Below are 127726 nucleotides of genomic sequence, written 5' to 3'. Positions count from 1 at the left end.
TTGCCATCACTAGTTCTATGTTATTGGGAATTAGTAGCTATTTTTAGAAGCAAATCCAAGGGACCTGGAGTCAGGAAACTGCTTGTTAGTAATTATGGGGATTGGAGCTTTTCGCTGAGAAATATACGTACAAATATTCCAAGTGAATGTTTCTTTAGTTTATGGACTGATAAAAGTACCGTGGAAAATTGTGCACTAGTGATATACATTTAGCTGCTACGTGTGATAATGCCGATTGCCTGATTATGGTGATTGTCTTCTTTTCCCCTTCTTCAAAACCTCGAGCCGTGCGTGTGGAACAAGGTGTGCAAATGTCCTTCCCATGGACTGATCTGGAGGAACAGGATTCTTCTTCACCTGTCGACAACGTCGGAAGTGTGGTGCTTCCGGAAACAGGTAGGCAAGCATATACCAACACAAAGCACATGCTCTGTGTCAGATGGGAATGTAATATACGGTAGTCAATGGAATTTGGGTCAGGACTGCGAAAATGTGATGTAGCAGCCAGGAAAACACAACAGCGAGGAATATATTGTCACGTGGTAGTAACTGTGAAGAAAGCAGCCAAACTGAGAAAGACGAAACTAGCGTTTTATTGGGCGAACCTGTGCCCACAAAGACAGGCTACACTTAAAGCACAATGATAGCAGTGAACACAATTGGCGATCGGTGAAAATCTGATCAGTGGGTCAAGCGCTTCGGCTTTTATACAGCAGTCGTCGAATGTTCCAGACTAATCGCTGGGACCCACATGTCTTCCACAAAGTTCTACACCATTCGCGTCACGTGATGAAATCGGATACCACAAGGTTCGGCGACAACAGACAGCGGATAGAAGCATCGATAAGATTCCAGAAACTTCCTATACATGCAGGCGCGCCTTGCGCTGTGCGATAACATTTGTTAGGTGGTGAGAAGTGGTCGCCTGATAAAGGTAAAGAAGTACACGTGTCATTACCCCCCTCTCAAAAGCATTGTCCCAATGCTACAAATATAAGAGAGCGAAACACAAAAGGACACTTATTAAACGAAAGTGACAAAACAACAAAAAGAAACAAAGTCCAAAGGTCAGTTACGCGAAGTCCCAAAGTTCATTAACGCTAGTAGTACGGTTTGAGTCGCACAACGTGGACTATTTCAGGTTGTGAGCGGCGCCGTTGTGATAGCGAAATGCCGTCTGGCACGACCTCATAGTCCAGTGCGCCAATACGTCGGAGGATTTGTATGGTCCGAAATAGCGACGCAAAAGCTTCTCGCTCAGTCCTCATTGGCGTATAGGGGTCCAAACCCAAACACGGTCACCTGGCTGGTACTCGACGAAGCGTCGTTGAAGGTTGTAGTGTCGGCTGTCGGTACACTGCTGGTGCTTGATCCGTAGGCGGGCGAGCTGTCGGGCTTCTTCAGCACGCTGGAGATGGGTCGCGACGTCAAGATTCTCTTTGTCGGTGACGTGCGGCAGCACGGCGTCGAGCGTCGTTGTCGGGTTCTTGCTGTAAACCAGCTTAAACGGCGTGATCTGTGTTGTTTCTTGCACCGCCGTTTTGTAAGCAAAGGTTACGTATGGCTGGACCGCGTCCCACGTTTTGTGCTCGACGTCAACGTACATTGCTAGCATGTCGGCGAGGGTCCTATTCAGGTGCTCCGTGAGACCATTCGTCTGCGGGTGGTAGGCAGTTGTCCTCCTGTGGCCTGTATGGCTGTATTGCTGCATGGCTTGGGTGAGCTCTGCTGTAAAAGCCGTTCCTCTGTTGGTGATGAGGACTTCTGGGGCACCATGTCGCAGCAGAATGTTCCCGACGAAAAATTTCGCCACTTCGGCTGCACTGCCTTTCGGTAGAGCTTTAGTTTCAGCGAAGCCGGTGACATAGTCCGTCGCCACGACGATCCACTTATTTCCGGATGTTGATGTCGGAAACGGTCCCAGCAAGTCCATCTCGATCTGCTGAAAAGGTCGCTAAGGAGGCTTAATATTGATCGGCTGTAGTAATCCCGCTGGCCTCGTCGGTGGTGTCGTGCGTTGCTGACAGTCTCGGCATGTCTTGACGTAACGGGCGACGTCGGCGGTCAGACGCAGCCAGTAATACCTTTCCTGTATCCTCGACAGCGTTCGGGAGAATCCGAGGTGCCCAGCGGTTGGATCGTCATGTAGGGCAAACAGTACTTCTGGACGCAGCGCTGACAGAACAAGAAGGTAGCTGGCGTGGACTGGTGAGAAGTTCTTTATGAGCAGGTTGTTTTGTAATGTGAACGAAGACAATCTGCGCTTAAATGCCGTAGGTACTACGTCGGTGTTCCCTTCCAAATACTCGACAAGGCCTTTTAGCTCCAGGTCTGCTCGTTGCTGTTTAGTGAAGTCTTCTGCGCTTATTATTCCGAGGAACGCGTCGTCATCCTTGTCGTCTTCCGGCGGGGGATCAATGGGGGCGCGTGATAGGCAGTCGGCGTCTGAGTGTTTTCGTCCGGGCTTGTAGATTACCGTGACGTCGTATTCTTGCAGTCTGAGGCTCCACCTCACCAACCGTCCTGAAGGGTCCTTTAAGTTAGCTAGCGAACACAACGCCTGATGGTCGCTGACGACTTTGAATGGCCTGCCATATAGGTAAGGGCGGAATTTTGCTGTAGCCCAAATGATGGCGAGGCATTCCTTTTCAGTCGTAGAATAATTGCCTTCCGCTTTTGACAGCGACCGGCTAGCATAAGATATCACCCGTTCATGTCCGTCTTTCTTCTGGACTAGGACAGCAGCGAGGCCTAGGCTACTGGCGTCAGTGTGGATTTCAGCATCGGCGTCTTCATCAAAGTGTGCAAGTACCGGCGGTGACTGCATGCATCATTTTAGTTCTTGAAATACGTTGACCTGCGGCGTTTGCCACTTGAACTCGACATCAGATTTGGTTAGATGCGTTAGTGGCTCAGCGATGCGTGAAAAGTCCTTGACAAAGCGCCTGTAGTAGGCACACATGCCAAGGAATCTACGCACTGCCTTCTTGTCGATGGGCCGCGGGAACTTTGCGATGGCAGCTGTTTTCTGCAGATCCGGGCGTAATTCGGATTCGCTGATGACGTGGACTAGGAACAGAAGCTAATCGTAAGCGAAGTGGCACTTTTCTGGCTTCAGAGTGAGCCCTGATGATTTGATGGCCTCTAGTACTGTCGCAAGCCGCCTAAGGTGATCATCGAAATTTCCGGTGAAGACGACGATGTCGTCCAAGTAAACAAGGCAGGTCTGCCATTTAAATCCTGCTAACACCGTGTCCATGACGCGCTGGAGTGTTGCAGGCACCGAGCACAGTCCGAATGGCATGACCTTGACACGGCCGCTCGATGCAAAGCAAGGTGCGGCCAGCTACGTCGCACCGCGGACAATAGGCGGGCGCGTCTCGGCCGAGTTTACAGTTGCGACCGCTTTTCTTGGTGAGGGTGCCATCGGTCGGGGATGCTTTCGCGACTTCGCGCCGGGGCAAGCGGGCATTGGTTCTCGCGTCAGAACGTGTTTGCCTCGTGCTATATGTACTAATCTCGTGCTTTTTCGTGTGCATGTGTGTGAGCAAGTTGGTTCGCGTCAGAACGTGTTTGCTTCGTGCGATATGCATTAATCTCGTGCTTTTTTGCGTGCGTGTGTGTGAGCAACTCGGTTCGCATCGGAACGTGTTTGCCTCGTGCGGTATGCATTAATCTCGTGCTTTTTCGCAGGCGTGTGTATGAGCAAGTTTGCCTGTGCTTGCTGTGCTTTGTTGAGGCTCTTCGGTGTGCGTGTGAGCCGTAGCCAGCCTCGTTGATGTGGCGCGATGCCGTGCAACTGTTGTGTGCCACTCCAGACACAAATGCCAAAAAGGACCCGACTGTGAAACGTCACGAGTTCCCATGCGACTTGGAGCATCGAGAAGCGTGGCTAAAAAATATGTCTCGCCAAGTAGTGTCGGGAAAAGGAAGCAAGCGGGAACTGAGCGATTGATTTCTGGTATGTTCCCTGCACTTTACAGAAAGTGACTATAAAACGAACACGGAACTTTGGCTCCTGCTTCCGAATGCGGTACCAACCGTGTTTTGCAAATATTCACAGTACCTGCAAGAAGAGAATGTGCAGCCCAAAAAACGCCATCGAGGAAACTTTACTGATCACACAGTAGTTGAGGCAAGCGATAATTGCGGCAGCTCAGGAGAAAGCCCCAACATCGAAAGTGCCTTGCAGTTTCTCAGCGATGAGGTGGAAGCTCTAGTTCCAGAGACTGCCTTAGAATCATGCTCTGAACGTAGTTTTTCTGTTGACGAGGCTTGCCAAACTACATTAGATATAGTGGACGTCCTAGAACAGTCAAAGCAAGCAGTCAAGAGATTGAAAAAAAAGTTGCCCGTCAAGGAGAAGAGTTGAAAAAATTGCAGTCCGAACGGGACGAAATGAAAAACCGCCTCTTAGTTTATGAAAACAACAAAATTCAGTTCTTAGTTCAGGTATTACTAAGAGCAGAAAAAGAAGACAAAGCTGCTGTTTTTATCAGCAACCAAGTGGCCACTTCAGGGGGAAAAAAGCCTGCCTACAATCAAAGAATACTGCAGGAATGTGTTTTATGAAAAGCGTGCTCAAATAAAGGGTATGAGCATGTTCAAAGCAGAGGCCTTTTGAAGCTTCGTTAAAAGGGACGCACTCCTTAGATAGCCTCTAGCATCACTCAATATGCTTCGTTTTCATGAGAAACAATCTACTGATGATTATTTGCAATGATAAGCGTTTTTATTTCATCTAAGTTAGTTTGAATTACTTGGCAAACTCGTACAATTTCTCCCGATGTAAAGTTTTTTCTTTGCGTACGTGTTCACGAGAAGTGAATAAAAGTACTGAGAGGTTGCTTCAAGCAGAACCTCTCGATGGAAGTGCACCAACCGGTCGTGCATCATACGGGCAACCGTCACGGATAGCGTTCAAGCGTATTCTAGAACAGATTTCCACCCCTGTGACAATCTGTTGGCGTTTGTGGCGTAATCAGCACTTCCAATGACGACTTAAAAGGTTTTGTCTGCAATTTCCAAATATAAAACGCATTATTTACGCCATGACTAGAGGGGAGATCGCGCGTGCCGACGCAGCTGTGAAGGCGCTCTCTATCAGCAGCCATCCCCGAGCGGTGGCGCCGCAGCGGGCGCACGGAGAACTAGGCCCGAGACGCCGTTCAGGCGCGACGCAGCGGGCCGCACCTTGTGCTTTTGGATCGAGTGGCCGTGACCTTGAACTCGTAGAGGCCGTCTGGCATGATGAAGGCAGTCTTTTCGCGATCTCTCTCATCAACTTGTATTTGCCAGTAGCCAGACTTGAGGTCCATCGACGAGAAGTATTTAGCATTGCAGAGCCGATCCAATGCGTCGTCTATCCGTGGAAGGGGGTATACGTCTTTCTTCGTGATCTTGTTCAGTCGACGATAATCGACGCAGAAACGTAGGGTTCCGTCCTTTTTCTTCACCAGGACAACAGGAGATGCCCACGGGCTTTTCGAGATGTCGTTGTGGAGCATTTCATCGACTTGTTGCCTAATAGCTTCACGTTCTCACATCGAAACTCGGTAAGGGCTCTGGCGGAGTGGTTGAGCGCACTTTTTGGTTATTATGCGATGCTTTGCAACTGGTGTTTGTCGAATCCTCGATGACATTGAAAAGCAGTCCTTGGATCGTCGGAGAAAACTTCTGAGCTGTTGCTGCTTGCTCATGGGGAGACTTGGATTTACGTCGGTCTGGTTTGGGAACTATGGTCGTCGGGTTATATGCGGCAGAACTGGAGCGGACAAATGCATTACTGCTTTCTAGAATTTCCTCGATGTATGTGATCGTAGTGCGCTTGTTGATGTGTTTGATCTCCTGGCTGAAATTTATCAGCAACACTTTAGTTTTTCCTTCGTGCAGTTGGCCGATCCCTCTTGCGACGCAAATTTCATGGTCAAGCAGTAGATGTTGCTCACCCTCGATGACACCTTCTACGTTTGGCAGGTGTTTTGGTGCCGACGGAAATGACAGTGCTGGAGCGAGGCGGGATGCTGACTTGACTTTCGAGCACTCCTAAGGCATGGTGACTACGAGAGCTCTCCGACAGTATCACTTGATCTTCTGACAGCGTTATTGACTTCAACTTCAGGTCGATGATTGCGCCGTGTTGGTTCAGGAAGTCCATGCCGAGAATGACGTCTCGTGAACGCTGTTGGAGGATTACGAAGGTGGCAGGGTAAGTCCGGTCATGAATGGTAATTCTTGCCGTGCCGATTCCAGTCGGCGTGATGAGGTGCCCTCCAGCGGTCCGAATTTGAGGGCCTTCCCATGCAGTTTTAACTTTCTTCAACTGGGCGGTGATGTGTCCACTCATTACGGAGTAATCGGCCCCTGTGTCCACTAAGGCAGTATGCGTGGCCGTCGAGAAGCACGTCGAGGTCGGTGGTTCTTTGTCTTGCGTTACAGTTAGGTCTTGGCATCGGATCACGGCTGCACCAGGGACCTGGTGCAGGACCTGGTGCACCAGGTCGCGTTGACCTGTGGCTGGTATGGGGCATCGTCAGGTCGTCTTTCGTCGTCGTATTCTTTGCTTCCACACTTCATCGGGACGGCAGCGGGTCGTTATGTCGTCGAGGTAGTTTCTTCGGCATCTTCGTCGGTGGCGGAAGATCTTCGTCAGTTCGACGAACAGCAACCGCACCTCCATCGGTTGCTGCATTTAGTTTTCCGGAAATGGGCTCACAGAGCAGCCCCGCGCTGGGCCGGTGTATGGTCGGTGCTCCGGCGACAGGTAGCGGCCTGGTGACGGCGAACGGGATGGTCGTCGAAGGCTCCACTGAGTGGCAGTGAGGTAGTCGGCGATATCGCGAGGTCGTTCGCCAATCTGTGGTCGTGGTAGTTAACGGCGAACCCTCGCAGTCCCATTTCCCGGTATGGGCATCGGCGGTAGACGTGACCCGCTTCTCCGCAGTGGTAGCAGTGTGGGCGGTGGTCAGGAGCGCGCCAGATGTCCGTCTTCCTCGCGTAGTGGCGCTGGGCGACGGGCAGGCGTGCTGGCGGCGGCGGTGGACGATGGAATTGTGGCGTTAAAGGTCCCTGGTGCAGTTGTGCAGGGGGACCTTGGTGGTGGGCGACGGCGGCATAGCTCATCGCTTCCGGCTGGGGCTGCGGTGATTCTGGTTGCACCTCAGGAACTCCGAGGGATCGCTCAAGCTCATCTTTGACGATTTCGGTGATTGAGGCTACTTGAGGCTGCGACCTAGGGTACAACTTCTGCAGCTCTTGTCATACGACCGCTCTGATAGTCTTGCGCAGTTCGTCTGTGGCCAGCGATCGAATTCTTGTGTAGTTGGTAGAGTTTGTGCGGCGGTTGAATTGCCGGTTCCGCATTTCGAGTGTGTTCTCGATGCTGGTGGCCTCGCGAAGAAACTCTTCTGCGGTCTTCGGTGGGCTTCGTATCATTGCGCCGAAAAGTTCTTCCTTCACATCACGCATGAGAAGGCGGACTTTCTTCTCCTCGGGCATATCCGGGTTGGCGTGGCGGAACAGACGGTTCATTTCTTCCATGAATATGGCAATGTTCTTGTTAGGTAGTTGCACTCGGGCGTCCAGCATGGCTTCGGCCCTTTCCTTGCGCACGATGCTCGTAAAGGTGCGTAGAAAGCCGCTACGGAACAGCTCCCATGTTGTCATGGTCGACTCTCGGTTCTCAAACCACGTTCTGGCAGAGTCTTCTAAGGCGAAGTATACATGCCGCACGTTGTCATCGGAGTCCCAGTTGAAAGTCGCGATTCGTTTGTAGGTCTCCAGCCAGCATTCCGGGTCTTCAGTAGCTGCTCTGTGGAAGGTCGGTGGGACCCGAGGTTGTTGCAGGATAACGAGGGACGCTGGGGCAGCCGTTGGGGTTGTCTTGGCCACGATCTTCTTTGTCGTCTCAGGTAGAAGTCCATGCTCTGGGGGCAGTCCTTGCAGTCAGCGGCTAGCACGCCGGGTGATGTCGGTTTTGCCCTCGGGCTTCGGTCTTGGATCGCGGCTTTGCGGGGGCGTTCGGTACATGAACGCACAAGCACCTCCACCAGATGTCACGTGGTAGTGACTGTGAAGAAAGCAGCCCAACTGAGAAAGACGAAATTAGCATTTTATTGGACGAACCTGTGCCCACAAAGACAGGCTACTCTTAAAGCACAACGATAGCGGCGAACACAGTCGGCGATCGTCGAAAATCTGATCAGCGGGTCAAGCGCATCGGCTTTTATACAGCAGTCGTCGAATGTTCCAGACTAATCGCTGGGACCCACGTGTCTTCCACAAATTTCTACACCATTCGCGTCACACGATGAAATCAGATACCACAAGGTTCGGCGACAACAGACAGCGGATAGAAGCATCGATAACATTCCAGAATCTTCCTATACATGTAGGCGCGTCCTGCGCTGTGCGATATCATTTGTTAGGTGGTGAGAAGTGGTCGCCCGATAAAAGTAAAGAAGCACATGTGTCAATATCAATGGGGTTGCACTGTGTATGCGTGTGTGTGTGTATATATATATATATATATATATATATATATATATATATATATATATTCATACAGTGCGTCAAAGGTAGTGGAGCAGCAGCAGCTGCAGCAACAATAACATTATTTAGAGGGCTGCGAGAAGAAGAACGACAATGTGCAGTACAAGTACCTGCTTGCCCTACGGCTCCCTGAAATAAACACCTTCTACACACCCCATAACAGAGTGGTGGAGGTGCTGGGTATCTAAGCATGCAAGGACACAATCGCTACCACCTGAACCTCATCGCATTTGTCGACTGGCGGGACTTCCACGATCCTCAACAGCAGACATGTGCCGAGAAACTGAAGCTCTGAGGCCGACCCGCCCTTCGCAACTGTACAAGGAGCCACCAAGTTTTGCCGGGACTGGCAGTGATGACGTGGACAAGTGGTTGAAGCAGTACCGACAGGTGAGCAAACGTAATGGCATGGACTCCGCCGCTCAGCTGTCAAATGTTGTGTTTTGGCTCACAAATACTGCTCTCATGTGGTACGACAACCACTAGAACACGCTTACGACCTGGGATATGTTTGCCAAGAACTGAAAAAGCGCTTTGGGGTCTCCGCAACAAGCAAGAAGTGAGCTGAACAGACCCTGTCCAAAAGGGCCCAACTCTCTCGCGAGACTTTTACTAGGTACATAGAAGAGGTCCTCAAGCTATGTAGACTCGTGGATTCAAGTATGTCCGATGAAGATAAGGTGGGTCATCTTCTTAAGGGCGTAGCTGAATATGTATACCAGTTCTCGATAGCCAAAGAAAACCTGACATCTGTGACCGACGTAATCCAACATTGCTGTGCGTTTGAAGCACTGAAGATGCATCGCGTGGCGCCGAAATTTGGCCGTTTGGCTAATGTGCCAACGTTGGCCTGCGTTGACGCGAGCACACCATCCGATCTGTCGTCAGCGATATGACAAATAGTCCGGGAAGAGCTCCGCGGGTGCCACGAAATCAGCCTTTGTGGTAGCTGTGACTCTCGAGGCAACTAGCCTGGACTACCACCTGCGTTGTGGCAACCCTCTATTAATGCAGTGAACGTGGACGATTTAGAGCTGGGCTTCCATCTGAACCCACGAACCGGCCTCGCTTCAACAACGAGCAGCAGCGCTGCACTTCTTATCCAGCACAGTGGTACCATACCACTTATTCAGGGCACAGCGAATATGACGATCATGACAGATACCCCATGCTCGCTGGCGGAAATGAAGGCTTTAATCAGCACCGTGAATTTGGCCTCGTGAGTGCTATAGTTGCGGTGTCCCTGGACACATCACCAGGTTTTGCGACTACCACTGCCCTTTCCGAGAAGAACCTCCATGAGCGACGTACCAGTCAAATTACCGACCCTATTCCACATCATGGCTTCCGCACCCGCCAACCAATCGTGGACTTCATCAAGGTAGCTTCTGGAACCCATCACCAGCCTTCGATCGCAACTGAAGGCCAACGCCTGCACCACGTGCTCCGTGGTCTCCATTGCCGCGGCGTCGCCTGCTATCCCCAACACCGGAAAACTAGGTAGCGAGGCCGATGGGGATGAGGTCGCTGGATACCGTTTGCTGCAAACCGACATTCCTCCGGCAGTTTTTATGCTGAAAAACAAAGTTCACGTGCTTGTTGACCATATACCTACAATGGCTCTTGTGGACACTGGGGCAACAATTTCCATGATGAGTCTAAATAGTAAAGCCCTATTGGGACAAAAAATGATGTTTTCTTGGAACAATATTTCTACGTGTTGTAGTGTTAGTGGTGAGACGTTGTGCCAGGTCGGTGTTTGTAATGTGGATGTGTGTTTGTGTGGCAAAGTATTTACCTCTGAATTCGCCGTTATTCCTCGATCCATGCACAATGTTATTTTAGGCATCGATTTTTTGCAGGAGTGTGGTGCAACCCTTGACTGTTGAAGTGGAGAGCTATCGGTACAACACGAGGTTAGGATAGGACTCATGGAGACGTTGGCACTTCAAGACAATACCTTTTGTGTTTCTGAGGACATTGTCATTCCCCCACTATGCACGGTATGCGTTCCGGTCATTTGCTTTGGTACCAACCCCGCCATGTTCGATGCTGCAACGTAGCCTCTTCATTTGGCCTGTGTAAAGAATGTTTTGGTTTCACATTGTTTACTGTCGGTTGTTGAAGGACACTCTGGATTATGGGCAATGAGCTACGTGGCCCAGCCCATACTTCTCCCTTCTGGCATGAAGCTCGCTCTCTTCAAAGAAGAGACACCGGTGTTACTGGCTGCACTTGAAGTTGCAGACGAGTCCCTCCATCTCTGCCCATCAGACTCTAAACTACTTCAGATGGTGATCAAGTTGCTCAGCACAAGTGAGCGCTACACATTACTGGACGTTCCATCCAAGCACTCGCAAGTGTTTAACTTTTCACAGCCTGACAAGACATCCCAAATTCCGATGTCTCGAATATGCCATCATATAAATACCGGATCAGTGAACCCCATACGACAGAAGCCATACAGAGTATCCGTGACTGAGCACAAGATAATTGCCGAGCAAGTTCAGGAAATGCTGCACAAGGGAATAATTCAGGAGTCCGCGAGACCCTAGGCAGCACTGTCATTCTCATGGAAATTAAAGAAGGCAGTTCGCGATTCTGTGTTGATTATCGGCGGCTAAACAACGTTACCAAGAAAGATGTCTACCCACTTTTGCATAGAGATGATGCTTTAGACTGCCTTCGTTCGGCTTCTTACTTCTCTTCTGCAGACTTGAGATCCGGCTACTGGCAAACTCCGATGCATGCCGAGGACAAGGAAAAAACAGCGTTCGTAACACCTTATCGACTTTTTTAAATTCGATGTCATACCATTCGGCTTGTGCAACGCACCCGCCACCTTCGAACGATGAATGGATGCTATTCTGTGAGGTTTAAAGTAGGAGATATGCATGTGCTACCTCGATGATGTTATTATGTTCGGGTGCACATTTCACGAGCACAACACCCATCTCGGCATCGTCCTCAGCTGTTTACAGAAGGCTTGTCTTGTGCTCAAATCTAAAATGTGCCATTTTGGTGAGCACCAAGCTTTGGTGTTGGGACGTATTGTGGACAAAGACGGCAGACAAAGACGGAAGCTGGTGAAACATTTGAACCACCTCAGTCTGTAAAACAACTTCGCAGATTTCTAGAGCTCTGCTCCTATTTTAGGCAGTTCATTCCTCGATTTGCTGACGTCGCTTATCCCTTGACAAGCCTCCTGCACAAAAACGCCACTTTTGAGTGGACGCCTAATTGTTCTGCTTCCTTTCAACAGCTGAAGTTTCTGCTGATGTCGTGACCGATCCTCTGACACTTCAATCCTTCCACGCCAACAGAAGTCCAGACGGATGCGAGTGGTGTAGGTCTTGGTGCTCTTCTGGTTCAACGCTTGGATGACAAAGAACACGTCATCACCTACGCAATCCTGTCATTAAGTAAACCCTAGCGTAACTACATGGTGACTGAGCAGAAATGTCTTGTGTTATTTTTGCAGTGCAGCGATTTCGGTCAAACCTGTATGGGCATCACTTTACAATCGTCATTGATTATCATTCTTTGTGCTGGCTCGTGAATCTTCACGATCAATCTGGATGCCTTGTACGATGAGCCCTGCATCTGCAAGAGTACACCTTCACTGTATCCTACAAGAGCGGCCGATGACACGCTGATGCCGATTGCCTTTCCCGGATGCCTCTTAGTACAACAGAATGTGACACCGACAGTTTTTACCACTTCAAGGCATCCGTACACCGTGATTTCCTAGATGCCACAACCTTTGCAAGAGAGCAACGTGATGATACGAGTTGGAGCCGCTTTTCTATGCCGTGAAAGAGTCAACATGATGTAGTTTTCGTGTTCGGTATGGACTGCTGTATAAGAATCATTTCTCTGCGACAAGTGTACGGTTTCCTCTGGTGGTGCCAGAAGCCCTCCACTTTTCTGCTTTGCGCGTCGTGCACGATGATTCAACTTCAGGTCATTTAGGGTTCACGCAGACTCTCTATTCTGCCAAAGAAAGATTTTACTGGCCTCAAATGCGCAAGACGATGGAGACATACATAGCCACTTGCACCGAGTGTCAAAGTCACAAGATACCTACTGCAGCTCCAGCCGGATTCTTGCAGCCTGTGGTGTCACCCAGTTCCCCCTTTGAGCAAGTAGGCGTCAAATTCATAGGACCATTCTCACGTTTTTCCAAAGGCAACCATTGGATCATAATATGGGCCGACTACCTGAGTTGGTTCTGTGAGACGGCAGCACTACCCTCTGCAACTGCAGGCAAGGTTTCAGTTTATGCTTCATTGCATTATACTTTGTCATGGTCCCCCTCAAGCGATCATTAGCGACCGTGGCCCTCAGTTCACGGCTGATGTTAAAAAACTTTTATGTTTGTGCACCTCCAGCCTGCGACACTCAACGCCTTATCACCCGCAGACCAATGGTCTGACAGAATGCACGAACAGAACATTTGCGAACATGATTTCCATGTACGTAAACTCGGTCCACAAGAACTGGGATGAAGTATTGTTATTCGTCACTTACGCATACAACACCGCGCAACATGAGACCACTGGATACAGTTCGTTTTTTCTTCTTTACGCTCATCCGCCGAGGTACACATTGGACACTATCTTTCCTTTTGGTAATCACAAGGACGCTTGTATCGCGGAAACCTTCTGCCGAGCGGAGGAGGCTCAACGCCTCGCTCAATTACGTACTCTAGCTTCACAAAAGCAGTACAAGTCCTGATACGATAGTTGACACCGGCAAGTCACCTACGATCCGGGTGACCTAGTGTGGCTATGGACTCCAGTGCATAAGCGCAATATGTTGGGATGTTGCATAATGCATATGTCTGTTGGGACCAGAGGATGAGTCCAAATTATCTGATTTTCTGAATTGACAAGGGTCAGAGGAACAAGGTTTTACTTATGTCAAAATTAAATCAATGGATAATGTATTATTGGTGTAAACTGATTCAGTGTGTTGCTTTAGTGCCCCTGTAAAAGGGAAACCGTTGTACTGACATACGAGTTTGTACTGATCGCCTTAGGCGCAGGTGGCTAAGGCTGGTAATGTAGACAGGCGTGTCAAGGACTGCCCTGGTGGTAGAGCTGGAACATCATTCTGGTAGCTAGCTGACGGCTTCTCAGCCACAGACTCTTCCTAGTCTTCATGGTTGTGCGTGTACAAGGCAGTGATGGTACAGCATTGGTCATATTGCCACATTGGCTGTCCAACTGCTCGCATGCAGTGACTTCCAGAGAGGTAATAGTTCCTGGTGATGATGGTGGACTTGTTCATGACAGTGGTGGACTTGTTCGACGCGGTGCTGCAATGCCTTGGCTGGCATTTCCACTGCTACCATTCTGGCTCCCGAAGTAGACTGTGCATGCCCCAATGTCCATTTGGGACCAGCTTTGTAATTCCACATGTATATGCTACTGGTTGGCAAGGAGTCCCATTCGCTAGGTTTTGTCATATAATCTGCACTACTGGGGGCAAGGGTGTGTTTAAGTGGGAACATAGCTGGTAGCCGAGGAGCATCTCAGAAGGAGGCTTGCCTTCCCTTCACCTCTAATTAAACAACATGCAATCGCATTAAGTTATATCCCAGCTGCTCTTCTGTCATCTTGCACAACTCGTCTTTCACAGTTCGAACCACTCTTTCTGCTGCTCCGTACACTTGGTAGTGGAAGGGTGTGGTGTACGCAGGTGCACAATATTGCTCCTAGCCGCGAACGTGGAAAACTCCTGGCTTGTGAGTTGTGTGCCATTATTGGACACGATTGTGCAATGCACATCAGAATGGCAGAGCGTGTCTTGTAAACAGCAAATAGTACAAGCTGCACTCGCGTGCTTCACAGAAACCACTTTAATCCACTTCATGTGCACGTCTACCACCACCAGTGTCTCTGGCCTTCAAGGGGCCCTGGAAAATCTCTGCGCATGCGAGAGCACATGTCACTTGTGTGAAGCCTGCTTACTGGTGTAGCTGCTGCAGGCATGGGCAGGTTCTGCACGCAGCTTCTGCACTGTGCTGACAGTTCATCTCCCTCACTGTCCAGACCCGGCCACGAGAACGATTGTGGCTGTGATGACCCTAATATGGGGACAAAGGTTCGTGTACTCAAATGATTTAACGGTTCTCTTAGGCGGAGCCTCCGAGAACCCAATTGAGGACAAAGCCGTTGGTTTGAACACACACACAAAGACTTTTAATCAAACTAAAAAGAGGCATAAAGTAAATAGAAGGAAATAGAAAGCATGCCTAAAATAAACACTCAAGCAGACATTGCGGCAAGGAACACACATAGGGCTTGCATGAGGTTAACGAGTGCGCGAGTCCGGGCTTGCCACGAGGGCGGGGGCGCGTCACAGTCTCGACGCGGCGACGCGGCGACAAGCTGGCGAAAGGAGTGGCGTCGGTCTCACCATAGGTCGCGGTGTAAGCTGACCGACCGGGCGACCGGAGTGCGCCAGCTCTGGCTAGGCGAGGTAAAGCAGGCGGCTTGGTGGCGCGAGTAGACGGCGTCGGCGTTCTGGCCGGGCAGCTGGGTGTAGAGCTCGGGCCCGTAGCCCGACTGCTCTTGTCCTGCCCACGGGCGCAGAAGCTCGAACGCCAGCCTCGGGCAGCAGGCGGCACGGCAGACAGGGGTGGCGTTCTGGCCGGGCAGCTGGCGTAGAACTCGGGCCTGAAGCCCGACTGTGCTAGTCTCGCCCAGGGGCGCAGAAGCTCACCGGCCTTGAGGAGCTGGCGGCCCGCTCACGTAGACGGGCGACGCACAGGAACAGGTTGGCAGGAGGCCCCGGTCAGGTGAAGTCCTGGTGGCTCGGGTCCGGAACCCGACGGCCCGTCTTGAACGCCCGCTCCGGTGGTTGACCTCCTCCTGCCGTCGCTTCCCGGGACTCTCCTGGTGTCTCCTCTGCGTCTCCTTGCGTGTCCTCTCTTCTGCCAGCGCACCACGCTTTTTCTTCTGATCTGGCTGATTTGGCATTCTCGGATTGGCTGCCTGACGCCCCGTGGTCTTTTCTAATTGGTTGCTTTTCTTCTTTTTGTTGTTTTTCATGCGCCGCGCGTTCTCGTGCCGGACGCTCTTTGGCGTCGTTGTTTTCCTTTTTCCAGCATGGAATCCGCCTCGGCGCGCGCGTGCACTCAGTGTCTGCTCCTGACTGTCCCGATCGCTGCACCATGTCGCGCACCACACATCACACAAGCCCCTTTTTTAACAAGTTTTTCTGAGGAAAAACTGCCGCTCAGTGCGCGACACAGTTCACAACACTACAGTGGCACAGATTTCACTGACAAAGAGTGCAGGTGTGTTTCATGTAGCAGCTGCAATATTCTTGTGACTTGGACAGTATCACAACTTGGCTTGCCCAGTGGACTATCCGGTGGGCCCACGATAGCTCTAGCTTTCAGAAGAAAAATGGTGTCAATGCTCACTGCATTTCTTTAGTTGTTCTACAAGTCTTCCCGCTTAATTGAATCCAAGCGCCAGTCAATTTATTCCAAGTGCCAGTAATTTTAACCCGAGTGCCGCTCAATTTAATCCACGGACCACTCAATTTAATCCAAACGCCAGTGAATTTAATCCAGGCACAACGGAATTCAAGAATCTTTGAATTTCAAGACTTCTGAAAATTTGCGAAAATATTAGGAGTTAATACCTTGAAAATGGAAGAGTGAGGTGAGAGACCAGTAGCTATCCTGCCACGTGACTAACGACAACTTTTGGAAGCTTTTATTTTCCACTTTGTTATGAGAGCAACACAGCAGATGACAATTCTCGAAATAGATCGAGAGGAAACGTCAGTATGAGTATGTTGAGTTAATGATACACATGCGATTTGGTAATGGCTATCAAACGAAACAATAACGAGCGATTCGATGATAATCACTAGGCCCTCGCCGGGAGACTTTTGTTGCTAGCGAATACGATTCGCTATTCTACTGCGATATCCGCAGCCTCCAATCAAACACCTTGTCATCAACACAACTAAAACACTCATGAATAAAATTTATTTGCATAATACACCTAACTGATATGGTCGACTCACTAGTGAGCAGATGTGAAATATAATGCGCAGTTCAGGGTTCTCTGTGATTTGCACAAAACTTCATATATATCCAATGAAATGCGATGAAACGAGTGACTCACTATGCCTACTATAAACTCGTATGCTTAAGTCACTGGTGAATATTATTCATGCATTTTACTATCACTGAGGCAGCTTTCACTCGTGAGTGCCCTCAGTAGTATCAATCAAGCGGTAGCAAGATGAGCACTTTTGTGTTACCAACTGTTATCTGATACCGCCGAGTTTTTAGTGATCACTAGTGATGCGCTTACTGCAATGTTCTCCAATTTTCATTCAGAATAGCCTCATAGATATAAAATAAAATCTCATTCAGATGGCAATTGCATAACTTTGTGTAATGTAATAGTCACAGCAATGATTCATGCACGGCGTCAATGGTATAAATGAAAGTGTCAATAAATGAGCCTTCTAATCAGTCAACATTGCTAATTAATATCACAAAGCCGTTAATGATCATTAATGATTAAGGATAGCGATAAGCTGTGTTCAGTGCTCTTGTACTTTTATGTAGCATAGCGCAATGTATGTCAAATGAACTCTTTTGAACAACGATCCAGTTATGATCATAAGCATTTGTTTTGCTACCATTTCTACCTGATAGTGAAGAGTGATTAGTGATCACTAGTGAAAAGCTCAGTTCTTTGTTTTCATACTTCTTCCAGCATAAAGTCATGGGTATCAAATTAAAGTTGAGTGAAATGGCAATTCAAGTTTAATAACTAGGAGGTGCTAAGCATTTGCCACTACTGATCACTAGTCACTTTGGTATGGCAGCGGCAGCCATCAATCGTGCATGTAGTCACTTGCTGACGTTCTTTATATCCTCCAAATTATTGCTGGTTTATGGAAACTTTACTGAATTGCAGCACGTACAAGTAAATGCTATAATGGTAAAAAAATTACTGATGTATTTACTACTGGCTCAAGCTTCTCAGTTCACAATTGTCATAACTTAATCACCTTTTGAGCAACCTTTCATTTTATGTCCATGAAGCTGTGATTTGTGAGTCACCACTCACCACCAGTAATTGTCAGTGACTCACCACCAGTAATTCGATCACAACAACAATCTCAGAAGAAAATAATTAAGGAAACGCATTTATACCTGTGGCAAAATGAACGAATGGTGGCTACCGCTCTCCTACCAAACAAAGTGATTTGTGATTACTAGTGACTAGTTCCTAGCATCTCCAGGTTATTAATCTTGAATCTTCGTTCGAATTACTTATAATTTGACATGCATTCTGCTATGCTACATAAAAGTAGAAGAACACCGAACACAGCTTATCGCTAGTGATGATTAATGGCTCTGTGATGTCAGTTAGCAATGTTGACTGATTAGAACTCATTTATTGACACTTTCATTTATACCATTGACGCCGTGCATAAATGATCGCTGTGACCATCACATTACACAAAGTTATTCTTCATCACTAGTGAATCACTCTTAGTATGTCCTATAGTTAATAAATAATAGTTATTGAATCGCTGTCTGAATGACATTTCATTTTATATCTATGACGCTATTCTGCATGAAAATTGGATAACGTCCTAATGAGCGCATCACTAGTGATCACTAAAAACTCGGCAGTATCAGTTAACAGTGGTAACACAAAAGTGCTCATCTTGCTACAGCTTGATTGATAATACTGACGGCACTCAGCAGTGAAAGCTGCCTCACTGTAAAATAGATGAATAATATTCACCAGTGACTTGAAGGGACACTAAAACGAAACAATAAATCAGTTGACTAATGAAGGATTGTTTGAGAACCCTGCAGGCAGTAATTTCAAAAACAGTTTGATTATTAGATGAGAAAATGAAGGTCCAAGTATCAATATTTGAATTTTGCACCGAAACACCAGAGCTGGTACGTCAGCGTGACGTCAGGGATTCCAAAGTATGTTTGCGCATTTGGGCCGCATTGGCTGAGTAAAGGTTCCCGAAACTTGTCATGTTTAATATTTGGTTTCTTTAGAACTCAATGTAGTCAATCTGTACCGCTATATATAATTAGTAGGCCCCAGAAGATGCCATCAAAATCCAAGGCGTCACAGCCACCAGGTGCGGGAACTTAAGTAGGGGTCGGCACCCGTATTTCGTTCTTGCGCTTTTTCTGGCTTACCAAATGTCTTATCGTTGTAAGAGTGGTGTTCTTGGTGTTTTAGAACGGTTATTCACTGAGGTAGAAGAAATCATTTTTCACTTTAGTGTCCCTTTAAGCATACGAGTTTATAGAAGGCATAGTGAGTCACTCGTTTCATCGCATTTCATTGGATATATATGAAGTTATATTGTGCAAAACACTGAGAACCCTGAACAGTGCATTATGTTTCACTTGTGCTCACTAGTGACTCGACCATATCAGTTAGGTGTATTGTGCAAATAAATCTTATTCCTGAGTGTTTTAGTTATATTGATGAAAAGGTGTTCTATTGGAGGCTGCGGATATCGCAGTAGAATAGTGAATCTTATCCACTAGTGACAGAAGCCTCCCGGCGGGGGCCTAGTGATTATTATCGAATCACTCGTTATTGTTTCGTTTGATAGCCATGACCAAATTGCATGTGTATCATTAACTCAACGTACTCATACTGACATTTCCTCTCAATCTATTTCGAGAATTGTCATCTGCAGTGTCACTCTCGTAACGAAGTAGAAAATAAAAACTTCCAAAAGTTGTCATTAGTCACGTGGCAGGATAGCTACTGGTCTACTTTTGCAAATTTTCACAAATCTCGAAATTCAAAGGTTCTTGAATTCCGTTATGCCTGGATTAAATTCACTGGCGTTTGGATTATTTCGGCTGGTGTTAGGATTAAATTGAGTGGCACTTGGATTAAATTGAGTGGCGCTGGGATTAAAATCACTGGCACTTGGATTAAGTTGACTAGCGCTTGGATTAAATTGACTGGCGCTCGGATTAAATTGACTGGCGCTTGGATTAAATTGAGCGGAAAAACCTGTAGTTCACCCATGCAAAATGTAGCGTGTGATGCAGGCTGACATTGGGTCCCTGGCACTAAGCTCCTGTAATTTGTCTGTATTTTCTTCCAGGCCTTCCAATGAAAACATGTATTTAGTGGTTTGCCTTCCTTCGCCTGTATAAGAAGCCTGCTGAGGCCATTTGCTGCCAGTAGTTGTTTTTGTGGCGCATACTGTAGATTATACTGATAGCCACCAAAGAAGAGCGACGGCCATTAAATGCTAGCAGCTGCCATTGGAGGTGTCTGCTGGTCGGGCCTCAGCAGTTCCAGCAGAGGTTTATATTAAGTGACCAGAGTAAATTGCCGACCTAGAAAATAGTAAGGAAAAGAAGAGATGCTAAAAATGGGTGCTAATGCCGCTCTCTCCAGCTGTAAGTCACTTAATTCTGTTTCAGTTAGCATTCAGGAGTGGAATTTAATTGATCTATGCTCATTTCCCTCTGGGTCAAATAGAACTGAGCCTACGCTGTATGTAGATAAGTCACATTCTAGCTTCAGTTCTAACAGTTCCAACAGGGCACTAAATAGGAAAAAAATAGCATTTAGGAAAGCGGTTCAATCAAAGGAAGCTACAGACTGGGAAAACTACAAAAGTATTTCCAAAATAGCTGAAAAACATATTTCTGAAGCCAAAAGCAAATATTTTAATTTTACACTTCCTAGTTTGATAAAAACCAACCCCAAGAAATTCTGGAACACTTAATCCTAAAAGCGCTAGTGCGATTCCTGTTCTTTGGATGCACACAGGAGCACCCTACCTATTGAACAGTGTGCAGAACAATTCAATAGCCACTTCTCAGAAGTTTTTAAGGACGAATTGCCCATTTACAATCCACTGCTGCTTCCCGAGGCCGATATCCAGATTCCCTTTTCACCCATTCTCATATCTGCACTTGGCGTGGCTCGTGCAATCCAATGCCTACCTCACCACACTTGCTCAGGACCCGATGGTATCAACGTGAAACTGTTAAAAATTACCTGCCAACACACAGCTTTCCTGCTCTCTCTTTTTCCAACAGTCACTCGATGCGACATGTGTGCCAGAAAATAGGAGGTCCGCTTATATAATCCCGGTATTTAAATCTCGTGACAGATCCGTTCCTAATAATTACAGGCCAATTTCTCTAACATCGATATGTTGCAAGGTACTCGAACACATATACACTAACATTAAGACTCATCTTAACCAGAACAAATTGCTTCATAACAACCAACATGGCTTCCGCAAACATTTGTCGTGTCAGACTCAGTTATTTGAGTTAATAACGGACCTTCATCAAGCAATCGACTCTTCCTTCTACATCGACTCCATCTTTATTGATTCCTCTAAAGCCTTTGATCGCGTTCCTCATAACTGCCTGATGATAAAGATACGCAACCTGCAGCTGGATCAACGTACTACTCAGTGGATCAACGCATTTCTAACAAACCGCTTTCAGTCAGTTAAGTTAGGGAGCTTCTTATCAAGATGCACAGGTGTTGCTTCAGGAGTACCTCAGGGTTCGGTGCTGGGTCCACTGCTTTTCCTAATGTATATTAATGACATCACGTCGAACATAACATCAGCAATACGCCTATTTGCAGACGACTGTGTAATTTACCGAGTAATATCGAGCCCTTGTGACATCATTGCTCTCAAGACTGATCTTGATGAGCTAACTGATTGGTGCGGCAGGTGGAAAATGGTAATTAATGCAGATAAAACTAAGCATCTCAAGTTTACTTCCGCTGCTAACACGAGTCCTAATGCCTACACAGTTAATAATACTATCATTGAAACTGCAGCATTGGTAAAATACCTCGATGTAAATTTTAGCTCTAATTTATCCTGGAGCACTCATATTGAACTGATTACTACCAAAGACTGAAAAAGCTTGGTCTTCTTAAACGCCGACTACACCAAGCCAACCAGGATACAAAACTTCACGCATTCAACATGCTAATCAGGCCTGTGATAGAAGACGCGTCAGTGATCTGGAACCCTCATTATACCTATGTTATTAACATGTTGGAATCTATACAAAACAAGGCTGCTCGATTTATCCTTTCCCATTACTCTTGGTATCAAAGTGTAACAGCACTGAACATATTGCTCCATTTCCCGCCTCTGGTCATCCGCAGAAAATTAAGCCGTTAATCCTTTTTCCACACTCTCTACCACAATAACACAACATTTGCAAGTTCAGATCTTCTCCCGGCGCCGCACACATCGGCTTGTGTAGATCATATGAAGGAGACTAAACCCATTTTCACTCTGACAGAACGATACAAATACTCACCTTTGGTCCTGGCTATCGAAGAGGGGAATTCGCTTCCTTCTAGCATTGCGGCTATCGCTGGAACATCATTTCGAACAGCTCTTTGGTCATATTTAGAAAATTCCAATGTAAAATAATGTGCATCATTCTTTTTTTAGTGTGTGCGTGTCGGCCATAACGTTGCGTGAAATGTTAAATGCCATGTTTTGTAACTTCTGAAGGTGTGATTATTGTTTTGTTTTGTGGGATTTGCTACATGTGCAATTTTCCAGTTCCTGTTCCTAGCCATTTGTTTTCCTTATTAACTTGTACCTGGCTTCTTAACTTGTTTATTTCTGTCTTCAGCCATTTATAATCTGTTGTATATTTATAAGTTTTCTTTGATGAATCCCCCCCTATGTAAATCCCGCATTGGGCCTTTAGGGTATTGAAATAAATTTTAAAAAATATATGTCATTTTATGCAGGCATTTTGGTCATTAGCATGACGCTTGCATAACATTTACTCTACTATATGTGCAAACATCACCGGAAGCTTCACTTAACACTGATAGCCACCTATGCATAGGATCCAACAATCTTTTATCTTCGGTGCCCCCTTTGATTATTGACTAGACATTTGCATTCCTGCTCGTAGCCGGCCTCTCGCTGCTTCCAGAGGAGAGGCCTCGGCCGGCGCCAGCAGGGATCACTGTTCAGCACCAGTGTCACTTCTGCCCGTATGCGACGTGGCAGAAGTTCCGTCTGGCAGTGCACGAGCGAGTACACACGGGCGAGCGATCCCATCGGTGCCACGTCTGCAACTGTGCATTCGCGCAGAGTGCGCATTTGGTGGGCCACATGCGGTCGCACACGGGCGAGCGCCCCTTTTGATGCCACGTGTGCAACCGTGGGTTCGCGCTCAGCTCGGACGTGGTGCGTCACATGCGGTCACACACTGGCGAGTGGCCCTACTCGTGCCCGCACTGCCCAGCCGTCTTTGCTCAGCACAGCAGCGCCAAGGTGCACATGCGCTGGTACCATGACCCACACAGTGGTGGACACAGGCACAGAGCCCCCTGGACAACAGCGCCAGTAGGATGCCATAGACGTGTTGTTGATGGCAGAATACTGCATGTGTTAAGGGGGAGAGGGCCTCTCCACAACTTTTTCCTTCACGATTGCTGCAAATACAGTCCACTAAATCTCCTACTAACTTTACTAAAGTGAAATCAGGCACTCCAATCCTTCAGCTACATTGGGAATGATAGGCAGTATAGTGAAGCCTTGGTTAACGAGCATAAATATATAACGGATTGTTGGATATAACTATCGAAATCCAAAATGTTTCCATGGAGCAAGAAAAAAAATTTGGAGGATGCTTGAGGTTCTCCTTCAAGAGTGGAACATAATAGCATTCGAAGATCCCTGACGGCTTCTCATGCTTTCCGGCAACATGAGCGTATGTAACTGTAATGTTTGCCACGAAGCGCTGGCTGCAAACGCTATGTACAAAAGCAGGCTTTGTGGTAGAAACGTGGCCTCTTAATATTGCTAGAGGTATTGTAAGGAACCAGGCGCACCACTCCATGGCCCCCAAGACAGCCACGCCCAGGTGTGCGCAAATGGCAGACGCCACGGCTGGTCTATGAATTGTAAAAACGCTGGAAAAGGGCTGGCTGAGGAGTCAATCGAGTGGCATGCCGCGATCAGTAGCGATGTACATTTTAGAAACTATAATAAACTACTGGCTTTATGTGAAGCACTTAGATGCTTCAGTTAATGATCTGAAGGACCTACCTTAACGACTCGTACGTTTGTACAATATCGTCATGTTTCAGGGCCCAATGCACTAGGCATGTAAAAAATCAATTTACTTCAAAGAACTTCCGTTAATTCGCTCCTGATGGGACCGACGAAGTGGGCCAAATTATCCGGCAACTCGACTTAAACAAGATTTTGAAAGTATGGTAGAACACACCACTGATTCATTTGCCAGTATACGCCCGATTCTAACACGCCCCCGATTCAAATGATTGCATATTTTCTATGTGTGCAAAGTAGCAAACTAGAAATGACATTATTGCTCCTAAACAAAGCAGAAATGTAATGCGCCCGATTTTCTTGCAAAAAACGTTTGACAATGGCAACCGGTTTCCTAAACTCAGCTTCCCTGCATGGTTTTTCAAAATCGGATATGCCGCAATACATTTCTGTTGTGCGGCAAAGCATACCAACTCCGCGAAGGCGGTTTTCGTAGCGTGTCCGGTTGCACCGTTCAGGCAATTTTCGGTCCGATTTTCTCGAAAATAAAAATTGCGTGCGTTTTAATGATGTAAATATCATCATCAGACATTGTGAGCTATGGTTATTGATTGAAAATATTCCTAGGGTAGGCCTAAAATAGGTGTTTTCGACGTAAGATGATGTCTATTCAACACATTTACTGTCCCCTAAGCTGGGTCGAGACAGACGCTGCCACTAAAGGGGTCGCTATCAATGTTACCGTAGGGGCCAGGCACATGCGTGCTAACTGGTCAAGGCGAAGGCTAGCTTTTGCATTTAAGTAACGAAATTTTGGGCCCATAGAAATGCACGGGCACTGGCCGGGACCTTCAGTTGCGGTCAGCAATACTGGAGTCAAGTTAACGGAAGTCTACTGTACTAGTGTGCACTCATTGCTTAAATTATGTAATGTTTGGTGAGGTCAGGGGTTGCTGTTCCTGAGCCCACATCAGCGACGCCATTTGCTGCATGCCGTTAAAGGACCGCACAGGAAAAGCTCACTTCTATATTGGCCTCAGTATCTCCTAGATTGTCTTAATTTTAGGCTACTGTTGGCATGTTGCTCAAGAAATTTATGTTGCTTGCTACGTGCCCCATCATGATGTACATTTGCAGATTGGACTTGCTTGCTGTTGAGTATGCATTAGTTGTTCAGCAACTACAGATGTGCTTCATCAACATTGACACAATCCACAAAAACTTATGCTGGGCCTTAGCTATCGCAAAACTATCAACAAACTAAAGCTACCACCAACTACGCTCTTGAAAATCAAATTCCTTTGTAAATGAAGGCACTGAAGGCGAACTCGTGCACTCATAGTCGTCACTAGGCATTGCTGTTACCTCAACAATCTTCTGTATGCGATCTCGGCCATGGAACACGACCACTTTATGCTGTTCTTTTGCTGTTCGAGAAAAAAAGTAAAGAAAAAGAAGCTGGTTAGAGTTTTAGTTGTTGTACTGGTACTCTTAGATTCTTAAATCTGTATTTTTGACTCTTGCGATAAAACGGTTTTTTACGATATGTGTTAATGCTACTCATAGTTCGATATATCTAGAGTAAAAACTTGAATCTTATTTTCCTTTCAGTAAAAGAGTAATGCATCTTTATGTCCTGTGCAGCGTTTCTTTGTGTTGGTTGTGACATTAGCTGCATTAATGGATATGTCAAACCTACTTCAATTCTCAATCTTATTTGTGCCACCCATCGTAGCTGTTTCTGCAACAGGTGCTGCTTTTGTTTGCTTTGTTGCAATGTTTGTAACCTGCATCATCGCAAGTGCATTTTCACTTTTTCACAATTATGTACATTGACTTTTGCATGTTTTCTTGTCTTTGACATTGTTTTGCCTGTAAAATTTTCTCCTGTACCACAAGGCAGTTTTGCATATCAGTCATCATAGGAATGTTTATTTATTGAGCACTATAAAGAAGTTTCGGATCAGTTCACTATGCTATTACTCGTCTGGAAGCATTGTAGCACTTCATTTATACTAAATACTTTGTTTACAGGATAATTTTTGCTGAATGACGTTGCATAATCGTTATGCTTTAAATCATGCTCATTGAATACTGGATGTCATCCACACTGCACTCTCCAATGGCAGCTTGCTCAGCGCATTGTAAACGAATCTCGTAGGCCATGCTTCTGCAGACTGCAGTCACTAGAAGAGATTTGAGACACTCGAAATTACTTCATGGCTGCCATATTTTGAACATCTGATGTAGCTGTGCCAGCAGCCTTGGAGGCCATTCTCTGTTGTGCACTATTGCAAAGTTTAAGTGAAGAGATTCATTGAGAGAGGGTGGCATAATCGATGAATTCTTCTTTGGGGGTAGTAAACAATGGCCAAGCTGTAACCTATCAGGTATTCAATGCTATTATCTAATTACAAACTGTACACATAAGGTTGTGTTTAGTTCAATATTTTCAGTGGTGCCACCAATCCTTTCCTAGGTTTATGCCATTTTTCTGATGAAAGTTCAGTTCTCTGTAAACATGGCACTTTAGGCAGAGCAAATCTCTATCTTGTTTGTTCTTAGTCTTTATCTTTAGTGCCTTTGTTACTGCGATAGTGCTTTAGAAAATCATATTTTTTTCCGAGTTCTGAAATCAGATTTCTCTTTTTCCATGGTTGCAGGTGTAACTTCCAGGCAAGAGGAAGATTGTGGTCATTATTATGTGGGGTTTCACAGCTTTCGAGTGCTCACAAATTTTTATTTTTTGGTGGATGATCTGTTGTTTTGTTCCTTTGGTGTGTTGTAAACAAGCTTGCCACTTAGAGTATGGTGTGTAGTGTGCGACTCCGACTTGGGCTAATCGGAACCGGAGGAGGAAAACCTGAAGAGTGAGCGAAGCAATGCTTTACAATGTAACTTGTGTCACTGTGTATCATGTACTTTCTATTAACGTATTCCTTCCTTTCTCAGTTTTTTTATGTTTTCTCTATGTCTATTATATTGTAACATTCTTCTCTTCTATATTTTCTCTTCATGGGTGCATCTTTCTCGCAGCTGCGGTAAATTTCCGATCTCCACTGAGGTGCGAGAGAGTTAGGATGCTTGTAGTCCGTAATTTCCTACATCCTGTTTCTCTTTTATTACAACAAAACTGCTCTTACTACTAATGTGACCGGTCTGGTGACAGGCCTGTCTGGTTACCTCCGGACAGGTCTTCGTTTCGGTGATAGCTGCCTGTTCGAACCTCACACCGGCACGTCATTTGCCGTTGCTCGGCTTCTGCTTAAATCGGCACATTGCAAGTTGCATCACCAAAGTACTGCTGGGCATTCAGTCATGTAGTAGGCTACTCTATTTTCCCAAGTGAATTTATTTCTAATTTCTCAAACATGTCGCCATCGTGTTATACAAAGAAGCAAGACAAAAACCATCCATCCTTTAGTTTCTTTTTTTTTTAAATATCTGTACCTTCATATCTGACAGCTAGGATACGTGCACTAAGTGTTTATGTGCATATTGGTGAGAGTGTGGCATCATGCGTTATGTCATCGAGATTTGTATGTTTTGCTGCATTGTTTGTAGACTATTGACATGCTTTACAGAGAAATTATTTCCAACAGCATGGAAATTTTAAAAGCTTACCACATTTTATACGAAACCTTTCCAAAAATTTCGATCATGCAAAGTTTGTATGCGGTGTGTTGCATGTTTGTTTTGCGTTCATTTTGTTTGTATTTTTGCATACCATACTTTTAACAAAAAACGTGCAGCCCCCCTCGACATATTTGTTTTTCTTTGTAAATGTGCCAACCCTACAACCGATAAGAGTACATGGCTGCAGAATGAAATGAGCTATTTTGGTTGAGTATCCTCCACAAAACATTGCCACTAGCTGGTACAGTTAAAACTTGATGTAGCGAAGTAGGTAAAATCGTCAATTTGCTTCATTATATCGAAATTTTGTTCTATTTAAGTTCTACCTTTTATGCAAGTCAGTACAGTAGCAGATACATTTTCTTGCATGGAAAGGCACTGCAGAATTTTTCGAATTATTTGGCAATCGAAAAAAAGCAAATTTGAATGAGAAAACAGTTTTGATGAATGTGGGAGTCGACGACAAGTGATACTGCTTCATTCCACATTGACGATATGTTCACATAGGTGGTACGAATTAAGCGAAGCCAGCGACGCTTTCGCGTGCACACCGCCCCCGCGAACTGATAGCGTCGCCCGCACTGGGACGACGCTATCTTGAAAAGTGTCCGCAGCGGGGAGCGAATGCTTCGTTTGCCTCTCACTCAAACGGGTTACCGAAACTTGAGATTACGTAACCTTCAATACTAAACAAGCGGGAAGTCAGTTTACATGATGGCACGCAGTCTCCGCTCAACCACTCTTTGCACACGCGCTAGATTACCTATAAAAAGCAGGTTGTGCGGCTGCGTATGCGCTCAGCCGCACTAACAGCCGTATGCAGCCACGGCTGAGACGTGCGCCAGAAATCATCCGTGCTAACTTAGCCCCCCCCCCCTATCTGCCCCTGCCCCTTACACGTGTTTGATCGAGTTACCGTGAAATCGCTCACCTGCCCCTCTTTCCCTTTGCTAGCGCGGGAAGGCAGCACTCGTGCGGGAAGCCACCATCTTTCTTTCTCACCTTCCCACACTTTCACTTCCACGTAAAGCGCGTGGGGTGTGATAGGATGTTATCGCACTTGGACTTTCTCCGGGACATGATGCAGCTTTACTTGGTGGTCGCGCTTGTCGTGCTGCGCGCGATTTGAGATGTGCGTTTGCAAGCAGCTGCTTGTAATTCATTTGACCATCTGTGTCCTCGGAAGTTTCTATTTATTGTCTTGGCATTCCTTTCCTGTGGAAGCGAAATTTCGTTATATTGAAATACATACAAACACACTTCTTTACATTGAGGTTCTAATTACATGGTGTTCTATGGACAAGAGGTTACGAAAAGGTAAATACGTCGTGATATTAGGAATTTCGTTATACTTAAGTTCGTTATATCGACATTTAACTGTATTTCATTATAATGGTGGCAGTAAAATGTGTGTGGATTATAGAAGTTTAGCACACATTCTACTGCTACTTATGTTATTAGAAGCAACCCTTAAGCACAACTGTGTAAAAGACAGGAGACCGCTAGAGGACTGGAGAGGAATATTTTATTGCTCTTTTTTGAAAATATGTTGTCAGACCAATGAGCCCAACCGAACGGTTGAAGTTTGTGAAGTGTTTGTGAAGTGTTTGTGAAGTGTTTGCTGAAGTGTTTGTGAAGGATGTAGTGGATTCACCAGTTCTGCCTGTGCTACTTTGATTGACAAACTTATTTTCCAGCCATGTGAGCTTTTAGGGTTATGTAGCCCATAGAAACTTTGACAGAGGACGAAGTGTTATTGCTGTTCTGGAAGTTCTTGTGTGTGTTTGTTTGTGATCACTAAACATATCTTTGTAATTTTGCTTTAATCTGTACTATTTGTATTGGTTTCCTTCTTTTTTGTTTATTGTTTTCTAATTTTGTGATTTTGCAAACCTATAAAAAATTGATAGGTTGTGCCAACTTCGAAGACGCTCTATATGATTGGATTCGGCAGACTAGGGAGGAGCGTACCATCACAGTTGTTTATGAATAGCGCTCTTATGATGAAGAACAGCGTGAGAAACAGGATAAAAGAGGACAGGACCATGTGGTCACCACCAACAAGTGTGTTTATTTTGTAACCGCAGTGTGTGTGTGTGTGTGTGTGTGTGTGTGTGTGTACGTGCATGTGTGCGTATATATATGTATATATGCTGCATAAACAAGTGAGCGCACTAAAGAACCAACCCGAAACCGCGTGTGTGTTCTTGGAGGAAAAAGGAATCGGGAGTGTCCAATTGCTCAGTCGTGGACATTGCCCATCCCTTTGTCACTTGAGGTAACTGAGAGCATGCTGACAAAGGAGGGCCCCTTGCAATGCACAGTGAATGTCTCAAAGATCTCACGAGCGCACACGTAATGATACTTGCGCACAATACGCATCTGGTAGAACATAGGTTTGCACTCATATTTTGTGCAACGAGTGGCCAATTTAGTGTGCATGTTTTCGGGGGCGTGTGAATATTGGAAACTTTAAAATAGCATTGAATCTTAGTGTCCTATGCGATTTGGTGTTCAAATTGATTAGTCACTATCTTTAGGTACATGTGAAAGTTTTTTCGAATAGTTTCTAAATATTGCAATGTGTCAACCGTGTGAAAGGAAGTATAAAATTGGGGCACAAGTTCGATAATTTTTCTTTCTACGGGCATAATGTAGTCATACAGCATGAGAACTCTTGTATTGGAGCAGGCTACATTGTTCAGGAAACCACAAACTTTACCGGCATTACTCTGGGAATTGGCACTGTCTGAGGAGACTGTGTACATGGACAAACTGCTTATTTATGCCCAATGCTTTATTTGTGCTTCTAATGAACAATTCGACATGCATTGTGACGATGAAAACTTCCTGGCATTATGAATACCAGGATGCGAATGTCGTTTTGTATTAATCGATTTCATTATTCAAGAACTATTCAAGGTATTCAATATTCGATTTGCTTCAGGCACTATTCAATTCACATTCGATTTGGTCTCAAGAACACACCCCTATATGTTTTAAATACAAATTTTTAGCATTCTCTCTCGTGCTTTACTCGCATTCTCATTTTCCCATCGTGAAGCGATAGCAACAAGCTCAAGTTCAGACCATTTTGCGATACACTAGTCTGTTCTCTTTTCTTTTTCAAAAATTTTAAGGATTGGGCCTGGAACGAGGGCAAGCATGCTCACCATTTGCTGATCGGGAAGAAGAAGGTTTGTCTGTGGCTGTCAACATTGCCGGAGCTGCAAGGCCCTCGGAAACAGGTAGGCAAGCTTATCAACATGATGTATTTCACAACTTGTCAAACCTAAAAGGAAATTGTAAAATGTTGGGAAAAGAATGCTGTCATGGGAAGCACACAAATAGGCATTTTCAAACTAATTAGATTGGTTTGATTTTCTTCATGAGAATACAGCACAGCAAATAATAGGCTAATAGAATAATAAATTGGTTGGAAAATGTAGGCATTTTAGGTGCAAGTTGGATTTGATGATAGTTGGGATCTAACGGAATCATATCTTCTTAGAGAAGATCATGGTATTTAATAGACGCAGTGCCAGCCAAAGTAAAATTTGTTAAAGGAGTACCGACACAATATTTTTCACAATTTATTTTCTTGCATTAAAGGTCCTAGACCTCTTAACTCCTTGAAAAAATACTGGCAGACCTCATGCTCAGAGCACCCTAGATCAATATTGTTACGGATGAGATGGGTATATTTACAAGATGGATGAGGGATCATAGAGACAGGATTATGGGTAGTCGGGCATTCTCTATTCCACACGCAGTTCTTCAATCTGCTCTTCTTCGGGTCTGCTGTGCAATGTAACTTCTTCCTCCAGTGCAGACGAAGCTTGTTGAGCACGTTGGGGAACCACATGATTGGTAGTGCTTGAATCGGGAGCTCTATGATGACAGTGCTTCAATATAATATCTTTTCTACAGCCAGTTTCAATTGAGTTTCTAGGAAGTTACTGTGTCCTGACGTCATGACACAGGATGTAGTCAAGTGGGAGCAGGACCTTGCAATGTATTGGCACTCGCTCCTGTGCTGCTACTTGTTGTGAGGGCCGGTGTAGCAGCATAGGAGATGACTGAGCGAGCTAGAGCGATCGTCAAAAATCTCTCAATCTCTTACATGACCAACCTTCTGCACTATGATGTCACGACACCGTAGAAATTTAATTATTTAGCGTGCTCTCAGGTAGGCCAGTATTTTCTTTGGGGTTTAGAGGTCCTATACCTTCATTTAACCAAAAAAAAAGCATAAAGTCGCAAATATCACGTCAGCACTCCAGAGGTTTTGGCCTCACTGTTGTTTTTTTGGTCTTGTTATTGATTGTAAACGTGGTTCTCATGGGGAGCTGAGCCGCATTTTAATTTTTTGATGCTGCATCTTTTAATGTTGCTTTTAGTATAACCCCGCAGAGTAAGAACACCATTTAACACACAACAGTGAAATTGTATTTCATGTAAAAATTAATTACTACAGTATGTCTTACTCAAATAATTTGTAACCTTTTATTAATGTATTCGTTACTATAGTAATTAACTAGTAATATGTTTATTAGGTTATCTACAGTGAGCTTTGCTTGAGTGTGTCACAAATGCTGCTATGGAATTAGCATCGAATTTCCCTTGCTTAAATTGGCGTTTTGAGGTATCAAACTCCGACTATCAAAAGTTACTATGTGTTGAGCAATGTGTGTAAGCAATGACACAGGGTGCGCAATGGTCCTTGAAACTCTTGAAAAATCCTTCAAATTGAAAATATGTTTTCCGGGACCTTTGAAAGTACTGGAATTCTTTATTTCCCTTGAAAACCCTTGAATTTCACGAGTAATGCGGTCTAAGATCAATTTTGTGACCTGCTTTCTATGGCAGATCAGCATGGACTCTTCGAACTTCCATTTTTAAACACAATGGCACAGTAAAATAAAAAGAAAATATATCAGCACTCACACCTGCCTGTGGGCCGCACGCCTTTGCCACACACCTTTGATCTGCATGCCCTGCAAGGCACGCTTTCGTCGCAGTCACACCCTCTTGCACCTCTCTCCTTTCTCCCTTCCACCCCTTCTTTGTCGGCACTGTGAAACTCTTGTTTCGGTGGAGTGGAAGGGAGACGGGAGAAAGGCCTACGAGGCCAGCGATGGGGCTCAATTTTGCCTCGTCGGATCCGTGCTACAGAGGCGGGGGAGGGGGCTTGCTTATTTAATTGTTCACAATGCCCTTGCACTTTATCTTGGAGGTGATTTGCGGTGGGAGGAAAGCCTTTGTGAGCTAAGATGGCTGATCAGTCCACTGCAGGCGACGCCATTAGTTGTGACGGTGGAACGGGTGCGAAATCTTCACAGGCTTCGTTTCGTACAGTCGATGTCATCGACCCAGTATGAAACTATCTTTCGTCATTGACTCTCAAGTTCAACAAAATTATATTTTTAGTCATTCAAATTTTTTTTTCGATTGTGCGATAATGTATGAAAGGTCGAATATAAAAATAAATTTCGATGTACGCTATTTTTGTGCATATAAGCCACACCAATATTACAAGAAATTGAACAATAAAGTGGGGGTGCGTATTATATGAGAATTTTGCCAAGAAGGGTGGCTTTACGGCAGCATGGCGCACGCTGCGACGGCATGTGTTGAAGCCATACCTCAGGGTAAGGTTGTCCGCCATTCAAGGTTTCGTTATCTCCTAGGGAACCCCACCTCCTCCCCACTCCTGTGTGTTGAAGAAGCTCCCTTCACCCCTCTTTCACGGTTGCTCTTACTCCTCCGCTTTACGGGTTGCCCTTTTGCGTTCAGTAGTTAGCGAATAGCACGTGCGGTGCCGGCAAACAAGTCTTTTGCGTATGCATTGTAACACCTATGATGATAATGAAGAAAAAACGAAGAAAAGGAATTGTACATTACCCATTCCCGCGGCGCTCCCTCAGTCTGCGCGAAGTGCTTCATGATACAGCAGTGAGCCAAGTCACCATTAGGATTTTGGTCTCGCTCACGTTTGCTCCGTCATCGTTGCCGATCTGAGGGCTTCTCTGTTTGTGCTGTGATCCACTGCCGTGAAAGTGCTAGCTGCGAAGTGAGCCGATTCACGTTAGATATTGTGACTGATTCGTCTGCGATAACATCCGGCGTGTCAATCCAGCTTTGTCAGCATTGCGGAAGAATGGGGCAACAGAGCCGCTGGCTGAAGATACGATGTAGACGGGTCGTGCATCCACAAATGGAGACCGTTCTTGCAAAGATTTGAGCAGTGTTGTATGCAGTTATTTTCATGGATTATAAGTGATACATTTCTTTTTCTTTCCATGCTGTTGTTATTGGGGGTGCGGATTATATGCGGTGGCGGTAACGGTAACAAAGTGCTGATTTTGCTGACTTCATTATATCCATGTTTAACTGTTATGTTTTGGAAACATTGTGGTAAAAAATTGCTACATGGGATGCCACTTTTCACCCATGAGAAAGCTTTGACAAGGCCTTGAAAGTCCTCAAATATCCTTGACTTTTCGTATCTGAGACCTGTACGAACCCTGTGACGTAACCTATTACAGAAGATGCTAAGGAGAAGTGTAGTGAAAAGCTATGGGTGTAGCATTAAGAAAGCAGCGGTAAGAACCAGCTAGTAAATTGGTGCAGATTATATTTTAGTTGCTATGAGAATCAGGCATGTCATGGTGTTAAAAAGGTTTGTTTGCCTCGTTTGTGCTTGCTGAAGCGCATGAATATCTACTTAATGCATCATATCAGCCAACAGTTTTCTTAAACTTATGCTTATGTGCCTTTGGCATTTTCTCTCTTCATTAAAGTTTCTACCTCCATAACATGCAGTTACCTGTGCCTGTAACGACTCCAGCTCTGTGAATCTCATTGCTGCGTTTTTTTCCACTAGTTCTCTAAACGTCTCTCGCTTATCTCGCCTGCTGACCAGTTAATGCTTCCATGCACTTTAAATCCCACAGTTTCTTTAAGGTGGACACTCCCTACAGGTCTTACTTGGGGAATACCTTTGCATTCCATTACGATGTGCCGAGTCATTTCCAGACTTTTGCTGCAGCACGCACATACCTATTCCGGATGCGAATGTCCTGGTATGTTTTTGTCCTCATGCAGCCAGCCCGGGTTTTAATATGGCAAGACACTGCTATGTTATTTTGTCGTACAGATTTTTACTACTGATTTCTTCATTGCTTTAATTGTCTTTAATCCCCATGGTCTTTTCTATTTCCATCCTTTGCATCTAATTTACTGTCTGTTTTTCACACTTTCATTTTGTTGACACTGGGTTGTCTATTTGCACTTTAAATTACCGTATTTACTCGATTGTAATGCACACCTGTTTTCTGTGACCGAAAAATAAAAAAATGAAAACCTTAATTGTAACACGCAACTGTTTTTCGTGACAAAAAAAAAAGAAGAGTACAATACCGCACACCTCGTGCTTTCATATAGAAATACTATTTTCTCTCATTTGGAAAAAACTGATTTATTCCCAGTACACTAAAGTTGCGATGAATAAAAACACAAATGGAAGCAGCGTACCCTGCCGCCAAGGTTTTCACTGCACCAGCACGAGTCGCATGGGGCAATAGATATCACTCATCGTCGCTACCAGACAACTCCTTATCGCTGTGAACAGATGAAAGCATTTCATCCTCGGTGCTGTCCATGGCATTCGAAATCCCGCACTTTTTAGAGGCCTTGTTGACCATGGCAGACGGGATCGTGCACCATGCATCTTTTACCCATCCAGCAAAGTCCTGCAACGAGGTATGCTTCCCACGCAGACCCAAACTGCCGCCAGGTCTCTTCCACCAAACGTTATCAATACAGTTGGCGATCCAGCCCGTGGTCATCCAACCTTTTTATTTGCATGCACAATCACACCACTCGGAAACATGATTCCTTTTGGGAGCATCTTCCGTCTGAAGATAAAATATGGGGGCAGCTTGTGCCCATCCGCAGTACAACAAAGTGTTCTGGTGACTAGTTTTCTCGTGGTCGGAAGACAAAACGCGCACTTGCTTCGCCTCCTTCTTTCCAATGGTTGTGGTGGCAGGCATGTCAAAGTAGAGCGGTGTCTGATCGGCATTTCCGATCTGTCAGAAGTGGTAGCCATTTCTATGGTGCAACTTCAAAACGTACCGCTGAAAACTGCAATCGTTCTTCATATTCTTCGGGCAATTTTTGGCACATCCCTGTCAGCCTTCGAAAAGAAAAGCCTTTTCATAAAATTTGATAGCCAGCACCTGCTCGTCTTGAAGTAACTCTATATTAGCCCTTTCTGTAGGGCTAACTGCATCGCCCGTACTTTGAGCAGATCGGCCGTCACAGGCCACTCGCTGCTCTTGCATGTATTCCGCGAGCAGCTCTTCTATTTCGGCAAAACAGCCCTGCTTCAGTCCACTGAAACCCTTCCTTGTTGCTTTGCTGCTGAAAATATTCTCCTTCTGTTTGCACCAGTCCCGCACGCAAGTTTCGGAAACTCCGAACGCCTGTGATGCAACCCGATTTCCGCCCGCCTCCGTGCACATGCTAACTTTCCTTTTAAATGCGGCATCATGGTGGACTCGGTGTGTCTTCGCAGTTGGCGCTTCCATGCTGATTGAATAAATGCAGAAAACGGGAAGACAGGTGGTAGACTAGGTTGCACCAGCGCATAGAGTTCCATATTAGTATAACTACAGGGAAGTCTGGCGCTGCGATCGTTCAACCGTCATGGGAAGGGTGGGAAGTACAGGGTACGGATTGGGATTCTGTTGACTGGCGAACTAGTCTACAAGTATTTTTTGGCAGTTTAAGTTTCACTGTAAGCGCAATTGCTATAACCTGCAGTGGGGCAGTGCAACGCAAAGCTCTCTGCCTTTGTTCTGTTGCTCGAAGTGGTGACAGCGCGCTGGGCCAGCAGCTGGGCTGATGTTTGTGTCGCAGTGTGGTGTCGAAGCCCTGGCGAGAAAGTGACGGCATCATAAACGTTGAAAGAACGTGTTTTGACCATTTTGACCTTGGTTTGTTAAATGTGTTAGGTTGGCACTGTAGCGTTACGGGCTTCATGAAACTTCAGAAGAGCAAGAAGAAGGCACTACTGATACAAGACATAGACAGTCATACTTTTCGTGACTTGACAATCAAATTTTATTGAGAGCTTCGTTATGCATTGCTCGTTTATGTGCTCATTGAAATGTGTTTTAGGACTTTGAGAACACAAACTTACTTGTAGGAAAGGTTGCACCTTCCTGGCTGTAGTCTGCTGTTGCAAAATGGGCAAGTGGAAAGCCACGCCATAACAGCTGCTGGTGGACACTTCTGAAGCGGTACGTCAGTATAACATATAATGAAGCATACTTGTAGGAGACCACAAGCATCCTAGCTAGCACTGCAGCGGATGTGCTTAAAGGTATTTGAAGACGTTCAGCAATCGTGACAGCAGACGCAGCCTTTCCAAAGAGCGAGAGAGCTTGCAAGTGTCTGTCGTCTGCGAGGAAAGTCTTGCGTTCACAGCAAGCAGGGGTCGTAGCAGACACTTGTAGCATTCCTCTCAAAGGCACAACGCTCTCACAATACAAGATTTTTATTTTCATAAGTACTTGATGAGTTGTAAAAATGATGTTGATGTTGTAAATGATGATGTTGTAAAAATAAATAAATAATTATTCTTTGGCACTATATCGGGGACAGAATTGCAGAAGAATGCGTACCCTCGTGTGCCTTGGTTGTAAACCGTGCTTCAATCTCAAAGTCATACAAAGTTTATATAATGTGTTGTGTATTGTATAAGATACTGCAGAAATAAAATTAGATTTTATGCGATGATATTTAAGTATAGCTTCGTTTACTGCACTGCAGGCAGACGCCGCTAGTCTATAAAGGTCGAAGTCAATCCGAAGCCTGTACTTCCCATCATTTCCATGTAGATTGAGGCAATGTTCAGGAGCGGCCCCATAGACCCTAGCGCCACATCTCCTTCTAGGATATTTATTTTGAAACTCTACGCACCAGCGCCTGGTTACACTTACAACATGGAGGTATGCACATGGAGGAAGCTACGGCAGCTAGGCTAGAAGCGTGCACGAGGTGGCCATTTTAAGAATGCCGATGGCAATATGGTAACACGGATTTAGGGTCGTACTCGATTGTAACGCACATGCAATTTCGAACCCATTTTATCTGAAAAAATTTGCGCGTTAAATTCGAGTAAATACAGTACACTGTACTTGGTTGACAACTTTCTTGACCTCTTTCTCCATTCTGCGACCATGATTGTAATGCGATTAGCGTTCTTAGGTTACTTTGCACACTTTCCAATTTGTTTGTTTTCTGTGTGCTAACCATTTTTCTTGCCAACTTTGGTCTCTCGGTAGTCCATGGTCTAATGGGTTGAGTATTGAGCTGCTATTCAGACGGGGCATAACAACAAATCATAAAAGTTTAAATCATGAGGGGATATAACAAATCATAAAAGTTCTGTTCAAGGAACTTTTATGATGCCAACTTGGGATACTGGGCATGTGTCAGTTGGTATGTTCCGCTCTTCAATGACCAAAAATCTTTTAATATTTCTCTGGTGCTGGGTGGAATTGAACCCACACCATATATATTCAGACAATCTTGTCTGAATAAATAATTTGACACGCACCACATGGGGATTTTCGCAGCAGCGTCGTTAGATGGCATGTGTCCCGAGGGATGTGCGAGATAGTAGCCTGGCTGTGTACACACTTCACACATGATGCGTTTTGGTGGTAGCAATGCGGTATGTCGCAACATTGCTCCAGTGATAATCGTAGTAAGGTTGACAGGTCATCGTGAGATTAGCTTGTAGTGCACTACTACATGCCAAAATGGTCCGATCACAAAAGACAATGAGGACATTGAGTACCCAGCACACTGACGGTGCATGAGCAGTGGTATCGGTGGAATTGGGCCTGACTGAGTGGGCTTGGCTAAAAAATATAATTTGTGGACACCAGGCACCAGCATCTGTCTGGTTTTTCTTCACCCACAAATTTTATTCCCACATTTGCGTCATCTCTCTCAGCTCTGGCTGGGCCTACTGCCGTAAGGAGCTTGAGCCCCGCTGTCTTCGCAGTCCGCCTTCTTTCCAGTCAGTCATGGCCTTGGATTCTCCCGATCAAGTCTTGCAGTCAACGCCACTACCCCTTGATTCTGAGGGTCTCCGCTCTGAAGCTCCCAAAGTTCTTGTCATCGGATTCGGAACTTTGGTTCCTTACCATGAAATCCTTGTTCCATCGCCACTACCTCAGTTCACAGTTGACCATGTTTAACCACGTTGTTGGAGCGCTTTCACCTACCACTGCTGCAATTGTTCGTGATGTACTACAATCCCCACCCGTCGACTACCCCTATGACCATCTTAAAGCGACGCTCATCCAGCACACCACTGAAGCGGAGTGGCATTGATTACGGCAACTTCTTGCATTGGAGGAGCTCAGTGACCATAAACCACTGACTTCCGCACTAGCATCCAGCAGCACCGCCTACGCATACTGCGAAATCAGACAGCTCGCCTACATTTCCGAATACACCAGCGCCATTTTTCACATTAGCAGAAAATCCAACGCCATTGCCAATGCACTTTCTCGCGCCGCCATCCATGCAATGAATCACAGCCCACGGCTTATCGACTTCACGGCCATGGCTACCCCCCAGAATGTCGGCGCCGAGCTCCAGCTGCTTTGTACGAGCCGTACCTCTCTGGTGTTTGAGATATCTTGCTTCCTCACTGCGACGTGCCCCTCGTTTCTGACACGTCAACCGGACGTCCTCGCCCTTACATGCCTCACCCAAAGCGCTGGGCCGTCTTGATGCCTCCATTCTTTGGCTCATCCTGGCATTCGTACAACACAGCGACTCATCACTTATCGTTAGGTGCGGCCCAGTGTCAAGTAGATGTTCGTCGCTTGTCACGCGTGTGCCTCAACAGACAACAGTCTGCAGTGCATCGCCACACTGCGACTTCTCTTGGCAGATTCCCATCGCCGGACATTCGCTTCAGCCAGCTGCACGTCGATATTGTTGGCCCCCTTCCTCTCTGCAGGAACTATCGCTACCTGTTAACCTGCATTGACAGGTTCACCTGATGGCCTGAAGCAATGCCCCTCCTGGACATAATGGCAGAGTCGATAGCTAGAGCACTTATCACACTCTGGATTAGCCGCTGCTGTGTCCTTTCCACCATTACGATTGACCATGGTTGCCAGTTCGACTCAACATTGTTCGCCAATCTATCTTGGCTACTCGGCGTCAATCACATCAAGACTACCTCTTATCACCCAATATCCAATGGGATTATTGAACATTTTCACCGCCAGTGAAGGCTTCACTCATGGCTTCGACTTTTCCTTCATCATGGATCGAGCGCCTTCTTTTTGTTATGCTTGGCATCCACACCGCTCTTTGCAGTGACTCTCCCACTAGCGCCGCCGAAGTGACAATTGGCATCACTCCGAGTCCCTGGCAAATTCTTCAACCACTCGCCCACCATACCTGCTGACGTTTCCGACTACATCTACAGTCTACACAGCATTAGGCGGTGTCAGATTCGTCGGACGGTCCTACCGCTGTCGACCAGATGTAGGAGTCATCGGACTATCTCGCCGCTGCCACCATTTGAAGGAGATGAAGGTCGTAGACAGGAACTCGGTGAACAGGATTTATTTACATATTAACAGTTTAAGCAAGATACATTGGCAGACTAGCGTGACTCCCATATGGAGCCCGCAAAACTAACATACAGCAAACAGTTTACGAGCACACAGCTCACTAGTACATTTCTAGTATGACAGAGCAGTCAGCTCCCGACAATGATCACGACCCGAGCACCCCCTAGCAGCCGGCAAACGCTGCTTATAAGCTCTCCGCTTGACGTCATAGTTCGACGTCATCGTTCGGACGTGGACGGAGCACGAATGGACGGAGCACTTGCCGCCGCCCCACACTATCATTTACGCCCACACACACGCAAACACACAGGTGCGAACCCATACACACAAAGGCTCCGGAGTCGACGACCGAGGGCTTCGTAGAACCGTGCTCCGTCTCGGGTGGTGCGGCCAAGTACCAATTTCCTGAGTTGATCGCGCGCCACGTGGCTGCCGGTCATCCGCAGTTCTCGGTACCGCCCAGCTTTCAGTGCCGACGTCAGAGGGCTTCGTAGAACTGCTCCGTCTCGGGTGGTGCGGCCAAGTACCAATTTCCGGAGTTGATCGCGCGCCACGTGGCTGCCTGCCAACCGCAGCTCTCGGAAGCGCGCTTCGACTGGTGGGCTTGGAACACGTGCAGCGGGCTGAAAGCTGGCACGTTGCGACCCCGTATGGCCATTCTTAACAGCTCCTCCATGGCCCGGAAAATCTCGCCTGGCCAGTGCAGGCAACCGCTGGGCAGGAAGAGAATGGCTGGCAAGCAAGACGATGGCTTTGCTCTCTGCAACCCCTGCGTACTTGGAATGCCTTCAACCATCTTACAACAACTGGCACAGAAGAGTCGACCCGGCAACACAATACCGCTCAGCATTCAAACGCCCGGAATTAGCTGCTAACCCACCAGGCCTCCTATCACAATTTCCATGCAAGTCACTCAACTGGGAATCCCAAATTTTGCCCCAAAATTTCGTGCCGCCAAAGCGAGCGTTCACGTTCCTCCTGAGTTCGACCAAACCCGACCGTCGCGCTGCACAAGAGTAAAGGTTTACGCAGAATTAAACCGAAGCCTTTCAAACACCAATACTCAATCATAACTTCAGCAGCATAACTTCGCGAACAGCCTGTTCCTACCCTATCACAGTGGCGTACTTATCTCATGTACTGCTGCCACTGAACCGTCTGGCCAACTCCACAGGTACGTCATCACAAACGCGCTAAGTTTGGGGTCCCTATTCCGAACACGTGCTTGCATCATACAAAGTTTTCATCACGCTGACTCACATTTGTTCCTTTAGTCCACGCAGGACACGTTCCTTAAATAAACAACCAAATTTGCGTAACTTGCGCAACACAGAGGAACCTTCGAACAAATGTGTCTTCTAATAACTAGCTCTTCGCACGCGTACTAGAGAAGTCAGAATACGGCTGCCTTCGACACGCGCTATTGGACTTAAGAGCTCTTCTCAGTGCAAATCACGCACTTACTGAAAATCTACGCGCTTAACCTTAGAAAAATCAAAAACACCTAAAAAGAAAGAAGGTTAAATAACACACACGCGCGTTACGATAGGCCTCTCAACGATAACCTTGACCTACAGGTTACTCACACACACACAAAAAAGAAAGCCTATGTACTCAGTAATGAACATCTCGCGAGACTACAGGTTTACATAAAACGCATCTTTCAAATCTCGGAGCTTCTCTAACGAAAACACAAACAAAGCTCAAACCTTACACATTGAAAGAAATCCCAGTCTGAATTCGCGAAAATTTGCAAATGTTCAAAAATAAAACAAAACAACACTACTACGGAAGCTCTTGGCCTCCCGTTCCCGATTACTTCCGACTGACTCATACTTTCAGCCGAACCCGAGGTGGCCGCGGTTTAAAAGCTACTCTGGCTACGGAGGAACAACAAAAGGGCTGACTCACTATCAGCTCCCCCAAGACGTTACGGTCTCCTGCCAATTTGCGTCCTCGCGCCCCGCTTTCAACATGACCTCGACTGACTGCGTCGCTACTCCCCACCTGGTCTCGTCTTGCCACCTTGCGCTTCTTTGTACTGCACGCTGAGCTTCGAAGAGAACGACGGAACGACGAGGAATTTGACTTCCCCGTGCCCTTTGTCCGTGTCCGTGCAGAACAAGCTTCTCGGTCCCCCTTTGACCGGTGGCTCGAACGTTTTCGATGCGTCAACATCGTCAGTGACGACCGCACCTTTTCCCTCGCGCCCTGCCCTCTTGGGTCTCTCGCCATTTTTGGCGGCGCTACATTAGTTACCGTCTTTCGGTCTTTACCGCGCTTCTTTTTACGGCGCTTTCTCTTCGCACTCACTTTCATGTCGCCTTCTCGTGCCTCGTGCTGGCCGGTACACATTTCGTTGGCCCGGATAGGTCTCTTACCCGCACAGTCTGAGTGATTTACATTTAAATCTACTCTCACTTTGCCTTGACTGGCGGACAGCCCAACCGACTCTGGCACAATGCAGCAGGCTTTACTCGAGTTATGCAACTCGCACTCTTGCGAACTGCCCTCTACTGCATTGCCCAGCTCACGCTGTGCATCGACACACAGTCCGTCGGTCTCGATCGCTGTCTCACGCGCACAGTCCGAATGATTAACAACTGAATCATCCCTATCTAGGCTATCTAGACTGGCGGAGAGCCGCACCGATCCCTGAACAATGCAGTCGTTCTCTCGTGAGCTACGGAGCTCGCCACCCCGAGAACTACTTTCAACTGCCTCGTCCAGCTGGCACATTACTTCTTCCCGCAGATCTGACCTGACATGGGTGCTCGCGTCTGTCAAGTTCGTAGTATTCTGTACCTCGCTAACGACCTCGCTACCATGAGATGCGACGCACACGCGCGGTAACTGTGCCAATTTGTTCGCAGCTGGCCTAGCTGTCTCTACAGTCCTCTGTTGGCACAGCACCTCGTCGCTCTCACTCTGGCCTTTAACGGCCTCTGTTGCCACTAAGGCATCGTTAGCTGCTAGCACTTCGAGTTCACTTGTGAACGTGCTGCTAATCTTACGGGTACTACTACTTCTCTCGGCTTTCGACTGAAATCTGCTGTCTATTTCCTGCCACTTTCGCTGCGTCCAGCCTACAGATTTCTCAAGCCGCTGTTGACTTCGCTCGATTAACTGCTCAAAACCTTGAAAGTCATTGTTCAATGCATCAATGTACTGCCTCGTTACTTCTGTTAGGCCTTCTTCCTGTGTAATGTTTTTCAGTTTCTGCCTTGCTTTTTCCTGTTCTTGCTTAAGGTCTTCCAGTTCTTGCCTATTTGCTTCCTGTTCCCGCTTTTTGCTTAGAATTCGTTTGCCCATTTGTTCTATGAATTTCAAATCATTCTCACTTTCGAGAATTGTCTTACGAATTTCTGATTCCTTCAAGTTCTCATCTACGTTTACCCCGATCTCCTCACACAACCACAACAGGTCAGCTCTCGTCAAACACATTAGGACCATGGTCGCTGCTTTAAGCTTTGGCTCTGCTGTCACACAATACTTGTTGCGATACCCACGCAAATCAAAATACAAGTAACAGATCCCAGCGAATCAAATTCAAAAACACAGAGAAATTGAAGCCTGGTAAATCTTACAGCCAAAACCAAACGCTCACCCACTGAAGCAGCACCATATCACCAGTCCTTCCCTGCCGTATCCAGTCAGTTGCAAGAGGTGGTCAGTCTCAAGTTGCCTCCAACTTGATCAGGATGCCGGTCGGTCACCATGTGCCAACGTCCGTCAGCTGCCGTTGCTGTCTCCGAGTCGTAGGCCGATCTAGGAGCCGTAGTCGGATCCTTCCGCTGCCATTCAGTTGTCAGATTCGTCGGACGGTCCTACTGCTGTCGACCAGATGTAGGAGTCGTCGGACTATCTCGCCGCTGCCACCATTTGAAGGAGATGAAGGTCGTAGACAGGAACTCGGTGAACAGGATTTATTTACATATTAACAGTTTAAGCAAGATACATTGGCAGACTAGCGCGACTCCCATATGGAGCCCGCAAAACTAACATACAGCAAACAGTTTACGAGCACACAGCTCACTAGTACATTTCTAGTATGACAGAGCAGTCAGCTCCCGACAATGATCACGACCCGAGTACCCCCTAGCAGCCGGCAAACGCTGCTTATAAGCTCTCCGCTTGACGTCATAGTTCGACGTCATCGTTCGGACGTGGACGGAGCACTTGCCGCCGCCCCACACTATCGTTTCCGCCCACACACACGCAAACACACAGGTGCGAACCCATACACACAAAGGCTCCGGAGTCGACGACCGAGGGCTTCGTAGAACCGTGCTCCGTCTCGGGTGGTGCGGCCAAGTACCAATTTCCTGAGTTGATCGCGCGCCACGTGGCTGCCGGTCATCCGCAGTTCTCGGTACCGCCCAGCTTTCAGTGCCGACGTCAGAGGGCTTCGTAGAACTGCTCCGTCTCGGGTGGTGCGGCCAAGTACCAATTTCCGGAGTTGATCGCGCGCCACGTGGCTGCCTGCCGACCGCAGCTCTCGGAAGGGCGCTTCGACTGGTGGGCTTGGAACACGTGCAGCGGGCTGAAAGCTGGCACGTTGCCACCCCGTATGGCCATTCTTAACAGCGGACTGTCATTCGCCCCCAAAAATCGCATTCTTCTCTACGTGTGTACGTCAATCCTGGTGTTCAAAACTGCGCGCACATTTGTGTGCACCGCAACGCTGTGTGTCCTCCCTTACGGTCCCCGTATGATGGTCCGTTCAAAGTACTCAAGTGTGCACCTAAACGCTTTCTATTGCTCATTAATGGCCAGGAAGATACGGTCTCTGTCGACCGCCTCAAGCCTCTGATGGACTCTGATGCTTTAGCCACTTCTGCTGTCACATTCCTTCCCGACCAGCCCAGTTCAACTCATCGCATGCTTTTCGCACCACCGGCATTTGCACTTCACCATTCGTCCAGTTCACGGCTTCCTCGCTTGAAGTGGGTGGCCCTGTAGCACACTACTATGTATCATAATGGCCCAGTCACAAAAGACGACGAGGACACACCCAGCATGCTGATAGTGTGAGAGCAGTGGAATCGGCGGAATGAGGCTTTCGCCTGATTGAGCGGGCCCAGCTAAAAGATATACTGTAAAAACCTGCGTATAATACGAACCTGCATGTAGTATGAGGTGAAATTTTTGGGAAACGAAATAGAAAAAAAAAATAGTTTCATCCACGTATTACACGAGCTAGAAAAACTCGAGGAAAGCATTTATTTAAATTGCACTCCGCACATCAATCACTGTCTTCCTCAGCTGCGCTCTCTTCGGATAGTCCCTTGTCGGACATATCTTCCCAGAGGTACTCATCCTCTCTGCCATCGAGTGCATTCGAGATGCCGCACTTCTTGAATGCACGACTCACAAGGTCCTTTGGTATGCAGGCCCATGTGTCCACAATCCACTTGCATAGCGTGATTGGTGAAACCTGCTTCAGCTGCCTGGTCAGCGTCACTGCAGGCTCACCTGAGCACATCCAGTCTGCGTAACACCGCTTGACCGCGTCCTTGAACGGCTTGTTCATACAAACACCTAAAGGATGCAGCTGAGATGTCATCCCACCTGGGATAACAAGTTCACTGCCAGGTTCGCACAGCAACCTCTTCTCTGAGTTGGCCAAATGGCAACGAAATGCGTCCAGCACGAGGATGGACGGGAACGACAACAGTGCGCTGGGCCGCCTACACCAGACATACTTTATCCAGTCGAGCACAAGATTCTCGTTCATCCAGCCTTTCTCATGGCACCTCACGACCACATTTCTTGGCAGCTCCTCACCTTTAGGCACTGACTTGCGCTTGAAGATGACATAGGGTGGGAGCTTGCGTCCGTTTGCCGTGCACGACAACACGACGGTAACTCGTGTTTTCTCGTTGCCAGTTGACTGGACATCAACTTGTTTAGAGCCCTTCTTGTGCACGGTGAGGGGCGATGACATGTCCAGATAAACCGGCATTTGGTCAGCATTGCTGATTTGCCCTATCTGGAAGTTCTTGGACTTGCACAGTGAAATAACGTGGCACTGGAAAGCCACAAGCAGCTCTTCGAACGATTCTGGCAGCTTTTGCGAAATTGAAGTTCGGTGGCGTTCAGGAAAATCGAGCACGGCACATGTAGCGATAAATCCAGTGCTTGCTTGCTTGGAAATCGGAGCTCAGTAGCTCTTTTTCTCTTGCAAGCTCCTTAGCTTTTGTGTGCATAACCTCCACGCTCACAGCGAGATGCGCGGCTTGCTGTTGGCGCACGGACTCCGTCAGGGTGAGTTTAATTTCCGGGAATGTCCCACTCTTCGGGCCGCAAAAGTGTCTTCGCATTCTGCTGCACACGAAAAGGGCTTCCTTCTGTCGACTCCATCCATGAATGTTTCCCTCGTTGACGCCAAATTGCCTCCCGGCTGCACTGTTGCGGATGTCCTGTGTGGCTAAAATAATCTTTCTCTTGAAAGCAGCCGAGTACTATTTTTGTTGGCCAGACAGCTTGGTCGTTCAATGCGGAATAAAAAAGATGCACTTCACGAAGCATGGTTTGCATGTGTGCTGCCAAGGTGTCCACTCAACAATAAAGAAACGATGCTGTAGTCACGTTGCAATAACGAAGTCAAGCCATAGCCTTGCAGCAATAACGAAACCAAAACTTCTAGCCCAAATTTCTGACTGAAATTTTTGTTCGGATCTGCATATAGTAAGAGACGAAAATTTGGGGATGCTAATAATAGGAAAAAAACCTCGTATTATATGCGGGTTTTTATGGTGATTTGTGGACACCAGGCATGAGTGTCTGTCTGGATTTTCTTCGCCCTAAGTTCTTTAGTAATTTTTTAGGTACAGATATCTGTAGATATAAGCCACTCATTTTCTTTCATCCATGTTCCTGAGTCTTTCTTTAAATTGATTTTGCTCTGCGTTTCTCTGATTTCAAAAGAGGCCCAACCCATCTCACTCTGCGCTGCCTCATTTGTGGTTTTACCATGGGCTGCCAACGCCAAGCGTCCCACCTACCTTTCGTTAACATTTAACCTCCCAAAGATCTCCGATTTAAGCACTGGATTGCATTTGAAAACATTAGCATTGGCACCATTACTCCTTTCCAAGTTCCCCACACCACCTCACATTAACTATAGCCCCAAATCGCTCCATGTGTCATTACTCCTACCCGCTGTGGTGGCTTAGGGGCTTTGGTGTTGCGTTGCTAAGCGCGAGGCTGCGGGATCGAGTCCCGACCGCGGTGGCCGCATTTCAATGGGGGCGAAATGGAAGAACATCAGCATCCCATGTATTGGGGGCACGTTAAGGATCTCCAGGTAGTCAAAATTAATTCGGAGTTCCCCACTATAGCATTCCTCATAATCGAATTGTGGTTTTGGCACATAGGACCCCAGAATTCATTCATTCATTTCATTACTCCTCCATTATGCTTCATCTTCATCCTCAGATTATCTTAGTGAGTGTTCAAGTACGTCTTTCTTCTATTTATATATATCCCCATTTACACTTTGCGTCATATGACTAAACTGTCTACTCTCATTGGTGGAAGTATACGCAACATCACAGTGCGAATCATTCTTGTGGCTAAAGTAGTGATAGCTTCTTCTCACAGAGACAGTCAGCGATGACCATGATGATGACATGTCAAATTGTATAATGGTTATTAATTATTATATAGTAGTGCAGCAGTTATTGATATTTGGTTTTTCGAACCATTCACAGCTGGCCCCGCAGGGGCATCTGCGCAAGCAGGCGTTTGGTGCGTTGCGACACCACGTACCTGAGCACTCTTCAGCACTGTCAACTCTGAGCACCTGAGCACTGTCAACTCTTCCTACCCTCCCGCATGTAGCCGTGCACGGCTTAGCTGTGTCTGGGGAAAAGGGGATCCTGGGGGTTGAGCCGATGCTGGATGTTTGGACCTTTAAGGCCCCCCGGCGGAGGCAACACACCTCTTCGGCCTCGGCTTCACATAGACGGCACCTCCAGACTGACCCACCTGGAGGAAATCGGCAGTCGCCTTTTCCTGTCCTCCTCTCCAATCTTCGTCTTTCTCTCCCACTTTTACATCTTTCCTGTCTTCTCTTCACTTCTTATTACTTCCGTATTTCCTGGCGGCAAGGGTTAACCGTGTGTAATATATCCTGCCTTGATTATATATATATTAGGTTATGGCTGGCATCTGCAGGTATTCTTCCAACCTTGTAGCGTCCCCTTGTTGGGCTCGGTGGTGGGTGGCCATCATCGCCGCCGAATTTCCCTGCTCTATATGGCAAATAACTTTGCTCCGCTACCTGATCGCTCCCTGAAGAGGGTGCGCACCGATGAAACATTCACTTTCTTCATGCAGCCAAAACAACCTTTTCCAAAGTACCACGTTGTACATAGTCAGAACGATAAGAAAACAGTCAGAATGATCTCACCATTTGTTGTAGCGAAATCTCTCACTGAAGCAATTGGCCCAGGCTCTAAAGTAACGAAGATGGGAAGTGGCGATCTTCTTCTCGAACTCCGCAACAAAGTGCAGTATGACAAACTGTCGCAAGTTGTAGCATTTGGGGAAATTCCCGTCTCCGTGGGCCCATACAGATCAATGAACACAGTGCGCGGGGTTGTCTCAGAAGATGACCTCCTCGAACTGAGCGAAAGCGAACTGCTTGAAGGATGGCAAGACCAGAACGTAGTCAAAGTTCAAAGAATAACATTGAGGCGAGATGACAAGCAAATACCTACCAAACACATAATCATTACTTTCGGAACTTGCAACCTACCTGAAACAATAGAAACCGGTTACTGTAAGCTTCAAGTGAGACCGTATATCCCAAATCCGCGTCGATGCTTCAAGTGTCAGCGCTTTGGGCATGGGTCTCAGAACTGCAGAGGATGTGCTACTTGTGCCAAGTGTAGTTCTTCTGAACGCGCTTCTGACATCTGTACATCAACAAACCACTGTGCCAACTGTGAAGGAGACCACCCCGCCTACTCGCGATCGTGCCCTACTTGGAAAAAAGAGAAACAAATCATAGAACTGAAAGTAAAACTCAGCCTATCATTTCCAGAGGCACGTAAGCGTTTCGCACTCCAAAATCAGTCCAGTCCTTCCTACACCAATGTGGCGCGCCGGGGGGCAGCGCTACACCTTCAGGCGGCCGCGCAAGTCACACGGAGTGTGCCGGCGGTTATGCCATCAGCCCCCCTGGCGGGAGCAGCTACGGCTCTTCCGCTCCCTACCACGAAGGGCCAGCAGACCTCCGAGCCTGCCGGTCCCAGGGCTACTATTCGTGCAGACAGTCCCAGAAAACCCCCGCGAGTGCCCGCTGAGCGGGCGTCATCCAGCGCCTCTGACGAGGCGATGGATGTAACAAAAACTTCTCCGGCGTCTCAGATGCCGAAGGAACGGCGTTGCTCCCTGGAGCGCGCCAACAAAAAAGAAATACCCCGCATCAAGGGGCCTGGAAAGGTCCCTTGAGCCAACATAAGTGATATCTCTTGACACACAGCACACAAACACAAACAATATGGATACACAAATATTACACTGGAATGGGAGAGGTTTGATCCACAACCTCGACAATGTCAAAGAACTCTTACACAAATACAATCCAAAGGTGCTCTGTGTTCAAGAGACACATCTTAAATCTACGCAAACAAACTTTCTTAGGCAATACGCTATTTTCCGGAAAGACTGAGATGATGCTGTTGCATCGTCCGGCGCGGTAGCAATAATAGTCGACAGAGGCGTTGCTTGTCGGCAACTGCAACTCCAAACTCCTCTTGAGTCAGTCGCTATCGAAGCAGTTCTATTCAATAAACTAGTTACCATCACGTCTGTATACATCCCCCCAAGTTATCAACTCTCTAGCACAACATTTCAAAGCTTTATTGATGAGCTGCGTCACCCTTACATAGTCGTCGGTGATCTAAACGCGCATAGCGCACTGTGGGGCGACTCACGCTGTGATGCGAGAGGACGGCTTATAGAAAACATCCTATTCACTTCAAGTTCCTGCTTGCTTAACAAGAAAAAGCCAACATTTTACAGCTCTACACATAAAACATTTTCTTCGATAGACCTAAGCATAGAATCTAGTACAATTGTGCCATATCTCCAGTGGGATGTCATTAATAACCCTTATGGCAGTGATCACTTCCTCATCGTCCTAAACCTTAAAAAACAAAGTGAGTGTCCTGCACATGTTCCTCGATGGAAAGTTGATTCAGCCGACTGGACGAAGTTTCGCGAACTAACGCAGCTGCCCTGGAATGATATCTGTGTACTTAGCCTAGACGACTCAGTAGCATACATAACAGCGTTCATTATTGATGCTGCATCAGTATGTATCCCCCAAACAAAAGGGTCGCCCTCAAAACAACGTATATGGTAGAATGAGGAGTGTAGGGAAGCCAGGAAAAAGCAAAACAAGGCTTGGAATCTCCTCCGTAACTCACCAACCACAGAGAATCTAATTAATTTCAAGGCGACCAAGTCGCAAGGTAGAAGAACCTGCCGCCGCGCTAAACGGGAAAGTTGAAAAAACTACATAAGCAGCATCAATTGATATACAGACAAACGAAAAGCCTGGAACAACAAAATGAAAGGCCGCGAAACTCATCCCTTACCTTTATTAAATACACAAGGAGACACCCTGGAGGATCAGGCAGATTGTCTAGGAGCACATTTTGAGCACATTTCCAGTACATCTCATTACACAGATACATTCCTAAAATACCAGCGACTAGCAGAACAGATGAATTTGGGTCGGAAAAGCACATCCAACGAAGTATACAATCGTCCATTTGGAATGGCCGAGTTCCAGGCCTCACTGAACTGTTGCAACAAGTCCGCTCCAGGAAGTGACAGGATAATGTTTGAGATGATCAGACACTTACACCCCGAAACCCAAAAAACACTACTGTCACTCTTTAATTCCATGTTCTCTGCAGGCTACATTCCTTCTGTTTGGAAAGAAGCAATCGTAATCCCTATTCTCAAAGAGGGTGAGGACCCTTCCTCACCCAACAGTTATAGGCCTATAGCTCGGACAAGTTGTATATGCAAATTATTTGAGAAAATGATTAACCGTCGCCTCATCCATTTTCTTGAAAGCAACAAGATACTCGATCCCTTACAGTGTGGTTTTAGAGAGGGTAGATCCACAACAGATCACCTTGTCCGCATCGAGACAAATATCCGTAATGCCTTTGTCCACAAACAGTTTTTCCTGTCCGTATTTTTAGGTATTTAGAAGGCATACGACACAACCTGGGGCGCTTTGGAATCCTCCGTAATCTGTCTGAAATGGGAGTTCGAGGCAACTTGCTATACATCATTCAGAGTTACCTCTCCAATCGCACGTTCCGTGTTAGAGTTGGTAACGTTCTGTCTCGTCCATTTACACAAGAGGCTGATGTTCCACAAGGAGGTGTGTTCAGCTGCACTCTTTTTATTGTCAAAATGAATTCGATCCAGACTGCCATACCACGTAGTATGTTTTATTCTGTATATGTAGATGACATCCAGATAGGTTTTAAATCATGTAATCTAAGTATCTGTGAGCGACATGTACAGCTTTGCATAAATAAATTGTCTAAGTGGGCGGACGAAAATGGTTTTAGGCTAAATTTGAAAAAAAGTATGTGCGTCCTGTTCTCTAATAAAAGAGGGATACTGGCGGACCCCGTAATCCATCTCAATGGAGAACGGTTATCTGTGAGCTGTGAACACAAATTCTTAGGGATCCTTCTAGACAGTAAGCTAACTTTTGTGCCACACCTGAAGTATCTTAAGGCAAAGTGCCTCAAGACTATGAATCTGCTGAAGCTGTTGTCACGCACAGCTTGGGGAAGCGACAGGAGATGCTTAATAAAGTTGTACAAAAGTCTATTATTAACACGCCTTGACTATGGGGCCATAGTCTATAATTGTGCTGGACCTAGTACTCTAAAAATGCTAGATCCTGTCCACCACTTAGGCATCCACCTTGCAACAGGCACCTTTATAACTAGTCCTGTGCAAAGCCTTTACGTCGAATCTAATGAATGGTCCCTATACTACCAAAGGACATATTTGTGTCTTTCGTATGCCTTGAAGGTAAAATCAGCTGTGGATCATCCATGTCATTCAATTATTCACGACTCCTCCACGGCCAGGCTATTCCGTAACCGCCCAAGTGTCCGGCCTCCTCTGTCCCTCCGGTTGGAAGCACTCTCAGAAAAAACAGGGGTCTCTCTTTTAGAGAATGTCTTAATGGCCCCCTCTTGGCCTCCACCGCCTTGGGAGTGGCAAACTATCCAATGTGACATCTCTTTCTTAGAATTATCGAAACAAGCACCTGAGGCTCACATACAGTCATATTTTATTGAACTTAAAGAGAAGTATTCCTGTGACGAATATTACACAGATGCTCCGAAGTCTCCTGCTGGTGTTGCTTACGCAGCTCTCGAACCCTCATTTTCAACATCAGGGCCACTAAACCCACACACCAGTATCTTTACGGCAGAAGCATACGGTATACTTTCGGCTATTAAACACATAAGGCGCAGAAATGTCGCTAAGGCTGTTGGCTTTACAGACTCAATAAGTGTCGTGAAGCCCTGATTAGCTTACGAAAGCATAAGAATCCTGTTTTGAATGAGCTGTATAGATTGTTGTGCTCCGCATATATCTGCAACCAAGCGATTATCCTATGCTGGGTACCTGGCCATAAAGGTATAAAAGGCAACGTAGCTGCTGACGAAAACGCTACGTCAGTGTGTTTTAGCGACACAGATGGAAATATCCCCATTCCTGCCACAGACCTAAAGCCCTTTCTGCGCCGTAAATTGAGGAAACATTGGCAAGCAGAGTGGGATACACAAACATTGAATAAGTTACATATTACAAAACCAAGATTGCGGAATTGGATAAGTGACAAAACAGCACGGTACAAGGAAGTACTTCTTTGCCGATTAAGAATAGGACACACTTACAGTACTCACTCCTACCTCTTGACTGGCGGGGATCCTCCTACTTGTAGTAGGTGCGGCGATAGCCTGACAGTCCTCCATGTTCTTATCCAGTGCCCTGCAATAGAAACGGAGAGGAAAAAGTATTTCCCTTCTGCATATCGGGAAAATATACCTCTCCATCCTGCATTTTTTTCTTAGTGCCAAACCGCCTTTTTAAGCTGCAAATAGTCTTAGATTTTTTAGCCGAAACCGACATTCTGAAAATCATTTGGCCAGGCAATTTTTAGCACGTGACTAAGAGCCCTGCATTCAAGGGCTCTCTTGAAACTCTGGTGTCAGTGTTGTTTTATTGCATAATGTTTTAACGACAGCCAATTGCCATAGCCCACATCACTTCCTAGTCACCGTCATTATTTTAGCAACTATATATTCTATGCCACATACAGCGACAGATTTTAGGCCCTTTTACAGCCATGTGACATCTACCATGAGGAATTCATTGTGCACGCCATCCATAATACATCGTCAACATTACGACTTGTCATGGCGCTCTTTGGCCAAACCTGGCCCTTGCGCCATAAAACACCACACATCATCATCATCATCACCATCCACAGTTGGAAACTTCACTCCTGCGTATCAGAACCGCAAGTCTGGGCTTCGCATTGAGTTTCCCGTTCCTAAATCAGCACTTCACAGAATGATATTCAATGTAGCGTATATGATACCTTCGGCATCACAGCTAACACAGCTCGACTTGTTTTCATTTTCCTTAGCATCCCTTTGATTATTGACTCGACCTTTCGTTCCCGCACCTAGACTACCTGCAGGAGTCCACACAGATGGCACTGCCAGCAGGGGCCCTGCGGTACCGGTGCATCTACTGCCCGTATGCGACTCGGCAACGAGCCAGTCTGGTGGTCCACGAGCGAGTGCACACGGGCGAGCGGCCATTTCGGTGTCACGTGTGCAACCGTGGGTTCGCGCACAGATCGCACGTGGCGCGCCATATGCGCACGCACACTGGCGAGCGGCCCTTCTCTTGCCCACTGTGCCCCGCGGCCTTCGCACAGCGTAGCGACGTCAAGGTGCACATGCGCACGCACAACCCGCACAGTGGTGGGCGCAGACGGCAGGCCCCGCCGGCCAACGTCGGCAGCATGGTGCTTTAGATGGCCACCCTTTGGCCTTCGACTGCAAGTGTCATCAGATCTTCAGTCTCCAATTGAGCCCATGGGTGTCTTTTTGTTAGTCAACCACCAATGGCAGTGCGTGTGTTGTTACCATAAAAAAAAAGACTTCATTTGTTAAGGGTGGAAAGTTTCCTGCTAAATTTACTAAAAAGTGACCTGGTACTGTGAGGGGAACAATATAAATAAAAGTGTTGTTTTGCTATTGTACAGGGGGTCTATTGCTATTTAACATTCATACCTGGGTTTAACGAACACAGATATAAAGAATTGTTGGATATAACGAAGCAAATCTAAAATGTTTCTTGTCTCTATGGGACTTCTCTAGTCTTTGTGATTGCTCCTTCAGATGTTTTTTGTTCTCATCTATTACACTTTTCCTTTCGAAATTTCGAAGTAATCATATATTTCTAGAGGCGATGTGGCACTAACTCTCGTGTGCAAGGAAAACACCCTGAAATAAGGGTGTTGCATCCTTAGTGTCAAATAAAGTTCTATGATCACCCATCTCTGAGGACTGTCTGTTATTTGGTTCAGAACCCACCAGCAACATCGGACACCACGTCATGTCCACTTGTTCCCTTTTTTTCTTTGTTCAATTTTTTTCCTTCTTGAGCTGTGGCACAACAGACTGTGAGGGGAGATGACTATGGACCTCCTATCTTGCTATAGAGCAGGCTTAGAAGCTGTTCGATTTCCTTCTGGTGAGGACAGCAACATGGCTGCAGATGTGATGCTTAAAACAGGCATAGTCATTTGTGCCGAAACTATTTGTTTCTTTAGTCTAATAGGTTTCTTTGGACTTTTTGCCTGTTTTCACAGACAGCAGATGGTGGCCAGACTTTCTCCGCCAACACATAGGCGCCAGTGCAAACGCGCACACTCTCGCGTAACCGAGTTGCGGGCTACATTTGTTTCCGAACAGCAACTAGCATTGGGAGAGACGCGTGCTGTTGCGCACAGGTTTTGTGCTGTTGGAAAGTTTACACACTAGACTGTAGTGGGGCACTCGCCAAAGATGGTCTTCCTCTCTTCCCATCACCCTCTCTCCTGTGGCAGCTGCGATAGAGGAGGATGGGCAGTCTCATTCTGCGCGGGTGCTTGCCCTGCTGGAGGCAACACACATATGACGAACTGGCTTATATGTAAAGCCACGTATGCTATCGCTAGAGATGGGCTGGTCAACAGCTTTGTTCTCTGTGGAACCATGCAATGAAACAGCGACTGCCACCTAAGTATTCTCACTGTAACAAATCTGTACAGTCGAGAGAATCAGTCCAAATAGCTTTCTAGCAGCATTTATTTATTCGCTTCCATTCAATGTCATTGGCGGTGGTTTCTGCACATATTTTTATTGCTTTTCACAGGTTGGCAATAGTGCTGTCAAACCTCTACAACTGAATGTCTATTGCTGCAATGAAATATTCTACATAGGCAGGTTTTAACATTATTCAGGAAAAGAAATCGGGCCAGATCTATTGCACTTCCTAAGCTGTAGTTAAGTGAAATTTTCTTAAAGCATTTCAATTAGTGCTATTCAAAATTTTGTGATGACCACGCTTCAAAATTGTCATGTGGTGCTTTCTTCCAAGTTTTTGTTTCCTCTGTCGTTTCTAGGTTTCGGTGTCCACACTGCGAGACAGATTTCATTGCATGCTCCTACGAGTGGCATGAAATAGCTCAACAGCTGTAAAAATATTGCAAGAGGCTTACTGATTTTTGGCAATTTTACAAAGTTCATGCACGACAAAACTGTCAATGTTGCAACAGGTGCTATGAAAAACAGGTGATTGAGCACTACCGTTTGTATGCTTAAAGTGTACTGAAGACGATTGCTTCTATGAAATTAAAGGGACACTAAAGTGAAGCACCAAATTAATACTGGTAACATTTTCTTTGAAAACTATATATTCATTAATTTTGCTGTAATAAGTTGTTACAAAAAAGAGTGGATGTCAAGTCTATATTTCTTGTTTTTTTTTTAATTTGGGGTGAATAACCTTAGTGCTGGTACGTCTGTATAACATAGTGGATTTCAAGGTAGTTTCTCGTTTTTCGGACGTGGCTTGATAAAAGTTTTTAAAATTTTCTAAGTTCAGCTGTTGCCTCTTTCGTATACAATGTAGTCCATCTTAACTGATAAAGAATTAACTAGGTCCATGCAGACACCATCATACGACGTCAAGGCGAGATGGTGCATTAACGTCAACTTGGCGGCGAAGCCGGTTTTTCATTATTGCATCTTCTCTGGTTTACCAAGCATCTTCTCACAGTAAGAGTGGCTTTTGTATTGCAATAGGGCAATAATGTACGAGGATTGTGCCAAAAGTTATGCTAAGTTCGCATATATTTTTCATTAACTGATGTTTTTCATATTGTACATGTTTGTAGAGTAAATATTCCTCTAATATCCCATAGTAACCTTTCTTTTTCATTGCAGGTAACTAATGGATTTCACACAGAAGTGAGGGGGCTGTCATTGAGTTTTTGAGCAAGCAGGGTTGCAGGCCATCTGGACATTCACCGAAAGCTACTGAATGTTTGGGGAGGTGACACTGTTGACAAGAGTAACGTGCAGAGATGCATGAAAAAGTTTAAAGAAGAGTAAATGAGTGTTAAAGAAAAACCACGCATTGGGACACCATCAGCTGTGACCAGTGATGAATTGTCAGCGAGCATATGAATTGATACATGCACCCTTGAATTTTTCAAAGAACATTCGAGCATTGAGTTCAACGTTGACACAAATGCATCTCTTGGGATTGAGGGTATATTGAGTGGTAAATTTGTATTTAGAAGAAGTATTCTGTGAGCATGTACTATATGAAAACATAGGTCAATGAATAAAGCAGTTGTGCCAACTTTTGCATTACATTTGGTACAACCCTCATACTAGTACAGCTCCACTTCTTTTTCTTTGTTGTGTGTCTTTAAATCCTTCTTTGCCTAATTCCCCTACTTTGGATTGGCCATGTTTCTAGTTATGAAAAGATGGACATTAGTGCTTTTAAACCTCATTGATTCAATGTCTCTCAAAAGGAAGAGAGGCAGTGGAGGCATTCGAGGAGCCGAGAGTCACACTTCAGCACAAGCACTGATGTCATCAGCGAGTGGAGCATAGCAAGCACCTTCAGTGCTTCTGCCATCAGTGGCCGCCATTGTGTCGGGCAGTGTCCATGCCATGTGACGCGACAGGCGGAAATGTTGAAGGCTAGGCACGTCAGATCTTGGCACGAGCATTTCTACTGGTGTCATTGGCTTGCTTTTCATCGATCGATGTCACAGCGTCAACGTGAAGTCGAAATTCCGATGAAAATGTCATTTGGTGAAGAATAACGGAACAGACACTGACCCAGATTTAGAAATCATTCAAGGTTCAAGTCGGTCGCGTGGTGATGGAATGTCTAGTATTTGATTTCCTCATTGTAGTTGCCGTCTGTTTTATTTTCTTTGCGACTCGTCCCAGCAAAGAAGATTTCTTCACACTCTCGGCTTTATCAACTTTCAGAAAGTGTATGGGCAAAGTCATGTTGGCTGGGCCATACAGAGTGGCCAAGCCAACAGGTAAATTCCCATTGGCTGCGACGTCATTGCACAAGCGAACCTCGACGGAGCGAACGTGAACACCGGCTGCCGCAGTAGCGTGTCTGGTGTTGGATGATGGGAGAGGGTATTGCTGCGATGCCACAACACTCACTTTCAGAAGCTCAAGCTATCCGCGCGTTCCTTGTCCGCACAAGCTCTATGTCTGCATTCTAACTGCACCTCAATAAGGCCAAATCAAAACATGCCAAGTATCTCAACGCGTTCACTTGCCCATGAGGACTTCTTAACTCGAAGGGACGCTCTAGTAGCCAGTAAAAGCCAAGCCTTCAAGACTCGCTTGTGTTACTTGGAGGGGACTGTCGCTGGTGCATGGATTTGGACACCACCCATAAAACTGGCCAAAACTATTTTCTTGTTGAAAAGTAATTTATCAGGTGTTCACTGCAATTTTTCAATTCGAAACCTTATAAATTGTGTCCAATTCAAAATTATCACAGTGGTGCTGCCAGTCTTTTTCCTATGGTATACCATTTTCTCACTTATGCAATTGCTGCTTTTCCTAAATGTAATATTTTGAACAGCACAAAATGCATCTGTCAGGTTTGGCTTAATCTTGGTCATTGGTATCCCTCTAACTGTTGGCTCCTGCATTCACCTTGTTCACGTTTTGCTCATCGTCTTAACTGTTATAGTACTTTCAGAAATAGAAATTGCTTGAGCCCTCTGAAATAACATTCCTCTTCTCCCATGGTTTCAGGTGTCAGTCGCAGAAGACACAGCACTGGTTTGTGCCATGTGGGCATGAAGAAGATTGTGGTTATTATTATAAGTGGTTCGGAACTTTTCAGTGCTCGCAGTTTCTTAGTTTGTCGGTGGATGATTTGTTGTATGTTTCCCTTTGCATGTTGGGAACGAGCTCACCACTTCGTTTGCTTTGAGTGTGGTGTGCAGTGTGTGACTGAGGCTACCTGGACCTTGAGGGAGAAAATCTGAGGAGCAAGCCAAGTAATATGGAGTTTTATTATGACCTCGCCCAAGTGGCTTTGTGTACGAAAAACCCCGAACTTTATTGTTGGCCCTTTACTTTCTTTGTGCTCTCTTTGCATTCTTTTGTACGCTTGCTGGATTGCGTTCCCCAACTTCAGGTCCCGTTGTTCGAAAACTGCTGAATCCTTTTCATTGAAACTTGTATCATTGGGGCAACACTTGCAGCTGCAGGTATAAGTAGTAGCTGCAGAATGTGATTGGCTAATAGCTTGGTTAAGCACGGTGCCACAGGAGGTTGCCACAAGTGCTTCTGCTTGCTGCATCATCCTGGTATTTCATAATCATGGTTGTACTCAATCTATAACTACTTTTACACATTCCACGAGTACTTAACATAATGCTGTTTACAAGTAGCCTTTGAGTTTGACTGCAGAAAAGACGGGAAGCTGTCGGAGGGCTGCATTGTCTCCATTCTTAGTTTTTCTTGCTTTCTTTTGTGAAGAAATGTTCCGAAGTGAATCAGCCCAACCAGAAACTGCTTATGTATTGCTAATGAGGCATTTGTAGGGACATCGTGAATTCACTACTGCAGGTTGTGCTACTTTGTGTGTGTTTAAGACAATAGCCCTTAGAAACTTGGACAGGTCACAAAAGCCTATCAAGAAGTGTATGTGCATGTGATCACTGGACATATTATATTTGTTACATTGCATTTACTTTTATCTGTGCTGTTCTCATTTGCTTGTTTATTGTGTTTTCCACATTTGTAATTTGGTAAAGCTATTAAAATTTAGTGGTTGGCGGCTGCTTTAGAGGTGTTGTGTATGGTCAGATTGGGTGGGTGGGACGTTATATGGGCATGCTACCACTTTTGTGTTTCAGCTTAAGTTTCATGAGCATAGTAGGGTTAGAGAATGTGGAATATACATACACAAGGAAGTTCAGATTCAACAGACTGTAAAGGGGACCTCCCGTCTGTATTTTTTAGAAAACCTAAATTCACAGCAGCTATACATCAATACAAGAAAGCAGCATAGTACTAGAGCCAGTAAACTTGCAAAAAAAAATATTTAATAGGCACCACAATTACTGTAAGAAGTGTTAACCAGTGGAATGGTTATATCGAGTACAAAATTGAAGGTGGTTTGATTTACATCTGTAAAAGTTAGATGGTGGTTTGTGGTGGTGAGGTAGTAATATGTGCAGTTATAATGTGGCTGAAAAACTTGTAGTAACATTGCTATCACTAGTTCTATATTATTGGGAATTAGTAGCTATTATCAGTAGCAAATCCAGGGGACCTGGAGTCTGGAAACTTCTTGTTAGTAATTATGGGGATTGGAGCTTCTCGCTGAGAAATTTACGTACAAGTATTCCAAGTGAATGTTTCTTTAGTTTCTGGATTGATAAAAGTACCGTGGAAAATTGTGCACTAGTGATGTACATTTAGCTGCTACGTGTGATAATGCTGATTGCCCGATTATGATGATTGTCTTCTTTTCCTCTTCTTCAAAACCTCGAGCAGTGCGTGTGGAACGAGGTGTGAAAATATCCCTCCCATGGACTGATCTCGAGGAACGGGATTCTTCTGCACCTGTCGACAACGTCGGAAGTGTGGTGCTTGCGGAAACAGGTAGGCAAGCATATACCAACACAAAGCACATGCTCTGTGTCAGATGGGAATGTAATATACGGGAGGCCATGGAATTTGGGTCAGGACTGCGAAAATGTGACGTAGCAGCCAGGAAAACACAACAGTGAGGAATATATCAATGGGGTTCCACTGTGTATGCATGTATATTGTCGCGGTACAACGCGGACAGAACACAGAGAGACGTTCTTCACGAACAACAGGACAATCTGTTCAAAAACAAACAGAGCAGAGACAAGTCTTCTTCGTCATCATCCAATCTCACTAGGCGGAGTCCGTTAGTGCTCCCATCGTCGTCGTCTGCATAGAATACACGCGTCATTTGTCCCTCCCTACGAGAGCATCGTCCCGATGCTAGACAAGAAATGTCAGTTGCGGAAGTAAAGGCCGCTAGCATAGTTATTCGCTCACATATAGCTTCATGCGGACAACGTGCACAAGTTCAGGATGGTGTGTGTGGTGCCGCGTACTGTTGGGATTATCGGGAACGACCTCGTAGGTGACATCACTGAGTCGCCACAATACCCGATATGGTCCGAAGTATCGCCTTAACAGTTTCTCGGAGAGGCCTTGTTTCCGTATGGGTGTCCAAACCCACACTCTGTTGCCGACTTCATAGGTAACTATTCTACGGTTAAGATCGTAGCGGCCTGCGTCGTAGTCTTGGTGCTGGCAGATGCGCAGCGTGCGAGCTGCCGAGTTTCTTCTGCGCGTTGTGTAAACACATCGACGTCTATATCAGTGTCGTCAAAGTCGTGTGGAAGCATCGCATCCAGCATCGTTCGTACATCCCGTCCATGAACAAGAGTGAACGGAGTCATGCGCGTTGTCTCTTGTTTCGCCGTGTTATATGCAAAGGTGATATACGGTAGGATGTCGTCCCAATTTTATCTTTGACATCCACGTACATGGATAGCATGTCTTCAGTGGTTTTGTTTAGGTGCTCTGTTAACCCATTGGTTTGTGAATGGTAGGCGGTTGACTTTCGATGGGCCGTTCCACTTAGTAGCAAGACGTGATCTAAAAGTGCAGCCGTAAATGCGGTTCCTCGGTCTGTTATTACGACGGTTGGCACGCCGTGTCGCAACACCACATGCTCAATGAAAAAGCGCGCTACCTCGGCTGCTGTGCTGCTCTGGATTGCCTTTGTTTCAGCGTAACGTGTGAGATAGTCGGTTGCGACGATAACAAAGCAATTGCCTGCAGTAGAAGTAAGAAGTGGGCCCAAAATATCCATTCCGATTTGATCAAATGGTCTTCGAGGGACCTGGACGGGTTGTAGGAGGCCGACTGGTTTCGTCGGAGGTGACTTGCGCTTCTGGCAGTCGAGACAAGTGCGAACATGATGTTTCACGGCGGTGGTAAGTCTCGGCCAGTTGTACCTTTGCTGCACTCTGGCTAATGTTCGCGTGTAGCCTAAGTGACCAGAAGTCACCTCGTTAAGGCAAGCTTGAAGTACTTCCATACGAAGAGCTGCAGGGATGACAAGCAGATAGGGGGACCCGGTCGAAGAAAAGGTTTTTTTGTAAAAGACCTCGGCCTGTAAACTAAACGACAACAGTCCTCTTGCGAAAATTCTAGGTGGTTTCGCAGATCTTCCCTCCAAGTAATTGATTAGTTCAAGCAACTCAGGGTCGTTCCGTTGTAGTTGTGCGATGGCGGATCTGTCCATAACACAAAGAAATGCTGAGTCTTCTTCTTCGGGCGGAGCAGGTGGCTCTATCGGCGATCGAGACAAGTAGTCAGCATCCGTATGCCGTTTCCCCGACTTGTACGTGACAGTCATGTCAAACTCTTGCAGCCTTAGGCTCCAACGCGCCAGTCGTCCAGAAGGACGCACGGCTTCAGAGAGGCCACAACTCTGTGAATTTGTATACATGCATCTCTTCCTTATACCATCATCATTCATCAGCCCTTTCCCTCCCCGTCCCTCTTCCCCAGTGTAGAGTAGCAGGCCAGAGCAAGTTATCGCTCAGGCCGACCTCTCTGCCTTTCTGTAAATAAATTTCTCTCTCTTAAGGTTTGTCAACCAACATAGTGAATGGTGGTCACTGATAACTGTGAAGTGGCAGCCATACAAATATGGGCGAAATTTCATGACCGCCCATACCACGGCGAGGCATTCTTTCTCAGTTGTGGAGTAATTATCCTCTGTACGTGAGAGTGTTCTACTTGCATAGGCACGCACTCTTTCTGTGTCGTCTTGCCGCTGCGCAAGAACAGCTCCCAAGCCAACATTGCTGGCATCAGTGTGGAGCAATGTAGGAGCGGTCTCATCAAAGTGAGCAAGCACTAGAGGTTTCTGGAGACGTTACCGCAAGTCGTTGAATGCACCTTGCTCTTCGTCACCCCATACAAAAGCAACGTCGTCGCCCGTCAGGCGAGTCAACGGTGATGCAATGCACGCAAAGTCTGCAATAAACCACCGGTAATAGGCAGAGAGGCCGAGGAAGCGCCTGACAGCCTTTTTATCGGATGGTACGGGAAACTGTCCGATGGCTGCAATTTTTTTAGGATCCGGCCGGACACCTGCGTGGCTGACGACGTGACCGAGAAACTGCAGTTCCACGAAGCCAAAGTGGCACTTCTCCGGCTTCACGGTGAGGCCGGCGGACCGTATGGACTGCAGAACCGCTTCAAGCCGTTCGAGGTGTTCTTCAAACGTTGCGGAGAACACGATGACATCGTCGAGATACACTAAGCAGGTTTTGCACTTCAGACTCGAAAGTACAGTAACCATGAGGCGTTGGAACGTAGCAGGGGCAGAAGACAAGCCGAAAGGCAAGACTTTAAATTTGTTTGGGCCGTCTGGCATCACATAAGCAGTTTTTTCACGGTCTCTCGCGTCTACTTCGATTTGCCAATATCCACTTCTTAAGTCTATTGAAGAGAAGTAACGTGCCTGTTGAAGCCTGTCGAGTGAATCACCTATACGGGGGAGCGGGTATATGTCTTTCTTTGTCACCTTATTTAGTATTCGGTAGTCCACACAGAAACGCAAGCTGCCGTCTTTTTTCTTGACCAGAACTACAGGAGATGCTTGGGGACTCGTTGATGGTTGGATCACGTCATCTTCAAGCATTTTTGTCACTTGTTGTATGGCTTCACGTTCTCTAGGAGCCACATGATATGGATTTTGGTGAATTGGTCTTGCCGTATCCTCTGTAATTATTCGGTGCTTCGTTAGAGGCGTCTGACCGACGCTGGACGTCGACGCAAAGCAGTCGTTCAACTTGGCCAATAGCGTAAGAAGGCGCTCTCGTTCGTGCTGCGACAAAGCAGTGCTAACGTCAAGTACAGGAGCTGGGTCTAGCGTAGGCGCTTCTTCGAGTAGTGAACAGCAGCCACGAACATCCGCAGCGGCATCAAAATAAGCCACAGCCATGTCCTTGGGAAGGTGCCGTCGCTCTGTGCTAAAATTTGTTAGCAACAGGTTTGTGCGCCCGTCAGTGACATTCACGATTCCTTGTGCGACCAAGATACCGTGAGTAAACAGTAACGTGGTTATTTGGTCGGCAACTTCGTCGCAATGAAACGGTATGTCACATGCTACCGAAACAAGGGCACACGATCGAGGGGGGATGACAACGTCGTCTTCTGTTAGACGAAGGGAGTTGTGTTGCGGCGATAAGCAATGGACTAAACCGGAGCTCTTATAAAACGTCACCATGCGGTCCGGGATGTTAATTACGGTGCCATTATCTTTTAGGAAGTCCATTCCAATAATCAAATCTTTGCAGCATACAGGAAGGACGATGAAAGCGGCAACGAAAGAAGAATCCCCGATGTTAACTCTAGTAGTACATCTTCCAGTAGGCATCAGTATTGGCCACCTGCCGTCCTTATGTGAGGTCCCATCCATGGCGTCTTTACTTTCTTCAGGCGGAGGACGAGTTCCTGACTCATTATAAGAAGTCGGCACCAGTGTCGACTAACGCTGTCACCGGCTGCCCATCCACGAAAACATCAATGTCAGCGCTCACAATTTCTTCAGTGTTTATTGGCTTCACGTCGTTCTGCAGCGAGAATGTTGGGGGCTTTTTAGTGTCTTGCAGCAGGCCTGCAACCTTGCCCCCAGAGGTCGCCGCCTTCAGTTTCCCCGACGGGGGCTGGGCGACCTTCGTCCTCGGAGCTCCGCAAAAGTTTGTCCAGTAGATGAAGCCATCTGACGTGGAGGAGTTGGAGAGCGCGACCGATGGCTGAAACCGGACCGATTATTGGGCACGGATTCGTCACTTGGGTGCGCTATTGGGGGTCCCTGAAAAGCAGCGTCGTCGCGGCGTAGCATGGGGTCGTCATTTGCACGTCAACCATAGGACCAGGGACGAAGAGGTCGAAATGATGTGTCACGATGCCAGCAATGACGCGAAATATGGCCGGCGCCTCCGCAGTGAAAATAGAGTGGGCGCCTATCGACAGTGCGCCATACGTCGGTTCTCCGAAGTTGTGGCCGTCCCGTAGTGTCGTTTTGCGGCGGTGACCAAGACGCGGCGAACGACGGCTGGCGGTATGACTGAAGCAGCATAACGGCTGCGCGCTTTGAAGCCTCCTCTTGTGGCGGCGACCTAGGAGCGGCTGTCGGAGGCTGGTCGTATGGCGATGTGGTTGCAACCGGTGGTGGACATCGGACAGCGGCGGCGTAACTCAGAGGTCGCTGGTGGTCTTGAGATCGGTTATCGGGAACGCCTGCCGGATTTCGTCACGCACCACTTTGGCGATTGACGCGACGGGTCTATCTAGTGTCGGTGTCATGATCTTTTGAATTTCCTCACTGATGAGCTCTCTGACCAACTCACGCAAGGAGTTCTGATACTCGGCAGTGACAGCGGCGGCATTGATTGTAGTGCTGGTGGACAGTCGATCGTATTGCCTGCATCTTTGATGAAGGGCCTGCTCAATAGCCGTAGCCTCTTTGATAAACTCAGCGACAGTGACTGGCGGATTGCGCACAAGCCCCGCGAACAACTGCTCTTTTACACCTCGCATGAGGTAGCGCAACTTCCTATCTTCAGTCATGTTCGGTTCGGCTCTACGAAAGAGGCTGGCCATGTCCTCGGCGAACATTGTGACCGACTCATTAGGTTGTTGCATGCGTAGCTCCATCATTTGCTGGGCGCGGTCGCGTCGTTCAGCACTCGCAAAAGTATCCGTGATCCTCTGCCAAAAGTCATGCCAGCTCGTGAAGCTACCTTCCCGGTTCTCGAACCAAGTACGGCCACTGTCGTCAAGGGCGAAATAGACGTGGGAGAGCTTTTGCTGCTCAGTCCACTGATTAATCTGTGCGACGCGTTCATATTTGTCCAGCCAGTCTTCAATGTCTTCGAAGACTGCACCGCGATAGCGATCGGGAACCAGCGCATGCAGAACGGTTACCTGTTGTGGATTGGGAAACTGACTGCTTTGGGGTGCTTGTGGTGGACTGGTTTCGGCCATTGCGAGATGTGTGCAGCTCCTGGAGAGAGGTGGTTGAAGAGCGGAGAACTCCAGGGCAAGGCCTAGCAGTCGACGACTAAAGCGATGCACGGGTGTCGTAACTGGTGACAGTACGTCCGGGCTAGATGAACGACTCCCAGAAGGACTCCGATGCATCAGACGCGGTCAGTACCCCGCACTTCCACCAGTGTCGCAGTACAACGCGGACAGAACACAGGGAGACACTCTTCACGAACAACAGGACAATCTGATCAAAAACGAACACAGCAGAGACACGTCTTCTTCATCATCATCCAATCTCACTCTGACCCACTAGGCGGAGTCCATTAGTGCTCCCATCGTCGTCGTTGTCTGCATAGAATACACGCATCATTATATATATACAGTGAACTCTCAGTTGTACGAACATCAGTTTCTTATAGATTCTATGCAAAAATGTTTCACTTAAACGAATTTCAGAACAGTCAATATCTCGGTTTAACGAACTCGCTCGGAGGACCAAGGCTTATTTTTACGATCAGAACCGATGCCCGCCCTCATCAAACCGCCGCTCCAGCGGCAATGTAATGTCGCTGGCGCTACAGCGCCCCTGGGGCAAAGCGGCGGCACGGAAAACGATCAGCAACGAGGCATGGCCTCTGAGAGTGCGCGCACAAAACAAGCAAGCATGTAATCTCGGAGATGTGTACCAGTTCTTGATAGCCAAAAAAAACCTGACATCTGTGGCTGGCGTAATCCAACATTGCCGTGTGTTTGAAGCACTGAAGATGCATCGCGTGGCACTGAAATTTGACCGTTTGGCTAAGGTGCCAACGTTGGCCTGCGTTGACGCGAGCACACCACCCGATCTGTCGTCGACGATATGACAGATAGTCCGGGAAGAGCTCCGCTAGTGCCACGAAATCGGCTGTTGTGGTAGCGGCGACTCTCGAGGCAACGAGCCCGGACTACCACCTGCGTTGTGGCAACCCTCTAATAATGCAGCGAACATGGACGATTATAGAGCTGGGTTTCCATCTGGAACCCACGAACCGGCCTCGCTTCAACAACGAGCAGCAGCGCCACACTTCTTATCCAGCACAGCGGTACCATACCACTTATTCAGGGTACAGAGAATATGACGATCATGACAGATACCCCATGCTCGCTGGCGGAAATGAAGGCTTTGAGCAGCATCGTGAATTTCGACGTTGTGTGTGCTATAGTTGTGTCCCTGGCCACATCACCAGGTTTTGCGGCTGCCGCTGACCTTTCCGAGAAGAACCTCCACGAGCGACGTACCAGTCAAATTATCGACCTTATTCCACATCATGGCTTCCACACCCGCCAACCAATCGTGGACTTCATCAAGGTAGCTTCCAGAACCCATCACCAGCTTTCGATCGCAACTGAAGGCGAATGCCTGCTCCACGTGCTCCGTGGTCTCCATCGCTGCGGCGTCGCCTGCTATCCCCACCACCGGAAAACTAAGTAATGCGGCCGATGGGGATGAGGTCGTTGGATACCGTTCACTGCCAACCGACATTCCTCCGCCAGTTTTTATGCTGAAAAACAAAGTTCACGTGCTTGTTGACGATATACCTACAATGGCTCTTGTGGACACTGAGGCGGAAATGAAGGCTTTGAGCAGCATCGTGAATTTCCATGATGAGTGTAAATTTTAAAGCCCTACTGGGACAAAAAGTGATGTTTTCTTGGAACAATATTTCTACGTTTTGTAGTGTTAGTGGTGACACGTTGTGCCCGGTCGGTGTTTGTAATGTGGATGTGTGTTTGTGTGGCAAAGTATTTAGCACTGAATTCGCCATTATTTCTTGATCCACGTACAGTGTTATTTTAAGCATCGATTTTTTGCAGGAGTGTGGTGCAACCGTTGACTGTCGAAGTGGAGAGGTATCGGTACAACACGAGGTTATGACAGGACTCATGGATAAGTCGGCACTTCAAGACAGTGCCTTTTGCCTTTCTGAGGTCATTGTCATTCCCCCACAATGCGCGGTATGCGTTCCGGTCATTTGCTTTGGTACCAACCCCGCCACGTTTGATGCTGCAACGGAGCCTCTTCATTTGGCCTGTGTAAAGAACGTTTTGGTTCCACATTGTTTAGTGTTGGTTGTTTAAGGACACTTTGGATCATTGGCAATGAACTATGCGGCCCTGCTCATACTTCTCCCTTCTGGCATGAAGCTCGCTCTCTTCAAAGAACAGACACCAGCGTTACTGGCTGCACTTGAAGCTGCGTACGAGTCACTCCATCGCTGCCCATCTAACTCAAAACTACTTCAGATGGTGATCAAGTCGCTCAGCACGAGTGAGCGCTACACTTTACTGGGTGTTCTATCCAAGCACTCGCAAGTGTTTGACTTTTCACGGACTGACAAGACGTCCCAAATTCCGATGTCTCGAATACGCCATCATATAAATACCGGATCAGCGCACCCTATACGACAGAAGCCATACACAGTATCCCCGACTGAGCGCAAGATAATTGGCAAGCAAGTTCAGGAAATGCTGCACAAGGGGATAATTCAGGAGTCTGCGAGACCTTGAGCTGCACCTGCCATTCTCGTAAAAAAGAAAGAAGGCAGTTTGCAATTCTGTGTTGATTCTGTGGCAGCTAAACAACGTTACCAAGAAAGAGGGCTACCCACTTCCGCATATAGATGATGCCTTAGACTCCCTTCATTCGGCTTCTTACTTCTCTTCTGTAAACTTGAGATCCGGCTACTGGCAAATCCCGATGCATGCCGAGGATAAGAAAAAAACAGCATTCGTAACAGCCGATGGACTTTCTTGAATTCAATGTCATGCCGTTCGGCTTGTGCCGCGCACCCGCCACTTTTGAACGATTCGTGGATACCATTCTGCAAGGCTTAAAGTGCTAGATATGCATGTGCTACCTCGACGATGTTATTTATTAACTTTGGGTGCACATTTCACGAGCACAAGACGCATCTCCGCATTTTCCTCAGCTGCATACAGAAGGCTTGTCTTGTGCTCAACTCTAAAAAGTGCCATATTGGTGAGTGCCAAGCCTTGGTGTCGGGACATCTTGTGGACAAAGGCGGTGTCAGGCCTGACCCTGTGAAGACAGAGGCTGTTGAAGCATTTGAACCACCTCAGTCTGTGAAACAACTTCGCAGCTTTCTAGGGCTCTGGTCCTACTTTAGGCGGTTCATTCCTCGATTTGCTTACATTGCTTATCCCTTGACAAGCCTTCTGCACAAGAACGCTGCTTTTGAGTGGACGCCTGATTGTTCTGTTTTCTTTCGACAGCTGAAGTTTCTGCTTACGTCGTGACCGATCCCCCGACCCTTCAATCCTTCCGCGCCAACAGAAGTTCACACGGATGCTAGTGGTGTAGGTCTTGGTGCTGTTCTGGTTCAACGCTTGGATGACAAAGAACATATCATCACCTATGCAAGTCGGTCATTAAGTGAACCCGCATGTAACTACATGGTGACTGAGCAGGAATGTCTTGCTGTTATTTTTATGGTGCAGCGATTTCAGTCGTACCTGTACGGGCATTACCTTACGATGGTCACCGATTATCATTCTTTGTGCTGGCTCATGAATCTTCACAATCCATCTGGACGCCTTGCACGATGGCCCATGCTTTTGCAAGAGTACAGCTTCAATGTATCCTACAAGAGCGGCCGACGACATGCAGATGCCGATTGCCTTTCTCGGATGCCTCTTAGTACTACGGAATGCGATGTCAACAGTTTTGACCACCTCAATGCATTCGTACACCATGATTGCCTAGATGCCACAACTTTCGCAAGAGAGCAACACGATGATCCAAGTTTAGAGCCACTTTTCTCTGTCACAAAAGAGTCGACATCATGTCGTTTTTGTGTTCGGGATGGACTGCTGTATAAGAAGAGTTTCTCCGCGACAGGTGCACGGTTTTTTCTGGTGGTGCCAGACGTCCTCCGCTCTCCTGCATTGCGCATTGTGCATGATGATTCAACATCAGGTCATTTAGGGTTCACGCGGACACTCCGTCGTGCCAAAGAAAGATTTTACTGGCTTCAAATGCGCAAGACACTGGAGACTTACGTAGCCACTTGCACCAAGTGTCAAAGTCACAAGAGAGGTACTGCAGCTCCACCCGGTTTCTTACAGCCTGTGGTGCCACCCAGTTCCTCCTTCGAGCAAGTAGGCATCGATCTCATAGAACTGTTCCCACATTCTTCCAAAGGCAACCGCTGGATCATAGTATGTGCCGACTACCTGACTCTGTTCTTTGAGAAGGCAGCACTACCCTCTGCAACTGCAGGCGATGTTTCAAAGTTTATGCCGCATTACATCATGCTTCGTCATGGTCCCCCTCGAGTGATCATTAGCGACTGTGGCCGTCAGTTCACAGCTGACGAAAAAAATGAAATGAAATGATGTTGAAAAACTGTTTGCGAGCCTCCAACCTGCAACGCTCAACGCCTTATCAGCCGCAGACCGATGGCCTGACAGAACGCATGAACAGAACACTTGTGAACAGGATTTCCATGTACGTAAGCTCGGACCACAAGAACTGGGACGAAGTATTGTCGGTCGTCACTTACTTATACGACACCACGCAACATGAGACCACTGGATACAGTCCACTTTTCCTTCTTTACGCTCGTCCGCCAAGGTATACATCGGACACTATCTTTCCTTTTGGTAAGCACGAGGATGCTTGTATCGCTGAAGCCTTCTGCCGAGTGGAGGAGGCTTGGCGCCTCGCTCGATTACGTACTCTAACATCACAAAAGCAGTACAACTCCCGATACGATAGTCGACACTGGCAAGTCACTTACAATTCGGGTGACCTAGTGTGGCCATGGACTCCCATGCGTAAACGCGATCTATGTCAAAAACTGCTCGCTGACTATGTTAGACCATTTATTCTGCTTAAGTGTCTCACTGAGGTTAACTATAGAATTGTGCCCCTCCCTCACTTCCAGTGGCAGACGGTCATCCAAGACCGATATCACACATGTAGCCCGCCTGAAGCTGTTTGCTCAACGAAAGCCAAACATCAAAGGTAGTGAAGCAGCAGCAGCGACAACAACATTAAGAGGGCTGCGAGGAAGAGAACAACGATGTGCAGTACCGGCACCCACTTGCCCTATGGCTCCCTGAAATAAATGCCTTCTACACACCCCGTAACAATATATATATATATATATATTTATGGTCGCCGCAGGTATGTGCCAGGCGATGAAAACGACGCTGAAGTAGCACGCGAGTAGAAAAAGAGAGACGACAACGACGTCGCACTGACTGCTCTGATAAAGTACTTTCATACGTCCTCTACACTGGCTTTCTCGTCTCCTACTAGGCTGTGACACTGGTGGAGGTGCGGGGTAGGATTGCCTCATGCTCAGCACCACTTCGCAGAGCCATACGTCGAACGCGGAATCACCTTCGTTCGTCGAAACTCCTGTCCACCGGTACAGTCGCTGCCTGCTAGGCCTGACACCCCAGTTCAACCCTTTGCAGGATCCTGCAGGAACGCGTCTACCTACTTCCGTCATGGCTACTGCAACTCCATCGCAGGTGACGCTGCAGAATCCTAAGATCCCAGAAAGTTTCCATGGCGACGCTTTTGAAGATGTCCAAGATTGGCTTGACCAATTTGAGCGTGTCGCCAGTTATTGGCGGCGAGGAGTTACGGAGTCGCCATCTATCGGAAGCGCCTCGCTGGCGTAGTATGAGGGATCACATGGCGCGCTCCTCATAGGCAGGACGGCACCGAAAGAGTGATTGCTTACGCCAGCAGGACGCTATCAAGGACGGAGGCTAACTACTCCTCTACAGAAAAAGAATGTCTCACACTGGTGTGGGCTATCCTGAAATTTTGGCTATATTTGTATGGTCAGTGTTTCCCCGTTGTCAGTGATCATCATGCACTTTGCTGGCTGACTAATTTAAAAGGTCCAGCTAGTCGGCTTGCGCACTGCAGTTTTCGGCTCCAAGAGTTCAACTTCACGGTTGTATACAAATCAGGGAAACGACACACCGACTTGATGTCTGCCTTTCTAGGTTTCCTGTTGAGACTGCAGTGCATGACGATGATGACACGTGTCATATGTAAGAGGAATGGGGCACACAATTGAAAAGAGGACGATGTGCGCCAACCGGTTCGAACGGCACTAGCCCTCGAGGCGCGTGACCCGAGGTGTGATCGGAGGAGAAGCGGTGCCAAGGTGGGATTATCGACGTGGCTGTGAGCCAAGAAGGTTGGAGCACCAGCTTCACCCATGGAGGTTCGGACAGGCCCGTGACGCTGGCGACCCAGGGTGTAGCCGTCGACCTCGGCGACGTTCGAGCGAGGCTCTCTGGACTTGCTGCAGCCTCCCACGGTAGTGCCGGGCGCTCCAGGAATTGGATCCCCCTTCTTCGGCAGACCAGCACGGACGATAGTCCCCGGTGCTTCTCGTCGGCACATGGAGAGGTAGTGGCAGAGCCCGGTGTTAGGCCTAGCCAGACAGGCCTGTGAGAACGTCACCAACATAGTTTGGGGCGCCGGCATCCGAGACGGAGGAGCTGGCCGGCCGATACAAAAGGAAGCAAAACTTGCGGAGTTGACGGGAACACCGACTGGGATCAAGGGCCAACGCACATCGGACTTGGAGATACGCACCATGACTGAACTTTGTAAGAGCGTTCCTTTTGTAAACGTGCGGCCATAGGCCAGGGTTTCCGGAGTTTCGCACGGAATGTGCTAAGGACGAACGTAGGAGAGAATAAGGTCATATCTAGGCTATGCAAGTGTGAAGTTTTGTCTTTGTCAGTTGAGCTTTGAGTTACATTCTGAATGTGTTTTAATTTTGGGTTTGTTATTAGTAAAATCTGTTTGCTATGCTCGCCTGCGCCTCCCAACTCCATCTCTCCCAACATCTGCACGGCCCCGAGATCAGTGCGACAACATGCGATTTCTAGGCGGGCTAGGTACTGTCGCTGTTTCAAGCCAGCAACGCGAGGATGCAGAACTGGTTCCTCTTTTCGATTACTTAGAGGGAAGAACAAGCAGCGTGCCAAGGTTATTCGCCAGAGGGATGCCTTCATTTTGCTTGCGCCACGACATTCTCTATAAAAAGAACTTCTCACCTAGTGGTAGCAGCTACCTACTCGGCATTCCCACATCTCTTCGCGACGAAGTCCTACATGCCTGTCACAACGAGCCGACCGCTAGTCACTTGGGCTACACCCGCACATTGGCAAGAATGAGGCTAAAGTATTATTGGCCGAGACTTGTGTCGATCGTGAAACGTTACATACAGACATGCCTGGATTGCCAGCGCTGCAAAGCCCTACCCTGCAAACCAGCTGGACTGTTGCATCCCATTCAGATACCCCAAGCGCCATTCGAGCAAATTGGCACGGACCTTTTAGGTCCGTTTCCACTTTCTACTGCTGCCGGAAATAGATGGATAATCGTCGTCACAGATTACCTTACTTGATACGCCAAAACAGGTGCTATCCAACATGGAACAGCTGCCGAAGCAGCGAAATTTTTCATCAAAGCCGTCGTCCTAAGGCATGGCGCTCTCGCAGTGGTCATAACAGACAGAGGATCTGCGTTCAAGGCCGCACTTCTGGATAGCGTTTTGCGACTAAGGGGTACCACTCACCGAAAGACCACGGCTTATCATCCCCAAACCAGTGGACTGACAGAACGTATGAATAAGACTCTGGCAGACATGATGAGTATGTACATCGACGTCGACCGCAAGAACTGGGACGAGATTTTGCCATATGTTACATTTTCATATAACACGGCTCACCAAGAGACAACACGCGTGACGCCTTTCAACCTCGTTTACGGTCGGGAAGTGACAACAATGTTGGACGCAATGCTGCCACATGAGTGCAGTGACGACGAGACTGGTGCCGAGGAGTTTACGCAATGCGCAGAGCAAGCCAGGCAGCTTGCACATTTGCGAATCCAAGAACAACAGGAATACGATGCCCGACACTACAATCTTCAGCACAGATCCGTCACATACAACGTCGGTGACCAGGTGTGGGTCTGGACTCTGATTCGTCGGCGGGTGCTGTCTGAGAAGCTCCTGCGAAGATACTTCGGCCCGTACACAGTTCTGCACCGCATCAGCGATGTCAATTATGAAGTTTACCCCGACAGCCATAACTGCTCCAAACGCAGGCGGCATCTGCCCGAGATTGTGCACGTGCTTCATATTCCTGTTGTTATATATATATATATATATATATATATATATATATATATATATATATATATATATATATATACATATATATATATTGTGAAGGAAGTAATTATTCAGACCCGGTGCTAATAAATTGAAAGTGATGGCACACATAGAAATGCAAAGCAAACATTTCGTATCAATGTTTCGGCCGGAGTCTGCCCTTCATCATGAGTGCGATTGCAAGCAACCAGAGCCCAATTCATACATTTTTTATTCGAGCTCTGGGTGCTTGCAATTGCGCTCTTGATGAAGGGCGAACTCCGTCTGAAACGTCGAAATTAAATTTTTTGTAGAACAGCCAGGCCACAGGTCTCTTTATTTCAGCAAGCAAGCCACCACTGTTACGGAACCAAGTGGTGATGATGAGTATGCATAGATGAGGAAGATGAACTACATACGCAGCACTCACATTAATATTCCCCGTGTATGGAAGTGGGCAGTTCCACCGCTTCCCAGTGTAATGGTTTGAGACTTGAAACATAACCAATCTCGGAACCAAGGCAATGATGTAGTCGGAAGAAACTTCAGTGGGAGTGACATGGGAGTTCCCAGGGGAGGTTTGTTCTGCAATGATGTGAGGGCCTAAAAAACATGAGTGCAACTTCTCACACGCGCTTGGTGCACAAGCAGTTGTCCAGTGCAGCACCTTGTCTCCGGGATAAAAGGGAACTTCGCAATGAGAGCTGTTGTGGTAATTCAAAAAAGCAAGCAGGTCAGCACGCTGCTTGCTTAGCTGTTCAGCTGAAAACAAACAAAGAAAATATTTATTCCCACCTAAAGGAACGTTAAGGAGAAAAATGATTTTTTCTGTGTTAGGGCATTACCCTTCTACAATACCACAGACACAACTCTTGCCACAAGAAGACATTTGGTAAGCCAGAAAAAAGTGCGAAAACAGAAGACGGATGGCTCCACTGCTTTCAAGCTCCCGCACCAGCATGCCATGACGTTATGGATTATAACGGCTTCTGCCAGTAAGCTGTTCGCCAACAGATTGCCCGTCCATCACAATGTATCCAGTGCTGTTCATCCCCGACATGTTTACACCGAGTCAAAATGAAACTATTGTTTGCCGCAAACGCTGCGTATGAAACCGTGGCTGCTATCGGCGCGATCATGGATGGCGACTAGGCAGTCAAGAAGGCTCGTGGCCGATGCGGTGTTATGAGCGGCGGTAAATGCAAGACCAAGACTATAAGGGCACAAACAGGGACGAAGCGTTCCAGTGTTGCAGTCTTTCGCGTACTATTTCTGCTGATAACCATGTGCGATGCAGACTTTGTGCGATGCAGACTTCGCCACTTTAATTCGGTTGGACATTAGCGCCAGTTTTGTTGTTTTGCATCACACATTGCCGGCGCTCCGCACTCGTGGAGCACCGAGAGTCGTCCGAATCAACGGATGTGCGCCTAAATACGTCCGAATTAACGAAAGCTTTATTGCATGAAATAATGCATATGCCTGCCGAGACCAGAGGATGAGTCCGAATTATCTTATTTTCCGAATTAACAAGGGTCGAAGGAACAAGGTTTTACTTATGTCAAAATTAATGACAATGGAGTTTTTTATTAATGTTTTATCAGTGTAAACTGATATAGTGTGTTGCTTTAGTACCCCTTTAAAAGTGAAACCGTTGTACTGGCTTCCGAGTTTGTACCGATCACCTTAGGCTCGGCTGGATAAGGCGGGTGATGTCGGCAGGCGTGTCAAAAACTGTCCTGGTGGTAGAGCTGGAACATCATTCTGGTAGTTAGCTGACGGCTGCTCAACCACGGACTCTTCCTCTGCTTCCATAATTGTGCCTGTACACTGCAATGATGGTACAGTGTTGGTCGTATTGCCACGTTGGCTGTCCAACTGCTCGCATGCAGTGACTTCCAGAGAGGTAATAGTACCTGGTGACAGTGGTGGACTTGTTCAAGACAGTGGTGGACTTGTTTGACGGGGTGCTGCACTACCCTAGCCAGCAATTCCACTCCTACCATTCTGGCTCCCGAAGTAGACCACACATGCCCCAGTGTCCATTTGGGACCAGCTTCGTAATTCCACATGTATATGCTACTGATTGGCAAGGAGTCCCAGTCGTCAAGTTTCGTCATTTATTCTGCACTACTGGGACGCAAGGGTGTTATATTCAGGGACGAGGGAAAATTGCCATCCCAGAATATAGTAACGAAAACGAGAGAGGCTAAAAATAGGTGCTAATGCCTCTCTCTCCAGCTGCGAGTAGCTTCATTCTGCTTCATTTAGCATTCAGGAGTGGAATTTAATTGTTCTATGCTCATTTTCCTCCGAGTGCAATAGAACTGAGCCTACGCTGTACGTAGATAAGTCACATTCTAACTTCAGTTCCTTGTTGAGGTCTAAGTGAATCAAAAGGTTGGTATTCTTCAAGTTTTGTTTACTTGTTCAAATGCACATATTATGGATATGTGCAGCTGGGTATGTGCCAGGGGTATGCCATCATGCCACCAGGTATGTGCCATCGCAGTGATGCCATTGTCATCTTACAACTTCACGCCATTGTTGTCAGCAATCGTTTAAGCCGAGCAAGCGACTTGGTGAAACTGTCATCATGTGCTGTCTATATGCGAGGCGAAATGTCTCACATTGTTTAGTACTGGGTACTGCTTCGCAGAACACGTGTATATTCAACACAACTTTATTAATTACTATATTTCGGGTCAGAAACAAGCTGTATTGTCAATGTTTATTCCTCCGTGAGTATAGACGCGAATACCTCGGCGGTGGTAGTGGACTATCGAATAACTGGCCCATCCTCTGTGCTGGCCCTGTTGCAGATCTCACGCAGTCTGCATGAGTTGTTCGCTCATACAGCATTTCATCCATTGCCACATTCTGTCAAAACTTAAAATGCTGTTGGGTGTGAAGTTAACCGTTTAATGATGGCACATATACATACCTCTAAACAATGTTCATTTTCTATCGAAATGTGCAAAACACATTGAGAACAAGCATAATGAACGAAAAGAAAAAGCATTTCATGGAATATTTTTTAGCAATATGAGGAAACCCCAGGCAGAAAACTAGAAGTGGTCCTCACCCCAAGCTTCTTAAGTCTTCGTTTGCAATTTGTACAGAGAGCTGTCATCACATCTAAACTATAGGTTTACATTTTATTTGCTTTACATCGTATGTGTCACACCATTCCAGCTGGATATCATGCATCGGTCTGTCTCCTCTAACTGTTCTTTAAAGGAAAGCAAGTTGCCTGCCCAACTTCTTCCTAGTCCAGTGTTCCTACTCTAAATCAACAAATAATGCTTGCTGCTTTTCATTGAATGCTGGCCAATGACATTTAGCTAGAAACTTCCTAGTCAATACCAGAAATCAGCAGGAAAAAGGTTTTTTTATGGTACGTTGCCTGTATACGCTACACTCATCAATAAAGTTGGATGCCAGATCTGTCATTGGATTAAACTGTGTGTCACTTGCAAGCAGATGACCAGCCTGGCATGGAAGCGAGGAACCAGCGTCCTGTTGTTCTCTGCGCTGATATTCCCATCTATTGCACCACCAATGTGGAGCTGGCGAAACGTCAAGAGAGCCAAGGCAACTAATAAATGTGTCATATTGATGACAATGTCGTGAGGTATTGTCAAGTCAGATCAGCCACTCTGCTGACTTTAAAGCTATATTAAAACATGTTCAAGGCGCAATGTTCGGCATTAATACTCGGTCAGAGGTACCTGTGTATGTAGGAGAATTGAATGATACAAACATATTGAGTTTGCAATTTTGGTGTCAGTGGTTTTTTTAAAGGTTCCTAATAAGAAAATTAGACACTTTATGGCCCTACATAATCGCTAGCATTGCTTCTCTTGTGTATGCTAATCTTAGGACATTTAACCATAGTGAAATTTCATGGCAGCAACTTATGCAACCGGGCTTGCTTTAAAGTGAAGCTGCATTTAATTCTCCTCCTGACTTTTTTTGATGCTGGCTGCTGCTGTTTTGCTGATTAACTACAACTTGGGCCATTGGATTAACTACAACTTGGGCTGCTGTCTTGCACGAGTGCCGTCTTGGATATAATGCAGGCCTGCATCGAATATACATAATGCGAAGTGAGGTGGCTGCATGCGGCAGATGATAAGACCTGATCTTCAACAAAAACACAATTTTGTCGTCACATTGTTGCCATCATTGCTTTGTCATCCGGGTATAGTGCAGACCAAATGCTAGATGTAGTCTATTGTCAATCCGTCATCATAATTCCATCATCATTTCTTTGTCACTTTTCATTCGCCACTTCCTTGTCATCACACTATTATCATTCTGTTGTCTTCACGAGTGTTAAGTATAGAACAGGTTTCGAGATATGCATCATGAAACTTGCCATAAGAATGCATTATTGCGCCATGAAACTTGTGATGAGAAATCATTATGCTTCCACTTACATATTAAAAAAAAACTGTTTTATGCATCGAAACACAATAGTAACTGGGAGCGCCCATGTATTTCGTCGCACACTTCGGGAATTAATGGATATCTTGAAACTATCTCGAATCTTGAAAATTCATTTCAAGTGGATGCAAACTCATGCGAGCTCATCGGCTGCAATTAATAAATTGCAGTGTCCTAAAGTAAATACGATGTAAATTAGTGATTTTTTTAGAGGCAATTATGCATTTCAATTTTTCATGCGAATACCTAATATCCACCTCTTTGAATAATCCAGCTCAATCACATGAAGTAGTCTATTTGTGAAAAGTGATTTTTAAGAGTTCTTTATGGCTTAAAAAGGACACTCAGTACAGTGTTGCTATCCCATTGCAGTCACTACCCATAATCCGTCACCGACCGGGAAAACCGGAAATTCTCAGGGATTTTGAGTAGTCTGGAAAGACTCAGGGAATTTGTGCCTCTACCAGGGAAAATTAGCTGTAATTTTATTGAAGCAAAGCACGCCCATGCTGCTCTTTTAACCACACGCGCGTGGATTTGTGCCAAACCACTTGTTAAGCGGTAATGTTGGCGTGAGTAACAGACAGGAATCGTAATGAATCGTCTTTGACGCCCTGTCGTCGGCTGGCGGAGTTGACAGTGTGCTGTCAACGACCGACTTTCCGGATTCCCGATAATTTTGACGGCCACGCGGCACCACCACGTACCGCTTAAGTAAATGTATCAGAACGTCTGAAATTTCGGACGCAAGAACTCTTTACCGTCCGATTTTCCGGAAGTTTTGCCGTGACCGCAGGTGTGAAACGGCATTAATCAAAGCCACCACCACTGCCATTTTGATTACCTCGCCGCCTCGAACCCGCGCTCTCGCACGCAGATCCGCTGGCAGCCGTAGCCACTACTGTGGCAACGCTAGGCCTAGCTGCTTCGGCGTTCGCTATGAAACTTCTTGCCGTTGGGTGCCGTTTTGTGTCAGCAATGGCACGGATTACGCCGTTGTGGTCTTCGCAATTGGCTTAGAAGCTTGGAAAGCAAGGTGCGTTGCATAATGCCGGTTCCCGAAAGTCAGCTTCGCCTCCGTACAAATATGTTACTTGGTGAAGCATACGAAAAAAGTACTGCAGTGAAGCATAATAAGCGTGGAAAGGGGCAGTTGCTACGGGACACAGTATGTATTCCTTAATTATACACGCATGCACCCGTTATTTCCTTTCACAGTACGAGCACCGATATGCCTAATACATGTATAGGCCTACAGAGCGTTTTCGAATGTGCCTGTGGCGGCTTGAGCCCTTAAGGGCAGTAAATGACAACCATTTATTTTTTCCAACTGGCCGATTTTTCGGATGTTTTCGCGGGCCCTAGGGAATTCAAAAAATCGGACGTGAACTGTGCAACTGACCAAGAAGATGCTTGAAATGGTCCGTGGGACGAACGAGTGGCGGAAGGACGACAAGAACATAAAGTACCTACGCATTGAGGAATGAACGGGAAAGGAAGCGTGCTGCCGCCGTTTTGAAGGAGCTTGAGCTCAAGAAACAAAGTGTTGGCTGATGCCGAGATGCAGGTGTCCCTGATCTAAACCAATATAAGCTCTCTAAAGCAGTGAAACACAACACTGAGGTGTCGTGGGTGGGCTGAGAGTATGTCAGGACAGTTGAGGTTGACTTACGAGCTGTTAAAAGAGAATCCCAATTGTGACAAAGTGCGGGCCTCATACCACTGAGCTTGCTATCAGTTGATAGAAATAGCTCATATTTAAAAATATTTGCTTCTATATGTATCTCCTTTTTATTCGTATTTGAGAATGTCCGACTTGATTTGCATATTTTTAAGACGTTTTATTTGCTGTGCATTTTACGAACCCTTCCCTTTATACTCTTTTTGAATAACATAAACACTACTCCTTATTTATTTATTTATTTATTTATCATACCCTCAGGGCCATTACGGCATTATAGAGGGGAGTGGTTACAAGCAAAAACGGGTAAATACAACAAACAGGAGTTGCTAGTGCAGAAAATTATGTATATAAATATGTATAAACAAAACTATTTAACAAATGGCACCTAGATATACAATGTTAGCCAAGGCATTTGTGAGTACAGGTTCAACAATATGAAAAAAAGGTTCCTAGTTATACAGTGTTAGCTATGACATTCTTGAATAATTGGTGATCTGCGATAGTGGCTATCGAGGCGGGGAGGTGATTCCACTCATTGGAAGTGCGTGGTACAAATGACTGCAAAAAAGCGTTGGATCTGCAAAATGAAATGTCAACCTTATGAATGTGGTCTAGTCTGGGTGATACATACGGAGGCGGAGAAATAAGTTTGTTGCGTAGCAGCGGGTGATGAAATAATTTATGAAAAAGGCACAAACGGAACAATTTTCGACGTGATAACAAGGACGGTAGGTTAAGGCTAGATTTCATGGCACTAATACTCGCGGTTCTATTATAGTTAGAAAGAATGAAGAATGAAACGAGTAGAGTTATTCTGAACCATTTCCAGTGAGTGTATTAGGTTTACTTGACCTGGATCCCATATTGAAGCAGCGTACTCAAGTTTAGGTCGTATTAGAGTTTTATAGAGGATTAATTTTAAGGAAGAAGGTGCTTTGGAGAAGTTGCGTCGTAAGTAACCTAGCATTCTGTTAGCGTTACTTATTATATGGGTGATGTGGGTATTCCAAGTAAGATCAGAGGTGATGTGAAGGCCAAGGTACTTGTAAGTTGTTACCAATTCTAAAGGAGTGTTATTAAGGGAGTACACAGGAGGTTCACTGGTAGTTCGAGATACACGCATGAATTTACACTTGTTAACGTTTAGTTCCATTAACCATGAATTGCACCATGCAGAAATGGCGTTAAGGTCAGCTTGAAGCCTGGTAGCATCCTCGTCGCGAGTTATTTCGGTGTAAATTACGCAGTCGTCAGCAAATAGGTGAATTTGAGATGAAACACAGGAAGGTAAGTCGTTAATATATATGAGAAATAGGAGGGGTCCAAGCACGGAGCCTTGTGGTACACCTGAATAAACAGGACTCAGATTAGATGTTACTTCGTTAGCTGAAACGAACTGTGAACGGTTAGTGAGGAAAACTTCAAGCCAGTACAGAATTTTAGGCTCAAGGTTTAGTTGTTGCAGTTTGTAGATCAATAAGCTATGGCACACTTTATCGAACGCTTTTGCGAAGTCCAAAAAAATTAGATCTGCAACTGAAGAGTGGTCAAGCAATAGGTTTAGTTTATGCGTGAATGATACTAGTTGGGTGTCACATGAGTATGTTTTGCGGAAGCCGTGTTGAAACTCAGAAAAAAAGGAGTATTCAAACTGGATTAAGTCGTTCCTTTTTTAAATTGTTTTTCATATGCTTACTAGAGAGCGACAGCATCGGGCCATAATGGTTTCAGCCCGTCTTGACATAAAACAGATTTCTGCATCACTCAGGGAATTTTGCGAAGGCACTCGGGGAAAACCTGGAAAACTCAGGGAATTTGGAAATGTCAACTTGGTATACACCCAGAGTAAAGAAGTCGGCAACAGAAAGGTAGACAAGAAGTTGGCAACATAGGCCATCCTCGTAGTGTGTGTGTGCATTTAACGTACAGTTCTGTTGCACATAAGTGGAGGCTCACCGGAAGCTTCAACATCACCAGAAGCTTCACTCAACACGTATAGCCACCTATGCATAGGACACAACAATGTTTTATCTTCGGTGCCCCTTTGATAATTGACTCGACATTTGCATTCCCGCTCGTAGCTGGCCCGTCGCTGCTTCCAGAGGAGAGGCCTCGGCCGGCGCCAGCAGGGACCAGTGTTCAGCACCAGTGTCGCTTCTGCCCGTATGCGACGTGGCAGAAGTTCCGTCTGGCCGTGCACGAGCGAGTACACACGGGCGAGCGACCCCATCGGTGCCACGTCTGCAACCGTGCATTCGCGCAGAGTGCGCATTTGGTGGGCCACATGCGGTCGCACACTGGCGAGCGTCCCTTTCGGTGCCACGTGTGCAACCGTGGGTTCGCGCAGAACTCGGACGTGGTGCGTCACATGCGGTCGCACACTGGCGAGCGGCCCTACTCGTGCCCGCACTGCCCAGCCGTCTTTGCTCAGCGCAGCAGCGCCAAGGTGCACATGCGCAGACACGAAGACCCACACAGTGGTGGCCGCAGGCACAGAGCCCCTCTGGACAACAGCAGCAGTGGGATGCCATAGATGTGTTTTTGATTGCAGAATACTGCGTGCGTTAAGGGGGAGAGGGCCTCTCCACAACTTTTTCCCGCAAGACTGCTGCAAATACAGTCAAGTCAATCTCCTACTAACTTTACTAAAGGGAAATCGGACACTGCGATCCTTCAGTTACATTGGGAATGATAGGCAGTATAGTGAAACCTTGGTCAACGAGCACAAATATAACTATCGAAATGCAAAGTAATTCTTAAAGTTCGCCTTCAATAGTGGAACATGATAGCATTCAAAGATCCCTGACTGCTTCTCATGCTTCCCGGCAACATGAGCGTATGTAACTGTAATGTTTGCCGCGAAATGCTGGCCGCAAACGCTATGCTCAAAAGCAGGCTTTGTGGTAAAAACCTGGCCTCTTAATATTGCTAGAGGTATTGTAAGGAACCAGGCGCACCACTCCGTGGCCGCCAAGACAGCCACGCCCAGGTCTGCGCAAATGGCAGACGCTATGAATTGTAAAAACGCTGGAAAAGGGGTGGCTGAAAATTCAACCGAGTGAAATGCTGCAATCAGCAGCGATATACATTTTTAAAACTCTATAATAAACTTTGCTTTATGTGGAGCACTTAGATGCTTCAATTAATGATCAGAAGGACGTACTTTAACGACTCGTACGTTTGTACAAAATCGTCATGTTTCAGGGCCCAATGTACGAGGCATGTGAAAAATTAGTTTACTTCGAAGAACTTCCGTTAATTCGACCCTGATGGGACCGACGAAGTGGACCAAGTTATCCGGCAGCTTGACTTAAACAAGATTTTGAAAATATGGTAGAACAAACCACTGATTCATTTGCCAGTATATGCCCGATTCTAACACGCCCACGATTCAAATGGGTGCTCATTTTCTATGTCTGCAAAGTAGCAAACTAGAAATGACATTAACGCTCCTAAAGAAAGCAGAAATGTAATGCGCCCGATTTATTTGCAAAAAAAAAAAAAAAAAAGAATACGTTTCACAATGGCAACCGGTTTGCTAAAGTCAGCTTCGCCGCAAGATTATTCAGAATCAAATATGCCGCAATACATCTCTGTTGAGCGGTAAAGCATACCAACTCCGCGAAGGCGGTTTTGGTAGCATCTCTGGTTGCATCGCGCAAGCAATTTTCGGACCGATGTTCTCGAAAATAAAAATGGCGCGCATTTTAATCGTGTAAATATCGTAATCACACATTGTGAGCTATGGTTACTGCTTGAAAATATCCCTAGGGTAGGCCTAAAATAGGCGTTTTCGACGGAAGATGATGTCTATTCAACACATTTACTGTCCCCCTATGCTGCGTCGAAGACAGACGCTGCCACTAAAGGGGTCGCTATTGGGGTCACCATAGGTTTCAGGCGCATGCGTGCTGACTGGTCAAGTTTAAATTATCCGGCGAAGGCTAATTTTCGCATTGAAATAACGAAATTTTGGGTCCACAGAAATTCATGGACGCTGACCGGGACCTTCGGTTGCGGTCAACGATACCGGAGTCAAGTTAACGGCAGTCTACTGCACTAGTAGGCACCCATTTCTTAAATTATGTAATGTTTGGTGAGGTCCGCGGCTGCTGTTATTCGGCCCACATCAACGACATTTGCTGCATGCCCTTAAAGGACCGCACAGGCAAACCTCACTTCTATATTGGCCTCTGTATCTCCCAGATTGTCTTAATTTTAGGCTACTGTTGACACGTTGCTCAAGAAATTCATGTTGCATTGCTACGTGCCCCATCATAATGTACAATTCCAGATTGGACTTGCTTGCTGCTGAGTCTGCATTAGCTGTTCAGCAACTACAGATCTGCTTCATCAATATTGACACGATCCACAAAAACTAATACTGGGCCTTAGCTGTTGCTAAACTATCAACAAACTAAAGCTATCACCAACTACGCTCTTGAAAATCAAATTCCTTTGTAAATGAAGGCACTGAAGGCGAACTCGCGCACTCGTAGTCATCACTCGGCATTGCTGTTACCTCAACAATCTTCTGTATGCGATCTCGGCCATGGAACACAACCACTGTATGCTGTTCTTTTGCTGTTCGAAAAAAAAAAAATAAGGAAAGAAAGCTGGTTAGAATTTTGGCTGTTCTGCTTGTACTCTTGGATACTTTTATCTGTATTTTTGACTCTTAAGATGAAAAGGTTCTTTAAGATATGTGTTAATATTACTCATAGTACTCATATATCTAGAGTAAAAACTTGAATCTTATTTTCCTTACATAAAAAAAATAATGCATCTTTATGTCCTGTGCGGTGCTTCTTTGTGTCGGTTGTCACATTAGCTGCATTGTTAGATACGTTAAAGCTACTTCAATTCTCAAACTTATTTGTGTCACCCATTGTAGCTGTTTCTGCGACAGATGGTGCTTTTGTTTGCGCTCTTGCAGTGTTTGTAACCTGCATCATCGTAAGTGCATTTTTGCTTTTTCACAGTTACGTACATTGACTTTTGCGTGTTTTCTTCTCTTTGACATTGTTTTGCCTGTAAAATTTTCTCCTGTACCACAAGGCAGTTTTGCATATCAGTCAGCATAGGAATGTTTATTTATTGGGCACTGTAAGCTAGTGTCAGATCAGTTCACTATGCTGTTACTCGTCTGGAAGCATTGTAGCACTTCATTTATACTAAATACTTTGTCGACAGGATAACTTTTTGCTGAATGAGGTAGCACATTTTTTATGCTTCAAATCATGCTCATTGAATACAAGATGTCATTCACATTGCACCCTCCTATGGCAGCTTGCTCAGCGCATTGTAAACGAATCTCGTAGACCATGCTTCTGCAGACTGCAGTCACTGGAAGAGATTTGAGACACCGGAAATGACTTCATGGCTGCCATATTTTGAACATCTGATGTAGCTGTGCCAGCAGTCTTGGATGCCATTCTCTGTTGTGCACTATTGCAAAGCTAAGGTGAAAAGATTCATTGAGAGAGGATGGCATAATTGATGAATTCTTCTTTGGGGGGAGTAAACAATGGCCAAGCTGCATTTTCTTGAAGTCTAACCTATCAGATGTTCAGGGCTATTTTTTAGTTATAAACCGTACACATAAGCTTGTGTTTACTTCAATATTTTCACAGTGATGCCACCAATCCTTTCCTAGGTTTATGCCATTTTTTCTGATGAACGTTCAGTTCTCTGTAAACATGGCACTTTAGACAGCGCAAATCTCTCTCTTTGGTTTGTCTTACTCTTTCTCTTTAGTGTCTTTGTTACTGCAATAGTGCTTTAGAAAATGGTATTCTTTCAGTGTTCTGAAATCAGATTTTTCTTCTTCCATGGTTGCAGGTGTCACTTCCAGGCAGGAGGAACATTCAGTTCGTTATTATGTGGTGTTGCACAGCTTTCGAGTGCTCAGAATTTTTCTATTTTTGGTGGATGATCTGTTGTTTTGTTCCTTTGGTGTGTTGTAAACAAGCTTGCCACTTAGGGTGTGGTGTGTAATGTGCGACTCTGACTCAGGCTAATTGGAATCGGAGGAGGAAAACCTGAAGAGCGAGCCAAGCAATATTTCTCATTGAAACTTGCGTCACTGTGTATCATGTGCTTTTCTTTATTGTGTTCCTGCCTTTCTCAGTTTTTAAAATCCTTTTTTTCTACATCTATTGTAACATTCCTGTCTTCTATCTTATCTCTTCACCTGCATATTTCTCACGGCTGCGGTACGTGTCGGATGTACGCTGAGCGGTGAGACAGTTATGGTGCTTGTAGTCTTTCATTTCCTAGATCCTGTTTCCCTTTTACTACAACAAAACTACTCTTACTACTACTGTGACTGGTATGGTCACAGACCAGTCTGGTTACGACCGGACAGGTCTTCGTTTGGGTGAAGGCTGCCTGTTCAGACCTCACACTGGCATGTCATTTGCCGCTGCTTGGCTTCTGCTTAAATCAATAAATTGTGAGTGGCATCACTAATGTAATGGTGGGCATTCAATCATGTAGCAGGCTACTCTATTTTCTCAAGTGAATTTACTTCCGATTTCTAAAACATTTCACCGTCATATCATACAAAGTTGCAAGGCAAGACCATCCATCCTTTAGTTTCTTTTTTATAAATGTCTGTACCTTCAAATCTGACAGCTAGGATGTGTGCAGTGAGTATGTATGTGCATATTAGTGGGAGTACGGCATCATGCTTTATGTCATCCAGATTTGTATGTCTTCCTGGGTTGTTTGTAGGCTATGACATGCCTTACGGACAAATCATTTGCAACAACAGCATGGAAATTTTAAGAGCTTACCGCATTTTATACGAAACCTTTCCAAATTTTTGATCGTGCAAAGTTTGTATGCGGTGTATTCTGTTTGTTTTGCTTCCATTTTGTTTGTATTTTTGCATACCATACCTTTAACAAAACACATGGAGCCCCTTTCGCCATATCTTTTTTTTTCGTTATAAGCGTGCCAGCCTTACAACAGATAAGAGTACATGGCTGCAGAATGAAATTAGCTATTTTGGTTGAGTAGGGTCCACAACACGTTGCCACTAGTTGGTACAGTTAAAGCTCGATATAACGAAGTAGGTAAAGTCGGCAATTTGCTTCATTATATCGAAATTTCGTTGTATTGAAATTTGACCTTTTATGCAAATAAGTACTGTCGCCGATCGATTTTTTTTGCACGGAAAGGCGCCGCAGAATTTTCCGAATTATCGTGCAATTGAAAAAAACCAAGTTTGAATGAAAAAACAATTTCTTTTGACAGATCTGGGAGTCGGCGACTAATGATACGGCTTCATTCCACGTCGACAATATGTTCACATAGACGGTGGGAATTATGCGAAGCCAGCCACGCTCTCTTGTGCACTCTGTCCCCGCGAACTGATAGCATCGCCCGCACTGGGATGACGCTATCCTGAAAAGCGTCGGCAGCGGGGAGCGAATGCTTCGTTTGCCTCTCGCTAAAACGAGTTACGGAAACTCGAGATTGCGCAACCTTCAATACTAAACGAGCGGGAAGGCAGCTTACGTGATGGCACGCGGTCTCCGCACATCCACTTTTTGCACATGCGCTAGATTACCTCTAAAAAGCAGGGTGCGCGGCTGCGTATGCACGCAGCCACACTAACAGCCATGCACAGCCATGGCTGAGACAAGTTCCAGGTGCGCACGAACTCTCCTCCCCCCCCCCACCCCTCTGCCCCGCCTCTCGTGCGGCACTCAAGCGTGAAGTTACCATCTTTCCTTCTTCGCACATTTTCACTCGCACCTAAAGCATAAAGTGCGCGAGGCGTGATGGGATATTATCGCACTTTGGACTTTATACAGAACATGGATCGGTTTGACTTGGCGGTGGCTCTTGCCGCGCCGTGTGCAATTTGCGAGGTACGCTTGCAAGCTGCCACTTGTAATTCAGTCATTTGATCATTTGACTATCTGCGTCCATGGAAGTTTCCATTTATTGTCTTGGCATTCTCTTGCTGTGGAAGCGAAATTTCCTTATATTGAAGTCACACACACACTTCGTTATATTGATGTTCCAACTACATGGTGTTCTATGGACAAGAGGTTATGAAAAGTTAAATATGTCGTTATATCGAGAATTTTGTTATATTGAAGTACGTTATAGCAAGGTTTAACTGTATTTCATTTAAAAAGTGGCAGTAAAATGTATGAGGATTATATAATTTTAGCACACATCATACTGCTACTTATGGTAATATTAGAAGCAACCCTTATGCGCAACTGCGGAAAAGATGGGAGACCGCTAGAGGACTGGATTGCCTCTAGCCCAAATATATTATTGCTTTTTTTCGAATGTTAAATTTTGCTCTGCACTTCTTTGACTTCAAAAGAGGCCCAACCCATCTCACCCTGCACTGTCTCCTTTGTGGTTTTACCGTAGGCTCACCGGTAAAACCACCGGTAAATCTGGCAACTGGCTCACCGACCATTGGTTAACATCTAACCTCGCAAAGATTTCCGATTTAACACCGAGTTTCATTTGCAAACGTTAGCATTGGTACCACTACTCCTTTCCAAGTTCCCCGCACCACCTCACATTAATTATAGCCCCAAATCACTCTTATGCTTCATTACTCCTACCCGCCGTGGTCGCTTAGCAGTTTTGTTTGGTGATGCACTGCAACGCACAAGGCCACGGGATCGAATTCCAGCCACAGTGGCCGCATTTCAATGGGGGCAAAATGCAAAAACACCCACATCCCGTGCATTGGGGCACGTTAAAGATCCCCAGGTGGCTAAAATTGATTTGGAATTCCCCACTTACGGCATGCCTCGTAATCAAATCGTGGTTTTGGCATGTAAAACCCAGGAATTCATTCATTCATATCATTGCGCCTGCATTATGCTTCCTCTTCATCCTCAGATTATCTTAGTGGATGTTTGAGTAAGTCTTTATTCCGTTTATATATACTCCCAGGTACACTATGCATTGTATGGCTAAAATGTCCACTCTCATTGGTGGAACCACGAACAGCATTGCGACGCAAACCATTTTTATTTCTAGAGTAGTAATAACTTCTCACAGAGACAGCCAGTGATGAATACGATGATGTCAACATGTGAACTTGTTTAATGGTGCTCAGAAAAGCATCACTCTAAAAAAAAGAATGAAATGTTATTTGAACTGTGTAACTTTTATAGTACAGTAATTATTGGTATTTGGTTTGTTTGAACTATTCGTAACTGGACACTTCACTCCTGCATATCAAAACCAGTCTGGGCTTCACATTGAGGTTCCCGTTCCTAAATCAGCATTTCGAGGAATGAAATTCAGTGTAGCCTATGATACCTTGGGCATCGCAGCTAACACAGCTCGACTTGTTTTCATTTTTCTTAGCATCCCTTTGATTATTGACTCGACCTTTCGTTCCCGCACGTAGATTACCTGCAGGAGCCCACACAGATGCCTCGGCCAGCAGGGGCCCTGCGGTACCAGTGCATCTACTGCCCGTACGCGACTCGACAACGAGCCGCTCTGGTGGTTCACGAGCGAGTGCACACGGGCGAGCGGCCCTTTCGGTGCCGCTTGTGCAACCGCGGGTTCGTGACCAACTCGCATGTGGTGCGCCACATGCGCACGCACACTGGCGAGCGGCCGTTCTCTTGCCCACTCTGCCCCGCCGCCTTCACACGGCGTGGCCATGTCAAGGTGCACATGCGCACGCACAACGACCCGCACAGTTCGGGACGCAGATGACAGGGCCCAGCCAGCTAGTGTCGGCAGCGTGGTGCTGTAGACGGCCGCCCTTTATCTGCGACTGCAAGTGTCGTCAGAACCGCAGAGCCCATGAGTTTCCTTTTGTTAGTCATCCACCAATGGCACAGCGTGTGTCAATCGTTACGAAAAAAAAGGTGTCATTTGTTAAATATGGAAAGTTTCCTGCTAAATTTACTAAAAAGAAATCGGGTACTACGAGGGGAATAATGTAAATAAAGGTAATGTTTTTGTATTGTAGAGGTGGGCTATTCATATTCAACATTGATAAGTGGGTATAAAAAACACAGATATAAAGAATTATTGGATATAACGAAGCAAATCTAAAATGTTTCTTGTCTCCATGGGACTTCTCTAGTCTTTGTGATTGCTGCTTCGGATGTTTTATGTGCTCATCAGTTACACGTTACCTTTCTAAATTTCCGAGTAGTCATATTCTTTCACAGGCAATATAGCATTAAGTATCCTGTGGAAGGAAAACACCCTGAAATAAGGGAGTTGCATCCTTAACGTCAAATAAAGTTTTTATGATCACCCAGCACCGAAGACTGTCTGTTATTTGGTGCAGAAACCACCAGCGACATTGGACACCGCGTCATGTCCACTTGTCTTTTTTTCTTTGTTTAATGTTTCCCCCTCTTGAGCTGTGGCACAGCAGACTGTGAAGGGAGATGACTATGGACCTCATAGCTTACTATAGAGCAGGCTTAGAAGCTGTTGGGTGGTAAGATTCACCCCTTGAAGGTAACAGGGCCATAGATGTATGTGGAGTTCTATGGTGACGGCGACTCAAAAGTCATGCTGCAGTGAAAGATATCTATGGTAAAGAACGTTCAGAAGCTTGAATGTATAGGACATGTGCAAAAACGCGTCGGCTGCCGCCTCAGGAAGTTAAAGACAGAGCGTGGCCTTGAAGGCAAAGAAAAACTGACAGATGTCGCCATAGATCAGCTGCAATATTGTTATGGAATTGCCATCAAGGCTAATGTCGGAAACCTAACAGCTATGAAGCAAGCAAGCTTATTTCATTGTAGCTCCACAGTCAACTGCCCCAGGCATGGTCTTTGCCCTCAAGGAGTTGAGCTGGTGCGGCTTCAGCCGAGCAAAAGCACTGAAGAAGGGTGGCTACAAGCATAAGGGAGGACTTCCGAATGAAATACTGGATAAGGTAAACACCGTGTACAGCGACCTTTGCTCTGCTCTGACAAACTTTTAAAGTGGCTGCATGGAAAAACTAAAAATGCTAATGAGTGTTTCAATGGGATGGTTTGGCAGAGGATCCCAAAGATCTACACGTAAGCCTGTCCATTCTTTTATTTCGGCTGTGTGTTGCTGTGGCACAGTTCAGTGATGGAAACGGGGGCATATTGGACATCTTGAAGCAGGCAGGCATCGAACCTGGCTACTATACGAGAACGGCATGCCACACCAGTGACTGTAGTCGTGTGAGGATGGTGGCACGTCAGTCAGCTGGAGACACAAAACAGGTGAGAAAAAGACTTCAGCTCGAACAAAAGGAGATGGTGCTGCTTCTAAGGAAGGCCCAAGCTATGAGCCTGGTGGCTTTTAGACATATTTAATGCTTTTTTATTGCTTGGACATCTGCATGTAATCTTTAAATCCATTTTTCTGAAAACGTCATTTTTTTTTTGCATCCTGTAGTAATCGAGCAGTGATAACTTTCCTTATAATAAAGATTTTTGCAGAAACTTTTGTGTTTCATTATACTATGAGTTGTGCATTGAAGCAGAATGACTAAGAACGGGTGGTAATTTTTGATACTATGGGCCAATTGTTCGAAAAGAAAATGTGCCGGATGTAAATTCAGTTTTTTTATGTCACCTTAGCTTAGGGATGTGGCGATCCTGATGATTAAATGCACAGATCATCCCTGTTACGTACCCACTAAATCACTTTTTAATCGCACCTACCATTTCGTAGTTGTGACTCTTGGCGAAACACCCACGTTCCAGCAAATTTTGATTTATATAATTTTCTTTTTCATAGTTTCACTAACATTTTTATTTTAAAAGTTACAACTACCTAAGCCTTAGAAACCAACAATGCACCTATGACTTTTGGGATAAAATTGAAAACTTTTTTCTCGGAGGTGGTGACATACCTTAAAGGCACACTAAATGAAGCACCAGATTAGTACCGGTAACATATTAATTTAAAACTATATTTTCATTCATTTTGCTGTAATAGGTTATTACAAGAAAAAAGTGGCCATTAAGTCCGTGTTTCTTGTTTTTTTAATTTGCAGTGAGAAACCTTGGTGCAGGTACGTCTGCATAACATAGTGAATTTAAAAGTATTTTCTGAGTTTGGGAAATTGTGGCTCGGTAAAAGTTCTTGAAACTTTCTAAGTTCTGTTTTTGCCTCTATTATAATACAATGTAGTCCATCTTAACTGATCAATAATTAACTAGGTCCACGCAGACACCATCATACGACGTCAAGGCGTGGTGGTGCGTGAACGTCAAATTGGCGGCGAAATCTGTTTTTCGTTACTGCATCTTCTCTGGTTTACTAAGCATCTAGTCATGGTAAGAGTGGCTTTTGTATTGCAAAGGGGTAATAATGTACGAGGGTTGTGCCAAAAGTAATGCTAAGGTGGCATATATCTTTCGTTAACTGATACACGTTTTTCGTATTCTACCTGTTTGTAGAGTAAATGTTCCTCTATAATATCCCATAGTAACCTTTATTTTTCATTGCAGGTAACTAATGGATTCCAAGCAGAAGCGAGGCGCTCTCATTGAGTTTTTGAGCAAGGAGGGTTGCAGATCGTCCGGACATTCAGTGAAGCCTACTGAATGTTTTGGGAGGCGACGCTATTGACAAGAGTAATGTGCAGAGATGGATGCAAAAGTTTAAAGAAGAGGAATCAAGCGTAGAAGACAAACCGCGCTTTGGGAGACCATCAAATGTGACCAGTGACACAAATTGTCAGCGAACGTATGTATTGATTCGTCCACACTTGAATTTTTTCAAAGACCATTTGAGCATTGAGTTCAACATTGACGCAAATGCATCTCTTGTGATGGAGGCTATATTGAGTGGTATCTTTGTATTTAAAAGAGGTACTCTGCGAGCACGTAGTATATGAAAAACATAGGTCAATGAATAAAACAGTTGTGCCAACTTTTGCATTACATTTGGTACAACCCTCACAATAGTACATCTCCACTTCTTTTCTTTGTTGTGTGTCTTTAAAGCCTTCTTTGCCTAATTCCCCTACCTTGGATTGACCGTGTTTCTAGTCCTGAAAAGATGGACACCAGTGCTTTTAAGCCTCATTAATTCAATGTCTTTCAAAGGAGGAAAGGCAGTAGAGGCATTCAAGGAGCCAAGGGTCACACGTCAGCACAAGCACCGATGTCGTCGGCCAAGTGGAGCATAGCAAGCACCTTCAGTGCTTCTGCCTGCAGTGGCTGGATTGTGTCGGGCAGTGTCCATGCCATGTGACGTGACAGGCAGAAGGGTCGAAGGCTAGGCATGTCGCATCTTGACGCCAGCATTTCTTCTGGTGTCGGCCTGAGTGTCCTCAATCGGTGCTACAGCTCCAACGTGAAGTAAAAATTCTGATGAAAATGTCATTTGGTCAAGAAGAATCATTAAGTGAACAAAACAGACGCTGACCCAGATAGAGAAATCATTAAAGGTTCAAGTCGCCCGCGTGGTGCTGGAATGTGAAGTTCTTGATGCAATTCCTTGTGGTTGCTGTCTGCTTTGTTTTCTTTGCGACTCTTCGCAACGAACAAAATTTCTTCACATTCGGCTTTATCAAATTTCGCAAAGTGTATGGGCAAAGTCATGTAAGGTTGGCCATACAGTGCGGCCAAGCCAACATTACTGAGGTCCGTTGCTATGTTTACCTGACAACTTGTTTTGCTGCCTTCTCTGGCCCTCGAGTGCAGCTTAGCCTGGAAAGCATTTGACTTGGTTCCACCATCTATGTAATTGATAGACCTGTGGTCAGTGGATTTACATTGTGAATAACAGTCCTATGTGGGGCCAGAATGTCAAGTTTTTAATAATTTTATATTCTTGATTGACATTTAATTTGTTTGCTTTTGCGGGCTCAGGCGCGTAGCTTCAGAGCCAGTGGCCAGCTGAGGCTCACAGAGACGACACAGGGTGGAAGAGCCATTCAAGAGACAACTTTTACTGTTCAAAGCCCTAGGTCGACTGCCAGCTTCGTCTCAGGCCCCAGGCTGGCTGTGTGTGGCACAGGCGCTTTAGCCAGGCCCAGGTGGTGATGATGGCCACACAGTGGCTCAACCATGCAGCCAGCATTCCCATACTTTGTAAAGGCAGGTGACAAGAGGGAATGCCGAGGACAGGCCATGAGTGATTCCAGTGCGGAAACCTGGCATGTCTGGAGCTTGGTGTTTCAGCTTGTCGCCTTGCTTGGCATTGCTGCCGAGTGACTCTGCACCAACTTACAGCAGCAGAGACGCTGGTTTCAAGATGTGGCTTGTTGATCCGTAGGCATTTGAGCTTTGTGCCTTAGTATCAATGCAAAACTCAGCAGAGTACACCAGGAAGCTACTGCTTGATGTAAAAGCCATTTCCAAGTGTTTCTGCCAAATCCTTTTGTTTTATTGTATGAAAATTTTTGAAATGCAAAATCATCGAATGGCTCATTGAGCAAAAAGGCCGGCGTCTGTCATCTGTAGCAGCTAAACGGCAGGTAAATTCGCATTGGCTGTGATGCCAAGCCACGAGTGCGCCTCGACGAAGTTCCCATTGGCTGCGATGCCACAACACGAGCACACCTCGACGGAGCAGAGCATGCGAAAGCGAATACCGGTTGCCGTAGCAGCGTTACAGTGTACTAGAATAGGCAGTGGAACGACCGTGCTCCTTGGGCTACTATCGCGGTGGCGAAGGTAGCGGCGGCGCTGTGATCGGCGACTACGGGGAGGCGCGCGTCGAAGCCTACGCGGCATGTGGACTCTAAAGGCTACTTCCGCAACTTCTTTCATTCATTCGCACCCAGGACGCGCCCGTTAAGCGAAACGAATTTTTCTAGCGTTTGAAATTTACTCTGTCTCTACCTTGGCCAAAACCGCGATGCAAAGATGCTTGCTTGCACCGATTGCAAATGACGGTACACGCCGTGCGCAGTGTTTACTGGCATGAATAGATGAGGCGAAATAAATAAACGAACTGCAACAGATAATGATTATCTTCAAAGTTTTATTGCACACTTCCGTGGCATGAGGATGCCAAGATTTCACATACTATTAGAATGCAAAACACAAATACACAAAATGTTCCAGGTCAAGACAATGCAGAAGTTACTAACATACACAAACATACAGTGATATTAGTAATACATTAAAAGGTTTTCCATGGTATGACAAAATTGAAAACCTAATACAAAATGCACAATAGGAATAAACATGTTTAGCAATGCCATGGTTAATGAGTACAAATATATAAAAAGCGACACCCACTGAAGGATTTAAAGAAATTCACAATACAGATAAGCAAATGTGCTGTACACACAATACAAAGGTTAATTAAACTGCAGCTATCATTCAAGAATGCCGGCATACCAGTCAAATTAATGGTTTATGTGCAATTAATTCAGCCTGCTTTACTTCAAGTGCTTAGATGGCTCCCGCTTGGAGGTGCTGGCTTTGTTCAGCCCCTTTACAAAAAAGTGGAGCCTGGTTGTGACATAAAAGCCGACAACACGGGGTGTCAAGCATCCTGCATGCGCTTTGCAACCAATTCTCAAGGGCCTGGCAGAATAAATCATCTCCAGGATATCCATTACTCTCTCACTGTGCACCTTATTAGTAGAGAAACAACTAGTGAAAACATCCTCTAGGCGTGTAATAAATGTAAAAAGTTCAACTGAAGGGTACAACAAACCACCTTGATCTTTGAACTGCACAAATGCAGAAGCAGCCAACAAGCGCCCTTGCTCAATTGGCAGCAAGAGGCGGGCAATGCAATCAGGACATTTGGTCGGTAGCACGCAATTTTTTGCCACATAGGCTGAAATGTAATATTGTCACGTGGTAGTGACGGTGAAGAAAGAAGCAGTACGGTGGAATACAAGACTAGCTTTTATTGGGCGAACCTGTGCCCACAAAACAGGCTACACTTATAGCACAACGAAAGCGGCGAACACAGTCGGCGATCGTCGAAAATCTGATCAGCGGCTCAAGCGCGTCGGCTTTTATAGAGCAGTCATCGAATGTTCCAGACTAATCGTTGGGACCCGCGTGCCTTCCACAAAGTTCTACACCATCCGCGTCAGGTGATGAAATCAGATAACATAAGTGTCGGCGACAACAGACAGCGGATAGAAGCATCGATAACTTTCCAGAAACCTCGGATACATGCAGGCGCGTCCCATGCTGTGCGATTACATTTGTTAGGCGGTGAAACGTGGTTGCCCGATAAAGATAAGTACACGTGTCAATATATTAAACTTGACTCGCTTCTCTTCACATGATACACATGTTCATCAGTTTCTGCTGGCAAAGATGTAGTCAGAACCTCTGTATTTTCATCTGTGTACAACTTCACTGTTTCCAAAAACTTTCCCTTAGTGGTACCCTCTTCTCTGTCGGTTGCCTCAAGAAGACAGTTGATCACATCATCCTCCACATTGCTGCCCGTGACGCTTCGTGCCAAGTTGTAAAAAGAAAGACAATGAACAGTCAGTAGAAACTGCTGCGGCGTTGGATGACTGTTGCAGCCCGATGAAAGTCTCACTATACCGAAAAAGCTCTCAACTTTATCCTGACTAAGCCTTGAAGTTAGCAAATATTTTAATCCAACTTTTTGTTCAAGTAGTCAAGAAGCTCGAGCGTACGTGTCAGTGTTACCCTTAGTCCTTCTGCAGTTGAGTCACTGAGGAAATGCCTCTTGTCAGTGTGACGCTCCCATGTGTTCAGAAATTCAAGCATATCTTGGATACTTTGTACACTGGTAGAATTGGGTGCTAGAGCTTCTGCTGGATACCTAGAAGTCATTACAGCAATCAGCGACTTCATTCTTGAAAAGAATTTTGCAGCAGCTTCTATGCTGCCACAGCTTCTCTCCAGCTGTGTCTGATTAAGAAAGAATGCTTGCAGAGGTCCCTGTCCAAAGAGCTGAAAACCATAACTCACTCTCATTTTTTTCAAGGTTCGGTGCAACATGAACACTTGATATACCAGGCATTGCCCTCAATGCAAGTGCACTGTTGTCAAGTGTGAGGGCTTCCTTCACAAACTGTATGGACACCTGTCCATCCGTTGTCTTGAAAGTCGTGCCTAGAAGCCGGTTGCGAATATTCTTGACAAGATGAGGGAAGTCAGAAGAAAAAATAAAGGAACCGGCTACTGTCAACTGGGTGTTGCTTCTTGTAGATAACTTCTTTCATTGATGCCTTTACATTAAAAACTCTCCAGATCTTCCTATTCGAAGAGGCTGCATCACAGGTTATATAGTCGATAAGAGGACCAGCTTTTTCTGCGAGTACTGTGGCCTCCAGTACAATTTTCGCAAGCAATTCACCCTTGACATTCTCGTGGCTACCAAAGACACGAAGCACCTGCGTCCAATTGCCTACAAGGGGCACAAACATTACAACAAGGCCATGATTGCATGGCAAGGTCTCTTGGTCCTGAGGTGTGTACGCTCCAAGGTCGACAAAATCTTCAATTTTTCCTCCTGTGGTCACTGAAAGGTGCTCGGAGAGCTTCATTTCATCAATGATAATGCCTCCGTGCCTGTGAAGTTCATCTACTGGCACCGTTTTCTTTTTTAGTGCGATCAGCGTTTCTTCATTAAACCCATAACCACCCCTGTATTCAGCTGTATATTTCCTTATAGTCGTTTCACTTGGCAGGGTTAGAATTGCCTGCTTTCGCATATATTTGTAAAGTTTTGGGCTACGCATTTTAAGTAGTACGCACTCCAAAATCCACTCTTTCTCGTAGATCATCCCACGTGGACTTTTCCTCTTTGAAGCTTCAAAACACTGCCGAACAGCAAGCTGCTGCTTCGATGAGAGATGTTTAATCTTCTCGGCAAGCACTTCTTTGGTCGCAGCACTATCGGCTTTCATCTTACTGAGATCTTCCCTGAGCTTCATTATTTTTGATGTAAGGCGCTTGTTCTTGCGCGTGTATGCTTGCAACTTCTGCGATGTTTTCTTAGGCGCACATTTTGGCGACTTCCGACTTAGGAGACGTGACCGGCGGGTCAGAAGCGCTTTTCTCAAATATTTACACGCAACGCACGGTATTCCATCCTTGGTCGTTCTACCAAGGCAATTTATGCTGAAAGCGGCTTTCCACTTGTTTTCTACTTGGTTACGCAAGCGGTCTGCAAGACTGCTCATCAAAAGGACCTCGTCGTTCGCAGCAGCACCCTTACACAGATACATCTCATTGGCTTGTTGCAAAGCATTCATTGCGTCCTGCACTGTTGTCAGCGATGACTCTGCCACCATCTTCCCTCGCAAAAATGTCTTCACACGAAAACCACTAGAGCTATCCTCTGTGCAAAACACGGCCCTTTCAACTCTCACTTCACCTGTGACGGCGTTAAAGGTGCACGAAGTGAAACAAATTCCTTCCGCGTCATGCATCTCATGCAGAACCCAGCGCTTATTAGGCGGGGTTACATTCTTAAGCGCGGCGACAGTCACGACAGAATTTACATCACTTTCGTGCTCGTACACAGAAAATGTCTCACAAACATCGGTAGGCTCGTCTAGAGTCTGACGCTCTGCAGCACTCGAGAACAGTACCTTTTTAGCTGATCTGTTGATCTCTTCAGCCTTGCGTTTTCTCTCGTTCCTTCTCGGCACCACGCGCTTGCTTAAATACGCCGGGGCATTTGGTAAGATTGTTGGCACGGCGTCTGACGAAAGCGTAGGCTTTCCTCGCGGTAGACGAACTTCTTCGCAGTTGATTGCGTGCACATAGTCCCTGACAACACAGTGCGGCTCAAAGTGTAGTTCGCAAACTGCACAATCCTCCGTAAGTTGTTTATCCGCTCTGTGCAAGTTCCGCTGCCATAGGCTCCGTGGTTCAGGGTCCGCAGGTGCCTTGAAAAGGGAGGGCTTCTTTGTAGCGTCCGCTCGACTGTATCCACTGCTACATCCAGGGGCGTAGCAATGGTTCAAGCGTTGCTTATAGATTGCTGAAGCAAGGAGTCACCGTTCACACGCGAACTGTATCGAAAAACACGCACTAAATGAAGAAGCACGTAGCCAAAACAGCGTGCCTACGCCAAATCTCGCACACGTGTTAAGGGGAATAGCGTAGTCGACGACTGCAGCGCCGCCGCTACGTTCGCCACCTGCTGTGACAGCTCTGTCAAGGCGCAGTCCTTGGCGGTCGCTTCACTGCCCCATTCTAGTACACTGTAGCAGCGTGCCACGTGTTGCATGAGGGGAGAGAGCATTGCCGCGATGCCAAGGTCACCCTCGCTCTCGGAAGGCCAAGCTATCCGCGCGTTCCTTGTCCGCGCAAGTTATTGCCTGAATTCTAACTGCACCTCGTTAAGGCCAAATCTAAATGCATCAAGTATCTTAATGCGTTCACTTGCCCACGAGGACTTCATGGTCGCTCAGCGGCATTTCAGTGGACATTAATGGTTTTGCATTCAGAACTTCTAAGTGCTTAAGTATCCTTGGAGTTTCTTTTTTCACATTTCACAGTTATAGCGTAGTCTTGGCTACGTTGAGAAAGCGTGTACCCAGTCCAGTGTTTCTTTTCTTTTTTTTTAATCTTTCCAAATAGCCAAGCGGCTGCCTATTAAGTGAAGCACCATGTTGAAATTTTGCACCTTGATCATTACAGGAGGTGTATTCTTGATTTCACTCTTTCTTTTGTGACACTTTTAACATTCCAGGACATAACGTATAGCACAATGCCTTGCTCGAGCATTGGCCACCCAACCTCTACGCTTGAGAAATAATCGAGATGAAAATAGTGTTGAATGCTTCGCCATCATTTTTATCACGGCCACTTTTACTAGCTCTGGAACTGGAACTGCATTGGAACTAATATCATTGAAAGTGGTTAATGTAGAATCTAGTTTCAAGTATGGTGTGGAGTTGCCTTTCTTTACTCTCTTACGAGATCTGGACGATGTCAGGTTGTCATGAGTGAGTGCCGCTTCTTGACCAAGGACGTGTGGGCAGTCTGTTGTGCGCGCCTTGCGGTTCCTGTGAGATACTTTAGCACCTTACATTAGAGTATCCTGTTTTCCAGATGCAGCGCACACTGCTGCGAAATGATTATAGTCTACTTGGCCTGCAGTGTACGGCCCTCGATGAGGATAGCAATAGGGGCTTGTTGGTACGGCATATCTTATTGTGTTATAGCGCAAGCTTGACACGGACAACAGAAGGCACATCTGACACACACAGCGCTTGTGTGTGTCAGATGTGCCTTCTGTTATCCGTGTCAAGCTTGCGCTATAACAAAATAAGGTAGGCCCTCGATGACTGCCTGTATCTGAGTGGTGGTGCTTCTCGATGTGACCAGGCACCTACAGAAAATGTATTTGGCTTCCCGGTTGTAAAGCATTTTTCTTTGAGTATAAGAAAATTTTTTCTGGCTTTTTGTTTGCAATTTCTTGTAATTGGCGCGACCTGCGTGTTTTTGTTTTCTGTTTCTGTGTGTCTGTTCCTACTCGTGCACTGTTCTTCTTTTTCTATTCTTTCCCCCCTGAAGAGCACAAAGGTCCTTCTGCGTAGCAGTTGCCAGCTTTATTCCTCCTTGTTTCCATCTCTGTCCGCTGTATAAATATGTTTTCATATCAAATAATAATAATGATGAGCCTTCCTCATCATGGGTATTTCGCCATTTTGGGCACTGCTCATGATGAAATAAGGGGATCAAAGGATGTCTTTTTTTAACAACATAAATGGCAGCAGCTGTCCTATCCAGAAGTTGTCCTGCGAGAAAAATCCCTTTGCAGAGTGCCATGTTTGGAGTGCGATCATACAGCCGGCAGTCTGCAGTAGTTCATACAGCACCAGTGGGAGGAACACTAAAATGCCAGCAACGTTTTCCACGAAGTTCCAAGGAGGGGAGTGGGCTGTTCATAACAGAAAATACTAGATAATCGTTCTTTGCAGTACAAGCTTTGCAAATATTTGTGCGTGTTTTATTCAAATTGTTTCTGAAGCATATCAGGGCGCCAGGCTTCCACAGGAACCACTGATGGATTGGTGGAAAGTGACAGTATCAGTGGATTCTTCTGCTTGAATATTTAATAGCTGTTTCCAAAACATGACAGCTGGATATGTTTTCAGTTCTGCAATTGCTTTCAGCTCTTGCAGCCAGTAAAAGCAAGGTCTTCCAAGACTCGCTTTTGTTACTTGTAGGGGACTGTCGCTGGTGCGTGGATTTGTGCACCACCCATAAAATTGGCCAAACTGTATTTTCTTGTTGAAAAGTAATGTAGCAGGTGTTCACTTCAATTTTTCAATTCTAAAACTTATAAATTGTGTCCAATTCAAAATTATCACAGTGGTGCCACCAGTGTTTTTCATATGTTATACCATTTTCTCACTAATGCAATTTGTTCTTCATAAATGTATCTTTTTGAACAGCACAAATGCATCTCTCAGGTTTGACTTAATCTTGGTCCTTGGTACCCCTCTAACTGTGATAGTGCTTTAGAAATAAACATTTCTTGAGCCTTCTGAAATAAGATTCCTCTTCTCCCATGGTTTCAGGTGCCACTCGCTGAAGACACAGCACTGGTTTGTGCCATATGGGCATGAAGAAGATTGTAGTTATTATTAGAAGTGGTTGCGCAGCTTTTCAGTGCTCGCAATTTCTTAGTTTGTTGTTGGATGATTTGTTGTATGTTTCCCATTGTGTGTTGGGAACGAGCTCACCACTTTGCCTGCTTCGAGTGCGGTGTGCAGTGTGTGACTGAGCGTACCTGGACCCTGAGGGAGAAAATCTGAGCAGCAAGACAAGTAATATGGAGTTCTATAAATATGGTGCCCAAGTGGCTTTGTGTATGAAAAAACACAAACATTATTGTTGGCCCTTTACTTTCTTCTATGCTCTCTTTGCATTCTTTTGCTTTCTTTTGTACGCTCGCTGGATTGCGTCCCCCAACGTCAGGTCCTGTATTTCCAAAATTGCCTAATCCTTTGCATTGAAACTTGTATCATTGTGCCAACAGTTGCAGCCGCAGATATAAGTAGTAGTTGCAGAATGCAATTGGCTAATAGCTTGGTTAAGCACCGTGCAATGGTAGGTTGCCACAAGTGCTTCTGCTTGCTGCATCGTCCTGGAATTTCAAAATAATTGTTGCACTCAATCTATAACTACTTTTACACTTTCCACCAGTACTTAACATAATGCTGTTTACAAGTATCCTTTGAGTTTGCAGAAAAGACAGGAAGCTGCTGGAGGGCTGCATTGTCTCCAGTCTAAGTTTTTTCTTGCTTTTTTCTGAAGAAATGTTCTGAAGTCAATCAGCCCAACCAGAAACTGTTGATGTATTTCTAATGAAGCGTTTGGAGGACTGTTACTGGCTGTTAGTAATTATGGGGATTGGAGCTTTTCGACGAGAAATTTGCATACAAGTATCTCAAGTGAACTGATAAATGTACTATGAAAATTGTGCAGTTGTGATGCATCTGATATGTACATGTAGGTGCTAAGTGTCATAATGCTGACTGCCTGATTTTGATGATTAACGTCTTCTTTTTCTCTTTTTCATAACCTCGAGCAGTGCGCCTGGAGGAACAGGGTTGTTTTGCACCTGTAGACATCGGAACTCTGATGCTCCCGGAAACAGGTACGCAAGCGTATGCTAACAAAAAGCACATGTTTTGTATCAACGGGGACCGTACTGTACGGGAGGCATTGGGATTTGGGTCAAGACTGCGAAACTGCAATGTAGCAGTTGGGGAAACGCGACAGCAAGTAAAATATCGATGGGGTTCCACTGTGTGTGTGTGTGTGTCTATATATATCATCATCATCATCCTTGTTACGCCCACTGCAGGGCCAAGGCCTCTCCAATACTTCTCCAACTACCCCGGTCATGTACTAATTGTGGCCATGTTGTCCCTGCAAACTTCTTATTCTCATCTGTCCACCTAACTTTCTGCCTTCCCCTGCTACGCTTGCCTTCCCTTGGAATCCAGTCTGTAACCCTTAATGACCATCGGTTATCTTCCCTCCTCATTACATGTCCTGCCCATGCCCATTTCTTTTTCTTGATTTCAACTAAGATATCATTAACTCGCGTTTCTTCCCTCACCCAATCTGCTATTTTCTTATCCCTTAACGTTACACCCGTCATTCTTCTTTCCATAGCTCGTTGCATCGTCCTCAATTTAAAGAACCCTTTTCGTAAGCCTCCAAGTTTCTGCCCCGTACGTGAGTACTGGTAAGACACAGCTGTTATACACTTTTAATTAGAGGGATAATGGCAACCTGCTGTTCATGATCTGAGAATGCCGGCCAAACGCACCCCAGCCCATTCTTATTATTTCAGTCTCATGATCCGGATCGGCTGTCACTACCTGTCCTAAGTAGATGTATTCCTTTACCACTTGCAGTGTCTCGCTACCTATCGTAAAGTGGTGTTCTCTTCCGAGACTGTTAAACATTACTTTAGTTTTCTGAAGATTAATTTTTAGACCTACCCTTCTGCTTTGCCTCTCCAGGTCAGTGGGCATGCATTGCAATTGGTCCCGTGAGTTACTAAGCAAGGCAATATCATCAGCGAATCGCAAGTTACTAAGGTATTCTCGATTAACTTTTATCCCCAATTCTTCCCAATCCAGGTCTCTGAATACCTCCTGTAAACACACTGTGAATAGCATTAGAGAGATCGTATCTCCCTGCCTGACTCCTTTCTTTATTGGGATTTTGTTGTTTTCTTTATGGAGGGCTACGGTGGCTGTGGAGCCGCTATAGATATTTTTCAGTATATTTACATACGGCTCGTCTGCACCCTGATTCCGTAATGCCTCCATGACTGCTGAGGTTGCGACTGAATCAAAGGCTTTCTCGTAATCAATGAAAGCTATATATAAGGGTTGGCTCCGTACATTTCTCTATCACCTGTCTATACATACATACATACATATATATATATATATATATATATATATATATATATATATATATATATATATATATATATATATATATATATATATATATATATATATATATATATATATATATATATGTGTGTGTGTGTGCGTGCTAGTGTGTGTGAAGGAAGTAGTTGTTCAGATTCAGTGCTTAATAAATTGAAAGAAGTGCAGGCGCACATAGAAATGCAAAAACAAACATTTAATTGTTTTGGCAGGAATCCGCCCTTCATCAAGAGTGCGATTGCAAGGACGCATAGCTCAGTTAATACATTTTTTATGCAAGCTCTGAGTGCTTGGGACCGCATTCATGATGAAGAGCGCACTCCGGCCAAAACGTCGAAATTAAATTTTTCATAGGACAACTGTCAAGCCACCGGTCTCTTTATTACAGCGAACAAGTCACCCACTGTTATGGACCCAAGTGGTGATGTTGAGTATAACTTGAGGAAAAGCGCAAGAAAAAAAACGAGGACAAGAGAAGGAAATGAGGATACAGTGCTGTGTCCTCGTTTCCCTTTCTTGTCCTCATGTTTTTCTTGCAATTTGCCTCAAGTTATGCAGTTGCAGTACCAACGACCCCACCAGTCTGTTTTCATGATGAGTATGTATAAATGAGGAAGATGAACTGCACATACAGCACTCACATTAATATTACTTGTGTACGGAAGTGGGCAGTTCGGCTGCAGGTTAAGCTGGCAAGAAACGCCAGTGTAACAATTTGAGACTTAAAACGTAACGAATCTCGAAACCTAGGCAATGATGCAGTCAGAACGAGCTTCAGTGGGAGTGATACGGTAGTTCCCAAGGGAGGCTTGCTCTGCAATCGTGGGTGCCTAGAAAACACGACAGTAACTTTTCACACAAGCCGGGAGCACAAACCAGGGCAGCACCTTGTCTCTTGGATGAAAGGAAACTTCACAGCGAGAGTTCTAACTCTGCTTGCTGGTGTTCTGGTAGTCCAGAAAAGCAGGAGGCTCAGCGCACTGCTTGCTTAGCTCGTCAGCGGAAAGCAAACAACTGCAACATTTCTTCCAACCTAAAAGAACATTAGAGAAAAATGATTTTTTTCTTTCTTAGTAAATTACTCTTCCACAAAAAAAGCGCCATTCGTGTCATCCGCGTGTAATGTCATCTTTGTCATCCGGGTATAATGCAGACCAGATACTGGATGTAATCTATTGTCAGTTCATCATTATAGTTTCATCATCTTCTTTGTCACTTTTCTTTCGTCACTTCCTCGTTATCATGCCATTATCATTCTGTTGTCTTCACGAATGCTAAGTATCGCACAGGTTTCGAGATATGCATCATGAAACTAGCCATAAGAATGCATTATTGCGCCACGAGACTTGCGATGAGGAGTCATTATGGTTCCAATTACTTACTTAAAAAAACACTGTTTTATGCATCGAAACACAAGTAACTGGGAACACCCACGTGTTCCGTCGCACACTTTGGAAATGAATATCTCGAAACTGGTGTCATCTTGGAAATTCGTTTCAACTGGACGCAAACTCATGCGAGCTCATTGGCTGCAATTGGTAAATTCCAGTGTCCTAAAGTAAATAAATACAAAGTTAATTTGGGATTTTCTTGTTGAGGCAATTATGCATTTCAATTTCTCGTGCGAGTGATATTCACATCTTTGAGTAATCCAGCTGAATCACAGGAATTAGTCTATTTACCACAGGTGATTCTTATGAGTTCATTATGGTTTGAAAAAGGACACCCAGTACAGTGTTGCCATCCGATTGCAGTCAATACCCATTATCCATCACCAGAGCCAAGAAGTAAGAAAGTCGGCAACAGAGAGGTAGACAAGAAGTTGGCAACATAGGCAATCCCCGTAGTGGGTGCGCGCATTTAATGTACAGTTCTGTTGCACTTAAATAGAGGCTCCATCGTTACAGTACAATTGCCTGACCGTGTTACATATTGTGAAACATTGGATTTCCCTTGCATCACTGCCATTTTACTCGCATAAAGTAACACTTCATATATGTCATTTTCTGCAAGCATTTTGGTCATTAGCATTATGTTTGCATAACGTTTACTCTACTGTATGTGCAAACATAATCGAAAGCTTCACTTAAAATTAAATTAAATTAAATTATGGGGTTTTACGTGCCAAAACCACTTTTTGATTATGAGGCACGCCGTAGTGGGGGACTCCGGAAATTTCGACCACCTGGGGTTCTTTAACGTGCACCTAAATCTAAGTACACGGGTGTTTTCGCATTTCGCCCCCATCGAAATGCGGCCGCCGTGGCCAGGATTCGATCCCGCGACCTCGTGCTCAGCAGCCCAACACCATAGCCACTGAGCAACCACGGCGGGTAAAGCTTCACTTAACGCCGATAGCCACGTATGCATAGGATCCATCTATATTTTTCTTCGGCGTACCTTTGATTATTGATTTGACTTTTGCATTCCCACTCGCAGCTGGCCCGTCGCTGCTTCCAGAGGAGAGGCCTCGGCCGGCGCCAGCAGGGACCATTGTTCAGCACCAGTGTCGCTTCTGCCCGTATGCGACGTGGCAGAAGTTCCGTCTGGCCGTGCACGAGCGAGTACACACGGGCGAGCGACCCCATCGGTGCCACGTCTGCAGCCGTGCATTTGCGCAGAGTGCGCATTTAGTGGGCCACATGCGGTCGCACACTGGCGAGCGGCCCTACTCGTGCCCGCACTGCCCAGCCGCCTTTGCTCAGTGCAGCAGCGTCAAGAAGCACATGCGCAGGTACCATGACCCACACAGTGGTGGACGCAGGCACAGAGCCCCCCTGGACAGCAGCAGCAGTGGGATGCCATAGGCGTGCTGTTGACCACAGAACACTGCATGTGTTAAGGGGAGAGTGCCTCTCCACAACTTTCTCCAGCAAGGTTGCTGCAAATGCAATCAATTCAATCTCCTGCTAACTTTACTAAAGGGAAATCGGGCACTGCGATCCTTCAGCTACATTGGGAATGATAGTATAGTGAAGCCTTGGTTAATGAGCACAAATATAACAGATGATTGGATATATTTATCGATATCTAAAATGTTTTCATGGAGCAAGAAAATAAACTAGGAGAGAGCATTGCGTCATGCAGCCATCCTAAGCAAGTGAACTCTCTTTGAAGCCATTTGTTTTGCTTTTACAGCATAAGCTGCCATGGGTTCATTCCAATAGCCGTTTGTGTTGGTGATGGTGTCCGCCGCTAGTGTCCGTCACATCTCCCGCTTGGAATGAGAGAAGGAATGCCCATTTCCCTCTGGGATCAAACCCAGGTCTCCTGGGCGGGAGTCAGCTACTCCACCACTGAGCCACGTCAGTGCAGCTAGCTTGCAGCGAAGAAATGCCCTGTAAAGGTGTCCTAGCGCGTGAGGAGACACGCTATGTGACATACGTGCTGCGTAGCATTGATACCTGCTCGCTTTGCATTGCAGTTCCAGATCACTACACCAAGTTGCATGCAATGTAGCACATGCATAGGTAGATGCACAAGGTAGTTAGGGAAGGTTTGAGGGAGAAAAAGCAAATTAAAAGGGATGTATTCAGAAACGCTAGAAAAAAACATATATTGTGTACCTGATTAAATCAAGCTGGCTTGGTGACTATGTCACCGCTGCATTTCAAAGGAGATGCCAATAAATCATCATCATCATTAACATTGTGCATGCCACTTGTCTTGCGATGTGAGATGTGCGCCGCATATCGTGTATACATGTGCCCTCTGCATTGCAGTTGCGTAAAATTACAGGAGGTGCCATGTCATGTAGCATTTGCATAGGTGGTTGTACAGGATAGATCGAGAAGGTTTGAGAAAGAAAAAGAAGGTTAAGGAGGTGTATACAGAAATGCTAGAACGAAAAACATTTGTAGCATACTTGATGAAATCAAGCAAACTAGGTGACTGCCACCATCCAATTTCAAAGGGAATGCCATTAAATCATCATTAGCATCGTATTGTGTCATTCGCCATGCAATGCGACATGTGCACAGCATAGCGTCATTACGTGCAAACTTTGCATTGCAGTTGCGTTACATTCCACCAGGTTTCCCGAAATGTAGCAGTTGCATATAAAATTGCATGCTGCATGTAGCTGGACCTCGTTAACTCAAGCAGGCTATGCTGACTATTTGCCACCACCCTGTTTCGAAGAGGATGACAATAAGACATCATTATCATCAACAACAGTATCGTATCGTGCCACAGGACAAGGAATGTGACATGTGCGCCACTTAGTCTGGATACCTGTGTTTACTCTTCGGTATACGTTATGGCACCACCTCGCAAGGTACGAACCGCTGCCGAAGAAGGGAATCATAGATCTACTCACATGTCTGCAGCCAGGCAATGTCGGGCTTAGCAGACCGCTTTGCAGAAAGCAACACAAGCCACAGCTCACCATTAACGCAGGGCGGGCAGTTCAGGTCGGCGTGAAGACAACATAGAGAGACTTCGCTGCGAAGACCCTCTGGTGCGTGGTGTTAAAAACGGAGCTCCTATGCAACCCATTCTCTAGCTTACGCTATCACTGTGCTGCACGTGCCGCGAAGGCCTGCAACTTTTTTCCATCACAGTATCGGTCCAACATGCGATCTCAGGGACTCTGCGTATTGGCTAAGAATGTTTGGTTCCCATCAGTTTTTAATCAATTCTCACTTGTTTGGCTTCCCTGCCATAGCTTTGCCAGTAGAGCAGGAGCACTAAGACACTTCATGTGCTGCGACATTATGATCACGTGCTGAACCGATACACTTGGCTTCAATCTTATTGCTCAGTGCTCTATCTTAATTCTTTCCTTCATTGATGAATATTTCCCACAAACCTGGATTTGTCTAACCTTCGTGCTTGTGGCTTCATGGCGTTCTTGAACGCTCATTTTCTTTACACTTTTCAAAATTCTCAAGCTGCGATATTTTTCTAAAGGCATGATGGCATAAAGTCTCCACTGAGGAAAACGTCCCGGAAAAAGGCCGGCACAGGACAAATAAACCTTTTCTGATAATCCAGATCCGTGGACTGGCTACACGTATTTGGCAAAGAGACCTTCAGTGGCAGTAGACTACTCCTCACCCCAACTTGCGTTTCTCTGTTTTATTTCTTTCTTTTCAGCTGCAGAATATCAGGCAATGAAAACAGATTGCTATGGACCTTTTTAGCTTAGGCCTAGCTTAATATAGGAGGCGAAAAAGCCTACGATTTCCATTTGCTTATGACTGCAACTCAGCTGCAGATGTGAGGTCCCAAATCTACTTGTTTTCTTTTTTATTGCGATAGCGATTATATGGACACTCCAGGCGCATTATCATACTAACATTAGCGCTGTAAAAGCTGCTTCATTCATTGTCTGTAGCTGCATAAAATATTTTATATTGGGAGATTTTTTTCTCAAAATTGCCAGACTCGGCTGCACTGTCTTCTACGTAATGCGAAGCATTGTGCGAATCTTCGCAGCACAAGACGCTGACGTGTGTCGAGCTTGTGAGGCCGTAGCGGCTCGAGACACACTTAATAGTTTTCTGATTGCCTAGTGTTTTATACATAAATGAGTGAGCTAGAGAATGAACAAATGTTTTCCTTGCCGAGCCCCGCTCCACCATCGCATATGAACCTTTAGACATACCGAAGCTGACGCGCAATAGCATGTAACAGTGGAATACGATGCTGCAAGAGCGAAACTTGACGGTTACTTCACACCGCTATTCAAGGCTGAGTGCCGACACTGCTCACACTCAACCGCAGTGCACTTGGCTAATTCTCCCCCTTCGTCCCATGAGCAGCCACCAACAGAAGCATCTGCGACTTTCCATCCTTGCCTGCAAATTGTGGTAGTCGTCTGCTCATTGACTCGCAAAAACAATGGGATACCAGAGGCTGATGTTACGCAGAAAAGAATGCTTCACATAAAAAATGTGGCAGATCTAACACACTTCTTGTACTTGGACTTAAGCAAAACGTTTGTGAAACGTTTCAGTTACGGTATTTACTCGATTGTAACGCGCCCACGATTGTAACGAGCACCCGTTTTCCGCGACCAAATAAATAAATAAATAAAAGTCCTTTACAGCACCCCGCACCTAATTCTTTCATACAGAAATAAAACTTTTCTCATCTGTAAAAAAAAAAAAAAATGACGGATTTATTTCCAATGCACTGAAGTTGCGATAAACAAAAGAAAGTCGCAGTTTCGCCCGAAAGGCGAAGCATCGATTACGATAGCAAACTCGTAGACAGCCATACGAAAAGTAAGGATAATAGTTTTAGCGGCAGTATAAATTTTAAACACTCGCTTATTAGCTAAATTAGCAAGCATGGTGTCACGCGCGCACAAGCAAACGTGAACACATCTCACTCATCAATGACCACGGACACTCTTTATCAAAGCGCTGAAGCGAGGAAGTGCGGTAGCAGGAGCGAAGGAATCGACCTTTGTGCGGCCTTTCGCTTCAACGCGAACTAAGCGACGAGAACACAGCGCGGTGCGCCTATATAGATGCGTCGACTCTTGTCTCCGTCGCAGATCGCTTTCGAGATAGAGGCCGCACGGCCGCGCCGTACGTAGCAGCCGCCATTGTCGAACGCCTCTCCTGCTTGCGCCAGTCCAGCACGCAAGTTTCGGGAAATCCGTGCGCCCGTGATGCGGCCCGATTTCCGTCCGTCTGCGCACACGTGATCGCTTTCCTTTTAATTGCGGCATCGTGATGAACTCGGCATGTCTCAGATGTGGGCACTTCCATGCAGATAGAACAAACGCAGAAAACGGAAAGACGGACGGTGCTGTAACCTAAGCCAAAGAAATGCCTAAGCACATGTACTGCAGCACATGGAGGAAGCTACGGCAGCTAGGCTGGAAGCGTGTACGGGGCGGCCATTTTGAATTGTCGATGGCGATATGGTAATGCAGATTTAGGGCCGTACTGGATTCTAGCGCGCAAGCAATTTTTGGACCTGTTTTACTGAAAAAAAGTGCACGTTAGATTCGAATAAATACGGTAAACGCTATGCATAAAATATGGATGACATGCGCAATTTTATTTTCAGCTAGCACCAAGGAGCAGTTCACGTTATTCTGTCATCCGAGAAGTTTCCTGTTACCTGATTTTGGAGCAATCCGCTGTTTCTGTTTTGCATCATGTATTGCAGCATAGCAAGTCCCAACTTTTTGGCTTTCAGGATGCGCTTTAGTCAGACTCGCAAAGGTGCAAAGGCCACACACTTTGACAATGTGCATTTTTATGTGCTCAGACTTGCCCAAGCTCACTCACACTCGCGACTGCAGATTACACGGTTTCCACAATATAAGTACCACACTTTGCATTTGTTGAAGTGGCGAGTCGGCATAGCAACTCCGGCAGGGAAAGAAGATCCCAATATGCAGTGGTCAGCAGCTACTTTGTAGAGGGATCAGAATATCAGCTTCTATCTTCAGTCTTTTGTGATGGACACTTGGTCCGCAGCAGATTGATTACTTGTAGTGCCGAGATGAAGCCATCGAGCCAGGGTTTGTAGCGCTCTTGCCTTGGGTGTTCCTCTCCAGTGTTCAGGTTCGTGAAGCTGGACTTGCAAGCCAATTTTGCAATTGTAATGTGAATAGCATTCTTTGCTTACTTCAGCCGTCTCGCACCTACATCTATCTAGCTATCCATCTGTCTATCTGGCCTCTTACACCGACCCAGTGGCCCAATTTGTCTACTTGCTTGGGCCACTAGGTATGTGCTCCTGGTTGTAATGTCACGGTGATCATTCCATCGTCATCATTTAAGCTTCGTGATCTTTTTCCTGTCATGCCGTCGTCACGCTTTCTACGTAACACCCAGTGCTTAAGATGTCTAATAGCTGAGGCCACAAGTTATGGGCTTATAGTCCTGACGCCGTCGCGTTCTTCACATCGTTGCAAGCTTTGTCATCCGACTCTCGTGACACTGTCGTCGCCATACAGTCATGCATTCCTTGTTACACCACCATCGTGATGCTGTCGTGATCATTTAATCGTCGTCATTCCAGACTTGTGATCTGACTGTCGTCATGCTGTCGCTGTCATGCCTTCTACTCCGACCCATTTGTCCAATTTGTCTACTTGCTTTAGCCACTAGGTGTGTGCTCCTTGTTGTGACGCCGACCTGGGGAACTATTCTGTAAATGCCCTAGTTGGCTAGGCTGGGGTATGCGTCAGGAGGAGGCAGGTGTCTCCAGCCAATCTGTACTTCAGAAGCAGACGAAATGAGCATCTAGGTGGACATGCTCATTTCGTCTGCTTCTGAAGTACTGATTGGCTGAAGACACCTGTCTCCTCCTGACGCGTACCCCAGCCCAACCAACCAAAACTTCAGCAGCAGACAAAATGGACATGTCCACTAGGTGGGCACTTGCAGAATACCCCCTGGTTGTTCCATCATTCTCATTTCAGCTTCATGATCTTACTCTTGTGATGTCGTCATCGCCATGCCTTCTACCCTGCACCCATTTGTCCAAGTTATCGAAAAGCTTGGGCCACTAGGTATGGGCTTGTGGCTGTGATGCCTTCGTGGTTGTTGCGTTGTCATTGGACCTTTGTGAACCGACTCTCGTCATGCCGTCGTCATCATGCCATCGTCGTTATGCAGTCATCATGCATTCCCTGTCACAGCGCTATCATGATGCAGTCGTGGTCGTTCAATCATTGTCTTCTAGCCTCGTATTACGGTCTTTGTCATGCCTCCTATTGCGACATAGTGGTCGAAGTTGTCTAATTGCTTGGGTTACTCTAGGCATACCTGCCAACTCTTCCAAATTTTCCGTAAAATGTACGAATTTCGAGCAGTCTTACGATTTTACGAATGCTGCTTGAATTTTTACGGAAAACATTTTATTTGCGAAAAAAAAAGAACGTGAAATGAAGTAAAACTACACCCTGGTACCTTGCGCAGCCATGAGAGGGCAATACGTATGCGTAGTATTATCATCATCAGCTGCAAGGTTGTGGTGACTTCTGTCGTCTACTAGGGGGCTCACGAATCCATATGCAAAGCACGATAGCGCTTCTAGCACCTCCGCAAACCTAGCTGTTGCCATGCTATTGCCTTTGTTCGCGCGGGAGCTTGTGTTTGGAATTCAGTTAGCTTCAGTCACAGCAGCGCTGGCCCCGCCTTTTGTGTGGCTAGCTGCCGCGTCGGACGCAGTGTGACTCCGGCTTGTAGCGGCTTCGCAGTGCAATGGCGGGCTCGAAGCCCCGACAGTACTTCCAAGTGTTTTTGAAATCGCACATGGCAGAATTTCCGTGCTTCGTGCCGTCGAAGAAAGGGGAGAAGTTATATCCAAGGGACGGCAAGCAACATTACCTTGGTTCGGTCCCGATACGCGGCATTTGCATAGTTTTGTTTCACTCCGCTTACGTGGGACACCCTGTATATTAGAAAACATTAACACTGAAAATAAGGGATTACTCACGACAAGAGTACGTGGTCACAAGGCAGGTGCAGGTCTTCAACCGCAGATACTTATCGAGTGTACCGGTTGTCCCACGTAGCTTGCGTTAAACTTTAAATATACGCAAATGCTACGTAGCTGGACAGAACCAAGGTAATGTTGTATGTCATTGCTTGGGAAACTCATATTATTTGTTTCATCCCACTAAATACATAATTAGTCAGTGACGTTATAGTATAATACGTATTATAAATACGTGAAAAGTGTCTATGAGAAAAATGTAGAATGAGATTAAAAACTGCCGATTGAACTTTCTGTTGCTCAATATGTGCTTTTCCAGTGACATTCGCGCTGTCTATCGCTTCCACGCAAACTGAGCGGCGAGAACAAAGCACACGCAAAGCTACGAGCCGTCGGCGGACCTATGGCTGTGCTCCTAAAGCATATCGCTTTCAAGATATTGCCCGCGCGGACCCGCGCGCGGCCGTGCCATACGCCCTTTCTGCTGATGTACAACGTCCCCTTCTATACCTCTCCTCCACCTGGTTCCTTGCGCGCGATGGAAGGCGGTGCGCTTCCTCCCCGCTTTACTCCCGTGTCTACGCGAGATTGAGCCGCACCCTAGCACCCTTTCGCTCGCACATACAGCATACGGCGCGCGGTGATGGTGCCATCGCACTTGGACTTTACTCAGAACATCACGACGACGACGACGACGTCAAACATTCACCAGGAGTGTCCATATAATTGCTATCGCAGTGAAACCTGAACAAGTTTCACACATTTTCGCACACTGTTACTACATTTCAACTGTATTTGTGCATCATTAAATAAAAGTAACATTACAATTGAATTAGGTAACTAAAGAAATTTTTTGTGAATGCTGCCGCAAAGAACCGATCAACATATATGAAAATTTGGAGTGGCAAGAAATCTAGAGTGCGGTATTTGTTTTTGCAATACGGTATGTTCTAGTAGTGATGGCGCCAGTCGAAGATTGAAATGTTCAACCTAAGCTACTTTTATTTCCAGTGGACCGCAACTGCTTATACATCTGTCTTTTTTATCTGCTGGTGAAAGCCATGGGTCTGGACGTTGAATACAAAAAAAAAATGACGGCAGGCCACTAAACAACTTGTGTTCACTCGTATAGCGATAATGAAGTAACGGTGCTGGTGTACGCGAAACTGGAGCAGGGGCGCAACATTTGGACTGGTGGCAATATGAAAGCGACTGTTCTTTCCCGGAAATCCAATCAGTTATCTCATTGTCGTTGCAAAGTTTCCAGGAAACGTAGTCGCACTTGTATTACAGTAGTCATAACTATATTCTTGCACAAATTCAATTAGATATTAACCACTAAACAATGACGCAGAAAGCCCTGACCAACTGCAACGTATTTTCATTGAGGAAAAACCCTAAGACTTGACTGATGTTGCCAGTAAATACATTGAAACTTACCCGTAATGATACCATTAACCAAAGCATCCCTGTTACAGTGCGGAAACGGATGAAGGGGATGTAAACCGAAACTTGGTAGTATCAAACAGGCTTTTTAATAAAGTGTATTTTCACGCGAAAAGCCTTATCATTGGTCAGAGACACTCGCTTTATAAAACCACATTTAACGACAATATGTTATACATTTATGACTTATATCTTCGCAACAGCACTTCTCTGGCGATTTCTCTTGGTATCATTGTGTAGAGGAAATAAGCCATTACGCTTTCATGCATGTGTAGCGTGCAGATGTGACGCTGTTTTCTCGATTCGCGTGACGTAATCGGAGCTAGATTTAGCCTCTGGCTCGACGCTCAGAGACACATAGCTCGGCAGTACTTTTGCGATCCGAGCACAAGTGGTCGCATTTGAAAGCGCTCACTCAGTCATAGTTAGTATTACCCATCAATCTAACATCTGTGCTCATCAGAACTTAAAGACTACAAATGGGCAAACTTTTCAGAATTTGTACGCCTGAAAGGCTATGGCGCCTCTGTGTTGCACACACAGGGTCCAGAAAGTTCGTTAAGAGACTCGTGCCGCAAGCAAGAGAGATATCAAAGCTACTTGATCACAACGGAACGTGTTCATCTCCATAGAATGCTAAAGCATTGGATAATGAGGTAGGCACAGAAGGTCCAACTTTGTACAAATGCGGATTGCTCAAGTGGCACAGTGCAGTCTCGGGCGCATCTGTTGTGGATATGGGGTTCACGTTTTTTGCCGTTGTGCCAAAATACTCACTGCAAAGGAAAGGGACCCACTGCGAATAGGGAGCAAGCAACTGCACGACTTTCCCTATCTGTAGCATCAGTTAGGCATGGGTGTGTTGTAATGCGTGAGGAAACGTCACACATAAATTGTTACGGCATTTCTACCACAGCGTCACACACTCTGCAGCACATGTAATGCACATGCAACACTGCGGTTGCGTAATTAATATACGTACCCGATTTTGATTTTTAGGCACTCCGCACACTGCGAGAAGCTAGTCAGCCTGAGTAACGTGGGAACTGAGCCTGAAGTAATTGGGCGTGTTAGCCTAATGTAATTTGTAAAAATTATTTACGCTTCTTTGCGTAAAAGCGGCTAACATAGCGAACGCCAACTATGTCAAGATACGCATAGCGGAAACAGTGCAGCTTTGGTCACTGTGCAATCACACATTCCGCCTGATCGACGAGGCCAGGCTCAATGAAGCTCAAAGGTCTCCACCAAGCCATTCAGCGGCAATGTACGGTAGAAAACAAAGCCGAGCTCGCTAATTTTCTACATGCATAACTGAAATACAGATATCCGCCGCAGGCAAGTGAAACTCATGAAGTGGGCTGAGAGAAATGTAGTCTGAAACGCAGCTTGTTTTGGGAAGCAAATGCACAAATTTTTTTTTGAAATACTTCTTAGCCGAATGCAGAGAAACTACTACCAATATGGCACTCGAACCGCCGTTTTCCACTGCCGATCAGCATCGCCCCGACACCCAGTAGTCCTGAAGAGCAACCCGAAATCACATATGTGTTTTCTCTGTCATGCTCTCTGTGTATTAGCCTGGAAGTTTGTCCCGATTTGGCATGTCTGCCCTCTTTTGAAGGGAGTAGTAATAAATTGAAAGTATTGCGGGACGAAGTAGGCAGTGAATGGTTGAAGATTATTTAAATTTGCTGCAAAAATGTACTGAAGATATAGGCGAACCAAGAGTTTGTAGATGGAATATAGCAACAAGTTGGACGCTACGGCTTCAATCAATTTGTGGTGATGCCTAGAAATGTGAGAAATGAGGCGCTCGACAAACCTGCGGTGTGCTTTGGAGGTTGTTCCCTCCGCGCTGCTTCGATTGGTCGGTTCGTCGGAACAAAGAGAACAATATTACATCAGCCACTACAGATACAATAATACATCAGCGACTACAGATGTAGTCATCATTTAAACAGCCATTATATTACCAAAAACGTATCAACGCCTTTCTGCAGTGCTCCTATTGCCGAGGGCAGTCGGCCTCTCATGTTTACCTTGAAATGATTTCTGTTTGACTAATTATCGTTTACGTATATATCGAATCAGCACATAAGATGTCTCTGTAATTTGTCGTCTTTTAGCTGACTGCTCTTGAAGCCAGGCGTCTCGTTGTTTTAGTGGCGTATGGACGATTCATGGCGCTGCCATTTAGGTGGGTATAGTTTGGGAGAAAGAGCAGACTAGCAAATATGTGGGGAATGTTACGGTCGTTTGCCCTAGATGGCGTTAACTGGATCATTATACTGCTGGAAGGCTACATATCCGTAAGTTTGCGCAAAAGTATTGGTACCAACGTGATGACTGAGGGTTGTCACTGCACAATATTATTAATCGAAGCAGTAAGGGGAGGGAAAGCTACGTAGGCTGCCAGGCTGTGCTGTGGATGCTGTCTTCAGCTCGTGCCAGGACCCGTGTCTGGATGTCTGGATCGGGTCAGGGGAGAAGGGCCTGGCATTGATCATTGGTGGGTGGCGGCGAGACGAGGTAGAACAACAGTGAGGAAGGAAAGACTAAACTTTATTGCAGGTGTATTAGTTATTGAGACTCTGGCAGAGGAGCTAGAGTAGATGCCATTTAGTCGCGACGTGGTTAGCCCCCTCTGACAACATGACTTTGCATTTTGGGTCATCAGTATTGATCGTACGCGCCCAGGAATCGAGCGTTAGAGCTTGCCGAAGAATCGTTCTTGGTGGGGGGTTGGATGGCCACCTCTGAAGTATGTGATCTTGGTCTGAGGTTAGTGCTTCGCAATGCCTGCGTTTAGGCACAAACACTTGCTAAGAAATTTCAGCCAACCTTTTGGGACTCAGCACGGATCGAGTCTGTACCGGCCGTAGAATCGTGCCTTGCTTCCGGAAGAGAATCGTACTCGGGTACCGATAGGCTCTGCGCGAATCCTTGTAAAATCAATTTGGTTAGTGATAATTGAGGATGGGTTCAAGGTGACCATCCGGGTCGAGTGATTCCACCTCCCGGTTATTTGCTGCTCGGGCGGCTAGGTGAGCTCCTTCGTTACCCGCGTTGGTGGCCCGAGCTGGCACCCACATTAAGCAAGTGTACGTAAGATGAAGAAGTTCCTATTCATCCTTACAACGAATGGTGTGCTGCGAGATGAAGGCTGTTGATGAAACAGTTACTTGGTTTTCGAGCACACTGTTACAGCGTTGAAAACTTCTGCCTCCAAAGCTTTTCGCAGTCAATTTTCATCTACGCCAAGCGTTACCTATCTACAAAGCCTTAGGTACTAAATGTGTAGAATTAGTGGCTTCATTTGGAAGCATTGTACCAATCCTTTATTTATATATATATATATATATATATATATATATATATATTCATTTATTTGGTTTACATAGAAACCCGCATAGAATCGTTTTCTTATGGGTACGTTAACATCATCTTCAAAAATGTTGTTATCCTGGTTGAGAAAATGTGGCCCACATTACGCATTATTATGGTTTAGAAAAAGAAACAGAAAACAATTACATGTACTAACAGAAATGTATGAAACGTACAGCTTTATTCACTAGTAAAGAGTACTTTGAAGATGCAAAAATAATAAACACTTATGTCATCAGAACGATTGCGGCATTTAAAAGACACGCTACTGAATGTTTAAATAGTCCTAAAATTTTAAGCAGTTTTGGCTATAGTCCCTGAGTGGCACACATATCTCAGTTTAATGATTATTGATATTGGTTCCATAGTTCTACGGTGCCATAATAATATATTATTTTTAGCCTAGCAATCGGACTATGAGGTTGGTTGCGTCGGCAAACGGAAAAATGCCTCACTGCTTCGCCCACAAATATGTTCAGAACCATTGTTCGCGCACAGGTGCTTCAACAATACTGATATTTGTTTTCACTATAAGAGTAACTTCCACGTTGCAATTTTCTGGCCATTTCGATATTCAACAAGCAGGCCTACGTGTTCAATCAAGAATCAAATGTTCCGTCTACACGATAAACAATTTTCATTTTCGTAACAGCTCTTAGTGATCAGTGTACAAACACTGAAATGCGCTTATGTTCTCGAGTTTGGCTGAACGTGCTGTAAATGGGGTGTGAAACGTTTTCGCAGAATGAGACGCTATTTTGTATTTGAGACCGCCGAGGTTCGTGGAACACTTGCGAACATCTTGTGAGAAGATGACTATACAAATGTCATAAAAAGTAAAACGACAAACCGCAAAGTTCATACAATAAGCTGCTGTTACAATCTGTGTTGCCTCTTTCTGACATGTTGGCAGTATAAGGTACAGGCGTAAAATGCATGCTGCAATATTCTCTTTAAGCCAGCCTTAAATTTGTACCCATACCCACTTTCGGCATTGGCCATTGTAATGCTTCCGACACACTAAGGTACGGCATCTGAAAGGCTAGCTACAAAACATCTGTACATACAGGGCTATGTCTGGGCTCAAGTTAACTCTTTGCTTCATCGTGAACCTGAAGACGCAGGAGAGTGTCGTTCCAGCACTTGTTTCAGTCATTGCAGCGCTAGTGTTTGCTCTTATATTGCCAACGGCGCAGCCAAATGGGAGAGTTGAGGCCACAGATCCTCTGTGTAACATAGTTGAGGTGAGCGCTCTCTTTTTTATGTTATACTGAAGTAACTAATTTTAGGCAGCTAGAATCTTCGTACAACGATGTGAGTGACTATCTGCTGGTGATATTTCCTAGCAATAGCATTGGGAACCTTGTCTGTGAAATTACGATGAATTAATAGGGCAATTGCACTTCGTTGTTTTAGTGAATGTTGTGGTTGTTGTAATTGTTGTGTTGTAAATGTTGTGGTTGTAATAATTGTAAGATTATAAGAGATTGGTAAATATAATCTTTTCGAATACGAAACGACTGGAAATACTAAGTACCGAATTTAGCATCAAATAGACAAACAAGGACGGGTGTATACATATATATATATTACTTCGGAAAAGAGGACAAGGTCATCGACGATAAAGACGACGAAGTGGCAACAGCCTCTCGGTATTCTTGGCTGCTATTTATATATGCCTTGTAAATACATCTTGTAAATAGATTTATACCCGTGACATTTGGCGGAGTTGCGGGGTCCGCGTCTTCGCCACGGAGCTCCGCAGCCGATGTCTCACTCAGTCTGGGACCATGCTTCCAGTGGAAGGCACCGCATCTGCAGCTGCTATACCGACTACGCATACCCAGTACGTTGCTTTACCTCAGACGCAAGACCCCGGCAAGTTCACTGGCCTCGACGCTCTTGACGTTGAAGAATGGTTGAAGATGTATGAGCGCGTCATCAAGGTGAGCAGGTGGGATCCGACCATAATGCTGGCCAATGTGGTGTTCTACCTCGACGTAACACCGGGAACGTGGCTTTACACACACGAGGAAGAGCTAACCAGCTGGGACTTGTTCAAAGAAAAGCTGTCCGACGCTTTTGGCAATCAAACCGGTCGACAACTAGCCCCCAAGCAACAACTCACCATGGCTGCCCAAACTGCTACGGCGGCCTTTCTGGCGCTCGCAGGTTCTAACCTCGGGATTAATTAAGGGATATACCTGTCATATCTTGGAGGGGGTTTGGGCGCTTGCCTTGTCGCTGCTCGGGCGCTGTGCGGACGAAGTCCGCACAGCGGACCATGTCCGCTAGTTCCGAGCCTACGACCTGCAGCCAACCCTCCCTACAAGATGGCCATTGGACGTGACCTCCCGGCGAGCCCGGGACTTCGAGCCGGAGCTGAGCCTGCTGAGAGGCGAAGGCCTCTTCAAGGAGCACCGATGAGGTGCCCGCTTTCGAGTCCTATTCCTGGCGGTGGACGGGCTGTTGTGATCGGCCGTTCACCCGGCGGCACCCTTCGGTCACGGTTCGCACGAATGTGGGGACCGGGCCGATGGCCTCGTCGGGATGGTTCTCGACACGGATGAATTATGACCAGCGCAGGAATACCTCGTTCTTGAGAGGTTTCAGTGATTGGCACTGATATGGCTGTCACCTGCCGGCAGCACAAACTGGCGTGTCCAAACCAGAGATGCACTCTGTATGATCCGGCCACCACCCCTCAGAGTACGATCGGCGTCGGCGAAAAGGGCAACCTACCTCCGGATTGGTGGGGACTGATGTCAGCGGCCTCCTGACACCGGATTGGTGGGACCTGGTGCCATCGACCCCGTGGCACCAGATTGGATGAAGTGACTAAACAAACGTCACACAAGGCATAAAAGGAGCTACGGACGGCGGGAGACAATCAACGGCTACCGCTTTATCATCAACTTTTTTGTATTCCTTAGCATTTCTTTGTAATTCTTTGCATTTTCTTGTGCTTAGGTCAATACATACGTGTTTGCACAACGTCCTGAAAATTAGACCCAGCCTCGCGTTCACTCGCTTCTCCGCGAGGAAAGAGGATCCCATGTCTTCGAACCCCGAGCCGCAACAGCATGTAGATAATAGTGCTGCGCTCCATGCTGCCCACGTGGGATACTTTCGCCCGCCTACGTCATTCCACGCTTCAGCTGCTTCTCTGAGGCGCCCTGTCGTGACTAATTGCTTGATGTTTCCTGACCAAGAGCGGTTGATGGCAAATAAGTCCACGGTGCGAAGCCAGATCCTAAGTTCAACATTGAAACCTCAGAACGACGCACGCTATGCATCGGCTGTAGTTGAAGTTACCGCGCAACCAATGACTGCGTTCTCGGTCATTATTGACTAACATGTAGTGTTACCGTATTCAACTCGATTTTCTAACTTTAGACTTCATGTTTTGGTTTCGTTGCAGTTTTATAATACCAGTCAGCCAATATTAACGTACTACACTACCGGAGGTAGGCAAATGTGCAAGGACGACATCAAGATCAACATATCTTATTCGGATATCTTCTTGCTCAGAGGTTTCAGGTTGGGATGGTAAGTATTTTGCATAATTTTATACCTCTGACGGTGTTTACAGACAAGCGAACTTTTGCTTTATTAGGAGGCCTCCAACTCTTCTCCACGGTAATTTTTGTACGCTCGGTGGCAAGTCCGGTACCAGTACCCCCTATAATGCCATGAAACTAACTTCTACCAGTGAGTCACTTCATATTCCACATCTTGAGTGCTTCGCTCCTAATTCTTTTTTTTTATTTTTCAGATAACGACATGCCATGTGCTGTCATGTAAAATTACCGTGTTTCGAAATTGCTGCCTTTTTGTCTGCCTATTTCAAGGATATAGTTCGCCAACCTTGGTGTCCCTTGCGCAGAAAGCTGATGAAAGCGCTAATTTGTGGCTGTTCATACGTTATTTTTTTTGCGCTATGTACGTGTCCGCGAAGAAAGAAAAATATGGAGAAATGAATAGTGCGCGCCCTTCTTTTGTCGATATTTTCATCCCTGCGCCATTTCGTGCAAGACATAAGAAGAAAGTATAAATGTCTCTTGGTATTTTTCACATTGACGGCTTATGTAGAATGTAGTCGCTCTGAGTTTTTCACCAAGAAAACATTCAAAAAATAATCTTTTATCGACCTCTCTATCCAGGATACTAGCAGGTCTAGGAGTCTTCCAAAGGCGTTCCCAAGCTGCGTAGCACACACCCCTACTGTCAAAATAGAGCATATGCTGCCTTGTACTTAAAGACCTTTGCGATATAAACACCAAAATGATATGTCACACTGCAAGCACCTAAACTAGACGAAGGCTCATATGAGGCTCTCTGTGAAGTATTATATTCAAATTAATAAATCTGAAGTGTATATATATATATATATATATATATATATATAAACCCCGATCTTCATCGGGGTTTAAAAAAAAAAAAACCCTGATGAAGATCGGTCCACCGATCGAAACTGTCGACATTAAATACTTGTTCTGTTTACCTTGTAGCACCACTCAAGATATATATATATATATATATATATATATATATATATAATCTTGAGTGGTGCTACAAGGTAAACAGAACAAGTATTTAATGTCGACAGTTTCGATCGGTGGACCGATCTTCATCAGGGTTTTTTTTTTTTTTTTAAACCCCGATGAAGATCGGTCCACCGATCGAAACTGTCGACATTAAATACTTGTTCCGTTTACCTTGTAGCACCACTCAAGTTCTTTACGTTTGAAAGGTAGCCTGAAGAATCCCTCTTTGCCTACTATATATATATATATATATATATATATATATATATATATATATATATATATATAATAGAACTGGCAGAACTTTCCAAGTTAATCAACAAGCATAAGACAAGCGTAAGACAGCTGACGTAAGTAAGTACTATATGGATAGAATTGAACATGCTCTCAGGAACGGAGGAAGCCTAAAAGCAGTGAAGAAAAAACTAGGAATAGGCAAGAATCAGATGTATGCGTTAAGCAACGATGCCGGCAATATTATTACTAATATGGATCAGATATTTCAAGTGCCTGAAGAGTCCTATAGAGGTTTATACAGTGCCAGTGGCACCAACGAAGATAATGGAAGAGGGAATTGTCTAGAGGAATTTGAGATCCAACAAGTAACGCCTCAAGAAGTAAAGAAAGCCTAGGAAGCTATGCAAAGGGGGACGGCAGCTGGGGAGGATCACGTAACAGTAGATTTGTAGAAGGATGGCGGGCAGATTGTTCTAGAAAAAACTGGCCACCCTGTATACGCAATGCCTCATGACTTCGAGCGTACCGGAATCTTGGAAGAACGCCAACATAATCTTAATCCATAAGAAAGGGGACGCCAAAGACTTCAAAAATGATAGACCGATCAGCTTACTGTCTGTCGCCTACAAAGTATTTACTAAGGTAATCGCACATAGAACCAGGAACACATTAGACTTCTGTAAACCAAAGGACCAGGCAGGCTTTCGTAAAGGCTACTCAACGATAGACCATATTCACACTATCAATCAGGTGATAGAGAAATGTGCGGAATATAGCCAACCCTTATACATAGATTTCATTGATTACGAGAAAGCGTTTGATTCAGTCGCAACCTGAGCAGTCATAGAGACGTTACGGATCAGGGTGTAGACGAGCCGTGTGTAAAAATACTGAAAGATATCTACAGCGACTTCACAGCCACCGTAGTCCTCCGTAAAGAAAGCAACAAAATTCCAATAAGGAAGGGCGTCAGGCAGGGAGATACGATCTCTCCAATGTTATTGACAGCGTATTCAGAGACCTGGATTGGGAAGAATCGGGAATTAGAGTTAATGGAGAATACCTTAGTAACTTGCTATTCGCTGATGATATTTCCTCGCTTGGTAACTCAGGGGACCAATTGCAATGCATGCGCACTGACCTGCAGATGCAAAGCAGAAGGGTGGGTCTAAAGATTAATCTGCAGAAAATTAAAGTCATGTTTAGCAGTCTCGGAAGAGAACAGCAGTTTACTATAGGTAGCGAAGCACTGGTAGTGGTAAAACAATACATCTACTTAGGGCAGGTAGTGACCGCGGATCCGGATCATGAGACTGAAATAATAAGAATAAGAATGGGCTGGGGTGCGTTTGGCCGGCATTCTCAGATCATGAAGAGCAGGTTGCCATGATCCCTTTAATGAAAAGTGTATAACACCTGTGTCTTACCAGTACTCACCTACAGGGCAGAAACCTGGAGGCTTACGAAAAGGGTTGTACTTAAACTGAGGACGACGTAACGAGCTATGGAAAGAATAATGGGTGTAACGTTAAGAGATGAGAAAAGAGCAGATTGGGTGAGGGAACAAACGCTAGTTAACCACATCTTTGTTGAAACCAAGAAAAAGAAATGGGCTTGGGTAGGACACGTATGGAGGAAGATAACCGATGGTCATTAAGGGTTACGGAATGGATTCTAAGAAAAGGGAAGCGTAGCAGGGGGCGGCAGAAAGTTAGGTGGGCGGATGAGATTAAGAAGTTTGCAGGGACAACATGGCCACAATTAGCACATGACCAGGGTAGTTGGAGAAGTATGGGAGAGGCGTTTGCCCTGCAGTGGGCGTAGCCAGGCTGATGATATATATATATATATATATATATATATATATATATATATATATATATATATATATCACAATAAGTGAGTAAGCCTGGCAATCCGTATTTGAAGTGTTTGCATATTTATTCATCAGTGGCACATAGATAGCCATGGGGAACCCAAAAATATTGGAATTTACTTTTATTTCTTGCAACTATATCAAACCTCAAGACGATGGAGGGACAAAAAGCGATAAGCATCTGACTGATATCACTGACTGCGCCCAGTAGCAGCCGTCCAGCGTAAATATAAAGTGCACATCTGTTAAAAAAATTTTAGAACAACCAATTGTACTTGGGGTTTAAATCTACGGCACAAATCTATCGTTGTTTAGGTAATAGCGTTGTCGAGGTTATAGCCTGCAAAGCACAATCAACATTAATTATTTGTAATATTCACAAGAAAGAAGGACAGCAGATGTGTACGACCTTAGTGTTGAAAACCAGGAAGCGGAGCCGAAGTTGCGAACGTCTTCCTTATTCGACGCTTGTAAAAACAACTAAAAAATGCAGGCGCGCGCTCGGCTTGTTCACTTCCTTTTCGGAGCATATTTAATACTCAGGGAAGCTATTTTCTTCGAACAGTTGTAATGAAAGTTTCTTACATGTAATTATATCGCACCCCTAACAAAGCTGCCCTTATGTGGCTGTTCATTTCACAACTTTGTCCGAATGTGGTGCTTTTGAGCACTTCATGCTGGTAATTTTTAAGAAGCCATTTTTCCATCAACACGCATCTTACTTCGCTTTGGTAACCTTAAGAGGCACTCAAAGCACAACAAAGCCGCGTGCACAATCGTCGATCGTTCAAAATCTGATCGGCGGATCGCGCGCGTCGGCGATGTATGCATGGCTGATTGACCCTTCCAGCAAAAGCGCTGGTGCCCACGTAACTTGTAGAATGTTCATATGCCGCTATATATGTGGCGAACCGTATGTGACTATACGGGGCTCAGCGAAAGCAGCTATCAGAAAGAACCCCCGATAACATTCGGGAAACTTCTGACGCACAATAACGCGTCCGGCGCTATTCCTACATGATTTGTATTCGAAATGTGTATTGCAACTTTCCCTTGATATGATGGTTTTGTAGAAATCAAGTTCATTATTGTGTTTTTCATCAACCGACAGAGAAAATGATGCCTACTAAAATTTATTGCGTCACCTAATAACTGTTTTTGCTTTGTAGCGTTTGTGTTTGGAAGAATTTCGTTGTGTAAAATTTGCTGTGCTGCAGTGTGCACTGGAATATTATTTGCAGCGGCACAAGTTTTCCTCTGAGAACTATAAGATAACGACAAAATAGGCAACAAGAAAAGACGTCACATTCGTGGGGGGAAAGCCGCAGAAAGCGCCACTTAACCACTTGTAGCACCACCTACAAACTCCGTCTGCTTTTGCGCGCTTTGATGTGAACGCGCCGACATTGATCCCTACAGCTACCGGCAACCTCAGTCTAGGCACCGTTCTTGTTCAGCGGGAAGATGGTGCTGAGCCACTGCATGCGCGAGGAGAATTCTAACACGTGCAGGGTCGAACTACGCTACCACAGAGAAGGAATGCTTGGCTGTAGGGTGGTCAGTCACCAACTTTCGCCCGTACTTATAGGGCAGTGTTTCTGAAGCATACGTGACCACCATTCTCTCTGTCTTGGCCAACGTGTAATATCTGTCTGGACGTTTGGCACGTTGTAGCTTACGGCTTTCAAAGTACGATATGGCAGTGTTCTACAAATCGGGAAGGCAACAATTAGACGCCGACTGCTTCTCTGAATCTCTGGTTGAGTCGCCAGGAAATGGTGATGACGAAACCGCAGGTTTCTTTAGGAGGTGCTTATGCGATAACCATCTCTCGACAACACCGAGAGGATCAGGAGTTAGCTTCATTATTTCATTTGTTAGAAGGCCACGCCACAAACCTGCCCAGAAGGTTCTCAAAGTTTCTGTCCTCGTTCTGCACGCTCATCGGTCCTCTTTTAAAGGAGTTCTTGAACAGGGAAGAGATATCTACTAGAAGTCCCTAAGATTATGCGCAATAAAATCGTGCAAGCCTGTCACGACGAAGCCATCTCAGGCCATCTCGGCTACACATGAGCGTTCATCATCATCATCAGCCTGGTTACGCCCACTGCAGGGCAAAGGCCTCTCCCATACTTCTCCAACTACCCCGGTCATGTACTAATTGTGGCCATGTTGTCCCTGCAAACGTCTTAATGTCATCCGCCCACCAAACTTTCTGCTGCTCCCTGCTACGCTTTGCTTCTCTTGGAATCCAGTCCGTAACCCTTAATGACCATCGGTTATCTTCCCTCCTCATTACATGTCCTGCCCATGCCCATTTCGTTTTCTTGATTTCGACTAAGATGTCATTAACCCGCGTTTGTTCCCTCACCCAATCTGCTCTTTTCTTATCCCTTAACGTTACACCCATCATTCTTCTTTCCATAGCTCGTTGCGTCGTCTTCAATTTAAGCAGAACCCTTTTCGTAAGCCTCCAGGTTTCTGCCCCATACGTGAGTACTGGCAAGACACTGCTGTTATACACTTTTCTCTTGAGGGATAATGGCAACCTGCTGTTCATGATTTGAGAAGGCCTGCCAAATGCACCCCAGCTCATTCTTATTCTTCTGATTATTTCAGTCTCATGATCCGGATCCGTGGTCACTACGTGTCCTAAGTAGATATATTCCCTTACCACTTCCAGTGCCTCGCTACCTATCGTAAACTGCTGCTCTCTTCCGAGACTGTTAAACATTACTTTAGTTTTCTGCAGATTAATTTTCAGACACACCTTTCTGCGTTGCCTCTCCAAGTCAGTGAGCATGCATTGCAATCGGTCTCCTGAGTTACTAAGCAAGGCAATATCATCAGCGAATCGCAAGTTGCTAAGGTATTCTCCATCAACTTTTATCCCCAATTCTTCCCACTCCAGGTCTCTGAATACCTCCTGTAAACACGCTGTGAATAGC

At 45.8% G+C, this 127726-nt stretch overlaps 2 protein-coding genes and 1 long non-coding RNA gene across 4 annotated transcripts; all 3 read left to right on the top strand.

Moving 5' to 3' along the window:
• Positions 1–22762: 22762 nt before the first annotated feature.
• Positions 22763–54579, top strand: LOC140213664 (uncharacterized). Of its 2 annotated transcripts, XR_011890582.1 has the most exons (3): positions 22763–22901; positions 30405–30512; positions 53702–54579. It is a non-coding gene; the product is annotated as an uncharacterized lncRNA (long non-coding RNA). The 2 variants fall into 2 exon arrangements; XR_011890581.1 differs by lacking the exon at positions 22763–22901 and having other exon boundaries at positions 27540–30512.
• Positions 54580–59907: 5328 nt separating this feature from the next.
• LOC129388041 (uncharacterized) lies at positions 59908–89442 on the top strand. Its single transcript, XM_055078026.2, has 2 exons — positions 59908–60238; positions 82105–89442. The coding sequence occupies exons 1-2, from the start codon at positions 60088–60090 to the stop codon at positions 82554–82556; spliced, it is 603 nt and encodes a 200-aa protein (XP_054934001.2). The 5' UTR covers positions 59908–60087; the 3' UTR covers positions 82557–89442.
• An 11975-nt stretch (positions 89443–101417) lies between these two features.
• Positions 101418–107789, top strand: LOC126543511 (uncharacterized). The gene is made up of 2 exons (XM_050190624.3): positions 101418–102556; positions 106314–107789. Exons 1-2 carry the CDS (start codon positions 102541–102543, stop codon positions 106679–106681), a joined length of 384 nt encoding a protein of 127 aa, XP_050046581.3. The 5' UTR covers positions 101418–102540; the 3' UTR covers positions 106682–107789.
• Positions 107790–127726: the final 19937 nt, after the last annotated feature.

This window comes from Dermacentor andersoni, chromosome 10, assembly GCF_023375885.2.
Source record: "Dermacentor andersoni chromosome 10, qqDerAnde1_hic_scaffold, whole genome shotgun sequence".
NCBI classification, from domain to species: Eukaryota; Metazoa; Arthropoda; class Arachnida; order Ixodida; family Ixodidae; genus Dermacentor; species Dermacentor andersoni.
The sequence above is the reverse complement of the archived record's forward strand: the minus strand, read 5'-3'. Positions and strand labels throughout refer to the sequence as shown.

Excerpts from the sequence above, each read along its gene's own strand:
- LOC129388041 (XM_055078026.2), top strand. The coding sequence starts at position 60,088 with ATGATGATTGTCTTCTTTTCCTCTTCTTCAAAACCTCGAGCAGTGCGT. Across the intron at positions 60,239-82,104 it reads TGTGGTGCTTGCGGAAACAG|CTGGCCCGTCGCTGCTTCCA; the intron begins GTAGGCAAGCAT and ends TCCCGCTCGTAG.